Source organism: Silurus meridionalis, chromosome 22, assembly GCF_014805685.1.
Source record: "Silurus meridionalis isolate SWU-2019-XX chromosome 22, ASM1480568v1, whole genome shotgun sequence".
Classification (NCBI taxonomy): Eukaryota; Metazoa; Chordata; class Actinopteri; order Siluriformes; family Siluridae; genus Silurus; species Silurus meridionalis.
In genome coordinates, this window is record NC_060905.1 from 20,423,595 (window position 1) to 20,543,547 (window position 119,953).

Here is a 119,953-nt window from a genome sequence, read left to right on the forward strand (position 1 = left end):
CTTCAGTTAGTCCAGAATGCAGCAGCCAGAGTTCTTACAAGGTCAAAAAAATATGATCACATAACCCCAATCTTATCGTCCCTACATTGGCTTCCTGTTAAGTTTCGAATAGACTACAAACTATTACTTCTCACTTATAAAGCACTAAATGGTTTGGCTCCGTGTATCTATCCAGTCTTTTAACACGCTACAATCCGCCACGCTCCTGAGATCTCAAAACTCTGGGCTTCTAGTAGTTCCTAGAATAGCAAAGTCCACTAAAGGTGGTAGAGCGTTTTCACATTTAGCTCCTAAACTCTGGAATAGTCTTCCTGACGGTGTTCGGGGCTCAGACACACTCACCCAATTTAAGTGTAGATTAAAAACATATCTTTTTAGCAAAGCCTACACATAACACACATCACATCATAACCTTGTGCTCCAGAACATCTGATCACATGCACATTATCAACTGTGCTGTTAATATCATGAACAGCAGCTACGCTAATTCCTCTCCACTGCTTCTCTTTCTCTCCCCATCCCGAGACACCCTGAGGTTTGGCCAGCTCCAGTCACCTCCCACCTCGTGATGATTACGGACCTTTGAAGAAGTAGATGCCGAACTCACAAACATCCCGAACCATCTAGAGACGTACCAGTGCCATTTGGATCCGCTACATGTGTGGAGTTTTGACATTGGACCTCCTGGAGTGTTTAAAGGCTCTGGCATGGAGAAGCTGATGCTGGATCTGTGGTGATCACAAATGCTGAGCTTATAAAACTCGGAGCTACTAACCATAAAGACTGTATAAGACTACAGAAAGAACATCACTTATAATCTTATACTCCAGTAATCATGTTAGTTCTCACTCTCCAGTGTTCTGCATTGTTGAAAGATTTATGATCAAACTCTTGATGTCACCCAGATGAGGATGGGTTCCCCTTTTGAGTCTGGTTCCTCTCAAGGTTTCTTCCTCATAACATCTAAGGGAGTTTTTCCTTGCCACAGTCGCCACGGCTTGCTCATCAGGGACAAATGCACACCATTCACCATCACTGTTGATTTGTGTAAAGCTGCTTTGAGACAATGTCTGTTGTGAAAAGCGCTATACAAATAAACTTGACTTGACTTGACCTGCAGAGCCGAACCTAAATCTTCTTATTCTTCTTTAATGGGGGTTTGCGAACCTACTAGCAGGATGATCTGAGCAGCGTTGGTCTAGGAGACCAGGAGAACCCGTGCAAGGAATCCAAACAGTGTTTTGTTGGTTGGCACTATTGATGACTATTAATGTGCAAATTGCAGGTTGCTTTTTATTTTATTGCTTTTATTTATTTTATGATTTTTTTAAAGAAGTGAATTATTTTAAATTCTTTACTGTTTTAAAAGGTTAACGTGAGTTTTTTTTCCAGTTAAAAAATATAAAAAATCGGAACTTTCCATACTGGACCAATGCCTTATTTTTAATTAAAAAAAATAAAAATAAGTTTGTAGTATTTCAGATTTGAGTTCTGTGTAGTTTTTTAAACATTATATTGTATTATATTTGATTAGATTTTTGGATATTGTAGGAATTGTTACTGAAAAAAATATAAACCACAAAAACCTAAATTATTAACTTTTTGTTTACTGGGACACGGGCAAATACCACATTTTTATTTATAATAATTTATGGGGAAAAACAGACATGTTATTATTTGACATTAATAACTTCGCTTTAACCTTCATATGATTAACTGTCTTCAATGGTAATAAAAACTCTGACTTAATGATTACAAGAATAATCTGTACATTTTAGATATCATTCTATGTAAAAATACAAATTACTCTGTGAAAACACAGCTCATTTCTTTTAAAAAACAAAACATTTCTGTAATATTAAAATACAATAAATTTGATACATTTAATGACGGAACGTTAAAATACAGAAAATATATAAAACAACAGGCCTTTTGTTGTAAATTGAAAAAAAGGTAAATTTCTATAAAAAAATATAAACTTTTTATTTTAACAGTGCAGTCGCGTCCACTTTGTTATAACACCTTGAACAGTTTACTGTGGAATATTTAGTAGTGAGGAAATTTCACGACTGAACTTATTGCACAGGTGGCATCCTGTCACGGTACCACACTGGAATGTGTTGAAAAAAGCAACTCCTAAACATACATGTAACAGGTTCATTATTCTTTAGATGAATGCCAACGTAAATAAAAGAATCTCTCTGTATGATCACAACAAGCAAATGTAGACAGTTCCAGTAACTCCTGAGAGGTTTTTTGGGATGGACTCTGCTTTGCACATTTATTTAAGTATTCCATGTCTTAAAGGAACTCAGACAATTTGTGCGTAGGCGAGGGTAGCGTTGCCTGTGACGGTGCTCTAATCTAATATGTTTTAGTAGCTCATATTTACTAGATACGACTACACTACCTGCCTTCCACTTCCACATCCTGATCCTGAGGAATAATTCTTCCTCCTGGCCCCATACTAAAATCTCATAGACATTAGATGTTTTAAAAAAATCTAATAAAAAGAAACATTTCAATTATAAATATAAATGTAGTAAATTATGCTATAACCTGTATAACCCCCTAACCCTAACCCTAACCCATGCAGATGGACTTTAGACAGGTGCAGGGTGAAGGCACACTTGCAGCTGGACAGTTATTGCAGCAGACAATTATTATTAGTAATAATACATTAATATTTATACATTTATACAACCAATATAATTTTAATATGAAAGTGTACACACTCCTACCAGCTGTTAGACATGTCCTCTGATGGTACTGAACATGATCTAATCTGGTGTTTATTCACAATGTACCAACTCAACTGCACTAATGCACAGCCCAGTACTACACTGTAACATAACCACATAACTAGTATGTACTAACAAATTGACGAGGTATTTGGCGACTATTCTATTTATAGCTATTCTCTTCCTGATTTATTTATTATATTTGTGTATATAGTTCAGCCTCTGTGTGTTGATTCTTTTACCAAAAGTCTAATCTTTCCTTATGTTTACTTATATCAGTTTATTTCCCCCTTCAATTATTTTGATCATGTAAATCATTATGGCTATCATACTCTGGCTTTACAGCTGGTGAACTTTTAATACTGTGTTATTTCAGAATCGTTCCGTTTTATTTACGGTTCTTTCTTTCCTAACAAGCAGAATCACTTGTGCAAAGTCTCTCCCTCTCCTGTTGAGCTGAGTGTGAAAGATTCACTTATACCACACGTGTAGTTTAGACAAGTGACAGTTAATGCTAATCTGACTACTGCCCTGTTATTAGCAAAACAACGAAGAGCTTCATTTAAAATGCGTGGAAATTAAACAGGGTTGGTTAATTAAATGAGTGTATTTGTGTTAGATTTTTATCATGCCCAAACGAAACTTAATTCTTGTAGAGGTTTTCCATACGACCTGCTGTGCCCGTGGTGCCTTTCTGATATCAGGGAAGAAGAAATACACAGCACACAGAATGCATGTTCTTCTTCTGTTTATTGCAGGTAGCAGAGCGTATATATACACATACAGAGAAAAGAAACCTGACCTAGTTGTTTCCTGTTTAGACAAGAGGATATACTAGCTGGAGATGTGTGAGTCCAGATAAGACTCCCTGTTTACCTTACAGACTAACATCGTAAATAATCTATAGACACTGAGCAGACAAAGGAATGTGTGTGAAACAGTGTGAAAACCATCTTAACACTAACAATTTGTTTAACGAGTAAACGCATTGTTACGAAATTGAACTGCTAACGTCATTACCTACAGTAAAGTCCACCATGCTAATCATGAACTGTACAGTAATTCGCTAGCTTTCTCCTAACCTGAATGAACATTACATCTCGTCGATTGACTAAAAACATTACATTCTGTGTATTATCAACAAAAAAGAATAAGACATTGAGTTAAATGGCTGTCATTTTCCCGGAAGCGTGTGAGAGTTTGAGTGTTTTATGTTATTTTGCATGAGTAAATCTATTAAAAGCTAAGTAGTTGACCTTATAGAAAATCCTACATGATTTATTCACGTTCATTTAGTAAACATAAAATTATATTGTACAGAATCTGATACATTTAAATTTAACAAGCAGCAGAATTAATTTTTTTAGATTTTTTTTTTTAGATCTTTGACGAGGGAGACCATGACTAAATCTTGACCAAAATATTTGAAATCCTGTTCTTTACAAAGAAGAACAAGCTTCATATGATCAGTGTTTGACCTGTTTTGAGGCAAAATGTCTTCAAGAGTAAGATACACTGCAAGCATCTTGTGTTTTCTCTCGTCAGAGCCAAGAGGATTTACTACTTTAAATGCATCCTGATATAAAATGAAACCAAGTGATAAGACCTCTGTCTTAAACAAGACATTCTCCCTAATATTAGTGCCATCCTAAACATCTTGAAGAACATCCTCAGATGGAACATAAGACTGACACTGGAAGAGAGATTCTATTGTTTGTTTGGTTGGGACATACTGAGCAAAATACTCTGCCTGCTCCATTTTGTCCCAAGCGAATGGGAACTGGTTCAACATGATTAAAGCTATTTTTGAAAACAGTTTTCGTGTCTTGGTGTGGCAATCTCTCATGAGATCTTCAGTTTCAGCACATTAATTACTGTGCTTATGTCAGCCTCTGGCACCCTGAGTGCAACCAAGTTTTATTTTAATGTGGAAAGTAAGTGTGACAGGCAAATATTAAAGATTTTCAAGAAATACATGATATCAGGCAGAATAACAGAGGATGGGAGCAACAACTTAGCTTGCAGTTTAAGGTAAAATAGGGCCACATTTTTTAGAAACTGTGCTGCATCAGCATTTTCTGGGCAGATATCTGATTGCTCACCACTTACATCATTGGCATTAATCCATATCAAACTGTTTGTCCCTTTCATTTCTCTCATGGGAAGTAGTGTTTTACAAATAAAGCTGCCACAAAAGTGTCAACCAAACTATCCTCAGAACTGTTTCTGTTTTCTAGCCATACAGTAGTGTGCATGTCTGTCACACTTTAATGTTTCAGATCATCAAACCTATTTAAATATTAGTAAAAGATAACACAAGTGAACACAACATGCAGTTTTTAAATGAAGGTTTTTATTATTGAGGGAAAACAAAATCTACATGGTCCTGTGTGAAAAATGTTTTTAAAACTGATTATCACACCTGAGTTCAATTTCTCTAGCCACACCAAGGCCTGATTACTGCCACACCTGTTCGCAATCAAGAAATCTCTTAAATAGGACCTGCCTGACAAAGTGAAGTAGAACAAAAGATCTTCAAAAGCTAAACATCATGCAGAGATCCAAAGAAATTCAGAAACAAATGAGAACAAAAGTTATTGAGATCTATCAGTCTGGAAAAGGTTATTAAGCCATTTCTTGTCTCTGATCTTCATAGCACCCAGGTGGCCCAAGGCACCATGGCTAGCAGAGATAATCCCTCTTCTGTATGCAGAGCCATTGACCATCCCATTGGGCACAGACCTCCTAGCCCAAGGGAACGGGAGTGTCAGGGATCCACCTGCCACGCCCCCTTTGGTGGCTCTCTATGCCTCCACTCTCCATAGAGCTCCAGGTTTAACCACGCACACCTGGAGCTCATCATCACTCATGCCTCCACTCTCTCTGAAGCTCCAGGTTTAACGAGGCACACCTGAAGCTCATCACTCCTCCCCGCTCCTACATAAACCCCTCACTCACATTCACTCCCCGTTCATTATTGTTTATGTTTAACTTTCCGTGCTGCATGTCTTCACGTACCGGTTGCCATCCAGGACTCCAATTGTCCGTTCCATCCGGACTCCACAATCCCATACCGGCTGCGCTTCACCTCCCCGTGCATCTCGGGTCAGCTAGTGCACCTCGGACTTTCTCAACCGTAGGACTGCCGTGTGCTTGTGCTTGTGTGTGCGTGTATGCGCGTCTGAGTGTGTGTGTGTGCTCGTATCTCTCTCTCCCTCACACGTGCATTAAAGCCCAAGCGAGCTGTACTCCGGCTTCCGCCTTCTGTTTCGCTCGCACCCTGACAGAATAACGAACCTCCTGAAAAGGATATAAAAAAAAAAAAAAAGAAAGAAAGAAAACACTAGGGAACGAAAATGATCGGATTACCGTCGTGGTCCCGGCACGAACCGAACCTCGGAGGTAGGATTCGCATTCCATGATGAAGGGGCAGCCAAGCTCCTCCTCGGGGAAAACCCGGAAGTCCGCTGCCGTTTCACGCGGATCATGCTCGGCAGCGCCACGCCCTCGTGATGACGTCATGGATTTCCCGGCTCGCTTCTCCGGCGACAGGGCTGAGTGGGGCAGATTTATACGGAGCGTCGGTGAATATATAGACTTTTATTCATCCTCTTACCCCACTGAAGCAGACAAGATCGCCCTCCACATTTCTCTGCTGTCTGGAGAATCCCTCTCTCTGGCCAGTGAGTTGTGGAGCGCCTCTGGTGGCGAATTCGGCTCGTGCGCCCGGTTTATCCGGCTTCTCACTAGGGAACTAGGGATGGTCACCGCAGATCTCCACCATCTCTCTCCAGAGTTTCCCAGAGAGCCACACTCCGTCCCAGGACCTCCGGGGGATTTCCACCCTGCTCCAGACCCTGCACCAGGCCCTCCAAGATGGCTCTGCTCCACCCAAGGACCTCCAGGAGATCTCCGCCCTGCTCCAGGCCCTTCAGGATGGCTCCACTCCGCCCCAGGGCCTCCAGGAGATCCTCAGCCTGCTCCAGGACCTTCAAGAGAGCGTAGCTCCGCCCCAGGACCTCCAGGAGAGCGTAGCTCCGCGCCAGGACCTCCAGGAGAGAACAGCTTCGCTTCAGGGTTTCCCGGACAGCTCTGTTCCACTCCAAGGTTTCCAGGACAGCCCCTTCCCGCTCCAGGATTTCCGGGACAGCCCCTTCCCGCTCCAGGTTTTCCGGGACAGCTCCTTCCCGCTTCAGGGTTTCCAGGACAGCTCCTTCCCACTCCAGGTCTCCACAGAGAGCTCAGCTCCGTTTCAGGTCGCCCAGGAGAGCTCAGCTCCGTTTCAGGTCGTCCAGGAGAGCTCAGCTCCGTTCCAGGTCGTCCAGGAAAGCGCAGCTCTGCCCCAGGACCGCTACAAGAGCGCAGCTCTGCCCCAGGACCTCCACGAGAGCGCAGCTCTGCCCCAGGACCTCCACGAGAGCTCAGTTCTGCTCCAGGACCTCCACGAGAGCTCAGCTCTGCCCCAGGACCTCCACGAGAGCTCAGTTCTGCCCCAGGACCTCCACGAGTGCTCAGTTTTGCTCCAGGACCTCCACGAGAGCTCAGTTCCGCTCCAGGACCTCCAGGAGAGCTCAGCTCCGCTCCAGGCCTCCACAGAAAGCTCCTCTCTGTCACAGAGTGTCTCCGAGAGCTCCTCTCCGCTTCAGAGTCCTGAAGAGAGCTCCGTTCCGCTTCAGAGTCCTGAAGAGAGCTTTGTTCCGCTTCAGAGTCCTAAAGAGAGCTCGGCTTTGTCCCAGGACCTCCAGGCAAGTTCGGCCTCCCTCCAGGAGAGCTTCTCTCAGCTCCAAGGTCTCCAGGCGAGCTCAGTTCCACACCAAGGTCTCCAGGCGAGCTCTGTTCCGCTTCAGGACCTCCAGGACAGCTCCGTTCCGCCCCGGAGCTTCCCAGTGCACTCAGCTCAGCCCCAAGGCTGCAAAAGGGACGTCGCACGGCCATCTGGCCGTGAAGGGGAAGTCGCACCGCCGTCTGGCCACGAAAAGGACGTCGTACCGCCGCCTCACGGTCACCCCGAAGGCGACGACTTGCCTCACGGTCTCCCCGAAGGCGACGGCTCGCCTCACTGTCCCCCTGGAGGTAAGGCCACGTCACAGGGTTCCTCTCCAGGCGAAGCCACGTCACAGAGCTCCTCTCTGCCCCAGAGCATCCCCGAGAGCTCCTCTCCGCTCCACAGAGTCTCCGAGAGCTCCTCTCCACTCCACAGAGTCTCAGAGAGCTCCTCTCTGCTCTGGATCCGGCCTTCGTCCTGGCTCCGATCTTCGCCGGTGGTTTTGCTCCGATTCTGGCCTCCGCGATGAGCTACGCGCCGTTTCGGACCTCCGCTGGGAGCCCGGTTCCATCCCATGCCTTCGGGTTGAGCATCGTCCGGTTCCTGCGCTTCGCCTGGGCTGTCGCCCCGCCTCAGGTCCTTTCTGGCCTTCTCCGGTTCTGCGGCGGTTCTGACCAGGTCCCGTTCGACCCTGGACAGACACCGGGATCCTCCTCCGAGTGCCCTGGCCCTCCAAGCGTCTGTGGGTTTGGGGCGTCAGGTGCCGCCCCTCAGGGGGGGGGTAATGTCAGGGATCCACCTGCCACGCCCCCTTTGGTGGCTCTCTATGCCTCCACTCTCCATAGAGCTCCAGGTTTAACCACGCACACCTGGAGCTCATCATCACTCATGCCTCCACTCTCTCTGAAGCTCCAGGTTTAACGAGGCACACCTGAAGCTCATCACTCCACCCCGCTCCTACATAAACCCCTCACTCACATTCACTCCCCGTTCATTATTGTTTATGTTTGACTTTCCGTGCTGCATGTCTTCACGTACCGGTTGTCATCCAGGACTCCACTTGTCCGTTCCATCCGGACTCCACAATCCCATACCGTCTGCGCTTCATCTCCCCATGCATCTCGGGTCAGCTAGCGCACCTCGGACTTTCTCAACCGTAGGACTGCCGTGTGCTTGTGCTTGTGTGTGTGTGTGCGCGTATGCGCGTCTGTGTGTGTGTGTGTGCTCGTATCTCTCTCTCTCCCTCACACGTGCGTTAAAGCCCAAGCGAGCTGTACTCCGGCTTCCGCCTTCTGTTTCGCTCGCACCCTGACAGGGAGATCTACCATCCTCACCCAGAATAGCTGGCTTTCTGGGCCTGGCCCGTGAGAGGGCAAATTTAAACACTTTGGGGATCCCCCTCATGTTATTGCCACTATTCAGAATGCCAGGGCCTCTTCCACACTTTCCCTCTATGATTGCAAGTGGCATGTGTTTAAAGAGGGTGCAAGAGGCCCCATATCTGTGCTCAGTCGTTGATATTTTGGGGTTCTTGCAGGACCTTATCGATCGTGGAAGATCCTTTTGTACGATTAAAGTCTATATAACTGCATATCATGCTGGGTTTGGCGGCACTACGGTGGGGTAAGAACCCCTTATCCATAGATTTATGAACGGTGCTCGCTGATGCGCTTTATGCCTAAATGCTTTTCACCCTCCACCTTTTTCCTCTGCGGAGGACCAGTGGCTAAAGGCTTTTTGCCCTGTGGGGTTACATCGACATGACTACCCCTTTAGAAGGAACGACCAGATCTTCGTTCATCAAGTGGACTTAGGCGCGCGTGTGGGTGTGTGTTTGAATAAACTTTTATAAATGCTTCCAACTTTGTGGGAACACTTTGGGCAGAATTACATACAGTTGGAAAAGTTAGGTTTACCAATACATTTGACCATACAGTGTACATTGTACAGCTGTTTTTAATCAAATCAATTGTCTGATCAGTTCCTGTGTGTGTGGTTCAATTTAAACCAATCAGTGGAATTTTTAATGCAAAAAACATTTTCATATCATTTCATCTCACCACTTGTTCCTTTTAATTTATCTTCAGCTTCACATTCTCCTGAAGATGTGCTTTTTAACCAAAATAATTAAGATCCTGGCTAGATTGTGATGCAGAATGTGAACACTGCCAACTAAACACACCAAATACCTTTATTATACGTCCTTTTGTGATCCTTTTGTGAACATTTGTGATTAATCAAATATTAATTAATAATGTGAAGGACAGAGAGAGATTTCGATTTTTAAAAAGACCTTTATTACGAATGCTCAAGGCTTGTAACAGTGACTGATAAAAGGTTTAATTTAAGTCAATGCATCACGTAAATGAAAACATAAATAGATTAAAAAGATGTGTAAAAACAGTAAAAGTCAAATTTACATGACGTTTTTAAGACATGTTCTTAGCAAAATGCAGTTCATCATTTAAAACAGAGCAGATTGCATTTTTATTGCATCAGATTTTCTCAAACATCATCAAGTTGTCAATTTTCTTGAAAAGTTAAAGTCCACTAGCATCCTGGACTTCATCATTGCTGCCTCTTTGTTCTATTTTATATTTTCCGCTGATGTAGATGCCCATGTTTGCCTTAACCACAACAAAGATTAAGAGCTGACACTGCTTTCTTCTCTGAGTATATTTTACACCCAGGATAAAAGTTTGGACTGAGAAGGATTTGTTCTCAGGTGTTAATGTTTAGCAGTAAATTAAATAAAAATGGAGAAGAGGAACATGACTCACTGTACATCATTCTAAAGCTCTACGTCTCAAGCAGTGATTTCAGATCACTGTTTTTCAATGGAAAACATATAACTAAAGTATTTGCTGTATGTGTGTAAGCAGTACATACAAACAACATGCATACTAAAATGCAGTACTTACATTACTATTGTAATAATAAATACATCCACTGACGCGAATCTGGTTTATTAGGAAAGATGAGGCTCCACTGAACAACATGCCGTAAAGCATTTTTGCTCCAACAAAAGTGCTGTAATTTAGAACTGGTGTTTGTGTGTATATATTATGGAATAACTTTTGCATAAAAACGGCATCTTGCTAGTAAAAAAAACAAACATGGCTGGTAGAATATAGTGTTACAAAACAAATGAGACCATAAATGAGTCTCCTTTTACGTAGATGTACAAAATAATTTGAACATACTGTAAATAAAAATGTAGACAGATTCAAACATAATCCTCTAAAAGCCATAGAAAATGCCATCCATTACCTTAAACAAGACAAACTTCTTCAGGCTATATAAAAAATAAAATAAATAAAAATGCTATTCAGAGTCTAAACCAGGCCCCTTTTCCAATCGTCCCCTTGTCACACGAGCCGCTAACATTGGGTGTGCAGGTAGGGGTGTGGTGGCATGGTCATAGTGGAAGGTGAGGATGAGAAGAAAGAGAAGCGTTTAGAGGAGCTGAGAAAGAATTCAGAAATCACCTAACATGACAATTTTAAACGTGAGACGTCCCCAATATTGTGTGTTTAAGCTCGTTTGAGAATTGGCTGACATGATATAGATGAATGAGGTGTAATTAATGTTACAAGGGTTTGAATTGCTTCTACATGCACAGCATTTAAGGGAAGTCATGTTTGTCCTACGTAAGAGCTCAGCTTTGTAGAATGCTCAGGTTGTTGCAGGAAGCTTCAGGTTACCTGTCTGAAGTGACCTGTATTGCCTTTTAACCTGGTGTTTGGTCATTGAAAATATTTCACAGATTTGTCTCTACTTTGTGGCGTCCAGCTCTTATTGCTGGATTATTAAAGACTATTAACTGCTATAGCATCTGCATTTGACTGCATAAAGAGCCAATAGAGATTTGTGCTGCAAATCCCCATTCAGAACACTTCCAGACATTATTAGACCCTGGTTTACTGATAACAGTTGCTGTCAAACTAGATGAAATTCACATCACAGGTATGGTTCCACACAATGAGCTGAATTATTGGCCATTTGAAGCTCTAATGGAATTTAACAAAGAAGGTACAGTGGAACCCGGTTATCTCGCCCTCGGTTAACTCGACAACCCTATTAAGTCGACGTTTTTGAAGTGGAACCGCCAAATTCTTTTTATGTCGCCGAACCTTAATATCTCGAGCACAAGGGGGGAAAAATTTGCCATTTAACGTCGGTTATCTCGGTGCAGCCGCAGAAGAACTCGCGGAAGTGGCGGAAAAATCAAGGCTTACAGCTGCTACAGGTGTTTGTATTGTATACTGGTGAATCCCTGCTGTTAGTTAGTGCACATATGCCTTTTGTTGTTAAATGTTGTGCGATGAACGGGAGGCGAAAGTAGAAGCGAGGCGCTGAACAGCACACGGGAGAACGTGAGATGACCAGCAAAAGCATAGAATGAACACCGGCAGGATCGGCGGGCCGAAGGGGGCGTGGCAGGTGGATTCCTGACAGATAAACATGTACTGTATGTATTTTTATAGCATGCCTTCAAGCAAATAAATCACGGCAACGCTGTTGTGTAAAAAACCCTCCAAAAACACGTGCATGCACATTCTCATTTATTAACGCACATCATGTACATAAAGAAATTTCAAGCACGGTAATATACTGCCGCCATTTTGATTTTCGTTTATCTCGATCATCGGTTACCTTGATGCTTTTTTGCGACCCCCAAGGACATCGACATAACCGGGTTCCACTGTACTTCACAAGTCAGCCAGCAAATCCTAAGCAGAAAATTGAAGAGCATTAAAATTTTAGTGACGTTTGGAGCAGTGCTCGAGGAAGCAAAGCATGGCAGCCATGCTAAGCTAAAGGCTAACCCTAGCTGGCCAGCTCCCTTGCCCTTTCTTCTTTCAAACTTCTGCTCCCTGGACAATAAATTGGATTACATCTGACTTCAGAGAACCACATGGCGAAAGTTTAGAGACTGTTGCGTTTTTGTTTTTACAAAGACGTGGCTCATTGACAGAGTTCCAGATGCCGTCGTCCAGCTAGACTGGCTAACCACGTTTCGTGCTGACAAAAAAATGCATCTTTATATAAGTGGCTTAATTCTAGACTCTAGACAGAGACATTTCTACTGAAAATGACCAAGTCAGTGAAACAATATGGAAAGAAGAAAAAAATCAGAATGCAGAAAGAGATTGCATTTCTGAAAATTCAATTCAATTCATTTTTTATTTGTATAGCGCTTTTAACAATGAACAACGGTATGCTTAAATCATCTGTTGAAAGGTGTTTAGTGATTTGGAGGAAGCTAAGGCTGCCTGCCAATTCATGATAAAAAATATCACAACTCGGGGAAATCCCAGTAAAAGGTTGATGGATGCCACATCGTATAATCGAGTTCCAGCTGCTTTAGACTTGGAGAAGTACAGTGATGAGGGTTGGGAAGAGTGTCAATCACTTACCAATGGTCTCTACCCTGGTCAGGTTTAGTCCCAATGAGCTAGAAGTCGTAATTAAGAATATTGGCAAATTTGATCCTGAAAAACAAGATCCTTTAGATTTTCTGAAAAACCTGGATCGCTATGCCACATTTACAAATTTACAGATGGCGATGAATGTGTTTTGTTAACTAGGTGCTTTACTCTCTCGGGAGCTCTCTCTCAGAAGGTCAATGATAGAATTGCCAATAGGTTCGAGAGGAAACAGGCACTGCTTGAGGTCTTAGGTTTGATGTCAGTTAACTGAGATAAAATTTGTGATATGCACATGTGGAAAGGGGAGCACCCAGTTGCCTTTTCAGAGCGATTACTGGAGGCATTAAACTTTTAGTGGCAATCCAGACATTACTTCGAATGTCAGTTTCAAATCTGCCTTACTTAATAAAATGTGATTCGCTTACCCGTTCGGCTGTAGCAATGCATGTAACACAACTATCAGAATTTCATAACATTATTGCCAAAATTACAGTTTTACAACAGTAATTTTAAAACTAAAAAGGTCTCATCCTGTGTCAGTAATAGGTGTAAGAAAGGCCTATCAAAACAACAATCACAGAGTATCCTCGAAAAGAGAGGGTCGTGCTAGTGGAGATAGAGAGGAGAGACCACCTCCTTATAACCCAGATAATTTCCCTGTTTGTTATTCATGTGGCAAAGCAGGACATATTTCCAGAGAGTGCAAATTGTCTGACAGGAAGACAGGCTAAGGGAGCTACTTCAATCACTTACAGGCCACAATAAGCAGACTAAGCAAAGAGGATGAGGTACTGCGTTCTCAGAGAGAGAGGCAGACCTCTCACACCAAGTCTTTTTCTGAATAGGTATCTTAGGCCTCCCTAACACATGTAGGACCTTTGTCACAGTGGACAGTCATGGTTAGTAGATTCTGGTGCTTCATTAACCATTCTTCATTCAGAACAACTCCCCACACATCTGTAAGACGGTTTTGACGGAACAGTTTCACTGGCCTAACACAAACTGAAAGTATGTCTTTTCAAGTTGGTCACAAAGAATTTAAAAGCAAAGCCTGGCTCAGTAAAACTGGTGAAGGTCGTAGTATGTTAGGATCAGATAATATGACTACACTGGACTATGTTCTCGACTATGGCAACAATTGTATTTGGTGTAACCCTCGGAGTAAAGATAAAGTGGAGGAGATTTCTGATGTACATGCTGTACATGCAATAAAAAAAAGTCAGATGGCTATGATTTAGATGCATTATCATCAGTAGATGATTCTGAATTATCAGATCTGTTACATCACAACAGGTGTTTTTGCTAGATCAAAACATGATTGTGGTGGAGTTGATACCAGCATGATGGAGGTGAAGATTTAAGGACATGATCCGACCTCCCGCCAATCTGGCCTGTTCAAAAACCAGATGATTCTTGGAGATTATGCATAGACTATAGGACACTTAAAAAAATGCACTCAAACTTGCGTACCTGTATTGGCCTCCACCCCAGATGTATTAGCATCCCTTTTACCCGAGGCAAGTTATTATTCAGCTGTCGATGTGTAATGGTTTTTGGTCTATGCCATTACATCCAGAATGTCAATACGAATTTGCTTTTAAGTTTAAAAACACCCAGTATACCTGGAATGTACTTTCCCAAGGTTTTGTGAATTCTCCCACCCTGTTTCAGTGTTTAGCTAAAATACTGAAGAGGTTCTCTAAACCTGAATGTTGGATTCAGTATGTGGATGATTTGTTGTTGCAGACCACCAGCGAGGAACATCTTACTTTGTTGACAAATTACTGAAAGCAGCAGGTCTCAAGTTAAATCCAAAAAAAGCTCAGTCAGAAGTCACTTATCTGGACATTAAGATAAGTAAAGGTACACCTGACCCACACAAAGTAGAAATTATTCAGATACTACCAGTTTCTGTATCAGTGACAGATTTTAGATATTTTCTTTTGTAATAGTAGGATTCTGTAGAGATTTTATTGAAGGATTTGTTAAACCTCTGAATACCCTCCTTTCAGGAAAAAAGAAAAATAATGATTCTTTAGACTGGGGTACTGAGCATCAGACAGCCTTTGAAAGGTTGAAGGTATTAATTGCAACTTCAGAACATGGCCATTTATTTTGCAGACAGCTGCCACTGAGGGGACACTGCATACTCCACATACCCCTTTACAGCTTCTCCTAAATGGAACACAGAACACAGTGTGCAAACCGAACTCTGTGCAGTCCCGGACCCTCCTATATGAAGGTATCCCACACACATGTAAAGCCGAACACACTAGTCACCCTGAAAGTGTCTTTGAGGTAACAGTGATTGATGGAGCTGTAGATGTGTATGTTGATGGTCCTAGATACTGGCAAGAGGGCCAATATTATACAGGTTTCGCAATTTTTTTTCGCTAGATTTTTTGTATAAATATCAGTCTAATTTTTCAGCTCAAAAAGCAGAGCTCACAGCAGTGCTAAAGACATTAGAGGTCATCCCAGGTTTATATTTAAATATCTACTCAGATTCTGCCTTTGTAGTTAATTTTCTTACAGAATATTTGCAGATCTGGCAAAAAAGGCATTTTACTAGTGCAGATGGTCAACCTTTGGTTGACCATCTGCACTAAAGCCAATTCAGGCTTTGTGGTCGGCTGTACAGAATAGCACTCATAAGGTAGCATTGCTGAAAGTAAAAGCCACCAGAAAAAAAATCAACTAACAAGCATGGTGATGTGAATCTGTCTGTTAATGAACTAGCAAAAAAGGCCGCCATCGAAGGAAGGATGTTTTCGGATGTCACAGGACAAGAACCGCTTGTAACCATCAACATTTCAAAGCATTTAGATTTAAAGTGCTCAAAATAATGACCCTGTAAAAGCGGAAGCAATAAAATTGAAAAAAAAACAATAAGCAAAAATATTGTTGATGGTCCATTCGCTTAGCATGATGCACGGTTGATTGTACGTGACAACATATTATTGTACAAAGATGGAGACACTATAGTATGGGTGCCACCAACAAGATTGCGCCAAAAATTATATTTTGTATCATATTCACTATCGGGGGGGCAGATCCCTGGACAATCCTCCAGACTGATTATATTGGTCCATTACCAGCAGCAAAAAGTGGATACAGATATATTCAAGTGGTGGTTGACACATTTAGCAAATCTCACACTGCCTCTGCTACAGCAAGAGGGCTATGGGAACAAATCTATTGTAGATTTGGCCTTCCATTGAGTCTAGAAAGTAATAGAGGCACCCACTTCACAGGAAAAAAAAAAATCATGTTGATCTAGCAAAACTGCTTGGGATTAAACACGGCTGCATATAGCACATCACCCGCAATCATCAGGAGGCTTGGAGAGATTAAACAGAACACTGAAAACGACCTTGAAAAAAATAATGTTATTAGAGAATGGTCCCAACTGAGCTCAAAATCCTCTAAAACTTTTAATCTCAGTAAGGGGAATTATACTTAAAATCACAGGTTATAGTACCCATGAGTTAATAACAGGAATGAAAATGAGATTACCTGAACACCTCTTATTTGAAGTCCCTAAGCCAATGGTTGAGGGATGGACAACTGAAATGTTTTTTTAAAAACTTGTGTAAATTTTTACCAACCATGTATTTACCAGGCAGCTCATCAAATTGGACTCAGTCAAAAGTACAACAAGATGTATTATGATCAAGATGTACACAAACATAAATTTGAGCTTGGTGATGAAGTTATGGTAAAGAATGACCACCACGAGGGACCGTGCACCGCTAACTGGGTGGCCCATATGCACTGATTGACAAATGTGGAGATACAGTGTACAAAATGTCATAAATCTAAAAACAGACAAGTAAAGAAAATGGTCCCCACATGAAGTTGTATAAAACCTTAGGCCGATCTTTAGGTATTGGAATGACACTGATCAATAAACCTAAGGACACTTCCTGGGCTTGCTCTGCTGGGAATAGGTCTGACAGGTTCGGGTGTTTTATGAGAAAAATGCATGCTTTGCTTTTGACTGTTTCTGTTCCAGCTTTTCAGAAAGAACAAGTGTTTACAATGATCTTAAAAGTGGACAAATTGGGAATATAACAGAAAAAAATGTATTAAAGGAAAGAAAAGGAAACGCACCACCACAACCCTAGACCATTTCTGCGTTTTTGGTAATGATAACTTATTGCCCGATGAATAAGACCTTGTTTTGCATAATACCAAAATAAACCTGGTCCATAGGAACGTACTGTTTTCCATATGTAAATGTAATCAAACAGACAATGTCTTTAAATCCACAAGATCTACTAGGCTTTGTTGAAGATATCCCGGAGTTGTACTTTGAAGTACCAGAATTGAACAATAATGTATTTAATGCAAAGGAAAGATAACCACATTCTGAAAGCTCAACAAGGTCTAGCAGAAAATAACAATGTTTTGACTAAACGAATTCATGATGGAGATTTGTCTATTGCCTATTCTGGTGTAATTTGGTAAATATTATTTAAAATTGCTGTTTGTGTATGTATTTTTCTAATTAGTTCTCAGTGTATTATGATATATTGTATTAGTTCCATGACCTCAGATTGCAAACAATTCTATGATCACCATTGGCTGTGATTACTACTGAAGGACTTTGTCTGTGCATGTAATTCTCCATTTTATGATCATCAGGTATTATGTTCTGTTCCCTTTCAGGAACGAGACACTCCGCAAAAACGCTTTGGGAATGCCCCGCATTGTCCACGCTCCGAATTAAGTGTAAAATCTAGGCCAATAGACAAGTCGTGACTTCATCGACAGGCGAAGTTACCTAAACCAGAAAGCTACAAAATGGCTGAGCAATGGTAGCGACATTAGCTTCTGTTGTTTAGGTAAGCACTTTGTGTGTAAAACTTTCACGTGTGTCCCTCCTTACCCCCGTTTTAATATGGGGAGACATGGGCTGTGAGTTGTTTGTCTGGGAGTGGAGCATGATCAGTCGGCTCTTGAGAGAGATGATTATCCGTGCTGTAGCCATATGGCTATTTGCACTCTCTGCTCCCGGAGATCACTCTTCGAGGAGAGAGCTCTTCCTCGCGGCTCAGGTCCTGCTCTTGCTGAGGCGAAGCGGTGCCAAAGGTCATAGGGCTCGCTGGCCGACCTAGCAGAAGGCATGGAGATGGATGAGTCCTCTCCAGCCTCCCCTGCTGGGCCGTGCTCCCATTCCCTGAGGAAGCTATTCACTCCGGCGTTGTCTTCCCCGGTGTGTGTGATGCAGAGCTCCGGGTCTCTTGGATGCTAGCGAGCTCACAGGCTCCTCACAGCCAGTGTTGTTTGAGGAGCTCCTGGAGGTAGTGATGATAGTTTGGCCAGGTGAGAAGCGAAAGCAACTCACTCCCAGCAATCCGGATGAGCGTTTCCTGTGTCCCACAGCACACCCTCCTCACCGGGGGCTACTGTTTTTCACCGACCTGCAGACTGAAGTTTCCAGGTCTTGGGAGACCCCATATATGGCCCGTTTTTTTTCCACGCAAAATTCGCTGTACACGAACATAGTTGGGTTTAAGGAGTGTGGGTATGGGGAGGTGCCCAGGGTCGAAGAGATGCTAGCTGGCTATCTCTCCCCAGGTGTTGTGTCGCTAAAGGCTCCGGTATTTCCAACTAGGCCGTTGAAAGCCACTTCGGCTATTTGTTGGCTTACACGGCAGTAGTCCAGGCCATGGGCTGCCTCCACACTTTGTGTTGCAGGCATACCAGGCTGACCTGCTGCGAGAGTTGGACGAAAGATTCAGCTCTGGAGCTGACTATGGTAAGGAGTTACGTCGCATGGCTGACTTAACCCTTAGGGCCACCAAGGGCATGGGCCATGGGTAGGTTCATGCCAGCCTTAATGACCACAGAGAGGCATCTGTGGCTCACCTTGTCAGAGATTCCCGATATGGACAGGGCTTTTCTGCTGAGTGCTCCAATAGCTACTTCTGCCATCCTTTCTGCTCACAGGAGGTTCCTGAGGTTTGCTTTTGGCGGCAAAGCTTACCAACACTCCCTGGACCCCATGCAGTTTGCGTATCGTCCAAACCATTCCACGGACGATGCCATCTCCACAACCCTCCATCTGGCCCTCACCCACCTGGATAACAAGGACTCATATGTATGAATGCTGTTCATTGATTTCAGCTCAGCATTCAACACAATCATTCCTCAGCACCTGTTCGAGAAGTTGAACCTTCTGGGCCTGAACACCTCCCTCTGCAACTGGATCCTAGACTTCCTGACTGGGAGACCCCAGACAGTCCTGATTGGGAACAGCATCTCCAGCACCACCACACTGAGCACTGGGGCCCCTCAGGGCTGTGTGCTCAGCCCACTGCTGTTCACTCTGCTGACTCACGACTGTGTAGCAATGCACAGCTCGAATCATATCAAGTTTGCCGATGACACGACCGTGGTGGGTCTAATTGGGGGGGGGGGGGGGGGATTGATTGCAGGTGTGGAATTGATTGCAGGTGTAATCAATCAGGAACTGGGTGACTGTGAACATGGAACTGTAGCTGAGGTCTGGGGGGTGTAGTCCACAGCAGCCATGTTTGTAGGCTGCAGTGTATGCAGGGAATTGCAGTTTTTGGTTCCTGTTCCATGACATTCACATTGTAGCCTGTGGAAATACAAGCATTTCCAACTAAAATATTTACAGAAGCCCTCATTAGTAGCTTGATAGGTTTTTTCTGCAAAGTTTATTTTTTGCATTACTGTGCATTGTCCAAAAAGTTTAGATTGAATATTCTACATAAAAGATGAGAGAGCGGTTCAGAGTAAAATAGAAGTGTAGTGCACAGTGTGAAAGTCATGGGTTTGGTCTTAGTGGTTGGCGAAAATGTTTAGCTAATATACTGGGTGTAGGGCATAACAGTTAGGAGGTTAGGGGTGCGGTAGGATTATAAATTATGATTAGAAAGTTATGGAAAGGGGTTATAATTTAGGTTAAGAGGGTTGGAGAAGGGTTGTAAAATAGAGTTACAGGGTTAGGGTTGTAATTTAGGGTTAGGGGTAGGGTAATTTAAGCTTGTAGGGTAATAAATTAGGGGTAGGTTAATAAATTAGGGTAATAGGGTTAGGGGTAGGGTTATGAGTTAGGGTAAGAGGGTTAGGGGTAGGGTTATGAGTTAGGGTAACAGGGTTAGGGATAGGGTTATGAGTTAGGGTAAGATGGTTAGGGGTAGGGTTGTAATTTAGGGTTAGGGCTATAATAGTCCAATGTTAGGCGCCGCCCAAGTGGCAGCCTGTTGCAGCAGCTCCCGTAAAGTTTGTGCTTTTTTTATTTATTTTATAGTGTTCCGGCACTTTGTGTTTTTTTCTTTTTAAGTGTATACGCGTAAATTTGGAAACTTTTGCACAATGGACATAAACAAAGCCACCGAGTTTGCTCTACTTTTCCTGCTTCTTTGGACTTTGTTCACAGTCGCGTCTGGAAACTCTGTTCATAGCCACGGTCCTATTGTTTACACCAGTGATCAGCTGTTAGCATTCCGCAACATGCCGATGCTACTAGGAGAAAAACCGGATATTCCCCGCGAGCTAAGAAGGAGAAGACGGGGGAACCGTGCTGGAGCTGTGTGTCGGAATAAAGGAGACGTTACAGACCAACTCTCCCGTCCATCGTTATGGGAAATGTAAGATCTTTACCCAACAAGATGGACGAGCTAGCGGCTCTTACCCGGCATCAGAGGGAATTCGGGAGTGTAGCATCATGCTGTTCACGGAGTCATGGCTAACCAAGCTAACTCCGGACACGACCGTGGCTCTGGATGGATTTGATTTACTGCGCGCAGACAGAACGATGGAGAGCGGTAAGAGAAAGGGAGGAGGACTGGCAGTGTTTGTGAATAATAGATGGTGTAAATCTGGACACATCACTATTAAAGAACAGATCTGCTGTAAGGACATTGAGCTGTTAGCCGCTAGCATGAGGCCGTACTATCTGCCGAGGAATTCTCGCATGTTATCGCGATAGCTGCGTATATTCCCCCCTCTGCTGACGGTGAATCGGCATGCGAAGTCCTGCATTCTGTTGTTAACAGACTGTTAACACAGAGCCCAAATGCCCTTCTCATTATCTCTGGAGATTTTAATCATGCCCTCCATCCTCCACTCTGCCCACATTCACCCAGTATGTTTCATGCCACACCAGAGACAATAAAACACTGGACTTATTTTATGCAAACTTAAAGGAGGCCTATGCTTCATCACCTCTCCCCCCCTTGGGAAGATCGGATCACAACCTGGTTCATCTCCTACCTGTGTACAAACCCCTTGTATGCAGGCAACCAGCTACCTCCCGCACAGTGACGACATGGTCTGATGAGACCGATGAGGCTCTGAAAGACTGTTTTGAAACAACTATGTGGGAGGAATTGTGCAGTCCACATGGGAGGATATTGACAGTCTAACAGATTGTATTACGGACTACATTAACTTCTGTGTGGAGAATACTGTACCCACCAGGACTGTACGGTGTTTTCCCAACAACAAACCATGGATAAACCCTGATATAAAGACTCTCCTTAAAGAGAAGAAGAGGGTGTTTAAATCAGGAAACAAGGAAGAGCTGAAAACTGTCCAGAGAGAACTGAGGAAGAAGATCAGGGAAGGAAAAGCATGCTACAGGAGGAAGATGGAGGATCAGCTGCAGCAGAACAATGTCAGCGGTGTATGGAAGGGACTCAAAACCATCACTGGTCACAAGGAGCCAAGCTCTCAGGCTGTGGGTGACCAGAAGTGGGTGAATGATCTCAATCTATTCTTTAACAGATTTGATCAGCTACCCTCTCCTGCCCCCATCCAGTCCCCCTGCTGCAATCCCCCCTCTCTGCTTCCACAGCAAGCAGCTCCAGCCCCACCTCTCTCTGCACTGCTATCAGCTCACAGACAATACACAACACACCTAACTTCCCACCCCTGCCGATTCCCTCCAGTCAACACTCCAGCCAATACACACTGCCCCTTACAGAAGCCCAGGTGAGAATGGAGCTCAGGAAGATCAAAGCGAGGAAGGCTGCAGGCCCAGACGGCATCAGCTCCAGGCTACTTAAGACCTGTGCTGACCAGCTGTGCGGCATACTGCTGTACATGTTTGACCTGAGCCTGAAGCTGGGAAAGGTGCCACAGATATGGAAAACATCCTGCGTGGTGCCTGTACCAAAGACGCCGCGCCCAAAAGACTTCGGAGACTATCGACCAGTAGCGCTGACCTCGCATCTGATGAAGACATTGGAGAGGCTAGTGCTCACTCATCTCCGACCTCTGGTGAGCCCATCAATGGATCCACTTCAGTTTGCCTACCAACCTGGCATTGGAGTGGAAGACGCAGTCATCTTCCTCCTAAATCGGGCTATTTCACACCTGGAAAAGGCTGGGAGCACTGTGAGAGTCATGTTTTTTGACTTCTCTAGTGCTTTCAACACCATCCAACCTGCGCTCCTGAGGGATAAGATGGTGTACATGGGAGTAGACCATCATCTGTCTGCCTGGACACTGGACTATCTCACAGACCGACCACAGTATGTGAGGACTCGTGACTGTGAGTCTGACATGATTGTCTGCAATACTGAGCCCCGCAGGAACGGTTCTTGCCCGTTTCTCTTCACCATCTACACTGCAGACTTCATGTTCAGCTCAGAAACCTGTCACTTACAGAAGTTCTCTGATGACTCTGCCATCGTCGGTCTGATCACGAATGATGATGACAGAGAGTACAGAGGACTTATAAAGAACTTTGTGGACTGGTGCCAACGGAGCTGCCTCCAGATAAATGCGGGGAAAACGAAAGAACTGGTGGTGGATTTCCGTAGGAACAAACAAACTCTATCACCAGTGAACATTCAGGGTAAGACTCTTACAAATACCTGGGTGTTCACCTAAACAACAAACTGGACTGGACAGACAACACTGAGGCAATCTACAAGAAAGGGCAGAGCAGACTCTTTCTGCTGAGGAGACTAAGGTCTTTTGGAGTACAGGGAGAGCTACTGAAGACCTTTTTTGACTCTGTGGTGGCCTCAGCCATATTCTATGGAGTGGTCTGCTGGGGCAGCAGCATATCTACTGCAGACAGGAAGAGACTAGACAAGCTGATCAGGAAGGCCAGCTCTGTCCTGGGGATTCCCCTGGACACTGTACAGGAAGTGGGAGAAAGGAGGATGGTAACAAAACTATCATCATTGCTGGAGAACGCCTCCCACCCCCTGTATGAAACCGTTACATCGCTGAGCAGCTCTTTTAGTAACAGACTAATACATCCCAAGTGTCTGAAGGAGCGATACAGAAGGTCTTTTCTCCCTGCTGCTATTAGACTATACAACCAAAGCTGTTCCCAGTAAAACCAGTCACCAACATACAACACTGCTATTACTTTTTAAGATGTGCAATAACTTTATCTGTGTGAAATATTATTAAACAAATCAGGTACAATATTATGTGCAATATTACGTGCAATTTACGTGCAATACTACCTCAAAACGACTTAAAAGCGTACTTTTGTTTTTTTCTCCTATTCGTATTATTACATTGTACTGTATATATACTGGTATTGTAGTATATGTATATTATTTTAGATATTTGCATTTATTTTTATTTCTTTGTTATTATTATCATTATTATTGTTATTATTATTTATTTTTATTTCTGTTTTTAATTTTTTTGTATATTCTTCTTTTTATATATATTTGCATCTATTTTATTTCTTTGTCTTGCTGTAACATAGAAATTTCCCACTGTGGGACGAATAAAGGTTTATCTTATCTTATCTTATCTTAAGGGTTAGGAGAAGGGTTAAAATGTAGGATTACAGGGTTAGCAGGTAGGGTTATAAATTAGGGGTAGGGGAATAAATTAGGGTTGCACGGTTAGGGGTAGGGTTTATAAATTAGGGGTACAGGGTTGGGGTAAAGTTATAAATTAGGGTTACAGGGTTGGGGGTAGGGTTACAGGGTTGGGTTAAAGTTATAAGGTAGGGTTACAGGTTTAGGGGTAGGGTTACAGGGTTAGGGATAGGGTTATAAGTTAGGAAGCAGGGTTAGGAGTAGGGTTATAAATTAGGGTTACAGGGCTAGGGTAGGGTTATAAATGTACATTTACATTTACATTTGTGGCATTTAGCAGATGCCCTTATCCAGAGCGATGTACAAAACTGCTTTGAGTCTCTAGCAATGAATAAATCTACACTGGTACGACAGATTACAAACTTAATATAAATATAACTCTTGAATTCTAGGGTTAGGGTTAGGAGTATGGTTATAATTTAGGATAGGGTTATTAGTTAGGGTTACTGCATTATGGGTTGGGTAATAAAATAGGGTTGCCAGTTAGGGTTAGGAGTAGGGTTATAAACTAGTGTTACAGGGTTATGGTAGGGTTAAAATTTAGTATAACAAGGTTGGGATAAAGATATGTTAGGGTTACAGGTTTAGGGGGTAGTGTTACAGGGTTAGGAATAGGGTTATAATTTAGGGTAACAGGGTTAGGGGATGGTTATAAGTTAGGGTAATAGGGGTAGGGTTATACTTTAGGGTTACAGGTTTCGCTGGTATGGTTATAAATTAGATTTACAGGGTTAGGGGTAGAGTTATTACTTGGGGTTAGGGTTAGGGGTAGGATTATAATTAGGGTAACATGGTTAAGGATAGGGTTATAAACCAGGGTTACAGAGTTAGCAGGTAGGGTTATAGGTTAGGGTAACAGGGTTAGAGGTAGGGTTATAAATTAGTGTTACAAGTTAGGGTAACATGGTTAAGGGTAGGGTTATCGTTAGGTTTACAGGGTTGGGGTAGGGTAATAAATTAGGGATAAAAGATTGGGGTAGGGTTATGAGTAGGGGCAACAGGGAAATGGGTAGGGATATAATTTAGGGTTACAAGGTTAGGGGTTGGGTTATAAGTTAGAGTTGCAGGGTTAGTGGGTAGGGTTATACTTTAGGGTTACAGGGTTAGGGGTAAGGTTATAAATTTACATTTACAGCATTTAGCAGATGCTCTCATCCAGAGCGACATACAAAAGTGCTTTAGTCTCTAGCAATGAATAAATCTACATTGGTATGCCTGATAACAAACTTAATATAAATATAACTCTTGAATTCTAGGGTTAGGGGTAAATTAGGGTAGCAGTGTTAGAAGTATTGTTGTAATTTAGGGTTAGGGTCACAATCTCACCTACAACTCCACAACTACACTGTTTTACATGTATAGGTCAGGAATGGCTGTATAATGTTATTACCAAAGCTAAATCAACAACATGTCAGTAAGATCCCATTCCAACTAATCTATTGAAGGAAGTGTTACATACAGCTGGTGAACCTCTTCTCAATATTATTAACTTCGCCCTATCTTTAGGTCACATCCCTAAATCCCTCAAATTAGCAGTTATTAATCCCCTCATTAAGAAACCTAATCTGGATCCAAACACACTAACAAATTACAGACCTATTTCAAATCTCCCATTTATGTCTAAGATTTTAAAAAAGATCTTCTCTGCCCAGTTACAGTGTGTTTCCACTTACAAGAGAACAATATCTTTGAAGAGTTTAAGTCAGGTTTTAGGCCCCATCATAGCACAGAAACTGCTCTAGTTAAAATCACTAATGACCTGTTTTTAGCTTCAGACCAAGGCTTCATCTCGCTGTTGGTTTTACTAGATTTTATTCCTGCATTCGACACTATAGATCATAATCTCCTCCTAGATCGCTTACAGAATTACATCGGCATTGCAGGTTTGGGTTAGGTTTAGGGTTATAAATTAGGGTTACAGGGTTGAGGTAGGGTTATAATTTTATGGTTACTGGGTTAGAGGTAGGGTTATAATTTAGGATAACAGGGGTAGGGGGTACGATTAAAAGTCATGGTTAGAGGTAGGGTAAAAAATTAGGGTTACAATCTTATGGGTAGGGTTATGAGTTAGGGTAACAAGGTTAGGGATAGGGTTATAATTTAAGGTAACATGGTTAGGGATAGGATTATAAATTAGTGTTACAGAGTTAGCGGGTAAGGTTATAAATTAGGGTAACAGGGTTGGGTTAAATTATAAGAGGGTAACAGGATTATGGGTAGGGCAATAAATTAGAGCAACAGGGTTAGGGTAAGGGATATAATTTTGTGTTACATGGTTAGGGGTAGGGTAATAAATTAGGGATACAAGATTAGGGGTAGGGTTATGAGTAAGGGCAACAGGGTTAGGGGTTGGGTTATAATTTAGAGTTACAGGGTAAGGGCTGGGGTTATGAAGTAGAGTTGCAGGGTTAGAGGGTATGGTTATAATTTAGGGTTACAGAATTAAGAATAGGGTTATAATTTAGGGTTACAGAATTAGGGGTAGGGTTATAAATTAGAGTTACAGGGTTAGAGGTGGGGTTATAAATTAGTTTCACAGGGTTAGGAGTAGGATTATAAATTAAAGTTAGGGGTAGGGTTATAATTTTGGGTTACAAAATAAGGGAGTAGGGTTATAATTGAGGTTTACCAGGTTCAGGGTAGGTTAACAAATTAGAGTTACAGAATTAGGGGTAGGATTATGAGTTAGGGTAACAGGGTTAACGGTTGAATTACAAATTAGAGTTGCAGGGTTAAGGGTGGGGATATGAATTAGGGTAACAAGGTAAGATGTATGCAATATATATATATATATATTTACATGTATATATAATTTAGGGTTAGGGTCATAATTTAGGATTACAGGGTTAGCAGGTATGGTTACAAATTACGGTTACAAGGTTAGTGATAAGGTTACAAATTAGGGTTAGGGGTAGGATTATAAATTAGGGCTACATGATTAGGGGGTAGGGTTATAAATGGGGGTTACAAGGTTTGAGGTATGGTTATAAATTATGATTACATGGTTTGGGGTAGGCTTATAAATTAGGGTTACAGACTTAGGGGTAGGGTTATAAATTAGGGTTGTAGGGATAGGGGTAGGGTTTTAAGTTAGGGTTATAGGGTTAGGGAAGAATTAAAAATTAGGGTTACAGGGTCAGGGTAGGATTATACTTAGGGTTACAGGGTTAGGGGTAGGGATAAACGTTAAGGTTACAGGGTTACTGGGTAGTGTGATAAATTAGGGTTACATGGTTAGAAATAGTGCTATAAGTTAGGGTTACAGGGTTAGGGCACAGGGTAATAAATAAGGGTTACAGGTTTAAGGGTTGGGGTTGGTCCGTAACTCCTACATGGATAAGGGTGGGGAAGGGCTATAAGGTAGGGTGACAGGGTCGGTGTATGGTTAAAATAGCACTTTCCAAGTTTGCTTAGTAGAATTAAAGAGTTATATTTATATTAAGTTTGTAATCTGGCGTACCAGTGTAGATTTATTTATTGCTAGAGACTCAAAGTACTTTTGTACGTCGCGCTGGATAAGGGTCATAACCCATACATGGATGAGGTGGGGTAGGGGTATACATTAGGTTTACAGGGTTAGGTTCAGGGTTATAAATTAGGGTTGCAAGGGTATGGGTTGGGGTAGGGTCATAACTCTTAGATGGATACGGGTGGGCTAGGGATATACATTAGGCTACAGGGTTAGGTTTGGGGTTATGAACAAGGGTTACAGTGTTAGGGAAGGGTTATAAATTAGGGTTACAGGGTAGGGACATAATTTAGGGTTATAGGGTTAGGGAAGAATTAAAAATTAGGGTTACAGGGTCAGGGTAGGATTATACTTAGGGTTACAGGGTTAGGGGTAGGGATAAACGTTAAGGTTACAGGGTTACTGGGTAGTGTGATAAATTAGGGTTACATGGTTAGAAATAGTGCTATAAGTTAGGGTTACAGGGTTAGGGCACAGGGTAATAAATAAGGGTTACAGGTTTAAGGGTTGGGGTTGGTTCGTAACTCCTACATGGATAAGGGTGGGGAAGGGCTATAAGGTAGGGTGACAGGGGTCGGTGTATGGTTAAAATAGCACTTTCCAAGTTTGCTTAGTAGAATTAAAGAGTTATATTTATATTAAGTTTGTAATCTGGCGTACCAGTGTAGATTTATTTATTGCTAGAGACTCAAAGTACTTTTGTACGTCGCGCTGGATAAGGGTCATAACCCATACATGGATGAGGTGGGGTAGGGGTATACATTAGGTTTACAGGGTTAGGTTCAGGGTTATAAATTAGGGTTGCAAGGGTATGGGTTGGGGTAGGGTCATAACTCTTAGATGGATACGGGTGGGCTAGGGATATACATTAGGGCTACAGGGTTAGGTTTGGGGTTATGAACAAGGGTTACAGTGTTAGGGGAAGGGTTATAAATTAGGGTTACAGGGGTAGGGACATAATTTAGGGTTATAGGGTTAGGGGTAGTGGTTAATGTGTACCCCTACCCCACCTCAAGTTTTGCGCAGCAGTTGACGAGAGCTCAGATCTGCAGAGAGGAAATGGAAAAAACACAGCTCGATGTAGACCTCGCACTCCTGACTAAATTTTCTTTGGAGGTGACTTCTGCCAAAACTGCCTTCTACAAGGAAAAGCTTGAGGCCTCTGCACAAGATCCTTGTAAGCTTCACAACATCTTCTCTTCACTACTCAACACCCCTGCTGTACCTGCTTCATCCTCCCTGACTGCTAATGACTTTGCCTCCTTCTATGATCAGAAGATTAAGAAAATCTGCCAGACCTTCACTTCCTCCCCAACAATGACTACACAACACAGCCGACAATCCACTACGTCTCTGTCAAGCTTCTCAACCTTAACAGAGGGTGAGATACTGCAAGTCATCCAATCTTGCAATCCCACCACCTGTTCTCTGGATCCAATCCCTTTAACTATGCTTCAGACCATCACACAAGATCTCCTGCCCTTCATCTCCACAATCATCAATGGGTAATTAACATCTGGCTATGTACCAACTACCTTTAAGCAAGCAAGGGTCATTCCCATCTTGAAGAAACCGGCTTTGGATCCATCAGACATCAACAACTACAGACCGGTATCGCTTCTCTCCTTTCTTTCTAAATCTCTAGAACGCACTGTTCTTAACCAACTGTCTGTCTATCTCTCACAAAACAACCTCCATGATCCTAATCAGTCTGGGTTCAAAGCAGCACATTCCACAGAGGCTGCCCTTTTGGCTGTTTTTGAGAAACTGCATCCTGCTCGGTCAGCCAAGCTGTCATCTGTACTTATCTTCCTGGACCTTTCTGCAGCATTTGACACAGTCAACCACAAGACACGTTTGTCAACCCTCAAGAGCCTCGGTATCTGCGGAACAGCATGGGAATGGTTTGCTTCCTACCTGGAAGGTCGCTCATACCAGGTAACATGGAGGGGATCCACATCTGCCCCATGCAGACTCACCACTGGTGTCCCACAAGGCTCGGTACTTGGTCCCCTCCTTTTCTCCCTCTATACCCACTCCATTGTTGAAGTCAAATCCTCACATGGGTTTTTTTTTTATCACTGCTATGCAGATGACACTCAACTAATCTTTTCTTTCCCTCCATCAGATACCACAGCTTCCGCTCGGATATCAGCATGCTTGACAGACATATCTTCATGGATGAGTGCTCACCAACTAAAACTCAACCCCAGCAAAACAACTGCTGGTCATCCCAGGTGATTCATCTCCAGGTCAAGATCTCCAAATAACACTTCATGACTCTCTGCTCTGCCCTTCAGCCACTGCTCATAACCTTGGGGTAACTATGGACAATGAACTGTCCTTCTTCCCACATGTTGCTAATGTTGCTCGTTCTTGTCGATTTCTTCTCTATAACATCCGAAGGATTCGACCATTTCTGTCCACACAGGCTGCCCAGGTGCTTGTTCAGTCTCTTGTCATTTCAAGACTTGACTACTGCAACTCTCTGCTGGCAGGTCTTCCCCCGAACGCTATTCGTCCACTGCAAATGATCCAAAATGCAGCTGCACGACTTGTGTTCAATCAGCCCAAGTTCTCCCACACCATCCCACTGCTGCGCTCCCTTCACTGGCTTCCAGTAGCTGCACGTATCAGATTCAAAACACTGATGCTTGCCTACAAGGCCAAAAATGGACCAGCACTATCTTACCTCAGTGACCTCGTCACATCTCGCACTGCACCACGATGTCTGAGATCCTCCAGCACTGCTCGACTGGTACCTCCTTCTTTCAGAATGAGAGGTAGGTACACTTCAAGGCTCTTCTCTGTTCTGGCACCGGGGTGGTGGAATGAACTTCCCCTTGATGTCTGTACAGCAGAGTCCCTGACTATCTTCAAGCGACGACTGAAGACCTACCTCTTCCTGAAATACTTAAATTAGCACTTCCAAGCTTGTAGAATTCAAGGGTTATATTTATATTAAGTTTGTAATCTTGCGTACCAGTGTAGATTTATTCGTTACTAGAGACTCAAAGCACTTTTGTATGTCGCTCTGGATAAGTGCGTCTGCTAAATGCCGCAAATGTAAAATGTAAATGGTCGGGGTATGGTCATAACCCCTACATGGATTTGGGCGGCGTAGGGGTATACATTACGGTAACAGGGTTAGGGGTAGGGTTATAAATTAGGGTTACAGGGTTAGGGTTATTCATTTTTAATGCCCCTTCCATCACAGGCAGACAGACATAAACAGCACATGTTTATGACTGCTAGAGTGCTGATAGATACTGTGTCTCAGCAGCAGTTCCCTTTGGGCTGTGGATGGATAACACTTTGGTTTTTATTATTTTTCTATCCATGGGGTTACAGGAAAAAGTAGCAAAGTGGGAGTGAGCAATCAGATAGAGCAGCTTGAATCCTTATACCCATATGGTCATATTTCTCCTCACCTCTTGACAATAATCGATGATTCTATCGTGGGGCAGAATGAGTTAGAGTATTTGAGCTTTTAAGCTGATTTATTTTTTTTTCATTTCAGGTGCCTTGTTTGACATTAAACAGATTAAATTGTCATTATTTCTAATAATTTTGGTTAAAATTGTAGGCTTGCCAGAAGCAGTCAGCTGCGGGTCGATCAGTCCTCTGCTTGTATCTCATGACTAATTAGAATGGGTTTTTTTATTTGTTAACCAATTCTTTATATAATTCATCCATGCAAGCGTGCGAATAATCAATGATTTGTATCCCTTTCTATAGTTACTATAATAAAACTGATTAGTGAAAAATGCTTGCTGTAATATCTCTATAAACACTGTGTGCCTCAGGGGTGGATCCTGTGGTAAGTGCTATTATGAATGGGGGGAGGACGGAAAAGAAGAGGAAAGATGGAAAAAGGAAGAAGAATGAGGGTTGATGTGGTAAACGGTGCAGCTTAAACTACTGTTGAACTCTATACTTTAGGCAGGGGGTTTTATGTCTGAAAAAAGATGTTGAATCTTGTAATTCTCTGTCTATTCTGTGGATTCATGGTTCCTACAGGTCAGGGTCAAATAGTTCAGTAGCAGTGCTTCAAAGAGGATTAATATCAAAACATTATTCTGATGATGATCAGAATTCCCTCACACACACACACACACACACAGTAATTATTTTTTTTTAAATGTACATTGACATTGTATAAAAGCTTTGTAATTTGCACCAGAATTGCTTTCCGTTACAAGTACGATTGCCACCCACAAGCTACAATGAGAATGTCATGACACAGGAAACCACAAACCGCAATTCCCAGGAGTCATTGCCGCCTACAAACATGGCTGCCATGGACTACATTCCCCAGACCTCAGCTACAGTTCCATGTTCACAGTCACCCAGTTCCTGATTGATTACACCTGCACGCAATTTGGTGGTAGAATTTAAAAGGACTCACAAAGCCTATGCTCATGAAATGTCATCTGAGAGCACACATAAGACAAAGCATGAGTATGGAAACAGCTTTAACAAAAACAGGCCATATGATATGAGGTTAATCATAAGTTTTAAGAACGGCACCAAAGGTACACAGCAGCACCAATGGAGTCAAAAGGGACACCTGTTAAAGTTATAAGAAATACGAGGGAGAAAGCAGGATAAAGGAATCAATAAAATAGAGGATGTTCACTCAACAATGGTGGGAAAGAACATTGAGGTGAAATGAAGGTGTGGAAAAAAATTAAAGTGAGGCAAAGTTATTAATCCCTGTGGCATACGAAAGTCAAGCATTAAATTGTACTTAGCATCTGAATATAAATGAAAATACACAAGGCTATAATGTGTGATTTAAGGAAAAGTATGGTTCCTATGAATATTAGGAGTTCGGGGACCAACTGTACATGCAGAACGTCATGGTATTTCATTAAGGAAAGAAACAGGACTTTTGGCCATGAAGCACAGTGGAACAGCAGCACTGCTTAGAGAGATGTTTCAGTAAGAATATCTGACAGCTGGTCTACACATTCTCTCAGCACTTAAACGTTTTACAACGGCTGTTGCTGCTTACAGCATGTTCATCTACTACAGCTGTGACCTCTACAAAGTCCTCACCATTTCTCATCTTTAGGGTCATTTAAAGCAGAGTTTTTGTTCTCATCTTGTTTTTCGTATACAACCCCTGGCAAAAAGTATGGAATTACCCCTCTCAGAAGATGTTCATTCAAATGTTTAATTGTGTAGAAAAAACAAACATATATGCCACAAAACAATTTTCACTAAACAATCCAAACTTCTGGCTGTATAAAACACTTAAAAATAAAAAAATAACTAGTCAATTACAACTGTTTTTACAGATCAAACAGAGGAAAAAAATATGGAATCACACAAATCTGAGGAAAATTATATAGAATCACCATGCACTTTGCATTTCTAAAACAAACACCTGTATCTGATTACAACTGCTAATTAGTCTGCAGTTAGAGAGTGCTTGCACACATTAGTGATGTGTTGAACCAAGATGATTGACATAACTCATGGCACCAACATGAGAGATGTCAGTTGAAACAAAAGAGAGGATTATCAAACAGCTGTTTCCAGTCAGCTGTGTCTAAAATCTGGACCAAATACAAATCAAATGGAAAGGTTGTAAAAGGGAAGCGTACTAGTAGACCAAGAAAGACATCAAAGCACCAAGACAGAAAACTTAAAAAGCAATATGCCTTGAAAACAGAAAACCCACAACAAAACAATCCACAGAAAGTGGTCAATGTCTGTGACCAGACTGTAAGAAATCGCCTAAAAGAAATTGGATTTACATACAGAAAAGTCAAACGAAAACCATCATTAACATTTTAAATATAAAAAACAAGGTTTCAGTAGGCTAAAGAAAGACAATCTTGGACTGTGGATGAGAGTTATATTCAGTGATGAATCAGGGCAGGGTGATGATGCTGGACTTTTGTTTGGTGCCGTTCCAATGAAATTTATGAAGACAACTGCCTGAAGAAAACATGCAAATTTCCACAATCATTAATGACATGGGGTTGTGTGTCAAGTAAAGGTATGGGAGAGATGACAGTCATTACATCTTCTATAAATGCACAAGTTTATGTTGAGATTTTAGACACTTTTTCTTATTTCATCAACTGAAATGATGTTTGGTGATGGTAGCATCATTTTTCAGGATGATAATGCATCATGCCATAGGGCAAAATCTGTGAAAACATTCCTACAGGAAAGACATATAATGTCCATGGCATGGCCTAAAAATAGTCTGGACCTCAATCCAATTGAAAATCTGTGGTGGAAATTAAAGAAAATGGTCCACGACAAGGCTCCAACCTGCAAGGCTGATCTGGCAACTGCAATAAGACAAAGCTGGAGACAGATTGATGAAGTATACTGTTTGTCATTAGTTAAATCCATGCCTCAGATAATTCAACCTGTTATAATAGGTGGTGCAACAAAGTACTAGCAGTGTTTTTATTTGGTGATTCCATTTTTTTTTTCCTCTGTTTGATCTGTAAAAACAGTTGTATTTGACTATAGTTATCTTTCTTTGTGGTTTTTTTTTTTTTTACACAGCCAGAAGTTTGGATTGTTAAGTGAAAATTGTTTTGTGGCATATATGTGCTTGTTTTTTTTTTTCTACACAATTAAACATTTGAATGAACATCTGAGAGGGGTGAGTCCATACTTTTTGCCAGGGGTTGTACACAAAATGACTAAAAAAAAAAATCTAACCTGTTGTCTGTAGTCTTCCAAACATTGTTCTATATGTCAAGTGTGTGGGCCTTTTGAGCAGCCTGCATGCTAGTGTACTGAGAACCTTTCCAGACTGTTAGGATCAACCCAGTAATGCCGATTTAACCTCTTCTTCTCCTTGACCTCCAACAATCTTTGGTCACTGCTATGAAATTGATCCCTGACTCTTTTTTTATATTAGTCTTCATCTTAAGTGCCGCCTCATCCATCTTATGTCACAAAGTGGTCCTCGACATGAGCGTGGTGTTAGGCTGAAGATCATACAAAAACATTTAATTAAATGATTGCTGTTCTACCACACTTAAGGGTTGGAGACTCTGCGTCACAAACTTCAACACTGCATGATCAACTTTGTTAATATCTTGGTGTCTCCCAGCTTAAGCTGTCTGGAGGTTGAAGGAGCCTCCTTACTCTGTTGCCCTACTCCTTGGTGCTGTTAGGGCATTATATCTCTGCATATAGCTACTATGCTTTCTGTGCAAAAAGGAAACGTTCAAAACTACATATCCAGAGATCAGCCTCCCTCTCTTTGACAAATAAATGAACAATCATGTGCATTTAGCAGGTCAGATGTGAGCTCAAAGCAGCTTTACAGAAGTCAACAGTTAAGGTGAATGGTGTGCATTTATCCCTGATGATCAGCCGTGGCGACTGTGGCAATGAAAAACTTCCTTAGATGTTATGAGGAAGAAACCTTGAGAGGAACCAGACTCAAAAGGGGAACCCATCCTCATTTAGGTGACCAAGAGTGTGATTATAAATCTTTCAACAATAAAGAGCACTAAAGAGTGAGAACTAACATGAGCACTGGAGTGTAATGTTCTTTCTACAGTCTTATACAGTCATCATAGTTATAAAACTAGGAGCTACTGAGCAACTCATAAAATAGCTCAACATTTGCGATCATCACAGATCCAACACCAGCTAACCCCAGGACTGTGCTTATCTAATCTACTACTCAAAGTGCAGTAAACAGTATGTGGGGGAGACTAGCAACACTGACAATTAAGCTGACAACACTGAAACAATGTCAAACATGAGAATGTAGCCCATACTTTTATTGTTCAGCACTTTATTCAGCATGGTGTTGGGTCCCTGAAGATCATGGGACTACAACATAATAAATAGTGGTCTGACAACATAAGGAAACGAACAGAACGAACATGGATAAATAAATTGAGTTCCATGCACCCATGGGATTTGAATAAACAGTCTAGAGTTATTTGGAGCTCATGTTTATTACTGACAAAACACGAGGTATGAGTGCTTGGTGACTGGGAGGTAGGCCAGTGCACAACGTGGACACTCTCAGCTTGGCCGGCTCTGCGCCACTTATCCGACTAAACCCTAACCCCTTGTCGAGAAAAATATTTTAATCAACCTTATCTAGCGTGTGTTTATAATCAAACTAATTATTCCAACAAAATTAACATAATTAGCATAGAACTTATTAGATACAATAGACGTAGTTTGATAAAACCTATTTAGCCTATATGTTAATCAAACTTATATAACCTATTTACACAAGTATAAGCAAAATAATGAGGCATTTGTGTGAGAGTAGAATAAAGTCTGACTGATATGAGTGTGTCGAATAGACAAAGAACAAAGACAGCATTGAGGGAGTTTAAGCATGTTTATTGGGATAAAAAAAGCTTGTGGGCTTCTGCAGCTGCAGCAGACATGAGGGAGTAGTCTGGCTCAGAGTCGGGTGAAGGTGAAGTAGCAAGATAATCGGGCGACGAGACCGAAGATGTAGGAGAATAATCAGTGGGAGACCAGTGCGAGGGATAAGAAGACTGTGGTCTTGTTGCAGGAAAGCAGGTTGTGATCATAAGTTTGGGTCTGTTGGTTGAAGGCAGCAGAGAGGTCAGATGAGGTCTGTGTGCCTATATTACGCGTAAAGGTGCTCTGCACGATGCGAGGAGGCAGACAGGGATTCTCTGGAACAGTTGGGCTAGAGAGATGTTCAATAAATCGAGCAATCTCAGTAGCAAGTAAAAAGAGCTGGAATTGGTGATATTGTTTGCGGAGACCACTCTTAGGAGATATCCCAGAACGTCTGCGTGATGGAGCTGAGCAGAAGAGACCAACAGAGAAGATGTTAAACAGGGTAAAATCAGTGACAAAAACACAAATTGCTAGGTGCATGCAAGAATAACAGGCTTGCAAAAAGCTCTCTTGTGAAGATTCTACACACAATCAGTTCAGAGAATACAAATAAAGTATAACCTAGGCACTTGAATAATCAAGTGTAGAGTAATATAGTCAAACATATATAAATAGACAATCTAATACACTGATCTAGCTAGATTAAATGAAAGTAGAATAGCAAAAAGCATTATAAAAAGAATAAAAGCAGAACACTTACCCATTGCAGGGGCAGGAAGACAAAATAGGCTGCAAAATAGTTGTTCACAGTTGGATAAAATTGATCCGGATTTAGTAATCCTTTTTTTTGCGATCCGTGATCACGTAATCCAGCTTACTTCTTGAGCCAGTTTTTCAAAGCAACATCGGATTGGATCAATCTGATCCGGATAGGAACTTTTCAGGATCACCAAATCTGGATAAAACAGGATAGGAAATCACAATGTAGAACTAATAGATATGTAAAGAGCAACAAGTAGAATAGCCAGTGTGGGGTCAATATAAGTTTATTATTATTTGAAATGAAAACACACACATTTAAAAGAAACTAAACACAAGAAAAACCCCTCCCCATCCTCTTCCAGCAGTCTGCTCATCTGAGACCTACAACACAAACACTGTACATTGAGGATATTTATAACAAGTTTCAAATATAGATGTATTGAATAAAAAAAAAAAAGACTATCAAATACTCCACAATAATTTCAGACTTCCTCATCTGATGTGGAGAGCTTGTCGAAACGTACTCTGGATGAGCCTCAGGAGGAACTGGCAGATTCTTCTCCTCCTCCTCCTCAATCCAAGGCTCGCCATCCCCTACAACACCTTAAATACCATGGAGAGCTTGCGACTTCTCACCTCCAATAATGTCGAGGACCACATCTGTGTAATCTCCCCTCTTAAATGGCTCGTTGCCTGTTTGGGGGTTTTTGGCTTCAGCGTGGTCCTTTTGTTGCCCTGGCCTTAAGATTCTTCCACCGCAATTTGATTTGGTCTGTGGTCCTCCTCTAGCCAGACCCTATGGCATTCACATTTTCTGTGATTTAAAATCCAAACATCATTTTTCTTTTTGTTGGTATCCTTAGCAGAATGAAAACTTTCCACTATTGTTCCATAATGGCATCGAACACCCTTTAGTAGTGCATTGGTTTCAGCAGCAGTGAAGTTACAGCTTCTTGAGTCCATGGTTCTGTTGCTTTACTATAGTAAACATTGTTCATCAATTATAGACCTTGGGTCCGAATTCCTCAATTGAACGCAAGCCAAAACTAATCAGTTGTAATAGGTGTGTCTGAAAAGACCAACTACACAGCCATATAAATCAGCCTTTCTCAGAGGATTCACAGAGAGACAGTGAAATGGCAGGTGTTGTCCACCACCACTTTGCCAGGAGAGGATACCGTCAAAGGGTGTATGTTGAACGTACCAAGCCACTGGAGCAATACACCACTGAGGAGCTGTATGTCCGGTTTCGCTTTGGGAAGGCTGATATAGAGTACCTTGTGAACCTTATCAGGCCAAAACTTCAACACAGAACCCAAAGGAGTCATGTTCTGTCTGTGGAAGACCAGATCCTCATTGCTCTCTGATTTTATGCATGTGGGACTTTCTATCAGGTTGTTGGCGACTATATGGGAGTGGTGAAATCAGCTGTGTGTGATGTGGTGAGAGATGTGTCAATCGCACTGGCCAGCCTGGTCAATGAATTTGTTTCTTTTCCAAAGGACAACCAGATTGCCCAGGCCAAGTGCAGCTTTTTTCTTTTGGGGAATATGCCCAATACTATTGGCGCAATCGACTGCACACGTGCATATACAAGCACCTCGTGAGAATGAATGGGAGTTTATAAACAGAAAGGGGAGGCACAGCATCAATGTCCAACTTGTGTGTGATGCTGACCTCCTCATCACCAACTGCGTTGTCAAGTGGCCTGGTGTTATGTCTTCATGTAGGAAAGCAAGCACAAAATTATATTCCTCATAGGAACTTTATTAACTGTAAGGGAAAAGTCGTATCACATGCGTTCACCAGCACAACATTCTCTCTTCTTCTTCTTCTTCCCTCTTTCCGCTCATGTTAATCTCTATCCAGAATCTTGAGTGCCATCTAGTGGTGCATTGAAGTAAGAACATTACATATTCCCCTCTTAGTTAAATGAATTCTTTCTACAACCAACAATATGCATGAAACAGAATTAAAGAACATATAATCTGTAATGTATCAACAATTTCAAGTATATATGAAGTATATACTAAACTGACATGAAATGGATGCAAAGCAGCAATTAGAATAATAAACCATATGAACAAAACTATGCAGTACTTAAATGTTCATGTGAGTGTGTTGAAAAAGTCTGTCAATTTCCATGACTAATATACATAGTCCTTTAGCCAACCTGGCTCACGTCTTTGACGTTTCTCCCGTGAGCAAGCACTAGAAGATACTGACAATGGAACATGAGAAGGACTTAAGTTTTCAGCAGTGGTGGTCAGTCCATTATCCTGTGCATTAGCCGGTACAGGTGCAAGACACGATGCATGCCACTTCTTTCCGTCATCCAAAAGGTAGGTGTATGGGCCAACTTTTTCTAACCTTAACTGGAGGAGTGAATTTTGGATGAGCTTTTGGCACATGTACTGGCTTTTTAATGCGCACTTTATCCCCTTGTTGAAAAGAAAAATGACGTATTTGATGCTTGCAGGCAAACAGAGCTTTCATGACATCCTGACGTGCCGCAACACGTTCCTGCAACTGTTCAGGCTCATGAGCGTAGGGTGCAGGGCCCAGGACACTGAGGCGGGTACGCATTTTCCTGCCATGAAGCAATTCGAAGGGGGAAAGTCCTGTCACAGCATGGGGTGTAGCACGATAAATCTGCAGGAAATCAGTCACTGTTGATTTCCATGGTGCCGATTGGAGGATTGCCGATTGAATTGTACTTTTAAGAACTCTGTGGAAGCGTTCGATAGCTCCATTTGCAGAAGGGTGATACACTGATGTGCGAATGTGCTTAATGTTTCTCTCTTTCAGGAAAGCAGCAAACTCTGGTGAAGTAAACTGGGGCCCATTTATCACTCACCAAAGTGGCCGGATTGCCATGTCTACTGAAGACAGAAGTAAGAAATGTAGTCACCTGTTTTGTTGCAACAGATGCGGTGAAAGCTACCTCGGGCCATTTGCTATAATAATCAGTGAGTGTCAGAGCGTATCGGCAGTCCCAGATAGCCGTCTCAAAAGGGCCCACAATGTCTATCGCCAGTTTTTCCGAGGGGGCAGAGGGTAAAGGAACAGGCTGGAGTGGAACAGCAGAAGCTTTTGCAGTTTTATCCAGGGAAAGGCATAACTGACAGGTAGATATTTTGTCTTCCACACGTGTCCATTTTGGGCCACCAATACATTTCACGCAGGCGTTGTTTTGTTCTCACAATTCCCTGATGGCCCTCATGTGCAATGCATACTAGGGACTCACGCAGTTCTGCAGGTACCACTAATCGAGACCCTCTGAACACAAAATCATCTTGCACACTGAACTCATGCCTTAGTTTGTAATATGGGCGTAGAACAGGATCCAAAGTAGCAGAAGATGGAGGCCAGCCACGCACCATTTGTGTGCGCAGAGCAGATAGTTCAGGGCAAAGAGCAGATGTAGCAGCAAATTCCTCCTGAGATACGGCAGTCGGGCCAGTAGCTAGTAAAGCAACAAACTCGGGCTCTGTATCTGACTCAGCATCCGAAGTAAAAGGCAGGGGCAGGCGTGATAAACAATCTGCTGTATGATTTTCAGATCCAGCACGGTACTCAACTGAGTAGTTAAAACAAAGCAACCGAGCAGCCCACCGGGCTATGCGCATACCAGCTCTATCAGTCCCTTTTGTGGTCAAGTGTCATTAAGGCTTGATGGTCAGTTCGCAGAGTAAATTTGCGACCCCACAAGTAGGTCCTCCACTTCTCCACTGCCCAAACACATGCAAGAGACTCCTTTTCAACAGTGGAGTATTTCTGTTCAGCTGGGGTAAGTGTTCTGGATGCAAAATCGACAGTGCGTTCTTGACCATCAGTGTATACTTGTGAGAAGACAGCACCTAATCCGTAAGCAGACGCGTCAGTAGAGATGACCACTGGCAGCTCTGGGTCAAACAATGCGAGAGCGGGACTGGGTACAAGTAGCTTTTTTATTTCAGCCAAGCTTTGTTCAGCTTCATCCGACCAGCAAAATCCACTCTCATCTTTAAGGCATGCACGCAGAGGCACCACTACAGAAGCAAAATTGGGAATGAATTTGTTGTACCATGAGAGGAGACCCAGCAGAGAACGCAATTGTACAGCATCTGATGGTGCAGGAGCATCAACTATTGCGGAGAGATGTTCCTAATCCAGCTGAATACCCTGTGATTTCACCACATGTTCACCACCTAAAAACTTCAAGCTCTGCTTTCTGAATTGACATTTAGACTCATTCCAGCAGCAACCCAGCATCTTTGAGACGTTGCAGCACATTCTCTAATGCCTGATCATGCTCCTGTGGTGAGCGTCCCCACACGATGATGTAATCTAGATCATTTGCAACGTTCTGGAGTCCTTTTAGAATGACAACCATCATCTTCTGAAACGCAGCTGCTGCCGATGCCAAACCATAAGGTACCCTGCAGAACCTGAAGAGACCCTCGTGTGTGCAGTGAATGCAGTGAGGTCCTGGCTGTCTTCATGAAGAGGTACCTAATGGTATGCACTTTCCAAGTCTATAGTTGAAAATATAGTCGCACCTTGCAGTAATGTCGTCATCATCTCCTCCACATGTGGCAATGGATAGCTGTCTACTATAACTGCCTTGTTGGGCCCTCGCAAATCCACACACATGCGAATCCCATCCATTTTCTTTTGGACCACAACAATAGGAGAAACCCATGGAGAGGAGTCCATTCTTTCAATTACGCCTGCATGCAAGAGCCGATCCAGTTCTGCGGAAACAGCATTTCTCACAGAGAAAGGTAAGCGACGCAGTTTGTGTCTGACAGGGGGTACAGAGTCAGAAATATTAAACTTGTGTGTAAAATTTTTTTACACAGCCCATTGCAGGGCAGTGTGATGTAAGGGTGGAAAGGGAACAGACTGAAGCAGATTGTGGCGGCGGCAGCACAGTGTGACCATCAAATCGAAGCTGGAGCCCCTTAATCAGGTCCATGCCTAGCAAAGCTGTGCCATTTTCCACGACAAAGAAGTGTGCAGGACAGGTAAGGCCATATTTAGAGACTGATGCAGGTAAACATCCTAGTACTGAAATTGGCTCTTGTAGATAAGTAACTAAGCGGGCAGTAGGAGCTTTTAACGGCACAGTGCGGAAATGCTGGTCATACAGTTGTTTCAGCATTATGGACACTGACGAGCCAGAGTCAACTGTAAGTTGCAGAGACACAGGTGTAGCAGTAGGCGTAGCTGTTATGGTTACATCACACATCAATCGGTCACTTGGTCCAGGTAGGTATAGAACACAGACTTCTGGTAATTCAATGGAATGAACTGAACGAGTAGGAGCAGAACGGCAAACCCTTGCAAAATGTCCAGTCTTATTACAAGTCTTACATTTAGCAGATGCAGCAGGGCAGTTCTGTGCGTTTGCCAGATGTCAAACAGAGCCACAGCGGAAGCATGTCCGAGCTGTTGGAGCAGAAGCTGAGGGCTTTGAAGAGGTATGTGCTTTGGCCTTCGGACGCTGTCGTCCATATGCAGGAGTGGTATGTATGGCGTGTACTGGAGCAGAGGTGCTTGTAGACATTGATTTTGCCTGAGCATCAGCAGCCTCTAGTTGTGTTGGTATTGTAATAGCAGTCTCCAATGTCAGTTTAGACTCCACTAATAATCTTTCACGAATGCGAGGGTTAGCAATGTTTTCAACTATCTGGACGCAGCATGTCATCCAGATTATCAGCAAATTCACAAGTTGTAGCCAAATCTCTTAATGCAGCTATGTATTGCACCACAGTTTCATCAGTCCTCTGTACACGTTCCCTGAAGGCATGTCTTTCCACAACCACATTTCTTTTTGGAATGAAGTGCTCTTCCAAAGCTTTATTAGCATCTGCCAGACTCTCACCAGTATTAGGCAGTGTATAAAACAGTCTCTGACCTTCAGTTCCAAGACAGTGAAGAAGCAAAGCACGTTTTCTAGCTTCCGGCCAGGAATCTCCAGCTGCATTAATTACCAACATATAGTTTTGAAACATCTTCAGCCATGTTACTAGTGGTATTGCAGGCTCACCAGGGCAAGGCAAAAAAGGATTTGGAAAAGGAGCACTTACTGAAGCCATCTTCAGGAAATATTGTGGAGAGAAAAAAAAAAAGTCGGTCGCCAATTTTATGTCTTCATGTAGGAAAGCAAGCACAAAATTATATTCCTAATAGGAACTTTATTTACTGTAAGGGAAAAGTCGTATTACATGCGTTCACCAGCACAACAGTCTCTCTTCTTCTTCTTCCCTCTTTCCTCTCATGTTAATCTCTATCCAGAAGCTTGAGTGCCATCTAGTGGTGCATTTGAAGTAAGAACATCACACCTGGGTCTGTCTACGATGCACGCATCCTGAGGGAGAGTGCTCTATATAGAGACCTCCAAACCAACTGACCAGATGGCATAATATTAGGAGGCCGTGCCTACCCACTCCTACCATGGCTGATGACTCCTTTTTTAAATGGAGTTCTTAAGAGGCGCTTTGCATGCCTTAACTTCCTGAGAGTGGAACCACAGAAAGCATGAAACATAACCCTTGCCTGTATTGTCCTGCACAACATCGCTACTAAGCGCAATGTCCCTCTCTGTGCTGACAACGATGCACCTGAGCCCCTTGGAGACCCTAACCAACCTCCTGCATTCTGCCAGAACTAGCAAACAGGACGTGCAACAAGGGACGCAATAGTTAGACACTGTTGACGCTGGTCAAACCTCAAGATGCCTCGGGATGGGGAGAGAATCAGTGAAAAGGAATTATAGTAGCTGCTGTTCGTGATCTTAACAGCACAAGTTGTTGATGTGCATGTGATCAAATGTTCTGGAGCACAAGGTTATGATGTGACGTATGTTATGTGTAGGCTTTGCTAAAAAGATACATCTTTTTAATCTGCACTTAACCTGGGATAGTGTGTCTGAGCCCCGAATACTGTCAGGAAGACTATTCCAGAGTTTAGGAGCTAAATGTGGGCCATTGGAGCTAAACCACCTTAATGTTTTATAAGTAAGAAGCAGTAGTTTGTAGTCCATTCGAAACTTAACAGGAATCCAGTGTAGGGACGATAAGTTTGGGGTTATATGATCATATTTTCTTGACCTTGTAAGAACTCTGGCTGCCGCATTCTGAAGTAACTCGATCTTGTTTATTAATGATGCAGGACATCCACCTAGTAATGCATTACAATAGTCTATTCTGGAGGTCATGAACGCATGGAGCTTCTCTGCATTAAAAAAAAAATAGAAATATTTCTAAGTTAAGAAACATGTTAAGGTGAAAGAAGGCTGTTTTTGTAACTTGGTTGATATGATTTTTGAAAGACAAGTTGCTGTCTAAAATAACTCCCAGGTCCATTGAACTAGTAGTTACAGAACATCCCTCTGAATGCAGGTTGAAATGCTGGAGCTTCCGTGTACTACTTCTTTTTTTTTTTTTTGACCGATGAGCAAAATCTCCGTCTTATCAGAATTTAATAGTAGAAAGTTATGTCATCCAGTCTTTTAATTCTTTAACACACTCAGTTATCCGAGCTAATTGAGCTATATCGCCTGGTTTTAATCAAATATATATATATATATATATATATATATATATATATATATATATATATATATATATATATATATATATATATATATATATATATATATATATATATATATATATATATATATATATATATATATATATATATAGCTGAGTATCATCAGCATAACAGTGGAAGCTAAATACATGCCTTTTAATATTTCCTAAGGAAAGCATGTATATTGTGAAAAGCAGGGGTCCTAGAACTTAACCTTGTGGCAAGCCATAATTTTACTAGCATCAACCTAAATAGCTCTCAACTAAAGTCTACAAAATGGTAACGATCGGACAGGTAGGATTTAAATCAGCTTAATGCTGGCCTGAATGCCGATATAACTTTGTAAGCGATCTAGGAGAAGATCATGATCTATAGTGTCGAATGCAGCACTTGGATCTAGTAAAACCAACAGCGAGATGAAGCCTTAGTCTGAAGCTAAAAACAGGTCATTAACTAGGTGATTTTAACTAGAGCAGTTCTGTGCTATGATGGGGCCTAAAACCTGACTGAAACTCTTCAAATATATTGTTCTCTTGTAAGTGGGAACATAACTGGGCAGAGACAATCTTTTCTAAAATCTTAGACATAAATTTGAGATTTGAAATGGGTCTGTAATTTGATGGTGTGTTTGGATTCAGATTAGGTTTCTTGACCAGGTGCTTAATAACTGCTAACTTGAGGGATTTTAAGAGTCAAGTCAAAAAGCTTTTTATTGTCATTTCAACCATATATAGCTGATGCAGTACACAGTGAAATAAAACAACGTTCCTCCAGAACCCAGGTGCTACATAAAACGGTCACAGAAACAGAAAAACACAGGGCAAGAACTAGTAGAAAGATCCTTGCCACAAGGGCATGTGTGCAACTGGTGCAAACAGTGCAAGAGACAACACAGGACAGTGCAAGACAATACACAAAACACAAAAAAGCTCCACCAGTACAGTGGAACCTCGAAGCTCGTGAGGGTTAGGGACCAAGACCGGTCGCGAGTTCCGAATCTTCGCGACCTTTTGATATGCCCTTTCCAACCCAGTAAAAACCCAAAGAACACTAGACGAAATTAATTTAAATGAGTAAATAACACTTTCACTCCATAACACTTGATTATTAGACAATTTTAATGAGATAAACCTTGATTAGAAATGTTGAAACTAGCGTTTTGAGCAGCTCGCGGTTGCTCACGAGCCGATCTGAATCGCCGGTCGGAATGAAAGTCACGAGCATGCGAAATCGCGCGCGCTGAGGCCGCGAGCTCCGAGGTTCCACTGTAGACCTGTCGTAACAGAACCAGGTGCACAGTAGCAGGGGAAAAAAAATGTAAACAGAATATTGTGCAATTAAACAAATAGCAGAAATCCTGGAAGATGTGCAAACAACGGCATGTAAACATTTTGCGGTAATGATTTAGTGTGAGTGGTACTGAATCATAGGTGTGCGAAGTGTATGATGTGTGAGTCCGGTTTGTACAGATCAGTCACATTCACACACAGATCTGTGTGTGTGTGTGTGTGTGTGTGTGTGTGTGTATGTGAGTTCAGTTCAGATGTTTGAGTAGCCTGATGGCTTGAGGAAAGAAAGTCTGGATGTGGCGGCCCAAATGCTTCAGAACCGCTTCCCTGATGGTAGGAGAGTGAAGTGTGTGTGTGTGTGTGTGTGTGTGTGTGTGTGTGTGTGTGGTCGTCCACAATGCTGTTTGCTTTGCGGATGCAGCGTGTGGTGAAAATGTCCATGATAGAGGGGAGAGAGACTCTGATCTTTTCAGCTGTCCTCACTATCCTCTGTAGGGTCTTGCGATCCGAGATTAGATTGGATTTGATTCAACTTTGTCATTACACATGTACAAGTACAAGGCAACGAAATGCAATTTGGGTCTAACCAGAGTGCAAAAACAGCAAGTGCTGGATATATAGTGTTACATGATTTGCATAAGTTAAATAGAATGAAATATAGGACTATAAACAGTAATTTACAGATGTATATGTACTATAAATATATACAGATGAATATATCTACTATGAATATGAATATAATATACAGATGAATATGTATATTATAAATATAATATACAGGTGGATATATATGTACTGTGAATAATAATGTACAGATGAGTATATATGTACTATGGACATGATTTACAGATGCTTATTACTATTAATAGATTTACAAAAGCATGTGAACGGTGAACATAATATATTGCTATTACTATAAACAGAAGAACGGGTATATATACAATGGTAATAAGTTAATGATGAGCAGCAAAAGAAAGAGCAGTGTGCAAATGAGCATAGTTTTGTATAAACAGTCTATTAGTGCAATGACAAAGTGTGAGGTGAGAAATGAGCAAGTGTCCAAGTGAGCATGAGTTTTTGTGCAGACAGTTCATTAGCAAAATAACGAAGTGTGAGGTGTGGGGAGAAATGTGGTAGTGTATCAGCAAGGGGCAGAGCTCAGTAAAGAGACAGCTCTAAGAAAAAAGCTGTTCTTTAGTCGGCTGGTCCTGGTCCGGAGGCACCTGAAACGCCTGCCGGAGGGCAGAAGAGTAAACAGTCTATTGGTGGGATGAGAGGCGTCCTTATGAATGCTGCGAGCTCGACGCAGACAGTGTTTCTTTTGGATGTCCATCATGGCTGGGAGTGAAGTCCCTGTGATGCGCTGGGCAGTTTTCACCACCCGCTGCAGTGCCTTGCGCTCTGCAACAGAGCAGGTCCCATACCAGACTGTGACACAGCTGGTCAGGATGCTTTCTACTGCGCAGCGGTAGAAGTTCACCAGGATATCCGAGGAGAGCTGATTTTTTTCTTAAGTGTCCTCAGGAAAAAGAGGCGCTGATGAGCCTTCTTGACCAGGCTGGAGGTGTTGATAGTCCAGGACAGGTCCGCCGAAATGTGGATCCCCAGGAACTTGAAACTGGAGACGCGTTCAACAGCCATTGATGTGGGTGGTGTCATGTGTGCCTCTTGACTCTTTTCTGAAGTCCACAATGAGCTCATTTGTCTTGGTGTTAAGGAGCAGGTTTTTGTTAAGCCGCTTTGAACCCAGACTGGTTCGGATCATGGAGGTTGTTCTGTGAGAGACAGACCAGACAGACAGTTGGTTAAAAACAGTGCGTTCCAGAGATTTAGAAAGAAAGGAGAGAAGTGATACCGGTCAGTAGTTGTTGGAGTCTGATTGATCCAGAGCAGGTTTCTTGAATGACCCTTGCTTGCTTGAAGGTAGTTGGTACATAGCCAGATGTTAATGACCCATTGATGATTTGTGGAGATGAAGGGCAGGAGATCTTGCGTGATGGTCTGGAGCGTAGTTGAAGGGATTGGATCCAGAGGACAGGTGGTGGGATTGCAAGATCGGATGACATGCAGTATCTCATCTTCTGTTAAGGTTTAGAAGCTTGACAGATGTGCAGAGGCCTCAAGCTTTTCCTTGTAGAAGGCAGTTTTGGCAGAAGTCACCTCCAAGGAAAATTTGGTCAGGAGTGCACGGTAAGATGAGAGGTCTACATCAAGTTGTGATTTTTTCCACTTCCTCTCTGCAGATCTGAGTTCTCATCGATTGCTGCGCAAAACTTCTGACAGCCACGGTGTGGGACAAGAATTCTTCTTGGGTCTTGTAGTCAAGGGGCAAAGGCGGTCCATGGTTGAGGAAAGAGATGAGAGGAAGGAGTCCGTAGCAACGTCTAAGGGTAGAGAGGAAAAGGAGTCAGGGTCAGGAAGAGATGAAAGAGTACAGGAAGTTACAGAGGAAAGAGAGAGAGAGAGAGAGAGTGAAGGTTAGGACGGATAAGAAAGACATGTAAATTATTTTTAGGTTAAATAGGAAAAGTGATTAAAAAGGAAACCAGGTGATGATCAGAGATTGGAAGTGGAGTGGCAGTCATGTCTGTAGCTGGAGTAGGGTGGGTGAAAACCAGGTCCAGGACATTTCCTCCCTTGTGTTTTGGAGGGCAGCTGTTTAAATGTCAAGGAGAAGGTATTCAGAAAAGGCAAGAGGCAAGATGACTGAAGTTTGTTGGATGGGAGGTTGAAGTCACCAAGAACTGTCGGAGGGGTGCTGTCAGAGGGGAAAGTACTGAGGAGCGTGTCCATCTCTTCTAGGAAGTCTCCAAGGGGACCAGGAGGGCGGTAGATGACAATGATGAAAAGGTTGATTGGAGAGGTAACTGAAACTGCATGAAATTCAAAAGAAGACATGGTTAAATGAGACAAAGGGAGAGATGTGAAACACCATCTCCATGATAAAAGTAGACCTGTACCACCACCTCTACCAGTTTCTCTTGGTGAGTGAGAGAAAGCATAGGCAGAAGACAGAGCAGCTGGTGTAGCAGTGTTCTGTGGGCATATCCAGGTCTCAGTAAGTGCCAGAAAGTCAAAGGTGTAGTGGGAAGCCAAGCCTGTGATAAAGTCAGCTTTCCTTACAGCAGACTGACAATTCCAGAGCCCACCTACCACCACTGTTTGAGATTGAGACAACAGGGGAGGGTAGATGAGGTTACTGGCGATGTGACATCTGTTCTGTGGATGGGAACGTCTGTGTCTGTAAGAGATAACTACAAAGATGGGTTTGAGGCACATGACTGATCTCCCAGTTTGAGATCAATGCGTTTTAAAAAGTAAGAAAAAGTACAACAGACTTTCTAAAGAACACTAAGAGTTATGGCTTTAAGGGGGCTACCTACAACTATAGTCTGTACCGGAGCACCTTCAATATAAGTGAGTAAGCCCTGCCCACAATTCACACCTCAAGTAAAACTGAAACTACCCTTGATTAATCACCTGACCAAACTAATAAGCACAGACCAACACTCTAGAATCAACTGAGTTAAATAGATATACAAAGTTAGAATCCTACCTTACCAGAAGAGAGTAGATTCAAGATGGAGCTGAAGCACACTCAGCACACTAAAGCACACACGGATCCATTCACAGGCCTGCAGTCGGAGGTGAAGAGGGAGTAGAGGAAGGGGCTCAGCACACAGCCCTGTGGTATGGAATGATGGCATTAAGCTGAAGTCAACAAACAGCATATGTGCATAAGTGTTCTTATTGTCCAGGTGTGTGAGCACAGAGTGCAGTGCCATGGAAACTGTATCTTTGGTGCTTCTATTGCTGTGGTAGGCAAACTGTTGATGGTCTAATGTGGTTGGCAGAGAGTCCTTCAGGTGAGCCAGGACCAGCCGCTCAAAGCACATCATGACAATGGGTGTCAGTGCTACAGGGCGGTAGTCGTTCAGGCACGTTGGAGTGTTTTAGCACTGGCACAATGGAGGTGAATTTTAAGGCAAGTGGGAACAGCTGCTTGGGCAAGAGACAGGTTGAAGATGTCAGTAAAGACCCCAGCGAACTGCTCAGCACATGCCCTAAGTACGCGTCCAGGGATGTTGTCTGGTCCGGCAGCTTTGTGTGCGCTGATCCGGCTCAGTGCATTGCAGACATCTGTGGAGGAGAGTGTGATTGGAGAGTGATCAGCCGAGAGTTTGAGCTTTGTGGCAGTTTCTTTGTCTCTCTCAAAACGAGCATAAGTCATTAAGCTTATTCAAGAAGAGGACATCAGTGGCAGCGGGGGTGGAGTAGGAGGATTTGTAATCACTGATGTCCTGGATGCCTTGCCACATGCATCGAGGGTCAGAGTTGGAAAAATGCTCCTCTATCTTTTGCTTGTAGCAATGCTTGGCCTCTTTGATGCCCCTCTTCAGGTTAGCTCTGTATGTGCTGTAGGCCTGAGCGTCACCTGACCTGAAGGCAGTAGTGCGTGCCTTCAGCAGGAGGCGCACCTCCTTGTTTATCCATGGCTTCTGATTTGGGTATGTGGTGATCTGTTTTTGGGTAGTAACACTGTCTATGGTTGAACTGATGTAATCCAGTAAAGAGGAGGTGTAGCAAGTCAAGTCAAGAGTCAAGTCAAAAGGCTTTTATTGTCATTTCTACTATACACAGTGGTACACAGTAAAAATGAGACAACGTTTCTCCAGAACCCTGGTGCTACACTAAACAACAAACAACAAAACAACATTAAGCTAAAACACAAGTTACATAAAGTGCATAGAGTGCAACCTGGTGCAAACAGTGCAGACAGACAGTGCAGACAGACGACACAAGACAAGACACAAAACCCTATATAGCGCCGACCAGTAAACCTACTGTATACTAGATTATACAGTACTGTACAAGAAAACTGTAAAAAACTATACAAAAATCTAAACTATATCCCAGAAGTGAGTGTAAACAGTGTAGTGCAAAAAATACAGCAGCAGTCGAAGGTGCAAAAACAGCATGTAAACAGTATAATACAATGAAAATCCTAAATGTGCAAGAACAGCAGTTGAGAGTGTGGTACTGTTAAGAATAATAAATAATAAATAAATGAATGGTGGTGGAATGGATTGAGATGAGTGATGAGTGTGTGTTAGGTGTTAAGTCCAGGAAAAAATGTTTTCAGTTCGTTACACACATTTGAGTGAGTGTGTGTGTGTGTGTGTGTGTGTGTGTGTGTGAGAGAGTTCTGTTTCAGTTCTGTGTGTTGAGTAGCCTGATGGCTTGTGGGAAGAAACTGTTGCACAGTCTTGTTGTGGCGGCCCGAATGCTTCGGAACCGTTTTCCTGAAGGTAGAAGTGTAAAAAGTGTGTGTGAGGGGTGTGTGTGGTCGTCCACAATGCTGTGTGCTTTGCGGATGCAGCGTGTAGTGTAAATGTCCATGATAGAGGGGAGAGAGATTCCGATGATCTTCTTAGCTGTCCTTACTATCCTCTGTAGGGACTTGCGGTCCGAGACGGTGCAGTTCCCAAACCAGGCAGTGATGCAGCTGCTCAAGATGCTCTCAATGGTCCCTCTGTAGAACATGGACAGGATGGGGGGAGGGAGGTGGGTTTTCCTCAGCCTTCTCAGAAAGTATAAACGCTGCTGGGCTTTCTTGGTGATGGAGCTGGTGTTAAGTGACCAGGTAAGGTTGTCTGCCAGATGAACACCAAGGAATTTGGTGCTCTTGACGATCTCCACTGAGGATCCATCAATAATCAGTGGAGATTGGTCGCTCTGTGCTCTCCTGAAGTCCACAACCATCTCTTTCGTTTTGTCCACGTTCAGAGACAGGTTGTTTGCTCCACACCAGGCAGTTAGCCGTTGCACCTCCTCTCTATATGCTGACTCGTCGTTCTTGCTGATTAGACCCACCACGATCGTGTCATCAGCGAACTTGATGATGTGGTTCGAGCTGTGCATTGCTACACAGTCGTGAGTCAGCAGAGTGAACAGCAGTGGACTGAGCACACAGCCCTGGGGGGCCCCAGTGCTCAGTGTGGTGGTGCTGGAGATGCTGTTCCCGATTCTGACTGACTGAGGTCTCTCAGTCAGGAAGTCCAGGATCCAGTTACAGAGGGAGGTGTTCAGGCCCAGAAGGTTCAACTTCTCGATCAGGTGCTGAGGAATGATTGTGTTGAATGCTGAGCTGAAGTCAATAAACAGCATTCGTACATATGAGTCCTTGTTATCCAGGTGGGTGAGGGCCAGATGAAGGGTTGTGGAGATAGCATCGTCCGTGGAACGGTTTGGACGATACGCAAACTGCATGGGGTCCAGGGAGGGTGGAAGCTGTCTCTTAATGTGCCTCATGACGAGCCTCTCGAAGCACTTCATCACGATGGGTGTGAGCGCGACGGGACGATAGTCATTGAGGCAGGAGACAGAAGACTTCTTCGGCACGGGAACAATGGTCGTTGTCTTGAGGCACGTGGGAACAACGTTGCTGCTCAGGGAGATGTTGAAGATGTCAGTGAGGACATCTGCTAGCTGTTCTGCACATTCCCTGAGCACTCTGCCAGGAATGTTGTCTGGTCCAGCAGACTTCCGTGGGTTAACTCTGCATAGAGTTTTCCTCACTTCAGCTGTGGTTAGACAGAGCACCTGGTCAGTGGGAGGAGGGATGGTCTTGTTCTGCACCTCGAACCGGGCGTAGAAGTCGTTCAGCACATCTGGGAGGGAGGGATCACGGTCACAAGCAGGTGATGTGGTCTTGTAATTCGTGATCGCCTGGATGCCCTGCCACATGCGCCGGGTGTCTCCACTGTCCTGGAAGTGGTTGTGGATTTTCTTCGCGTGCGCGCGCTTAGCCTCTCTGATAGCACGAGACAGTTTGGCCCTTGCTGTTTTTAAGGCCGCCTTGTCCCCTGTTCTAAAGGCAGAGTCTCTTTGTTTCAGCAGCGCACGCACATTTGCAGTCATCCACGGCTTCTGGTTGGAGCGTGTAGTGATGGTCTTGGAGATGGTCACGTCATCAACGCACTTGCTGATGTAGCTGGTCACTGACGATGTGTACTCCTCCAAGTTGATGGAATCGCCGTAGGTTGCAGCCTCTCTAAACATGTCCCAGTCAGTGCACTCAAAACAGTCCTGAAGAGCAGAAGTAGCTCCTTCTGGCCAGGTTTTCACCTGTTTCAGAACCGGTTTAGAGCGCCTGATGAGCGGTCTGTATGCTGGAATCAACATAACAGAGCAGTGGTCTGAGTATCCGAGATGGGGCGGGCTCCGCACGATACGCGCCGGGATGTTTGTGTAAACAAGATCCAGCGTGTTCGCTCCTCTCGTTGCAAAGTCCACATGCTGATGGAGTTTAGGAAGCACAGTCTTGAGATTCGCATGGTTGAAATCTCCGCGATAATAAACAATCCGTCGGGTGAGCATTCTGCAGGTCGCTAATAGCGCCGTAGAGTTCACTCAGTGCCTCCTTAGCATTAGCACTGGGAGGAATGTACACTCCGACGATGTAAACAGTAGTGAATTCCCGTGGTAAATAAAAAGGTCTGCATCTAACAGTCACAAACTCCACTAGCGATGAGCAGTAGCTTGAAACAAGCACAGAGTTCTTACACCATTCCGTGTTGATATAAACACACACGCCACCACCGCGAGTCTTACAGCACAGAGCTGCGTTTCTGTCAGCTCGAAACACGGTTAGCGCGTCTAGCTGGATGGCAGCGTCCGGAACTCTTGTCGCTGAGCCACGTCTCCGTGAAAACAAAGACGCAACAGTCTCTAAACTCTCGCCGTGTGGTTCGCTGGAGTCGGATGTAGTCCAGTTTATTATCCAGGGAGCAGACGTTTGAAAGAAAAATGGACGGGAGAGCCGGCCGGCTAGGGTTAGCATTTAGCCTAGCACGGACACCTGCCCGCTTGCCGCGCTTCCGCTTCCTCGAACAGCGCTTTCGAGGTCTCCTCTCCCGGCTACCGGCATCAGGTAACACCGAGGTCTGGGGGCCTGGTCTTTGTGGCCAAGGTCGCTAATAAGATCATCATGCAGATTGTTGGTTGCATGATGCCTGTACTGTAACAGTGTCTGGTGGTCGTACACATGAACACAGCTGACTCTGGTGTCCATGTATTGTGAATTCGATGTCTGTGAGAGCATTCGATGTCTGTGAGAGTGTCACTGGTGGCCTGAGAAGCAAATGTACCCCAGTCTGAGTGTGAAAACCTTTCCTGAAGTGTGAAATCTGCGTCTGCGGGCCACACCTTGATGATTCTCACTGATGGCTTTACCCGGTTGATGAGGGGTGCATATTTGGGGGTGAGGAACAAAAAGATGATCTGACTGTCCCAGTGGGGGGGGTGGTCGCAACGTAAGCTCCAGCCATGTTTGTGTATACATGCTCTAAAGTTTTGTTCCCTCTGGTGTGACATGAAACATGCTGATGAAATTTTGGGAGCACAGTCTTTAAGTTTTAATGATTTAAAAATCTCGTGCAACAATAAACGCGGCCAGCGGATGAACAGTCTGTTGTTTAGTTCCTGTTTCCTGTTGTTGACCTGTTCACCGGGAATTGTGTTTGTATCGGCGTTTTAAATTTTTTATAGTTCGTTTTTTCTCACTTTTTCCGCTTTAAAATATCAAAATATCGTTTTGATTTCCTGCATCCTTCACTTTCCATTGGCTCCGTCTCGACTATTTTTGCTTTCGGAAGAGCGCTTTTTTCCCTGTTTGAGGGTTTGAAAGCAGTGAGTGAAGGATATTCACCAGAACTACAAACACACACTACAGTAATCACATTAAGGTACGTAATTTCTCTATTATGGCGAACATCCAGTTCACTCAGTGTGTGAAGTGTGACATGTTTAGTCAGTCTTTCTCCGTTGTTAGCGATAATTTTATCTGTGAGAAGTGTAAGCTAGTTTGCTCTTTGACGGAGAAGATCTTAGCATTAGAGGAGCGCATCCAGAGTCTAGAGAGAAGTAGTGAGTGTGAGAGCAGTCCAAGTTCTGCAGGGGAAAGTCTGGATGCCCTAGGTGAAGGTACTATTCCCCGACCGCATTAGAGCCCTCGCAGCGGGCGAATGGGTGACGACTCGGCATACTCGCAAAGCCAAAGCTAACGCTAAGGCTCGCCCACGGGAGCACCATTCCTCTCCGCTTCGCGTGTCCAACAGGTTTGCTCTCCTCAGTGAAGCACCCGCTGAGAAACCTGAAAGAGCTCTGGTTTTAGGACACTCCATTCTGAGGCACGTGAAACTAGCTAGACCTTTAGGGGCACCAGCAGCACAGGTTATGTGTATACCGGGAGCCAGAGCGCCGGGCATAGCAGGTCAGCTTAGATTCTTAGGAAAGCACAGGTTCTCTAAGATAGTTTTTCACACAGGAGCTAATGATATACGCCGACAGTCAGAGGTTACTAAGAGTAATATTATAGAGGTGTGTAAATTAGCGAAGGCAAAGTCCGATGCAGTAACATGCTCTGGCCCCATCCCAATGCGATGTGGCGATGTAGCCTACAGCAGGTTATGGTCGCTGAACTGCTGGATGTCCGAGTGGTGCTCCAAAACAATGTGGGCTTCATTAATAATTGGAGCATTTTGAGGGCAAGGCTGGCCTGTTAGGGCGGGACGGTGTCCATCCCACCCGGGAAGGTGCTGCTCTCATTTCTTGTAGTATAGGTCATAGTCTCAGAACAGCACTAGTTAACAAGTGACTGTCTAGAGCCAAGGCCAGGGAGCAGACAGACAGGCTAAACCGACCGTCTGCTAGCTGCACAGAGTCGCCACCAGGATCCACCATATTGAGACTGTGTCTGTCCCCGAGCAAAACCAAAATATAGGAATTATCAGAAAGTCTGTTTAAGTAACCTGATTAACATTAAATTAAATAGGACTGAACGCACAGCCAGCACCTCTGATCTAAAAATAGGATTGTTGAATATTAGATCTCTCACGCCAAAAGCGCTGACTATAAACGAAATTATTACCGACCAGGAGTTTAATATAATGTGTTTGACAGAAACGTGGATTAAATCGAATGAATATGTAGCATTAAATGAGGCGAGTCCTCCTGGGTATAGTTACATACACCAACCCCGTCTAAATGGCAGAGGAGGTGGAGTAGCAGCTATTTATAATAATAATCTAAACGTCACACAAAAGACTAAACACAAATGTAAAACATTTGAAGTTCTCTACACCAACATAAAATATTCAGTGTCCGAAAGCAGGTCAAGTCAGTTAATTCCACTAATTATTATTTATAGACCCCCAGGGCCCTACTCTGATTTTCTGATAGAATTTGCAGATTTCATTACAAATTTAGCTACTTCTTTAGACAAAGGATTAATTGTTGGTGACTTTTTAATATTCATTTTGATAATCAGGAAGACTCCTTAAGAGCAGCAGTTGTGTCCATTCTAGATTCAGTCGGAATTAATCAGAATGTTATAGGACCCACTCATAGTGGTGGACACACTCTCGACTTGTTGTTAACATTTCGATTGAAAATAAAAAACTTAGTCATAATTCCACAGTCTGAAGCTATTTCAGACCATTATCTAATCTCGTTTAAAATTTGCCTTAGTCATTGCATTTCTACGTCACCACGTTACCGTGTTAAGCGTACTTTCACGTCAGCTACAGCAGCGCGTTTATTAATAATCTTCCGATATTACGATATTAGATAGATCTCCGTCAGACACCGCAGAGCTCGACTGGGCCACTGAACATCTAGAAACAACGTTCGTTACACTCTAGATGATGTAGCTCCCTTAAGACCAAAATGATCAGGGAGAAAAAATTAGCACAGTGGTATAATGATCATACGCGCACCTTAAAACACAACACTTGAAAACTAGAACGTAAATGGCGTCAAACAAAATTAACAGTATTTCAAATGGCATGGAAGGAGAGCCTCCTAAATTATAGAAAATCTCTTAGTGCTGCCAGATCAGCATATTTCTCCACCCTCATAGAAAATAACAAGCATAATCCTAGATTTTTATTCAGCACGGTAGCAAAATTAACAGGGAATAAAAGCACTGCGCTAACATGCACACCATCAATAGGTAGTAATGATTTCATGAACTTTTTTAATAATAAAATTTAAAACATCAGGCAAGAAATCCAGGCGGTTAATATAAATCCAAATTATTTTACAAGTAACCCTGTAGACAGCAGTGTCATTATAGCAGACAATCAATTACAAAGCTTTACTCCTATTCATGAGAGTGACTTAATTTCATTAATCTCCTCATCAAAATCATCAACCTGCATTCTCGATCCCTTGCCTACTAGTTTCTTTAAACAGATAGCTCCAGAGGTAATCAAACCTGTTTTAAAAATAATTAACTCTTCCATTAGCACTGGTTATGTACCGAAATCCTTCAAACTGGCAGTTATCCACCCCCTTATTAAGAAACCTGACCTTGACCCATGTCAGTTGTCCAACTACAGACCGATATCAAATCTCCCCTTTATATCCAAAATTTTAGAAAAGGTTGTAGCACAGCAGTTATGCTCACATCTGCTTATGAATAACATTTTGAAATGTATCAGTCAGGATTTCGGCCTCATCATAGCACAGAGACGGCGCTAGTTAAGGTGGTAAATGACCTGTTATTGGCCTCTGATCAGGGTTTTGTCTCCTTACTTGTTTTGCTCGACCTTAGTGCAGCTTTTGACACCATTGATCACACTATACTGCTTGCTAGACTTGAGAATGTTGTAGGAATAAAGGAACAGCTCTCTCTTGGCTCAGGTCTTATTTGACTGATCGCTATCAGTTTGTGGATGTAAATGGTGAGTTCTCCACGCTCTATGAGGTAAAGTTTGGTGTTCCTCAAGGATCTGTCTTAGGCCCACTGCTTTTCTCTTTATATATGCTGCCTCTTGGTGAAATTATTCATAAACATGGGATTCGCTTCCATTGCTATGCTGATGACACACAGCTGTATATTTCAGCAAAGCCAGATGAGAGATCAGCTTAACAATGTTGAGAAGTGTGTAAAGGACATTAGACAGTGGATGCTTAATAACTTTCTTCTGCTCAACTCAGATAAGACGGAAGTACTTTTACTAGGACCACATGCAGCTAGAAGTAAACTTTCCGATTACGTAGCATCTCTGGATGGTGTTTCTGTTTCAGCATGTACGGCTGTCAAAGACCTTGGTGTGATTATTGACCCGAGTCTTTCCTTTGAGTCTCACGTGAATAATATCACCAGAATCGCCTTCTTTCACCTTAGAAATATTGCTAAGATTAGAAATATGATGTCGTTACAGGATGCAGAAAAACTAGTTCATGCTTTTGTTACTTCTAGATTAGACTACTGTAACGCTTTACTGTCTGGGTGTGCGAGTAAGTGCATAAATAAGCTTCAGTTAGTCCAGAATGCAGCAGCAAGGGTCCTCACTAGATCTAGGAAATATGACCACATCACCCCTGTTTTAATCAGTCTACACTGGCTCCCAATCAAATCTCGCATTGATTATAAAATATTACTACTGACGTATAAAGCACTTAACGGTTTCGCACCGCAGTATCTGAGTGAACTTCTGTACCAGTATGATCCTCCACGCCTACTTAGATCAAAAGGTGCTGGCTATCTGTTGGTTCCTCAAATAATGAAGACTACAGCAGGGGGCAGATCTTTCTCTTATAAAGCCCCACAGTTATGGAACAGCCTTCCAATCAGTGTTCGGGACTCAGACACAGTCTCAGTGTTCAAGTCGAGGTTGAAAACGTATTTATTTAGTCAAGCCTTTTATCAGTAGATTTCTCTTAGGTAAAGGCACAGATCTGGAGGGAACATGGATATAGAGTGTTTGGTGAACTGGGATATTTGTATGCTGTCGTCCCCTCACATTCACACGTTCACTCAGGTTTGTTGACGGTGGTGTGGTGGGTCGTCTCTTATCCCAGAGATCCCTCATGTCTGTGTTACCTTCTGGTTCTCCCTTTTAGTTATGCTGCCATAGCGAGTCTTGCCGAGTCCAAACTGCACAGTGACATTAACTTTCGTACACTAATAGTTACACTTAATAACCCATATCCTTCTCTTCCCGTCACCCTCCCTCTCTCTCTCTCTCTCTCTCTCTCTCTCTCTCTCTCTTTCGGTCGAGTTAAACATGCTCCTGAGGCTCCAGTGACCACTGTTCCTGCCCCTCTCCCCTCCTTGGATCTTCACACTTCTGTGCAGCTCGGGACGATCTCTTAATTCCGGAGTAGAACGGGTGCTTTGAGGGCGGATTGGACTGTAGTTGGTGTCGGTGGTCTGCAGCACTGACTCGGGAGTGCAGTTTGCTTCTGATCATCATCACTGTACCCCACAACATTGTATATCTGCTTCAAATGGACATTCGGTGCAACCCAGATGAGGATGGGTTCCCTCTTGAGTCTGGTTCCTCTCAAGGTTTCTTCCTTATGCCATCTCGGGGAGTTTTTCCTTGCCACAGTTGCTCATCAGGGACAAACATACTTACAAAGAACATATTTATGTTTAATCACCACATTATCTGTGTAAAGCTGCTTTGAGACAATGTTCATTGTTAAAAGCGCTATACAAATAAAAATGAATTAAATTGAAGTTTACTGATGGCCGTATAAAGTTCTTTCATAGCGAGCTTAGCATCAGCTTCGGGGGGAATGTAAGCTGCTGTAATAATGATCTAAGTGAATTCCCATGGTAGATAAAACGCTCTACATTTTAACCATGAGAAACTCCAGGTTAGCTGAACAATGACTCTCAACAATAACGGAGTTTGTGCACCAAGCTTTGTTAATGTAAATGCACAATACACCACCTCTGGTCTTACCGGAGACATCCAATGTCCTATCCGCCCGGAGTGTGTGCCGTCCCGCTAGCTCAATAGCGTTGTCTGGAATGCCTCTGTGTAGCCATGTTTCCGTGAAAATCATGACATTACAGTTCTGAAGTTTCATGCTGTGTGTGATTGATTCGAATCTCCTCCATTTTGTTTACCAGTGACCGAACATTGGAAGCGAGTAGGATGCTGGGTAAAGAGAGCCGGTGTGGTGTTAGCTTTAGCTTAGCTTTCACTCCACCATGCTTCCCCTGCCTTTGTTTACGACGCTCGACGCTGCATGCAAGCACTTCAGCCCGGCCGGTTAGAGTGAGCTACCTCGGGTGTTCTGGTGATCTCAGGAAGAAAATGAAGGATGTCGATAAAACTGTCAAAGTTGTAAACCAATATCAAAAAGCTCACGTCAGGTGTACGATGTAAAGGCGCAGCTGTTCTGCACGAACAGACCCGAGATGAGCAACAAAAATACCGCATAATTGCAGATTCTGGAGAGACCCTGAGCCTTGCGATGTACTCGCGCCGCCATCTTGGATCAATAGAGATGGTGCAGTTCCCAAACCAGGCAGTAATTCAGCTGCTCAGGATGCTCTCGATGGTCCCTCTGTAGAACGTGGTTAGGATGGGGGAGGGAGATGAGCTTTCCTCAGCCTTCTCCCAGATAGCAAATTTTTTTCTGGGCCAGAAAGGGCTGAGTTCAGGCTGTTCTTTTGGCTCACATACCACCACGGCTTACGGTCCTTAATTGGCTCTAAAGCTGCATGTCTGAATCCAGACTTTAGCCAAAAGCAGACCATAACTCAGCCACAACCCATTCACACCTCCAGAAATCAGCCACAGCTGTCCCGCTACAAAGCCAGAATTTCCAAATTGACCAGATTTACCCCAGAACCCACCCACAATTTATCCACAAGCCCCAGATGTCTACCATAAAAGGCCCAAATTGACCAGATTTCCCCCACCCACCCACAACTTATCCAGAAGCCCACCAAAAAAGCCATAACTGTACCAAAATGATTTAACTATGTAAAATGTGTATATTCAAAAAGCACAACCACACAAATGCAAATTAACGTGTTTATTGTAATTGTTGTTTTAAAAAAAAACATGGTAATAAAAAATTATACCAAAGCAATCAAATCAAAATACAAGAATAACACACAGCAAAGAAAAACTACATTATAAACCAAATTAAACCAATAGTGCAATTAATAACAAATGTAAAAGTGTTGTGCATAAATTAAAAGAAACCAAACAAAAGCTAGTTATGAAAGACCAAAAACATTTTAATACCGTGAAAGGCAAATATGAAAATGACAAGAGAAGTGTGAAAACTAAATTAAAACTAAAGAAAACAATAGTGCAAATTTGAAACAAAATTAACTTGTGCATAAATGGTGTAAAATAACCCAAATGAATGCTGGTTAAAAAATAAATAAATGTACAAAGTGTAAAGTAAATATAAATAAGACTTAAAACAACAGCCACAAATAAAATGGAAATTAAGCAAAGCCAAATAGTCACACAAACAAACAAGCCAAGTCAAAGTTGTGCATAAATGAAGTAAAATAAACCTACAACCAGCATTCATTTGTTGAAGACAAATTAAATAAAGTAAATCTACAAATGTGCAAATAAAGTAAATGAATAAACGTAAAGCAACAAAGTCACGATAAAAATAAGACAAAATTTAAACCAACCAACCAATAGTGCAATTTAAAACAATGTAAATGTTGTGCATAAATGAAGTTATGCTGGTTGTAAGAGACAAATTAAATAAATGAAATCTACATAAAGTAAATGAATAAACATTAAAGAAACGAAGTCACAATAAAAAGAATTTTAAGACCCAATTTAAACCAACCAATAGTGCAATTTAAAACAAGTAAAATGTTGTGCATAAATGAAGTTATGCTGGTTTTAAGAGACAAATTAAATACAAATGAAATATATACATGTGCAAATCAAGTAAGTGAATAAAAGCAACAACATAAAAGGATACTAACAATTGGGCAAACAAAAGCTGGTTGTAAACAGAAAAGGGGTAAGGCAATGGTTTGATTAAAATCTTTGCAATGGTGTTCTTTTTTTCCTGCCACCCTCCCGATCAGCAGCCAGATAAAACCACCGCCTAATAACCTTTTTGACTTCTAGCTCTGTTGTCTAAGAGCATGCAGGGTTTCCTCTCACAGCCTCTAAAATAGAAGCATACAGACACAAGGTTAAATACATTTACATTATTGCTTTCTGCCCCTTTGTTTTATGTATTTAGATTACATGACAAAGATTCTTAACATTCCTCCATGTGAAAGTCATGAAAACAAAAGCTGCAAGACGACATATCATAAAACCACTTACCAATCACAACGTTTTTCAGTTCAAGACCTTGGAATGGTGTTTTTCCATTTGCGCCTTTCCAGTTTATCGTTTTATTGTCTTTCATTATACGCCAAATTTTGCCCTTAGCATCCACCCCACCAAGCAATCCAAGTTCAATTACCTGAAATGTTTAAACATGCTTTAGTGTTTGAACACTTGTGATTCAACTGATAAATTCTGGCGTTGATCACACACTACAACAGGAATTAGAACCAGGTTTGTAAGTGATAACAGCAGACTACAGTGCATAACTTTTACGGTTACCTACCACTTTCCGTCTTGTTTCAGGACTGGATCGAAGATTACTTTCAAGGGAAGTTAGGCACCTTAAATCTTCCACTGGAAAAAGAGTGGGACAGAGTTCGTCTTCCTCTGAGTTCTCCCTTACATTGTTGGATTTCAGGTCTTGAATCATCCTTACAATGTATCTTTGCTGCTCCATAATGACTTTGAGCTTGGTTAACACATCATGAAGAAGTGCTGAAACATTAAACAGAAATTGTAAGGTTATCACTCCATCCCTGCTATGACATAAGCCTTAAACACACATTGAGACACGGTTTCCCAGACAGGGTTTAGATTAATCCAGGACTAGGCCCTAGTTATATTGGGACATTTAAAAAATAAATAAAATAAAAACTTTCTACAAACAAACCTTGCAAAAACAATACTGTTGTGGGAGAGACGAGGCAAAACGATGGCACTGATACATGTTAAGATGTCAGTACAAGGCGTTTTAAATTGAAGCGTCTGAAACATGCATTTTATTCTAGGACTAGGATAAGCACTGTCTGGTACACCGCCCTTTGTGTGTGAATTAAATAGAACTTACATTTTTTTGAATGGATCATTCATTGAATAGCTTCTTCTGGGTGTTTCACGATGCCACAGAGGTTGTGTTGGCTCCTCGGGAGATTGTAGCGTTGATCCTCTTTGCCACGACAATTGACTATAATTTTCTGCTTCTGGACCCATCTGATGGGCAGTCTGGAAAAGAGTCTGAGCTGGTGACTGTGCAGGTAGGTCTATTGCTTGCCGTAACGACTTTCCTAGAGCACTTTCAAAGTTCTGCCATTGAGAGGTGTCTAACCCTAACCCTAACCCTTCAGTGTGAATCTACAATTTTCATACTCATGAAAATAAAGAAAACTCCTAGAATGAGAAGGTGTGTCCAAACTTTTGGCTTTTGGTCTGTAGTGTGTGTGTGTGTGTGTGTGTGTGTGTGTGTGTGTGTATATATACACAGTGAGGAAAGTATTTGAACACCTGAGAAAGTCAATGTTAATATTTGGTACAGTAGCCTTTGTTTGCAATTACAGAGGTCAAACGTTTCCTGTAGTTTTTCACCAGGTTTGCACACACTGCAGGAGGGATTTTGGCCCACTCCTCCACACAGATCTTCTCTAGATCAGTCAGGTTTCTGGCCTGTCACTGAGAAACACAGTTTGAGCTCCCTCCAAAGATTAGGTCTGAAAACTGGCTAGGCCACGCCAGAACCTTTTGATATGCTTCTTACAGAGCCACTCCTTGGTTATCCTGGCTGTGTGCTTTGGGTCATTGTCATGTTGGAAGACCCAGCCTCGACCCATCTTCAATGCTCTAACTGAGGGAAGGAGGTTGTTCCCCAAAATCTCGCAATACATGGCCCCGGTCATCCTCTCCTTAATGCAGTGCAGTCGCCCTGTCCCATGTGCAGAAAAACACCCCAAAACATGATGCTACCACCCCCATGCTTCACAGTAGGGATGGTGTTCTTGGGATGGTACTCATCATTCTTCTTCCTCCAAACACGTTTAGTGGAATTATGACCCAAAAGTTCTATTTTGGTCTCATCTGACCACATGACTTTCTCCCATGAATCCTCTGGATCATCCAAATGGTCATTGGCAAACTTAAGACGTGCCTGGACATGTGCTGGTTTAAGCAGGGGAACCTTCCGTGCCATGCATGATTTCAAACCATGACATCTTAGTGTATTACCAACAGTAACCTTGGAAACGGTGGTCCCAGCGCTTTTCAGGTCATTGACCAGCTCCTCCCGTGTAGTTCTGGGCTGATTTCTCACCTTCCTTAGGATCATTGAGACCCCACGAGGTGAGATCTTGCATGGAGCCCCAGTCTGCCGGAGATTGACAGTCATGTTTAGCTTCTTCCATTTTCTAATGATTGCTCCAACAGTGGACCTTTTTTCACCAAGCTGCTTGGCAATTTCCCCGTAGCCCTTTCCAGCCTTGTGGAGGTGTACAATTTTGTCTCTAGTGTCTTTGGACAGCTCTTTGGTCTTGGCCATGTTAGTAGTTGGATTCTTACTGATTGTATGGGGTGGACAGGTGTCTTTATGCAGCTAACGACCTCAAACAGGTGCATCTAATTTAGGATAATAAATGTAGTGGAGGTGGACATTTTAAAGGCAGACTAACAGGTCTTTGAGGGTCAGAATTCAAGCTGATAGACAGGTGTTCAAATACTTATTTGCAGCTGTATCATTCAAATAAATAAAAATAAATGTAAAAATCATACATTGTGATTTCTGGATTTTTTTTTTAGATTATGTCTCTCACAGTGGACATGCACCTACGATGACAATTTCAGACCCTCCATGATTTCTAAGTGGGAGAACTTGCAAAATAGCAGGATGTTCAAATACTTGTATTCCTTACTGTATATGTGTGTGTGTGTGTGTGTGTGTGTGTGTATGTATGTATGTATATATATATATATATATATATATATATATATATAATATCCTGTATATACACACACACAATTATTGTTATTCGATAATAAAGTGCTGAATAAAAGACTGAAATTTGTTATTGTTCTCCATATTCATTCTAGTGATGCCGAACCATCTCTCTCTCTCTCTCTCTCTCTCTCTCTCTCTCTCTAATATCCTGAAAAGTGAACTGTAAGAAACTTACAGCAGGTCACCAAATTTGATAAGGCATTAATACAGGTTATCAAAATCCGTTACCTCCCTCTATCTCACATGCAATGACTTAAATGTTTTCACAAAGCCATAATAATAATAATAATAATAATAATAATAATAACATACTGTTTTGTGTTTGATAATGTCTAACACACCAGTATGATTATTTAAACCTGATTAAGTGTGTAAGTGTAAATGTAACCACTAATTTTAACCACAAATGTTAAACATATACATCCTATTTACAGTTTTTTCTGATTGCTTAAGCAAATTTTTTGTAACTATTGGCTATTTTTGCAAAACTCTACACACAAATAAGAAAACCTTTCACCCAATTATCGAAACATTGTAGTTCTCTTGCAAAAGCGAACACAGCTAGATTAACTCTTCACACCTTCGTAAAAATGGTGTTTTCGTATCAAACAGTAAACACAAGCCGATAATACTGATGGTATGAATACAAAACACATCTGGCTTTTGCTTTCTCTGTGTACAGATGTCAATTTGAGGTCATAGTTTTCTCATAGTGTCATGTAAACATACAAGGATCCAAACTTCAAGTATTGGTGTTTTATTCACACTCATCAAAACCAAGACAAAGTCAGAACACAAAATAGTAATTTCACAAAAAAAAAAGAAAAAAAAAAGACAATCAGCCTACATCATGTCGTCTTTCTGGGTCCGGCCACAAAATTTCATCCACATCGCATGCAATATCCTCCAGTCCAAGGCACCGGGGAAAATATCTCCTTGAATGCCGTATCCAGGCCTGACATGATGCCTGGTCAATATCTCCACATGCCTCCTCCATTGCCTGTAAAAGGGCTACCTGTTGATGAGGATGACAGTCGTACACTTTCCAGCGCCAGGCAGAGAAGAACTTCTCGATGGGATTTAAGAATGGAGAGTATGGAGGGAGGTTGAGTGCCATGAAGGATGGGTGGTCTGTAAACCAGTTGCGGACCAAAGCAGCCCTATGGAAACTAACATTGTCCCATATGATGACATATCGGGTATGCGCTGGTCTCTGAACAGTTAACATGTCATGTAAGGTGTCCAGGAATGCAATAATGTGTGCAGTGTTGTATGGGCCTATGGTTGCATGATGGTGAACAACACCATTTTGGCTTATAGCTGCACACATGGTTATGTTACCACCATGTTGTCCTGGGACATTGATGATGGCACGGTGTCCAGTAATGTTCCTGCCACGTCTCCTGGTTTTATTGAGGTTAAAACCGGCCTCATCTACAAAAATAGCTCATGTCCCATTGCATCTGCTTCTAGTTCTATCACTCTCTGGACAAGACAAAACAAATGCAACACATCAGGCCCATGCACAGCACTACAGTATGCACTTCCAAATTCAGAACCAATGACACTATAGCTTACCTGCACATAGTCATATCGCAGTTGCTTTACACGTTCTGTGTTTCTCTCGAAAGGAACTCTGTAAATTTGCTTCATTCTTATTCTGTGGCGCGCAAGTACACGACTTAGTGCAGAAATGCTTACACTGTGTATATTTTGAAAGATGGTGTCATTATCAATTATGCGCTGCTGTATTTCGCGCAGTCTCTTCTTGCTCCTCTTCTTGCTCCTCCTGTCCTCTTCCTCTAACTTCCTCTAACACTCTCGCTTCTTCACCTCCACGTTCTCTTCGTCCAACTTCTTCACCTCCACGTCCTCTCCCTCGGCCTCCTCTGTTTCTCACTCTTACTGCTCCTTCCATTGTACTCCACACAGACAGCTTACCTGTGGCTTATTTATAGTGCTTAGGCTGATTGCAAAGTGAACTAATTATCTAAAACAGTTTTCACATGTGAAAGTGTGCCAGACAGTTGGCAAAATAGTATTAATAATAGCCATACATGTGTATAATTTTGCTAGGAGTGTGTTGGAAATTTGGTAATTGAGTGTAAGCAGTGAGTTGTGTTTAAAGTTCTGCAAAAAGAGTGTTGTGCAGTGAATTGTGCCTACAGTTTTGCAAAGTGTGTGTTACAAAATTGCAAACTGAGTGCAAAGCAGTGTTTGTGCTTTTAGTTTTGCAAACTCAGTGAGTGGTTTTGCTATACGTATTAATAGTTTCAGAAATTGTGCTACAAGAATCACGATTAGCGCTTAAGCATTCAGAAAAAACTGTAATACTCGTGTAGTGTGTACTCTGTGTACTTTAATACTCTTGTATAGTGTGTACTCTGTGTACTTTAATACTCGTGTATAGTGTGTACTTCAATACTCTCGTATAGTGTGAACTTTAATACTCGTGTATAGTGTGTGCTCTGTGTACTTTAATACTCGTGTATAGTGTGTGCTTTGTGTACTTTAATACTGTATAGTGTGCGCCTATGTACTCAATACCTCAGATAGTGTGTACTTTAATACTGTGTATAGTGTGTGCTTTGTGTACTTTAATACTCGTGTATAGTGTGCGCTCTATGTACTTCAATACTCTGTATAGTGTGTACTTTAATACTCGTGTATAGTGTGCGCTCTATGTACTTCAATACTCTCGTATAGTGTGAACTTTAATACTCGTGTATAGTGTGTGCTTTGTGTACTTTAATACTCGTGTATAGTGTGCGCTCTATGTACTTCAATACTCTCGTATAGTGTGTACTTTAATACTCGTGTATAGTGTGCGCTCTATGTACTTCAATACTCTCGTATAGTGTGTACTTTAATACTCGTGTATAGTGTGTGCTCTGTGTACTTTAATACTTGTGTATAGTGTGTGCTCTGTGTACTTTAATACTCGTGTATAGTGTGTGCTCTGTGTACTTTAATACTCGTGTATAGTGTGTGCTTTGTGTACTTTAATACTCGTGTATAGTGTGCGCTCTATGTACTTCAATACTCTCGTATAGTGTGTACTTTAATACTCGTGTATAGTGTGTACTCTGTGTGTACTTTAATACTCGTGTGTAGTGTGTACTCTGTGTACTTTAATACTCGTGTGTAGTGTGTGCTCTGGGTACTTTAATACTCGTGTATAGTGTGTGCTTTGTGTACTTTAATACTCGTGTATAGTGTGTACTTTAATACTCGTGTATAGTGTGTACTCTGTGTACTTCAATACTCTCGTAGTGTGTACTTTAATACTCGTGTATAGTGTGTACTTTAATGCTCGTGTATAGTGTGTACTCTGTGTACTTCAATACTCTCGTATAGTGTGTACTTTAATACTCGTGTATAGTGTGTGTACTCTGTACTTTAATACTCTTTTGCTAAAAATAATAATCAAAACAATTATTATTTTTTATTTTACAACTTATTTATTTGAATGGTAACTTTAATACTAAAATATAAATATTGAATAATAAAAGGTGAAGGGAGGAGAATCTTAAAATGTGCATGCCGCACAGCTGTAGGACTTGATGGGATCGGGCTCCTGAACACACTGCGTATGAAACCACCGGTCACACACACACACACACACACACACACACACGTCACACTGAATCTGTACCAACAAAGGAAACATTTCAAGGTAAATATCTGAAACATCTGAGCTGAGATCCACATACACCATATTCTATTTTAAGACAGCTGCCATGTACAAGGGGTTAAAAATGGTCAGAACACGGTCATGAACTGCTTATTTTAACAGCATTTTACCCAAGTAGATGTTAGTGGTTGTCAATAATTGCATGCATGTGTTAATCATTTAAATAATGTATTACATAAGTTAAAACCATAGAATTAAAGAAAAGTACCAGTCTCATTGATCAGGGTCATCGCACTCTGTCTTCGATACAGATTTACTGCTGCAGTGTTGGTAGTGAATGTCAGAGGCTCCTCTGGCAGTAGTTCCTCTGCATACTAATATGGCAAATTTATAACTGATTTATCAGTGTTTAAAACATAATTAAAATATAGACCACCAAACTGTTAATACAATAGAAACCAAATAATGTGTGACATCAAAACATTGTTTAAATAATAATACGGTAGACATAGAATGACTGACACGACAAACAAAAAGACAAAAACATAAACTTACTTTCAGGACAAATATCCCACATGAGATGGCATCTTCCTGACAACAGCGTGCATCTGTGCTGGATGCCCACCTGGATACATGGCCATTTACATGTTTACACATATTGGTCCCCCATTTGCTGCTAAAACAGCCGTAAACTGTCATAAACAGCATGAACTTCTTCAGCATTTTGAGCTACAGTAGCTCGTCTGTTGGATCGGACCACACGGGCCAGTCTTTAATCAAGCAGCCAATGAGACGCAAGTTCACCACTGTTCCTTCTTGAACCACTTTTGATAGATACTGACCACTGCAGACTAGGAAACCCCACAAGAGCTGTAGTTTTGGAGATGCTCTGGCCCAGTTGTCTTACCATCACAATTTGCCCCTTCTAACACACCAGCTTTGTGGACAAAATGTCCAATTGCTGCCTAATAAAGTATATCCCACCCACAAACAAGTACCCTGATGAAGAGCTATTCAGTGCAGTTTATTCACTGATGACAATGTTACGATGTCATTGTTATGTCTGGTCTGTGTAAATTCAGTAGTTACCTTGTGGACTGCAAACACTGTTAAAGTTTTTTCGAATCGTTTCCCAGGGGATCCAATATAAGGCTTCTTCTTTCAGAAGGAAAGACTGCCTATAGAAATTATTACTCATATATTCTTTCACATCTATTGCATTTATTCAAATTTTTATCAAAGGTTAGCAGCAAAAGAGCAGTCATCTTACAGCCAAGAGAAATAACCATGCCTACCTTTAATCTTGAGCCCCTTCCCTCCCATATACGTGTCATTTTCAATGAATCAATGTGAAGTGCTTTTTTTCCTTTTTTTTTCCTGTGACAAAAAAATATAAATTTAAATAACTTTTTATGTAGTTTATCAAAATGTGGGTTGATTCTTTATATACACTGTAAAGACAAAAGTATTGGGACACCTGACTTTCCCAGCCGTACTGCTATCACAAAGCTGAAGGCACACAATTGTATAGGACGTCTTTGCATGCAGTGGCATGAGATTTTTTCTTTACTGAAATTAGTAGCCCCAAACCTGTTCCAGCACAACAATTCCTCTGTGCACAATGCCAGCTCCATGAAGATATGCTTAGAATGAGTGAAAGCCAAACCTAATGAACAACTTTTGGTTGAACGTGAACGCTGACTGTACCCCAGGCCTCATCACCACATCTACCTACCTGACTTTACTAACACACTTGTGTCTGAATGAGTACAAATCTCCACAAACACATTCCAAAATCTTTACAGAAGTCTGACCAGGTGTCTACAAACTTTTACAATATAATGTATAAAACCTGCATATCAAATCTGTTTCCATGTGAAAAGAAATATATAAAATGATGTGAAGTAAAAGAGATTAATTATTTTCACTAAGACATAAACTGAACAAACAGAAATGTTGTGCAGAGTTAGTTTATCCAAGATACTTACAATTTTCATTAAAAGAGGGAACATCAGAAGATGATTGCTGTGCAGCATGACGATATGTTTCAGCAGATGCATGAGGTGAGCAGTGAGCAGCTGGAGGAGCAGTGGGGTCTGCAGTTGGAGGAGGAGGAGAGGAGTCTGCAGGTGGAGGAGGGGGATGAGTCTGCAGTTGGAGGAGGAGGAGGGGTCTGCAGGTGGAGGAGGGGGGTGAGTCTGCAGTTGGAGGAGGAGGAGGAGAGGGTCTGCAGGTAGAGGAGGGGGATGAGTCTGCAGTTGGAGAAGGAGGAGGAGGAGAGGGGTCTGCAGGTGGAGGAGGGGGATGAGTCTGCAGTTGGAGGAGGAGGAGATGGGGTCTGCAGGTGGAGGAGGGGGGTGAGTCTGCAGTTGGAGGAGGAGGAGAGGGGTCTGCAGGTGGAGGAGGGGGGTGAGTCTGCAGTTGGAGGAGGAGGAGGAGGAGAGGGGTATGCAGGTGGAGGAGGGGGATGAGTCTGCAGTTGGAGGAGGAGGAGAGGGGTCTGCAGGTGGAGGAGGGGGATGAGTCTGCAGTTGGAGGAGGAGGAGGAGGAGAGGGGTATGCAGGTGGAGGAGGGGGATGAGTCTGCAGTTGGAGGAGGAGGAGAGGGGTCTGCAGGTGGAGGAGGGGGATGAGTCTGCAGTTGGAGGAGGAGGAGGAGAGGGTCTGCAGGTGGAGGAGGGGGGTGAGTCTGCAGTTGGAGGAGGAGGATGAGTCTGCAGTTGGAGGAGGAGGAGGAGGAGAGGGGTATGCAGGTGGAGGAGGGGGATGAGTCTGCAGTTGGAGGAGGAGGAGAGGGTCTGCAGGTGGAGGAGGGGGATGAGTCTGCAGTTGGAGGAGGAGGAGGAGGAGAGGGGTATGCAGGTGGAGGAGGGGGATGAGTCTGCAGTTGGAGGAGGAGGAGAGGGGTCTGCAGGTGGAGGAGGGGGATGAGTCTGCAGTTGGAGGAGGAGGAGGAGAGGTCTGCAGGTGGAGGAGGGGGGTGAGTCTGCAGTTGGAGGAGGAGGAGGAGGGGTCTGCAGGTGGAGGAGGGGGGTGAGTCTGCAGTTGGAGGAGGAGGAGGAGGAGAGGGGTATGCAGGTGGAGGAGGGGGATGAGTCTGCAGTTGGAGGAGGAGGAGAGGGTCTGCAGGTGGAGGAGGGGGATGAGTCTGCAGTTGGAGGAGGAGGAGGAGAGGTCTGCAGGTGGAGGAGGGGGATGAGTCTACAGTTGGAGGAGGAGGAGGAGAGGGGTCTGCAGGTGGAGGAGGGGGTGAGTCTGCAGTTGGAGGAGGAGGAGGGGTCTGCAGGTGGAGGAGGGGGTGAGTCTGCAGTTGGAGGAGGAGGAGAGGGGTCTGCAGGTGGAGGAGGGGGTGAGTCTGCAGTTGGAGGAGGAGGAGAGGGGTCTGCAGGTGGAGGAGGGGGGTGGGTCTGCAGGTGGAGGAGGGGGTGAGTCTGCAGTTGGAGGAGGAGGAGGAGGAGAGGGGTCTGCAGGTGGAGGAGGGGGGTGAGTCTGCAGTTGGAGGAGGAGGAGAGGGGTCTGCAGGTGGAGGAGGGGGTGAGTCTGCAGTTGGAGGAGGAGGAGAGGGGTCTGCAGGTGGAGGAGGGGGGTGGGTCTGCAGGTGGAGGAGGGGGTGAGTCTGCAGTTGGAGGAGGAGGAGGAGGAGAGGGGTATGCAGGTGGAGGAGGGGGATGAGTCTGCAGTTGGAGGAGGAGGAGAGGGGTCTGCAGGTGGAGGAGGGGGATGAGTCTGCAGTTGGAGGAGGAGGAGAGGGGTCTGCAGGTGGAGGAGGGGGATGAGTCTGCAGTTGGAGGAGGAGGAGGAGGAGGAGGAGGAGAGGGGTCTGCAGGTGGAGGAGGGGGGGGTCTGCAGGTGGAGGAGGGGGATGAGTCTGCAGTTGGAGGAGGAGGAGGAGAGGGGTCTGTAGGTGGAGGAGGGGGGGGGTGAGTCTGCAGTTGGAGGAGGAGGAGGAGAGGGGTCTGCAGGTGGAGGAGGAGAGGGGTCTGCAGGTGGTAGAGAAGGAGAGGAGTCTGCAGGTGGAGGAGGAGATGAGGTTTTATTAGATGGCTGAAAGGGGGCAAATTGTTGATGCCTCCTCAACTTGTGAGGTATCCGTGGAGTCTCCTCATGATGGTGTTTGAGATGGTCAATGTTGACCTTGCGTGTTGACCGGCCATCTGAATCCACAAGCTCAACACTTTTCCCCTCTATTTTGGTGACCATAAATAGACCAAAATAATCAGGGTCGAGCTTTCCTCCTTTGCGCTGTTCACTGCACACACTACGTCACCACACCATGTCTCCCACCTGAAAGCTTTGTTGGGTTTTATCTGATATCCTTCTTTTTCTTCTGTGTTTTTTCCACATTAATAATCAACAATGTCCATAATTTTGCTACGGCGTTTAATGTCAATTACAACTGTTTCCTGTTCATTATCGAAGGAACCATCAAGCTTTGGAAACATGTTAATAATGAAAACTAGATCATCTAAATTCTATACAATATTCTATAATATTTTTAAATGATGTTCACTGACCAGGCATCGTTTTGTATGATTAATACATTATACTGCCGAATATTGTGATGGTCCTCCTTTTTTCTGCCCAAACAGTTCTGACCTGTCGACCTGTTGGATCGGACCACACAGGCCAGCCTTCACTCCCCTACGTGCATCAACGAGCCTTGGCCTATGACAAAGTTGCTGGTTCACCACTGTTCCTTCCTTGGACCACCTTTGATAATACTGACCATTGCAGAACACCCCACAAGAGCTGAGTTTTCAAGATGCTCTGACCCAGTTGTCTAGCCGTCACAATATGGCTGTTGTCAAACTCGCTCAAATCCTTACGCTTGCCGTTTTTTCCCTGCTTCTAACACATCAACTTTGAGAACAAAATGTTCACTTGCTGCCTAATAATATCCCACACACTAACAGGTGCCACGATGAAGAGATCTTCTTCTTTCAGCTTCTCCCATTAGGGGTCGCCACAGCGGATCATCCGTCTCCATACCCCCCTCTCCTCTACATCTGCCTCTTTCAAACCAACTACCTGCATGTCTTCCCTCACCACATCCATAAACCTCCTCCTTGGTCTTCCTCTTTTCCTCCTACCTGGTGGCTCCATCCTCAGCATTCTCCTACTGATATACCCCATGTCCCTCCTCTAAACATGTCCAAACCATCTCAATCTCACCTCCCTCACCTTGTCTCCCAAACGTCCTACATGCGCTGTCCCTTTAAAATAAACATAATTCTAATTCTGTCCATCCTCGTCACTCCCAACGAACATCTCAACATCTTTTACTTTGCTACCTCCAGTTCCACCTCCTGTCTCTTAGCCATGATGAAGAGATAATCAGTGATATTCACTTCACTGTTCAGATTGTTATGTCATATTGTTATGCCTGGTCAGTGTACCTAAATATTTACAAGAAATAGTAGGCATGAAAAAGATGTTTCACCTCATAATGTTCTGGAACCTCGGACGGGTATCGTGCTTCTCTACCAGACATAAGATACAATGGAGAGAACTGGGTTGTGAACTGTTTGGGTTTGTCCTCAACCAGTTTTGCAAGAACTCTACAAAAATATGTGTAAAAAAGTATGACAGGAACAAATATACATGTGTCAAGTGTTTTTTTGTAAAACATGTGCATGTTCCCTTTTGTTTCTATACAACAGACAAGATAATATAACGTTCTGAAAATGTACTTTGTCCAAACAACAACAACAATTTACAGATATAAAATGTTTTCATATCTGTTGTGTTATGTTCTCATCAGTTATGTTATTATGTTGCTTAATAATATTATGATTTTTTCTATTATGTTAGATTATGATACTGACTGTTGTATACCAAAAAAAAAAAAAAAAAAAAAAATGTGCAAGAGTTCATTGTGCGCATGTGTGAATTGACGGGACTTTTATTTTGACTAAATATATAGAAGAGAGAAAAATATAACCTGTTTGCTGTTCCCTCGTGCACTGATGTTATGCCAATGCATTGAGATGTAAATGGAAAATAAAACAATACTAAGTAATTATATTTGTAGTAATCTTTAATGGACGACAACAACATATTGCACATAGGCATGATGGAGAGAAATGAAACCTTAACAGGTTATGGGCCCAGGCGCGCCAATGCTAACGTTACAGGAGGAAGATGGCAGAGGCTAGTCTTTGACGGAGACGAAAATAACTACGAACTATGGGAAGTAAAATTTATTGGTCATTTGAGATTAATGGGTTTAAAAGAAACAATACTGTCTACAGGGGATATAGAAGAGGAAAAGAATGAGGAGTGCTATGCTGAACTAATCCAGTTTCTCGACGATAAAAGCTTGTCACTGGTGATGCGAGAGGCGACTGATGATGGCAGGAAAGCTCTGGAAATACTTCGAAGTCACTACACCAGTCAGGGTAAGCCGAGAATTATCGCCCTATACACTGAACTAACTTCGTTAAAAAAGGAATCTGATGAGACGATAACAGACTACATTATTCGAGCTGAGAAAGCGGTGACTTCCCTAAGAAACGCAAAAGAAGTAATAAGTGACGGACTGATAATAGCTATGATCCTAAAAGGCATGCCAAAAAAAAGGCGTACCTAAGTGGTGCAGCTACCATAGAAGCTCAACTCACAGTGATGAGACATGTCGCCGGAGAAAAGACGGGCACAAAGACGGGCACAAAGACGAAGCGAAACAGGCTGCAGAAAAACAAGAGGAGCATGAGAAAGAACAAACATTTGTTTTCAAAGTCAGTCAAACTTTCCTTCCAGATAATATTAAGAAAAATGGACTAATGGTAGACTGTGGAGCAACATTCCACATCTTAACAGAGAAGAACAATTTCACGAAATTTGATGAGAGTTTCGACCCAAAGTCACACTACATGGAGCTGGCGAATGGGGCCAGGATGAACAACGTGGCATTAAAGCGGGCGACGAGAGGTGTTACTGCTGGATGTGGAAGGGAAATGCGTCAGGATTACTCTAAAGAAGGCCTTGTTCATACCATCATATCCACAGAGCATCATCTCTGTTCAAGCTGCTACAACAGATGGTGCCAAGGTGATCTTCCAGGATGGACAGAATGAACTGATAAGCAAGGATGGAGCTGTGTTCCGCATAAAAGAGCATGAGAGACTGTACTATCTGAAAACGGTAGATGACAACAAACACTGTGTTGATACATCAGTTACTGATATGATGTCCAGGGACAAAGTGAATCTAACTTGTGATGTTAAAACATGGCATGAGATCATGGGACATTGTAATGTTAGTGATGTGTTAAAATTACCTGAAATGGTAGAGGGTATGAAAATCACAGGTAACACCAAACTAGAATGTAACGTTTGTGTTGAAGGAAAGTTCATCAACAGCAGAAATAGGAAAACTGACACAAAAGCTGGCGAGGCCCTAGAATTAGTACACACTGACTTAGCAGGTCCCATTGAACCAATTTCTCAAGATGGACATAAGTATGCAATTTCATTTACAGATGATTTTTCAGGGGCAATATCTGTTTACTTCCTTAAGAACAAGAGTGACGCTACTCTAGCGACAGAGAAGTTCCTTGCAGACTGTGCACCATACGGTAGAGTCAAATGCATAAGATCAGACAATGGTACAGAATACACAGGCAATGCATTTCAGTCACTTTTACGAGAAAAGGGTATAAGACATGATACGTCATCCCCGTACTCTCCTCATCAAAATGGTACAGCTGAGAGACAATGGCGAACCATCTTTGAAATGGGAAGGTGTCTATTAATAGAGAAGGGATTACCAAAGGTTCTGTGGCCTTATGCTGTCCAAACTGCTACTCATATCCGAAACAGATGCTATAACGACAGAATTAAGAATACTCCATATTTCATGTTGACAGGAAGAAAGCCAGACCTTTCTAAAATGTGGGTTTTCGGATCAGAATGCTATGCGTACAAGCACAATCAAAAGAAATTGGACCCTAGATGTGAGAAGGGAATATTTGTGGGGTATAGTAAAAATAGCCCAGCTTATCTGGTATACAATCCACAGACAGGAAATGTGTCAAAACATAGATTGGTGAAATTCATTAGGAAGAGCAGTGTTGAACAACAGACACAAACAGATGAAGATTACTTAGAAATCCAAAGCTACAGAGACAGGACACAGGATAGTGAGAACAGCGGCGATGCCCCACAAAGTAAGGAAAGCACAGAGAACCAGCTCCTAGATGAGAAAATTGAGAGTGTAGATACAGACAACACAGAGGTGTCAGAACATAATGGAACTATGGAAAAGTAGACACAGAAAACAATACAGGTCCAACAGACACGGCTAGTCAAAAACATTACCACTCGACAAGAGAAAAGAGAGCCCCAAAGTATTTACAGGATTACTTGACAGACTTTAATGACGATGCAACCAATGTGAATGTTGATTATTGTTTCAGAGCAGTGTGTGGAGTTCCCCAAACCTATAAAGAAGCCCTTATATCACCTGATGCTCCCGGATGGGAACGTGCTATGAAGGAAGAGATGGACTCACTTAAAGAAAATGACACATTTGAATTGACAACTCTACCTGAGGGCAGAAAGACAGTAGGGGGAAGATGGGTATATGCCCTTAAAGAAAATGCAGAAAGGAGAAAAATCTTCAAGGCTAGGTATGTTGCAAAAGGATACAACCAAACTGAAGGCATAGACTACCATGAGACATTTGCTCCTACAGCAAATCTCACCTCTGTACGGGCATTAATGCAGATAGCCGCTCAGAATGATTTTTGTTCATCAGATGGATGTCAAAACAGCATATCTGCATGCTCCAATAGAGGAAGACATATACTTAGAACAACCAGAGGGTTTTGAAGAAACATCCAACATAGAAGACAAGTTAGTATACAAGTTAAAAAAATCTCTGTATGGTTTAAAACAGTCTGGAAGGAACTGGTACAAATTATTAAATGATCATCTTGAACAAAACAACTTTGAAAGAAATCAGTCTGATCACTGTGTGTATAGAAAGCAGATCGAAAATGAGACAATCACAGTGATCATCTGGGTAGATGATTTGATAATTACAGCAAGCAGTGAAGATCAGCTCAACAATTTTAAAGAAAAATGAAGTCCAAATTTAACATGAAGGATCTGGGAAGATATCTTATTTTTGGGGATTCAGTTTGAGCAAAAAAGGGGAGAAATTAAAATGAATCAGAAAAGGTACATTCTCAAAATGCTTGAAAGGTTTGGAATGTCAAACTGTAAACCAAAAGCTACCCCAAGTGAATTAAAAGTGGAATGTGATAAGAATAAGGGAGAAAACAACCATGAGATTGAGAACCCCAAAGAATACCGTGAACTTGTTGGAAGCTTGATCTATGCAATGACCTGTACCAGACCAGACATTAGCTGGATAGTCAGTAAACTGTCACAAACCCTTGCAAAACCTAAAACACATGACTTAGTAGCTGCTAAACATGTCCTGAGATACCTAAAAAGTACAGCTGACTACGAGCTTTGTTTCCAGAAAACAGACAAGACTTTAAGTCTAATAGCATTCAGTGATTCTAACTGGGCATCTTCTGAAGAAGATAGGCGTAGCACTTCAGGATACTGTTTCAGCCTGACAGAACAAGGCCCTGTTATTTCATGGAAGTCTAAGAAACAGCCAACAGTGGCACTGTCGACCTGCGAAGCTGAATACATTGGTCTAGCAAACACTACTCAGGAAAGCATGTACTTAACTCAACTGCTTAATGGCATGGACAGTAGTGTTTACACTTGCACCACGATATATGGTGATAATCAGGGGGCCATTGCACTGAGTAGAAATCCAGTGAATAGATCTAGATCTAAGCACATTGATGTGAAATATCACTTTATCCGTGATGCTGTCAGTGAAAGAAAAATACAAATTGTGTACTGCCCAACAGAAGACATGGTGGCAGACGTTTTGACAAAATCTGTATCAAAATTAAAATTCTAAAGTTCAAATGTTTTCTGTTTGGGAACTAAATATTTGTGATGTCATTATACATGGCTTAAGATGATGAGAACAAGTGGGGGTGTTGGGTTATGTTCTCATCATGTTATATGTTATATTATGTTGCTTAATAATATTATGATTTTTTCTATTATGTTAGATTATGATACTGACTGTTGTATACCAAAAAAAAAAAAAAAAAAATGTGCAAGAGTTCATTGTGCGCATGTGTGAATTGACGGGACTTTTATTTTGACTAAATATATAGAAGAGAGAAAAATATAACCTGTTTGCTGTTCCCTCGTGCACTGATGTTATGCCAATGCATTGAGATGTAAATGGAAAATAAAACAATACTAAGTAATTATATTTGTAGTAATCTTTAATGGACGACAACAACATATTGCACATAGGCATGATGGAGAGAAATGAAACCTTAACACATATCACTGTCATTTATTTTGTTTATTTTTGTTACTGTTAATACTTCTGATACCTTTTGCTAATTTATTATTAATCATCATTACCAAAGAAAGTGATAAATTATAATCGGTATATTAATAAGTGATTGGGTGCAAATGTGCAAAGCGTTTATTTTCTAGCATTAGACTCTTCCACTGCAGGTGCAATGAGCTCAAGCCTTTCCAGCCTGGACCATGCTGAATCTGGTTGAATCATGTTATTATTGATAATAAAAAAAGAAGGGTGGAAGGGACACCATTCGGTTATTAAACCTAATGTACCAAAAATTATGAAGATAATGGTGGCAGACGAGGTAACAGATGACAAACTGTTATATAGACTGTGTATAAAAAGTCTGTTTTAGCTGTGACTTCCTGGAAAGAACTGACTTTGTTTCCGCAGGCATATTGACATTCTTTGACATCACAAGCTTGGATTCTGCATCTGAATAGTTCATTTCTCCAAACATTCTGCTAAAGCAGTTTGCCATGCCTCCTGTAAAACCTTCCAAAGTGTTGTTCATCACAAATTGAAAATTTCTATCTTGTGATCCAGTTCATCCCAGAGCAGTTTAAAAGGATGTGGGTGCAGTAACTGGCCATGATGGAGAACATTCCAGCCAACTGTTTGCTCTCTAAAAAATGCCTACAGAGCTTGTGCCGTACGCTTTGGCTTATCGTCTTGTTGCACGGTGATGTCGGTTCCAATGAGCCACATTCCAGATTAAAAAGCATGATGAAAATGTACCTTAGTCGTTCACCTTTTTTATTGTATTTAAACAAAAGGAACATGCATTTATTGAAAAGTTCTTCTGTAATTATGTTTAGTAACTGTTGTGGATGCATTCTTCACCTCTATAAAGTGCCATTGAGCCTCTCCACCAATCCGTGGTCTGAGGGTGGTATGGGGCACAAAGACTTCTTTTTATGCCAAGCATTTTGCAGACCTCAGTGTTGATCTACAGAAGATATGTATTATTATTTATGTAAAATGACAAAAACCTGTTATTGTCATTTTACATAAAATTGTTTACGCAACAAAGAACATTCCATAAATAAAAATATTTGTGAAGCAGGATATACTAACTGTGTTGATAAACTCTCTGATTTGATCTGTTAAAATTCGTTTCGGCACTTCAAATTAGTAAAAACAAATATTAATATTGATTAAGTAACTTCTGCAGCAGACTTTAATTTAAGGTGACATGCCTGTGCCCATCTCGTGCAATAATCTATTATCACACATATATACTGATTTTCCTGGTCAGATTTGGCCAACTTTCCAATTAAGTCCATTCCAACCAGTTCAAATGGAGTCTTGACCTGCAAAAACAGACATGAATAGAAAACATTTATAATGATTAAAAAAATTATATTTTCCTTTCTTTCGGCTTCTCCCATCAGGGGGCGCCACAGCGGACCATCCGCATGTTTGATTTGGCACATGTTTTTACGCTGGATGTCCTTCCTAATGCAACCCTCCCCATTTATCCGGGCTTGGGACCGGCACCGAGAGTGGCTGGGGTCGGTCCCTGACCGGGGATCGAACCCGGCCCATAGTGAGTAGCGCCGCATCCTAACCACTAGACGACCAGGGAATCGAAAAAAAAAAATTTTATTTTACATATTTTGTAAATATGTTTAGCAAGAAATAAAGTGTAAATATTATAATTTAATATAAACAGTAAATTTGCTCTTGTTACCTTGATAGGTTTGAGGTCTGTCTTCTGCTTTATATCTTTCTTATTTTTCTGGCACACTGTACACTGTTATACCTGGACATTTTAATTATATGAATTTGTTATTATTATATAATTAAAAAGGTATTGAATTTATGAAGTCAATGAGGGAAATGTTAATACAGTGCATAAGCCTACCCATTTCTCTATGACTGCTGACATGCCAGGCCAGTAGTACCGCTGAGAAATGGCATCTCTAGTTTTAAGCTGGCCAAAATGTGCACCTATGTTGCTGCTATGAAACTCCTGAAACAGCGTGTCAGCCTCTTCTGCACTACAAACATCTCTACATTTTCTCATGTTGCTGAATCCCTTGTGTTGAATGTTTAAACAAATTGTCATCTGGGAAAAAAAAAAATAAATAATATAAATTATCATAATCATAAAATCCTTTTTAAAAATAGTGTGAACAGTCAAACTCAATCAAATCCTTGGCCAAGCACTAATTGTTGTATTTTTTTATTCTAATACATCAACTTTAGTACAAAATGTTTACTTGCTGCCTAATAATATTCCAATCCTAATAATATCCTAATAATACAATACAAAAGATAATCAGTGTTATTCAGGTCACCGCTTGTAATGTTCTAATGTCACAATGTTCTCCCTGATCAGTGTGCATGGATATATACAGATGCAGACAAAATTGTTGGTACCCTTCCATTAAAACAAGAGAAACACAAATGTCCCTGAAATAATTTGAAACTGACAAAAGTAATAATCAAATAAAAATGTACTAAAAATTAACTAATAAAAATCAGACATTGCTTTTGAATTGTGGTTCCATAGAGGCAGCTATAAAAAACAATTTAAAGAAACTGGACTGGACAAAAATGATGGTACCGGTATAAAAGAAAATAATTTGACTACAGGAACATGATAAACTAAAGTGTGTCCTTCAGTTAGCATCACATGTGTCTTTAAACTTCTAATCAGTCAGTCTGCTTATTTAAAGGGTTGTGAATCTGTACAGAGTACAATCAAATCTCCAGACTATCCTGGCATTCTGGAGTGAAATGTGCTGCCAGTGTCAGAAAAACAGGAAAATGACCCAAATCACACAGCTAAAAACAACAACTTTATTTTCTACGTTTTATAGAATTTACCCATACTTATAGAAGTATAAAAAGACTAATAATTTATCTAGTATCTAATAATATTCTACATAAATAAAAATAGGATAGCTATTATAAAATAGTTAATAGAATAAAAAATATATAATCGAAACAACGATTTCATAAATGTTTATATTATTATTTGCTTTATTATTCATGATTCACTGAGAACTTTTATTAAACATAAATAGGCATTTCTTCAACTAGGTGCACTTTTAGCCTTGTGAAGTTGATCAAAAGTTAGACAACACATTCCCATAAGTTTAAATCATTTCTCTAGTTTTAAGGTCTGTTAGAGGACAAACATGGATTACAAGAGAAACTGTTAATATTTGACATTTTTTCCGACCTGCAATGAACAAATGTCATTTCCACCACATCTCAATATACAGCTGTTATTAAAAAATAATCACTTATTCCACTCGAGAATTGTCTAAGATCATTTTTGTAACGAGTTTTACCAGTTTTTCCACAATGTACATTAATTATATATTTGTTAATGAGATCAATTAACTGCCCTGAGGACCAAATGCTGAAGTGCACACCGGTCCCAGTCTGAAATGTAATATTAGATCGGGTAAGAGTTTATTTAAAAATAAATAACTTGAATATTTATACTAAGTAGAGCACTATCATAAACTGTGGATAAATATTTAATGTGTGATGAGAACTTTTTAAATATTTAAAAAAAATGTGTGTGGTGATGGAAATGACAGGGTGTGGTGGTAAAAGCTGATGCTAATGTTTGTGCTAATGTTTGCCATGTTAGTAGGCAACCTGAAGAGCAGCTCGATGTGTAGTGAGGTACTTTTCTCCTGCACCTTAGCCCCGCCCACAAAACCACCACAAGCTTTAATAAGTGAAAAAGGCAATATTGAACAAACATTGTTGTAACCCTCTTACTAGTTATGTTTCTTTTAATAAACATATGTGCATATAAAAGCTACAGTCATACTTATTTAAAAGATTATTTTAAATAACTGCCCTATTCAGATATTTGTGTCTGAAAAGGTTGGTTTTATAATAAGGTTAAAGTACACTATTCATTAAACTGTGTTGTGTTTAAAGAGATTAACATTTTTTATGTGATCTGAAAATGAGTGTGTATCCCTTTAACTCGTCATGGCGGCATAAGAGTTAGGAAACCCCTTGTATACACTAAAGTTTGGTGAGTTTGGGGTCATCAAAATCATCAACCTGCATTCTTGATCCCTTGCCTACTAGTTACTTTAAACAGATAGCTCCAGAGGTAATTGAACCTGTTTTAAAAATAATAAACTCTTCCATTAGCACTGGTTATGTACCAAAATCCTTCAAACTGGCAGTGTAATGGTTCAGTTTAATTGTAATGGTGATTCTGGTTATATGTTGAGTTTTAAGGACCCTCTTGTGGCGAGGATTGTATATAGTAACTTCTGTATGCCTCGTGTTGAGTTGAGTTAATTGAAAAGTGTCATGGCTGAAGAGCAGCTTGTATGGTGAAGTCGTGACCCGCACAAGGCTGTAAGTCGCTATTATTTGTCATAAATATGATGTTTAGTAGGTTAAAGATGTTAAAATATGTAAATTCATTAATCAAGCGATATAAATGTTGCTAAAAACAAAATGTAAAGTGCAGTGTGAGCATTAGGTAGTGCCGTATGCTAGCATTTTTTTGTTGTGATTATTAGGCTAATTTGGGTTTGTTGGATTGGATTACAAGCAATTACTTAGAATATAATTTTAAATGCACATGACAATGTAATGTTTAATGTGTGATTTTATGTTTCTTTGAATGCTTTAGGCAGTAAATACTGCTCAGTTGACTACTCATTTTGAATGCAATTTGATTACAATTCTAATCGCTGTATTTTCTATTTCTGTTTACAGTTTTACAATTTCAATTTTAATTTTAATTCTAATGATAAAGTTAAAAGAGGAAAGATTCATGAAAGCCACAGGAAGAATAAAAGCTATGAATCAACATCTCGCCTGTTCGCTGTCTGTCTAGCTGGATAGAGAAGTTACACGATATCAAATCTCCCCTTTATATCCAACATTTTAGAAAAGGTTGTAGCACAGCAGTTCTGCTCACACCTACTTATGAATAACATTTTTGAAATATATCAGTCAGGATTCCGGCCTCATCATAGCACAGAGACGGCGCTAGTTAAGGTGGTAAATGACCTGTTATTGGCCTCTGATCAGGGTTTTGTCTCCTTACTTGTTTTGCTCGACCTCAGTGCAGCTTTTGACACCATTGATCACACTATACTGCTTGCTAGACTTGAGAACGTTGTAGGAATAAAGGGAACAGCTCTCTCTTGGCTCAGGTCTTATTTGACCACACTCTCTGAGGTAAAGTTTGGTGTTCCTCAAGGATCTGTCTTAGGCCCACTGCTTTTCTCTTTATATATGCTGCCTCTTGGTGAAATCATTCATAAACATGGGATTAGCTTCCATTGCTATGCTGATGACACACAGCTGTATATTTCAGCAAAGCCAGATGAGTGAGATCAGCTTAACAATGTTGAGAAGTGTGTAAAGGACATTAGACAGTGGATGCTTAATAACTTTCTTCTGCTCAACTCAGATAAGACGGAAGTACTTTTACTAGGACCACATGCAGCTAGAAGTAAACTTTCCAATTACGTAGTCAAGTCAAGTCAAGTCAAGTTTATTTGTATAGCGCTTTTCACAACAGACATTGTCTCAAAGCAGCTTTACACAAATCAACAGTGATGGTGAATGGTGTGCATTTGTCCCTGATGAGCAAGCCGTGGCGACTGTGGCAAGGAAAAACTCCCTTAGATGTTATGAGGAAGAAACCTTGAGAGGAACCAGACTCAAAAGGGGAACCCATCCTCAGCATCTCTGGATGGTGTTTCTGTTTCAGTGTGTACAGCAGTCAAAGACATTGGTGTGATTATTGACCCGAGTCTTTCCTTTGAGTCTCACGTGAATAATATTACCAGGATCTCCTTCTTTCACCTTAGAAATATTGCTAAAATTAGAAATATGATGTCGTTACAGGATGCAGAAAAACTAGTTGATGTTTTTGTAACATCTAGATTAGACTACTGTAATGCTTTACTGTCTGGGTGTTGGAGTAAGTGCAGAAATAAGCTTCAGTTAGTTCAGAATGCAGCAGCAAGGGTCCTCACTAGATCTAGGAAATATGAACACATCAGCCCTGTTTTAATCATCTACACTGCTCCCAATTACATCTCACACTGATTATAAAATACTACTACTGACGTATAAAGCACTTAACGCTCTCACGCAGCAGTATCTGAGTGAACTTCTGTACCAGGATGATCCTCCACGCCTACTTGCATCAAAAGGTGCAGGCTATTTTTTGGTTCCTCAAATAATGAAGACTCCAGCAGGGGGCAGATCTTTCTCTTATAAACCCCACAGTTATGGAACAACCTTCCAACCAGTGTTCGGGACTCAGACACAGTCTCAGTGTTCAAGTCGAGGTTGAAAACTTATTTATTTAGTCAAGCCTTTTATCAGTAGATTTTTTTCTTAGGTAAAGGCTCAGATCTGGAGGAATCATGGATATGGAGTGTTTGGTGAACTGGGATATTTGGATGCTGTCGTCCCCTCACATTCACACGTTCACTCAGGTTTGTTGACGGTGGTGTGGTGGGTCGTCTCTTATCCCAGAGATCCCTCATGTCTGTGTTTCCTTTTGCTTCTCTCTTTTAGTTATGCTGCCATAGCGAGTCTTGCCGGAGTCCAAACTGCACAGTGACATTAACTTTCATACACCAATAGGGACACTTAATAATCCATATCCTTCTCTTCCTGTCACTCTCTCTCTCTCTCTCTCTCTCTCTCTCTCTCTCTCATTAAACATGCTCCTGAGGTTCCAGTGACCACTGTTCCTGCCCCTCTCCCCTCCGTGGATCTTCCCACTAATGACGTTAATGTAGGGCTTGGCGATAAATAGATTTTATCGATTAACTTGAATGTGTAGTTCACATCGATCTGTTTTAATAAAAATCGGTTTTCTCTTTAATGTCCGCCGACGCTCCCCTCTGGGCTCCCATAGTTTCGAACGAACTCAGCCCCTCCCCCCGCGTGTTTGCCACAGAGATACACAAACAACATGGCAGAGCAGAGAAGAACTCGTTCCCAAGAAAAGTTAAGCAGCCGCATGTTGAAAATACACGGTTAAGCAGCCGCACTTTGTTTAGTGTTGCGCGTCCAATCGTACACTTCCGGTACGGGTGGTGGAGGCGACCAAAATACATGTAAAGACGCTTCAGAACGGGTTTCCGTTAAGAAACAGAAAAATCTGATTATTTAAATCACAATTTTCAAACACTCATAAACAGTCATTTTACTGTGGAGTTTTGGAGAAAAGTAACGGCAAAATCACTCAAAACCTCAGGTGCAATTTTAATCATCTTCCATGTTTAAACACTCATAAAACATTTTTCTTTGTAGGTTTGCTCATTTTATGTTATGTTACGTTCTATTTTCACAATTTACAAAGGCAGGGCCGCCAGCTTGTATTTTTGGCTTGTTGTTTCTGATTGCACTTTAACCCAAAGTGGGTTATAATCCCAAAAGGGTAAAACTTTATTTAATAAAGTTAAAAATAAAAAAAAAAAATTTTTTTTGTCATATGCAGATTGATTTTAAGCAGGGGAAAAAATCGATTTAAATCGCAAATCCGATTTTTGGGAAAAAATGGGGGATTTTTTTTTTTAGGCCATATCGCCCAGCCCTAGTTAATGTCAACAGTCTGCTACAGTGACTGAAGGTTTCTTCCTTATGCATCTTGGGGAGTTTTTCCTTGCCACAGTTGCTCATCAGGGACAAACTTACACTTATAAAGAACATATTTAAGTTTAATCACCACATTATCTGTGTAAAGCTGCTTTGAGACAATGTTCATTGTTAAAAGCGCTATACAAATAAACATGAATTGAATTGAATTGTGAGTGTTTGCTTGTGTGAGTGGGCCCACCAATATTTTATGTTGAAATTTACACTTTGTGTAATATGTGTTGGTTTAGAGTTTACAGTTGCACCGTTACTAAAATAGTTACCAGTAAGAGTGTTTAAGTGTTTTCCTTTGAGTGCATATTTCTTGCTGGGTATTTAAGTGCATCACAATATTTGAACTGTTTGCATTGTTTATTCAGTAAGTGGATTGGACAGTAATTTATTTTGTTATAATATCTATTGACTATTTTTATTCATACCTATATATCATTATTATTATACACGTCAACATAATTACTTAAATATATTATATAATTCATATCTCAATATATTTTATATAGCAAAAAAAAAAGAATGCAAAACTGTTTTATTGTTTATTTCAGAGTTCAGGTATCAGGGTGTTGTAATTTCTATAGTCAAGAGACCCCAAGTTATTGAACCCGTCTCCCCACCCTAAAGAGCTTAGACTTGACACAACTAAGTAGGGCAGGGGGCGTTACAGGGTTGTATTATGTTCTCTATTTCCACAACAATTTGGATGCCTCCCTTCCCATGTCAAGTCATTATGTAATCTTATAGATTCTATTAAATATCATTTCCATTGTTTGGAAATAAAAAAAAAAAACTTTTTTTTAATATAATGTTTGGGTTCACAAGAACAAATAAATGCATACAGGTTGTATTGCAATAAGGGGCAAATAAAGGCTCTAGGGTTCATTTAAATTCTTGGGTGGAATATACTTTTATGTGTTGTTTATGTTCATTCAGCTCAGTCTGACAACTATAATGCCTTGGTTTGATATATATTTATAATTTCAGATGTGTACAAAGACTTTATTGTAAAAATGGGATGCTTTTAAGAGAGGAGAAGACATCTGGAAGACCAGTACACAGCAAGAAAAATCCTATTGAGGCTGTAAATGTTTACGATTATCTTTCATTCAGGATTGTTGGACTGTTTAACAGCAATATTTTGCTTGCCTTTTTCCCTCCTTCCTTTTTGACTTACATGGGGTGGGATAAAATGTTAATTTTGTAAATGCACATGTTGTTTTTAGGTCACAAGTACCTCAAAATCTCAACCACAACCACAAGTATCTCAAAATGCAGCTGAAGTTGCAATGGGAGAACTTAACAGAGATCTCCAGAAGTTGCACAGGAAGAAAACAGTTCCTGGTACCTCCACTCCATTGTCTGATGACTTGGATGACACTGAAATTGACTTGTTTCAGAACAGAGACGAATCAGAATATCAAGGAACAGAGCAGGAAGCAATATTTTAATTTTTAAAGGTATATTTATCTCGGTAACTTTAGATTCTTCCACCTCTATTTTAGATATATATATATTCTGACCTAATAGAGCAAATGTTAGCTGTTAATTTGTCTAAGGAGATTTCTAAAGCAGCAAAATGTTCCATTCCTGGTGTCTAATTTAGATTTTTTATTCAGACTGGAAACATGTTTAAAGTGGTCATATGCTGCTATTTGCAAGGATCATTAATACGTGTATTGGGTGTAATATATTTTAACATGCCTTAATTTTCAAAAATCTTTATTTTACACATACTGCTCATTATTGTAGCTCTTTATGATCTGTGTTTCTCAAACACATTGATTTCTACAAAGCCCCTCTTTCCAAGAGGGGTGCAGTGTGCTCTGATTGTCTAGTGATCCAGTGGGGTGGGATTTGTCCCAACACAAAATTGCATCATATGACCTCTTTAAATTCAGGCAGTGGGCTTGTCACCCTGATATTTGCTGTTTGCATATCATGTTTTGATAGACATCTGGTTTTCCTATGTTTTTGCAGAAGAGGTAAAGATTATAAATTTAGCATGACCCATAGAGTCGAAGTAAACAGTTCAATTAGAAATACCATCTTTTAAAATAAATCAAATTACTCGATAAATCGTTATAGACTTACTGTGAATACTTTCCAGATGCACTGTCATTTTATAATTAACTGTATTCTAACCTTTTATCCAATGTTACACACCCAGGCTGTGCTGGATAGTGACGGTGAACAAGAAGATAACGATGGAAGAACAGAATTTGAGAACAGCCTGCTACAGGGGACGTCTCCCCAGAAAACTCATGTAGTGCTTGATGATGATGTTGTTGTCAAAGATTTGAAAGGTAAGTTGACAAGAATTAAAATTGTAAACATGAAACATATATATTTAATGTTTCAAGCCACTGGTCAACCCATAGTGTTATTTTTTTGTTTGTTTTTTTGTGTTACAAAATTATTCTCTTATTTTAAATACAAAATTTTTCTGCCACTCATTCTAGCTTTTGTACTGTTAATCCAACCTGTGAGTTCTGTTTGATTGTAAGTAATGTTTTAAATATTTAACTGAAGCTGATATGAGGCCTCACATGCACAGAGAAACTGGTAACCTAAAAGGTCAATTTAACAAATAATTATGTTAATAACTATAAGTCGGCCAACAGTGGATTTTATGAATACCGATCGCTAGGTTGGATCATACTTCCTGATAGCTGATTTAGCACCAATAGTTTTGGATACCGGATAAAAAAACACACCAAAATTATCCATGTAAAATAATAGCTACTGAACTTTATTCAAAAACGGTGCTGAAGAAAATAAATATTTTTAAATTAAATTAAATTAACTAAATAATTTTTCTTGTAGAGCTTCCTTGGATTGTTGCATCTCTTAAAAATGTCTTAGAGGCCATGAAATGAGGCTCATCTTGCAGCTCAAGTTAAAGCCCGAGTTCTGGAGAGCTATGACTTCCTGCATCCCCTGAATTGGTAATGATTATCAAAATGTAATAGTTGCAATAATTAATTTTAGCTGTCTCATTCTGTATTTCATAACAGTCTTGATTGTTTTTTGTTCTACTCAGATTTCCCTCGCTAATTCTGATCCCAAAGAGGATATTCAAAAGACTCAACGAATCATGAGTTTCTCTTTTTACCCAAGACCTGCTTACATTACTTTTAGTCAGATGCACACTCACAGGGAAATGTGGTATTCAAACCTCAAAGGACCAGTTGGACCCTCACATGGTCAATGTGCTCATAGGTATGTTTAGTTCCTGTAAAACATCCCCCTTTTAATAACTTTGATCTTCTTACATGTAAAGTAATTTAACATTTAAAAGTCTTGTACATTATTATACAGTAATTGTGAGCCGGGTACTTGTACTTCAGCACAGTTTATCAGCTTTGTTGTCATACCTTGAAATGTTGTGTAAACTCTTATTCTATATTTACATGAATAATTTATATTTCATGTCTAATCATGTTAGAATTAAGTATTAAAAATGTGTGCAATGTAGAACATTTCATTTTATCGTCTTGAAAAATGAGAAAATTCAGAGAAATATCAATACTTCATATTGGATTGCAATACAAAGTTAAAAAAGAACAGTGGTAAACTTTGCTTTTGTGTTTAAAAAGTTTATTTTTATCTTTTCACAGACACTGTAATAAAAGAATTTCCAAGTACCACAGTGTCTGAGGTGCGACCCCTCATTCACAGAAAATGTAACAATAAGGATTTATGTTGATTTATGTTTGTTTTAAATAGAGTCCGTTCTACCACTGTTTTTGCTTTTTTGTGTTTTTGTTATTTGCTTGTGTGGGGCTTATGTAAGGTGAGGTTTCTGTGGTGAAGGAAAATAATACCCCCACCCAGATGTTTTTTTGTTTTGCATTATGTAGTTCATTTTGATGGTTGTGTTCTTTTGATTTATGATGGGTTTAATGCATAAAGTCCGGTTTGGAGAAATGTTTGTGTAAATGCATGAAACTGCTCAAACTGCTGTGATGAATGCTCAAGAAGGCATGTTGTGCTAGCAATCTAACTGTAGGGGGCTCTAGCAGGGGAAAAAAGGTACAAGCAAGGACTGAAAACAAAGAGTTAATAAGAAAGAAAGCGGAGAGTTTTGGTGTGTGAAAAAGCTTGGAATTAGCGCTTCCATTTGGAAGCAGAAAGAGAAAATAAAATACAATAAACGAACCCATTAAATCATGCACGTCTGGAACTTCATTTATTTCAGCATGCAACACTTGTTTTATGAAAATGCACTTTGCTTCTGCACTTAGTTTTTTAGTGCATTTGAGCTGTTTGTGCAGAAGATTACTAAATTAGTAGCATTAGTAAATGAAAGTTTTTGAGTTTTCTAAGACTGTGTGAATTTGATAAAATGTTGAATGTTTTTTGTACTAAAGGTGTTTATTGCACTGTATTTATTTTATACAATAAAAATATATTGATATAATTCTGAATGATTTATCAAATCTGTTCTGCTAATACAATCCTAGTTATGATGTAAATATACTGGGAACACATTAATTCGAAGCATAAACTATATTTCAACTGTACTTCAAGTATAGAATTAAAGTATATTATAAATATAATTTAAAGAAGTACACTTAAATTACACTAAATATACATAGTTATTCCATTTTAACACAACTAAGTATATTAAATTATATTGCAATTACCTTTAAATTTATCTTAATCATAGCTTAATTATCATTTAATATACCTGAAGTTGTTCCAAAATAACACATTTAATATGCACTTAGTATAGTATAATAAAAATATAAAAAGTGCATCCAAAACATTACAACTTAAGTATATTTCTTTTTCAAGTTATGGCAGTTACACCAGAGATGAGAGTAAATTAATAGCAGTTATACCAGAGGTCAGAGCAAAGATAGGCAGGGGGCGGGGCAGGTGATGTCACATGGCATAATCACTTGACCCAGCGTCCAACTTGCCTCGCCGTGCCGAGTGTTTAGACGTGTTACACGCCTGTGTCTCCAGAGTTTTTCGTTTTGTGTTTTTTGTGCGTTCACGTCCACCTCACATCATGTGACGTCACACGGCGTAGATATGTCACTGCACCGGATATTACCCAAACCATGCCAAGCGGTTTGATGTGTCACACGTCCGGGTCCAAACGAGTTTAGGGACACGGTAAGCTAATAGGTTTGCTCGGTGGGTGTTTAACTCCACCCATTGCGCTTATTAATTTACTCTGATCTCTGGTATAACTGCTCTTAATAATTTACTTTGACCTCTGGTATAACTGTTATTAATTTACTCTGACCTCTGGTATAACTGCTATTAATTATTTACTCTGATCTCTTGTATAACTGCCATAACTTTAACCGCGACCTCTGGTATAACTGCTATTACTTTACTCTGATCTCTGGTATAACTGCTATTACTGTCGAGAATCCACCTGCCACGCCCCCTTCGGTGGCTGCACAGCTGGAGCTAGTTATTCACTCACTCCCAGCTCCAATATAAACCGCTCACTCACCCACACTCCCCGTCCGTTATTGTATGTTCATGCGTGTCCGTTTAAAATAACTATAAAAACGTGCCCTTTTAATCTAATCTAATCTAAGTGCGTGTTGCATTCTAATCTATTGGTGTGAGAGTGTGCATGGAAAGAGAAAGAAAAGAGAAGAAAGGAGAACCACGTGATGCTCATCATCGTTTCAATTGCTCGTGCTACATAAATATCACTGCGAAACGATTCAAAAGCGGGACCTCCAGAGCGCCTGCAAACTGAGCTGCCAAAGACGTTGCCAAAATGCCTTAGTGTAAGAGAACGTCCTGGTCCTACCACCCTGTACGGGAAAGTGGATTGGATCTCTGGAGCATGAAAAAAAAGTTTAAGTTACTCATGCTCTGGAGCTCAGCAGAGCCTCTGTGCTCTTTTGGTCTTGCGATGTTGCATGGTGAGCCTCTGGTTCTTCATCTAAGGAATATTATACAAATTTCAGGGACTCTGAAGCTCAGACAAGCCGCGGCACATTGTTCGGCACGTGCGATGTTGGATGGTGATGTCCTGGATCTGCTGCACTACAGCCACAGCACGAGCCGGCAAGTGCACAATACCGTAAGGTTTTATCACGGTATTCAATTCCGTGGGAAAAAAATTTTATGTGTTCCGGTGTTTGGCTGCTACTTTCCCTCCACATGTTTCACACAAAGGGAAATCGTCTTCCACCAGCAGTCCCTCAGCATTTTCCGCTACCCAAAATATTTCCAAACCTTTGACTTTACCCTTTAAAAAGGGGCATAAATTATCGTCAGTGTTCCACCTTACGCCATGCTTTTCTCCTCCACGTGGAGACTGTTTCCGTCAGAGTGCGCATGTCTCTTTTACACAGCATACACGCAGTGTACTAGCACGAAAAAGCAGCTAAGACACGTTCTAAACTTCTACATCTGGATCTACAATTATTCACGCTATTTTGAAATATCTGCGATAACAATACTGTGCATACTGTGTTAGATGAATTATTTTGTAATTTATTAAGGTATTAACATTTGTATGTGTGTTCTGATTGTGTGAAGCACCAAAACAGCTTAAATTAATTGCCCCAAGGGGATAAATATAGCTCTAAACTGAACTAAATGTTCATTACTGCGATTTACTGCATGACCGAATACCGGCACATGTCTTATACTAATCTATCAATATATATATATATATATATATATATATATATATATATATAATATATATCCCTGTGAAACACCCTCTTAAGAAGTTGTGGTTGCTAGCATAGGTTCTGATATCAGTAGGTGAAAGATCATGCTTTCTGATCCTTATGGTGCCATTTTCTTGTGTAAATCCAGTGAATTCTCATCCTCCACATTCAGAAAAGAAAAGAATAAATGTGAGAGCAGGCAGAGAGCAGAGCTGTATATAAGTGTACAGAGATCTGATACTTTAGTAGAAACTTAACTCTAATGGACTGGGAAGATGGAGAGTCGTGATTTCAGCAGGACTCTATGCCACCACTAGCACAAAGAAAAATACATTGGTTAGAATGAAAGTTAAGGAAGCAGAAACATCATGTCAAACCAAATGAATTTTACATAGCGGTTATGATTTCACCACAGTGACACAAGACATGTTTTTGGACCCTGAACCATAAGCACTGACTCCCCATAGAACCATAATCTGACGTAGCTTAGTGCACACAAACGCCCTGGTTCTGATGGAACAAGTGTCCAATCACGCCAGACTGACCAGTCCGTGCCCAGTGTGTATGTGTACACATCTAGAGGAGGACCGAGGGGCCAGGAGTGGCACTGCGGTCCAGTTTATAGAACCGCACAAAGTTCAGTGGGGCGGACCAAACTGCAGCATCACATGTGTCTTGGAGAGGAACTTCAGAGGACCAAGACTTAGAGTCAGCCACACTCCGAGTGGAGTGAGCTCTGACCCCGAAGGGAGCGTGGAGACCAGAGGACTCATAAGATGACGTGATAGCGTCAACAATCCACCTGCTCAGAGTCTGCTTATTAGCAGAGAGTCCTTTCTTGGGAAAGCCGTAGCAGACGTGCAGCTGATGGGACCTTTTCCAAGGACCCGTCCTGTGGACGTAGGTGTCCAGTGCACGCACCGGGCAGAGACGATTGAGCTTCTCCTGGTCTGGTGACACGCCCTTCCACAGCCAGGTCCACGTGTCAGGTTCTTTTCGACGAAGCCCTCCTGTTGAAGATGACAGTCCTCAAATCTGTCAGGTCACGAGGCTTCGACGCCGAGCGCCACGTAGGACTCCTCACAGGGTGAGAGCGAGTCGTGACACTGCGTTACTGAACCTCCCGATGGTAGACGGAGGGCTGCGGCTGGGGCTGAGCACGCCGAGCAGCCCCATGTGGGCGGCGTGAGAGGTAACGCTGGAATGCCGCCGCCTGTTTCTTATTTTCCTGAAACCTCTCAACCACCAAATGTATGGAATCGACGAAAAGGACAGAAGGAGTTAGCGGAGCGTCCAGCAATACAGCCCAGTCATGTCTGATAGCGCGAGCCACAGGTGTATTTCTGTAGACACCAGGGCAGCCATAGACCGGCCAATGGCCCTAGCGGTCTCCTTAGTGGCTCTGAGAGCCAGATCCGCCGTACGGCGAAGCTCATCAAAATGGCCGTCCATGGCACCCCCACATACAACTCGCGCAGCAGGTCAGCCTGACATGCCTGCAACACCGCCATGGTGTGCACGGAAGCTGCTGCTTCCGTGCACACCATGGCGGTGTTGCAGGCATGTCAGGCTGACCTGCTGCGCGAGTTGTATGTGGGGGGTGCCATGGTGTGCACGGAAGCAGCAGCTTGACCTGCTGAAGCATAGGCTTTACACACGAGCGCAGATGTATTACGTAGGGGCTTCGTGGGTAATGTCGGAGTATTAGGGGAAGAGACGACTCCGGGAGAGAGATAGGGGGCAAGTATCTCTTCAACCTGAGGCATAGCCTCATAACCATATTCTTATATCGAGCTTGGCAACCGCACGCGTTACAACCTCCGAAAGCTCCTCGGCTTCCGTACTATCCACTGTCTTGCTGACGTTCAGGAGAAGGTTGTTCTCCTGGCACCATCTCTACAGGTTTTTAACCTCCTGTAGGTAGGCCGTCTCGTCGTTGTTGGAGATCAGACCCACCACAACAGTGTCGTAAGCTATGTAGTCCTGAGTCAATGTAGCAGTCTGTTGACATTAATTCCTCTCATATACATCCTCAAAGCTCCCGTGCTTACTCCGGAATTTCATGGAACCACCCAAGGCGTTGATGAGAAACCGTCTTAAGCTGCACAGAGTGGCCACTGGAACCTCAGGAGCGTATATACACAACACAGCATATTAATACAAAAGACAAAAAAGACACCACGATTAAGTAGTTACTCGTAATGGATTTGTTATTTTAGTATGAACTCTCCATAAGAAAGTGGTCCAAAACAAAATGCATGTACAAATGCGTTTCTCTGGCAATGATTGGTGTTTATCAGTATTCATGCAAAGGTTCCCAAACACTGCATGAATACTGATGAACATACCAATCAGATCTCTATATACACTTATTTTCTGCATATAGACATCTGATATTTCAGTAGAATACTTAACTGTCATATACTGTGGAGAGGGAGAGCTGGGAATCAGCAGTGGCTCCACTTGACCTCCACTTGCAAAAAGAATCACAAATTGAGTTTGGGAATAAAAACAGCACGATTCTTTACATGCTTGTACATAAAGAAATACTCACCTTTCATGCAGTTAAAAATCCTTACCAACAGCCTTCTGTATGCCCAGTCTCTGTACACTAGAGATTCATTTAGATACAAACCTGGTGCTCAAACATGATGAAAACTAATTCTCAGTGCTCATGGGTACTTTGGAGCTTGGTCATTTCTATCATGCTGTGCACACATTCACTTGGTCCATCCTTCTCCACACCACTACACAAACTTCATCACTGTGCACTCATTCATTCATCTGCCCTTCTCTTCTGAATACATGAACTCCATCATGTAATCACATGCACTCGTGTACACACTGTGCAAGCACAGGCTCTGTGAACCGTAAAGTTCATTTAGACTCTGGCCTGGAACTTAAACATGCAAAAAATAAAGTTTGATGCTGGGACTTTAGACTTTTTTGTGGCTGGTACATTTTAGGAATGTGTTTTAGTCCCAAACCTGGTCGTTCTTTCTTTACAGAGAACGCTGTAATCTAGGACATGGATTTAAGTAGTATAAATTCTTCTTTTGTTTACACAACCACATTCTTTCGTGGCTTTTTCTAAAGAGAAAAAGAAGAGAAAAAAACTGTTCATGAGACCGAGCCGCATTGTGGAGAGGAGCTTGTGTGCCCATATCAGCCGCTATAGGGCGGGCACATGCCTACCCCTGGCAGCTCTTCTGTGCCTGTCTGTCATCAAGTTCAAAATTCAAGAGGCAAACATACAGAGTGGGGAGGAGCTGGTAAACCCATAGCGGATGATACAGGACAGGCACATGCCTACTCCTGGCGTGTCTTGTGTACCTCTCATAGGGAAGAAATGTGCTCGGAAAAGGGAAAGATGAAGAAAAACCCACTTAACAAATCTTATGCATGGCCTACATAAATCACTTCATGACCACCAATATACCAATGAAACCCATTTAAGGTCTTAGAAACCTGGAGCTTCGGAGGGAGTGCATCCGGTTTGTCATGTCATGTACCACCATGGATTAGTGAAAGGGCAAAAGCTTTGATTGTTTTTTATTCACTCGGTCTGCCCTTCTCCAAACCACTTAATGAACTTTATCACTTTGGTTACATTTACTACGTTCACCTTCTGCAAGTGAAGACTCTGTAACCTTAAGGATGACAAATGACAGCATTTATAGACTCAGCACAACCTTGGTGCTTCTTTCTGTACCGAATATACACCTGTACAAGAGGCAGATCTGCCGTGTGTGTAGGACCTGGTGTGCACATAGTGGCTGATATATAGTGTACACATGCCCTCTCCTGGTGTGTGTGTGTGTGTGTGTGTGCCTGTCTATCAGCATGAACAAAAAACACACGAGGGAAACAGAAAAAAAAAAAAATTAAACTCTATTGCAAAGAGCAAGAAGGGAGTAGGAGGAGAGATAAGCAAAAAAGGGGTAAGGGAAAGAATGGAGTAGGAAGAGAGATAAGCAAAAATAGGGTAAGGGAAAGAAGGGAGTGGGAAGAGAGATAAGCCAAAACAGGACAAGGGAAAGAAGGGAGTAGGCGTAGTGATAAGCAAAAAAGGGGTAAGGGAAAGAAGGGAGTAGGAGGAGAGATTAGCAAAAACAGGGAAAGAGAAAGAAGGGAGTAGGAAAAGAGATAAGCAAAAACAGGATAAGGGAATAAGGGAGAAGGATGAGAGATTATAAAAAAAAAAGAGGGTGAGGGAAAGAAGGGAGTAGGAAGAGAGATAAGCAAAAACTTGGAAAGAGAAAGAAGGCAGAGAATGGCAATTAAAAGCCAGTCAGTGCACTGGTTCCGCCTCGGTTCTGCCGCCCAGCGCGAATAATATATGTATACTGTTCTAATCTATTGTGCCAAAAGCCAGGCAACGTGGCCTAGAGCACACAAACACCCTGGTTCTGTCACCTTGTAAAGGATTTGGCCTTCATCTCTGCAGCCTGATAAAACATTACAAAGACTCAGAGCAGCCACGGTGTTCATTTAGGTGCATGGGATCCCCTCCCACAATATCCAACATCCCATGCCCAGAAGAGAGCACCGTGGCTGCTATGAGCTCCAGGGGAATCTCCATAGGAGTTTGAAATTCCCCAACAAGGCAACAGAACCAGAGGGGGGAGGGTGCAGGGAAAGAGAAAAAAAAGCCCATGAATCAGCTTCCTTTCTCTGGCTCAAACCTCCAGACGCACATAGGCGTTTTGAGTGCTTGGCCCCCTTCGATCGCTACCGTCCCCCATTATCCCGACGACACATCAATTAAGAACCTAAAAAGTTGAACCTCCAGACCGCCTGCAAAAAGCCATCTGACGGCCTGGAATAGTGTAAGCCAACGCCCTGGTTCTGCCACGCCGTCACGGATTTGGACTTTGTCTCTCAGCACAGACACTTTGTCATATATCAAAGCAAACAGCGGTGAATTGCATCATGGGAGATAGCATTACCCTTCTTGTGCAGAAGGGCATTATGGGTATTAAAATGGGCGCAGTCCCACTGGCATATGGGCATGTGACATATCGACGGACTCAGCGTGGCATAGGGAGTTGGACAGTGGGTAATATAATGACGTCACGTGACGTCACATCAAGCCACGCCCCCACCATTAGTCCAAATAATCACAAAAAAAAAACATGCTCAGAACTGGGCGTGTGATATGTCAAAGTACTCGGAACAGTGGGGGGAGTTGGACCCCGGCTGAATCGACGACGTCACGTGACGTCACAGGCCACGCCCACCGAGCAAACCTATTAGCTTACCGTGTCCCTAAACTCGTTTGGACTCGGACGTGTGACACGTCGAACCGCTCGGCACGGTCTGGGTAATATCCGGCGGAGTGCCATATCACGTCTAAACACTCCACACGGCGAGGCGAGTTGGACGCTGGGTCATGTTATTATGCCATGTGGCATCACCTGCCCTGCCCCCTGTCTGTCTTTGCTCTGATCTCTGGTATAACTGCTATTACTTTACTCTTACCTCTGGTATAACTGCCATAACTTTAACTTTGACCTCTGGTATAACTGTTAATTCATTATTAGTAATTTATATATTAATTTATTAATACATTAATACATTAATTTACCTTGACCTCTGGTGTAACTGTTAATAATTTACTCTGACCTCTTGTATAACTGATATTAATTTACTCTGACCTCTGTTATAACTGCTATTATTTTGAATGATATCTTGTATAACTGCTATTACTTTACTCTGACCTCTAGTAGAACTGTTATTAATTTACTCTGACCTCTGGTACAACTATTAATAACTTACTCTGACCTCTGGTATAACTGCTATTAATATTTACTCTGACCCCTGGTATAACTGTTATTAATAACTTACTCTGACCTCTAGTATAACTATTATTAATTTACTCTGACCTCTGGTACAACTATTATTAATAACTTACTCTGATCTCTGGTATAACTGCTATTAATAATTTACTCTGACCTCTGGTATAACTGCTATTAATAATTTACTCTGACCTCTGGTATAACTGCTATTAATAATTTACTCTGACCTCTGGTATAACTATTATTGATTTACTCTGACCTCTGGTATAACTATTAATAATTTACTCTGACCTCTGGTATAACATTATTAATTTACTCTGACCTCTGGTATAACTGCCATTAATAATTTACTCTGATCTCTGGTATAACTGTTATTATTAATTTACTCTGACCTCTGGTATAACTATTATTAATTTACTCTGACCTCTGGTAGTGTGAAGCTAAGACGCGAACCGAAACCGTGACTTTAAATCCGAGAAATTGGCGAAACTGCGGACCTGAATTAATTAGACGGAGAATACCGAGTGCCGAGAAGGGTCGGAAAATGCCGAGTGACGCGGAAGGAAAACTCGCATGGCAGGTGCACGCACGCGGATTCAGAATGCAGTGAGATTTGGAAATGCGATGAGAGGGAAAACGCATCAGCAAATAGTCACCTCAGGGACACTGATGGTATGAAGAAGTCTCTATCTAAAGACTAATTGCCACTAAATTTTGTGTTATTTTATTTTGATAATGTGCAATACGGAGAATAGTTGTGTATTGGTTAATATCTAAATGTATGGTACATAGTTTGTGTTCTTAAAGAAATACAAAGTGCGGACATAACACTTGTTTGTTTAAATAGTATACCTAGAATATTGATGCTCTGCCTAAATAACGGCTGAAACAAGTGAACAGTTTGTTCGACATCGAGGCAGTTTATATGAGACAATCTTTATTTACGTTAGGTTTGTTTACTGATAAGTGATTGCCTATTTTTATTAGCATTATTTTATTCATTTTATTTTGCTTTGTTTCCTTTTGTTTTGTGTTTCCTGCTTTAAGGTTGTCAACCTAATTCACTCTACTTAAGTTAAATTGAACAATCTCTGTAAGCTTGTACGAACTACCAAATACAAGAGCTAAAAAGTGATTTGGAGTTGTTCCCTGTGTCCCCTGTTGTTGATTAATGCTTTTTTCGAGTTAGAAGCAGATACTGATGTGTAAAATTCCCACATAACTCGACAGTTGACAACCATCAGTGTAGCGGCGAAGACGAAAAGATCAACGGCTTAGAAAAGTCCAAAGACAAAGTGCTGCTGACACATAGGAGTTAAGTGAATCACATTCAAAGCAAAATGGCTGAAGAAGCATTAGGGAAAACAGTTGAGCAACTGAAAAGGGAGAGAACCTCTGTAAAAAGCAGCTTCACCAAGCAAGCCAACTTTCTCTGTAGAGAAGCACATAGACTGATAGAATCAGAGCTCAAGGAAGAATTCAGAAGGCTCTCTTCTGAAGTGAGAAGAGTTTTTGAAAGCAATGATTATAAGGCTGGATTATTGGCAGAGATTGAAGCCGACCAAGAAGATGGCGCACTAGCACTACTTTCGGTGCAGCAGGAAGCTGACCTAAAGAAAACTGTGGAGGACTGTAATGCAAGGTATAACGAAGTCAATGAAATAGTGCAAGATAATCTCTGTGTCGGCAGTTTCTGAAGCAGAGAAAGCCTGCGATCGCACAACTTCCATACCTGTCGATGGTGTTGGCTACGATAGCTACGAAATGCAACTGGAGCTCTTGATGCGACTAGTGAAAGAAGCAGTAGGAGCTTTCTCAAACTGGGAAAGATGGGCTCCCACAACTGAAAGAAAGGCTCTAGACGGTCGTGTACGAAAACTGAAAGAGCGTAGTAACGAGCTTGAAGCGCGAAAAGCTGAATTTGTCTGGGCACAAAGAGCTGCTGAGGATGCACGAGCACCAGAAATTAGTATGAGGGAAAAACTGGATGCAGGAGCACATGCAGCACAGATCATGCCAGTGGTCAGAATTAAACCAACAAGTTTACCGACGTTTAGTGGCAATAGAAGAGATTTCTATCGCTGGAAAAGGGACTGGGGAAGTCTCCAGAAGCAAGGTGAACCCACCGGGTCAGCTGAGGTTAAAAAGATCCAGCTGGTGGACAGCATTGATGAGAAGATCGCTATCTTCCTAAAACAGTGCTGCTGACATATTCAGGGTGTTAGAGAACCGGTAAGGTAACAAAGTAACAAATGCCATGGAAATTGTCGATGAGGTGGAAAAAATCCCTGCAGTGAAGGGAAATCAACCAAGAAGGGTTGTAGAATTAATTCAAATGGTGGTAGAAAAAGCCCTGGCAGATCTCACGGATCTCGGAAACGTTGGTGCCATAAAAAATCCGCTTGTAATAAAATCCATTGAGAGCAAGTTACCAGACTTTGTGAAAATAAACTGGCTTGTTTACATGACAGATCCTGCAAATGGCATAACACCAGAGAACCATTTTGATGCACTATTAAAGTTCCTAAAGAAACAAGAAGAAATTCTTGAAAGGCTTGAGCAATTAAAAATATCAGAAAGAGTAAAAAAGCCAGAAAGAAGGAACTACGCTTTCACCAAAACGACAAAGAAGGCTTCTGTAGAGGACGGGTGCATCGTATGTGGATCAGAGAAACATAAGGGCAAGATTTTCTTCTGTAAAAAATTCAAAGAACTAAAATCAGCAGAGAAGTCGTCAATTGTGAGAAGACTGGGAGCATGCAAAAGGTGTTTAGGGTGTCACAAGAATGAGGACGGGTGTAGAAATAGCTATCTGTGAAGGAACAAAGGTTGCAAAAGAGGATCCTCCTCAGATCACCATTATTTCCTTTGTCCAAAAGGTGAATTCAAGAGTGGGAGTGAAGGGAAATATGTGATTGAAGATAGTAAGAAAGAGAATAGACTGACAGATGAGCAGGAAGAATTCTTGGCCGAACTCTCTCCAGAACTGGCGGCGAAGTGCAAAAGAGCATTCACTAACAAAACTAAGATGGTAAACTGCTCTGAGAAAGGCCAGAAAGGATTATTGGGTGAAAGTGGACTGAAAGAGCTACCTGTTATAATGATGCTGATGGAGGTAACCACAAATGCAGGACAGAAAGTTGGTGCTTTAATCGACCTGGCATCAGACACTAATTACATCACCCATGAAGCTGCTGACAGGCTCAAGCTGAGAGGTGAGAAAATTACCCTGGTGGTTCATGGAGTTGGCAAGATGGCCACTAGAGAAAGAACAAAAAGGTACCTTCTCAGGATTAGAGTCAAAACTCCCAAAGGGACAGAGAAAGTTCACCAGTTGGTTTGCTACGGTTTGGAGGAGATTGCCAAGGTCCACAGAAGCGTAAGTCCAGAACAACTTAAAGAATTATTTCCGGAGGTAAACCTGGTAGAATTGAAAAGACCTGAAAAAAATTTATCTTCTTATCAGCCATCGCGAAGGAAGACTCGCACCACAAAGATTGAATATCGTGGGAGATCTGGTCCTGTGGGACAGCCCGTTAGGAAAAACAGTTGCTGGAGCACACCCAGGCCTGTTTGAGATGGTGGATATAGCAGCGTATGAGTCCAAGACGCATTTTGCTCGGTCCATGAGGACAGCTGCAGTCAAGTATGAGGAAGTTCTCGAGAAGACAGACGCTCCTTGTAAAATGAGAGTATAGATCTTGGTGTTAAGACAAAAATTTCACTGGCAAGTAATCGAGAGTTTCTTGAGTGGTGGAAGTGGGAGAGTATTGGAGCAGCCTGCGAACCAAATTGTGGAGGTTGCCGCTGTGGAAACTGTCAACCTGGAGGGAAGGAGATGACCTTGGCAGAAGAGAAGGAACTCGAGATCATAAGGGAAGGCCTCACTTATGTTAAGAAGGATTCCCACAGCGGGTCTCCACACTGGGATACAAAGTATCCATGGATTCAGGACCCAATTACCCTTCCATACAACAGAAGTGGAGTGGAAGCTGTTTTCTTGAGAACAGAGAAACAACTCAGAATGGTGCCTGAGTGGCAGGGCATTTATGCAGCTCAAGTACATGACATGGTGGAAAGGGGGGCAGCAAAAAAGCTTACCAAGGAAGAGACTGATAGTTGGAAAGGGGCCGTTTGGTATGTAAGTCACCTGGTCGCCCCAAATCCCCACTCAACTACTACTCCGGTGCGGCTTGTCTGGAATAGTAGCCAAAAATTCAAAGGACTGAGCATGAATGATCTCCTGCTAAAGGGACCTGATGTACTCAACCCAATCAGGGCAGTCCTAATTAGGTTCAGAAAGGGAATCTTTGCTGCTCTTGGAGATATAAAAAAGATGTATAACTCTGTGTGGCTGGAGGAGCGTGAAGTGCACCTTCACAGATTCCTCTGGAGAGACACTAATGAAGAAGAGATAGGCGAGTACGCTATTACAAGGGTCAACATCGGAGATCGCCCTGCTGGATGCATTGCTCAGTTAGCTATGCATGAGACGGCAAGACTAACCAAGTTTGCTCATTTAAAGGAGGAGCGCAGGGTCCTTGAGGAAGACAGTTATGTGGATGACATCCTTACATCCCACAATGACCAGGAGAGACTGAGTGAGATAATAAATGGACTTGAGGAGATTCTAGCAGCTGGTGGATTTGCACTCAAGCCTTGGGTTCGGTCGGGGAAAGGGGGAGGCAAGAAGCTGGTGCACAAACTTGTAATCCAGAGGGTTCTGGCTCTCAAGGTAAAACAATCGTGCTCCCAAACCAGCTAAGGGACGAAGACAACAAGGCTTTAGGAACAGGATACTTGGTAGAGGAAGACAAGCTCTATATCATGGCTTCCATTAACTTCTCAAAAAGGAAGAAAAAAATGAGAATGGGCCACGACCTCCTTAGAAGTGAAGTGAGACTGAAAACACCCAACCCTTTAACCAGGAGACATCTGCTAAGTCAAGTTGCTGGGCTCTATGATCCAATTGGTCTTGTCACACCTGCCAAACAAAAGGGTGCAATTCTTGTCAGGAAAGCATTTCAGGAAGCAGGAGGTGGTAGTTTAACCCAACAGACTTGGGACAAGGAACTTTCCACGAATCTCAGGGAGGAAGCCATCAAACTGTTTGAGGAGTATGTGCAGCTTAGTGAACTTAAATTTCACAGAAGCCTCACACCAGTTGGCTGGCAAGGAAAGCCCTGGGGGATTACATTTTCCGATGGCAGTGACAAATCTTATGGGGCTGTGTTGTACCTAAGGTGGAACACGGATCAACAGATAGAAGTCAGGCTAGTCGAGTCCAAGGCCAAATTAATGCAGCACCAAAAGGGAGATGCTGTGAAGGCAGAGATCTGTGCTGCTGTGTTTGCTGTACGTCTCAGAAGGTATTTTGAGAAGCATGGCCGGATGGAAGTTGAGCACTGGTTCCACCTGGTAGACAGTCAGACTGTACTGGGGGCCATTCAACGCGATAGTTATGGCTATCAGACATTCTTCGCGAATAGAATTGGGGAAATCCAAAAATCTGGGCAAGTAAATGACTGGTGGTGGATCCCAGGGGATGTTAATATAGCAGACATTATCACAAGGGGTGGGACACCTGAAAATCTTTGTGAAGAGTCCGAATGGCAGAAAGGACCACAATTTCTTCGGCTTTCAGTGAAGGAATGGCCAATGAAATCAGCTGCTGAGGTTGCCGCTGATGCTAGAGAAAGGGTCAGTAAGCTTCAGAGGAAGACATTTTCAGCAGTTCTGACAAGAGCTCAAACAAAGAAGGAACTGAGAGAGGCGGAAAAAGAAAGACTTGAAGACTACTTACCTAGAGGGACACCTAGTGACTTAGTTGTTAAAAAGCTAGTAAATGTGGAAAGATTTAGTAACCTAGGCAAATTAGTCAGAGTCATCGGCTGGGTGTGGCATGGTATAAAGAAATGGTTAAGATGTAGGAGCCAAAACCCGAAGAATGGAAAACGAGAATTGATGCAGAAAAATGGGACCAAACAGGCTGTGCTGACTGTAAAAGAGCAAGAGGATGCACTAAGAGGGCTCTTTCTGGCAGCTCAGACGGGTGTGACTTTTCCCGACACTACTCTTAGCAGGCTGGTTGTATACAGAGAAGACTCAGGACTCTCGGTCTGTGGCGGCAGAATCCAGATCTTTAATAAAGAAAGGGTTGCAGTCCCAATTTTGCCTTACAATGCATGGGTGTCCACGTTATTAGCTCTTGAAGCCCACAATGCAAATCATGAAGAGGTGGCAGGAACACTTCTCAGAATAAGGAAAAAAGCATTGGTGATTAAGGGTAGGAGATTAGCTAAAAGGATAGTTGACAGCTGTGTGATATGTAGGAAGGCAAAGGGGAAAAGATGCCAACAGATCATGGGCGACCTTCCTCATGAAAGAGCAGGGCCAGCTGCGCCCTTCGAATTCACAACTTTGGACCTGTTTGGCCCTTACGAAGTGAAGGATGAGGTGAGGAAAAGAGTACGGCTCAAAGTCTGGGGGATTGTATACTGCTGCATGGCGTCCAGGGTTATACACACTGACGTTGTGAGTGACCAGCCTGCTGAGAGTTTCCTACTAGCCTACCAGAGATTCACAGCTCTGAGGGGACACCCGAGAAAATTATGGTCCGACCCAGGTTCAAATTTCGTTGGAGCTAAGCCTGCTCTCGCAGAACTCTACAAGTTCCTAGATAAGGTACAGAAATCTGAGCTGGAAGGAGAGGGTGCTAAGCATGGGACTGAGTGGTATTGGAAGATCCACCCTGCAAGTTCCCCCCATAGGAATGGTGCAGCAGAGGCCGCTGTTCGTGTAGTAAAGCGGGCCCTTCGCAATCTGGGAGGTGATGGTATTTTCACATGGGGGGAATTCCAAACATTCCTCTACATGGCAGCCAACTTGGCCAATGAGAGGCCCATTGATGCAAGAACTCAGAGTAGAGAGGACTGCGTCGAGTATGTCACTCCGAATTCTCTCTTGTTGGGAAGGTCAGGACCAAGGGGAGACCCAGGTGACTTTGATTTCGTAGCAGAGGCGATTTCTTTAAGACTGCAAGGGAAGCTCGGCTTCCCTTATAATGTCACAAAATTAATGGTCAAATATGTACTATTGTATTAACATTTTATTGACTAAAAATGCGTTAGAAAACGTTCATCTCAAAGACGAGTTCGTTCAGAATCAGTTACATATAGCAGGTCGGCTGACTCGATTTCCTTCTCATACATTCCCGCAGCGTCACAGCGCATTTCCCTATTGAAGCCCAGCGTCCATTGACTTCAATGGGGCTGCTTTGAACGGTTTTTTCAGCGCTCAAACTAGACGGTCATTGGATAAACGCTGCCATTATGTCCCGCCCACGGACGCCAGCGTCTCTGGGGTGAATGGGAGTGGGCTGGCCCGGACTCCGAGCTTCTGCGTGATGATTGGAGGGTCTGTCGAAGACTGCATCTCCTTTTGACTGACAGCGATTCTGTACTATAAGGAATCACTGAAGCTATTCGCGCTCAGTCCCATCGCGGATTTCTCAAGTTCAGTCGAAATAAAAATTGCTGCAACCTATTTCTTTGATATTTGCTTGGCGAAATTGCTTGATTTTCATCATACATTTCACACAATTATACACCACATTCCTTGTTTCAGTTTTACAGAGTTTAATTTTTTTTTTTTAGATCGTTCATTCATTCATTCATTCATTCATTCATTCATTCATATAACGTTAGTAGGCTAGGCTAGCGTCGTGGGTGAAACTGCGCACGATGGCAGACGGTGCTAATATTGTCGACCTGATTTTGGCGAAGCCATTTGAAAGTGTTCCTTACGAGGAAAAACTTAGAATTAAACAGCAGGGCAGATCAACACCTAAGATTGATTTAGTGCAAAAGATAGGGAAAAATAACAGGTCTTTTCAGCTCTCCTGGTATGACAAAGTTAGCTGGCTGACTGGAAGTGCTGTGACAAATAAAATGTACTGCTGGCCATGCCTCTTGATGAAACCATCTCACGGAGGTGGGGTTTGGAGATCTGTCTAACTTTGACAGGGCATATAAAAGACATGAAAAGAGCAATGAACATGTGAGTGCATGTGCAAGATTAAGTTGCATGGGCAGGATCAGGGTTGAGCATGCAATAAATGAAGGTGCTCGCATTTAAGTGGCTAAACATAATGAAATAGTCAAACAAAAAAGGGCCTTCCTAAACCGCCTTATTGATGTGACATCCTTGCTTGGCCGGCAGGAGCTGTCATTTAGGGGACATGATGAGAGTAGTGAATCATCCAACAAGGGGAATTACAGGGAGTTCACAGAAACATTAGCTAAATATGACTCTGTCCTGTCCACACAATTCGAGTCCTCAACTGTGTTTTCTGGTATGTCCCATACTATTCAAAATGATTTGATCTCTGCTCTTGCAGCCACCGTTTCTGATCAGATCAGAGATGAAATTCAGAATGCTCCCTTTTTTGGATGGCAGGTGGATGAAACAACTGATATATCCTGCCGTGCCCAACTCTCTGTTGGGCACGGCAGGAACGGTCACGGTCTGGAACGACCCAAGATGGCGGCGCGAGCACATCGCGAGGCTCAGGGTCTCTCCAGAATCTGCAATTTTGCGGTATTTCTGTTGCTCGTATCGGGTCTGTTCGTGCAGAACAGCTGTGCATATACATCGTACACCCGACGTGAGCTTTTGGATATTGGTTTACGACTTCCTGACAGTTTTATGGACAACCTTCATCTCCTTCCTGAGATCACCAGAGCACCCGAGGCAGCTCACTCTACACGGCCGGGCGGAAGTGCTCGCAGGCGGCGTCGAGATCGTAAACAAAGGCGGGGGAAGCGTGGTGGAGTGAAAGCTAAGCTAAAGCTAACACCACACCGGCTCTCTTTACCCAGCATCTTCCTCGCCAATGTTCGGTCGCTGGTGAACAAAATGGAGGAGATTCGACTCAGCATCACACACAGCATGAAACTTCGGAACTGTAATGTCATGATTTTCACGGAAACATGGCTACACAGCGGCATCCCGGACAACGCTATTGAGCTAGCGGGACGACACACACTCCGGGCGGATAGGACATTAGATGGCTCCGGTAAGACCAGAGGCGGTGGACTGTGCATTTATGTCAACAAAGCTTGGTGCACGAACTCTGTTATTGTCGAGAGTCATTGTTCAGCTAACCTGGAGTTTCTCATGGTTAAATGTAGACCGTTTTATCTACCGCGGGAGTTCACATCCACCATTATTACTGCTGCTTACATTCCCCCTGATGCTGATGCTAAGCTCGCTATGAAAGAACTTTATGCGGCCATCAGTAAACAACAGACTGTTCACCCGGAAGCTGCGTTTATTGTTGCGGGAGATTTTAATCATTCAAACTTAAAGGCAGTTCTTCCAAAATTTCATCAGCATGTTTCATGTCACACCAGAGGGAACAAGACTTTAGACCATGTATACACAAACATGGCTGGAGCTTACGTTGCAACCCCCCTCCCCCACCTGGGACAGTCAGATCACCTTTCTTTGTTTCTCACCCCTAAATATGCACCCCTCATCAACCGGGTAAAGCCATCAGTGAGAACCATCAAGGTGTGGCCCGCAGACGCAGATTTCACACTTCAGGAAAGGTTTCTACACACAGACTGGAGTACATTTGCTTCTCAGGCCACCAGTGACTCTCACACAGACATTGATTGCTATACCTCCTATGTTCTGGATTACATCAGTTCCACCACAAACAGTGTTACTACCCAGAAACAGATCATTACATACCCTAATCAGAAGCCATGGATGAACAAGGAGGTGCGCCTCCTGCTGAAGGCACGCACTACTGCCTTCAGGTCAGGTGACGCTCAGGCCTACAGCACATCCAGAGCTAACCTGAAGAGGGGCATCAAAGAGGCCAAGCACTGCTACAAGCTGAAGATAGAGGAGCATTTTTCTAACTCTGACCCTCGACGCATGTGGCAAGGCATCCAGGCCATCAGTGATTACAAATCCTCCCACTCCACCCCCGCTGCCACTGATGTCCTCTTTCTGAATGAGCTTAATGACTTTTATGCTCGCTTTGAGAGAGACAACAAAGAAACTGCCACAAAGCTCAAACTCTCGGCTGATCACTCTCCAATTAAACTCTCCTCCACAGATGTCTGCAATGCATTGAGCCGGATCAGCGCTCACAAAGCCGCTGGACCAGACAACATCCCTGGTCGCGTACTTAGGGCATGTGCTGAGCAGCTCGCTGGGGTCTTTACTGACATTTTCAACCTGTCTCTTGCCCAAGCAGCTGTTCCCACTTGCTTTAAATGTACCTCCATTGTGCCAGTGCCTAAACACTCTAACCCAACGTGCCTGAACGACTACCGCCCTGTAGCACTGACACCCATTGTCATGAAGTGTTTTGAGCGGCTGGTCCTGGCACACCTGAAGGACTCTCTGCCAACCACATTTGACTCTCACCAGTTTGCCTACCGAAGCAATAGAAGCACAGAAGATGCAGTTTCCATGGCATTGCACTCTGTGCTCACACACTTGGACAATAAGAACACCTATGCACGTATGCTGTTTGTTGACTTCAGCATTCATTCCATCCAAGCTAATATGCAAACTCCTAGATCTGGGCATTAACACCTCCACCTGCAACTGGGTCATGGACTTTCTGACCAAAAGACCCCAGCAGGTTCGATCTGGCTCCATTTGCTCCAACACCATCACACTCAACACTGGTGTACCACAGGGCTGTGTGCTGAGCCCCTTCCTCTACTCCCTCTTCACCTCCTACTGCAGGCCTGTGAATGGATCTAACTCCATCATCAAGTTTGCAGATGACACTACCGTGATTGGTCTCATCACCAACAATGATGAGACTGCCTACAGGGAGGAGATCCAGCACCTAGCCACATGGTGCAACAACAATAACCTGCTCCTTAACACCTCCAAGACAAAGGAGCTTATTGTGGACTTCAGGAAGGAGGCAAGAGGCACACATGACACCACCCACATCAACGGGATGGCTGTTGAGCGTGTCTCCAGTTTCAAGTTCCTGGGGATCCATATCTCGGCGGACCTGTCCTGGAACATCAACACCTCCAGCCTGGTCAAGAAGGCTCACCAGCGTCTCTTTTCCTGAGGACACTTAAAAAATCATCTCCTCGGATATCCTGGTGAACTTCTACCGCTGCGCAGTAGAGAGCATCCTGACCAGCTGTGTCACAGTCTGGTATGGGAGCTGCTCTGCTGCGGAGCGTAAGGCACTGCAGCGGGTGGTGAAAACTGCCCAGCGCATCACAGGGACTCCACTCCCAGCCATGGAGGACATCCAAAGAAACGCTGTCTGCGCCGAGCTCGCAGCATTGTTAAGGACTCCTCTCATCCCGCCCACAGACTGTTCACTCTTCTGCCCTCTGGCAGGCGTTTCAGGTGCCTCCGGACCAGGACCAGCAGACTAAAGAACAGCTTTTTTCCTAGAGCTCGGACCAGGACCAGCAGACTAAAGAACAGCTTTTTTCCTAGAGCTGTCTCTTTAGTGAACTCTGACACTCACTGATACACTACTACATTCCCCCCACACCTCACACTCTTTGCTAATGGACTCTGAACAAAAACTTATGCTCACCAAGACACTGATCATTTCTCACCTCACACTTTGTTATTGCACGGACTGTTTACACAAACCTTGCTCATTTGCACACTGCTCTTTTTTTATTGCTGCTCACCATAAACCTATCACCACTGTACATATACCTGTTCTCTGTTTATCATGTTCATAATACATATATATATATATATATTCATCTGTATATTATTGTTCATAGTACATATATACTCATCTGTAATTATATTTATATTTATAGTACATATATATATATATATATATATATATATATATATATATATATATATATACACTACTCTGTATATTGTGTTTTACATATAACATATATTCATCTGTATACTACATATTCATCTTTTAATTACTGTTTATAGTCTTTATTTTATTTAACTGTAAATTCATGTTAAATCTATATATCCTGCACTTGCTGTTATTGCACTCTGGTTAGACCCAAACTGCATTTCGTTGCATTGTACTTGTACATGTGTAATGACAATAAAGTTGAATCTAATCTAATCTAATCTAATCTAATCTAATCTAATCTCTGTCATTGTTCGCTATGTGGATAGTGCAGGTAAAATTTAGGAGCGCTTTATTGGATTTTTTGATGTTTCGGGGGGGCGAGATGCCCAGTCCGTTTTTGAAATATTAAATGAGAACATGCAGGGCTACAATTTTAAGGACAAGCTTGTGGCACAGACCTATGATGGGGCTGCTGTCATGGCTTCAGATCTCAATGGTCTGCAGGCCAAAGTGAAAGCAATAGCCCCCAGTGCAATGTTTGTGCATTGCGATGCACACCGACTGAATCTGGTGCTGTCACAGGGGGCTAAATGCTTGCCTGAGTGCAGAATTTTTTTTGCATCACTCTCTGGATTTGCCACATTTTTTTCAAAATCCACAAAGAGGACATCTTTTCTGGAGTCTGCAGGCTGTTCAAGGTTGCCCAGAAACGCTCCTACTCGATGGAATTTCACATCACGGATAGTGAGCACTGTGGCAAACAATTATGATGGCCTCCTGCAGACATTTGAGAACATCATTGCAGATACAACAATGGATGATGATACACTGGATTGTGCCAAAGGCTTTGTGAGGAAACTGGAGGATTTTGAGTTTGTGTTCATGTTGTACACATATGAACAAATCTTCTCTGAGACTGATGTGGTCTTTGATATTGTCCAGCAGAGGGTGATGGATGTTCTTTACTGCAAGAACAGAATTGAATCTCTTCTTGCATTTGTCAAAGAGAAGAGGTCAGAGGGGGCTTTTCAAGCCATTTATGCCAAAACAACAGATCTCACATCAGACCCACGAGATGAGCCCATGAGAAAGCGCCGTCTGACCCAATTGCAGGATCCCCAAGTGCGATACAGAAATCTGTACATGGCCATCCTTCATAACATCTTGGAGCAGATTCCTCGACGTTTTTCAAATTTGGAAAGCATGCTCTTCTTAGAATTAGTCAATCCAGGGAAATTTGATGACATGAGACAGGTATTTCCAGAGGAGGCCTTCCAAAGTGTCCTGAAAAGTTATGGCCATCACTTTGATTCAGGAAGACTGAGGTCAGAACTTCAAGTCCTGTATTCAGATCAGGACTTGCAGGGTAACAGGGGAAAGCTGTGTGATTACTTGGTGTTCCTTAAAGACATGGAGTTGGACAGTGCAATGCCTCAGCTTTACAAAATGTTCTCATTAGTGGCAACAATTGGAGCTACATCTGCAGGTGTAGAAAGGAGCTTCTCCTGTTTAAAGCGACTCAAGTCCTACACCCGAAACACAATGGGCCAAGGCCGTTTAAGCAGCCTAGCTCTGCTGGCCATTGAGAGGACACTGGTCAAGTCACTTGAAAAGACTCCTAGTTGGTACAACAGGGTCACAGACCATTTTCTTGAAAAGGAACGTAGGGCAGAATTTACTTTTAAATAAATAGACAATTTTATGATGTAGGCCGAAAATGAGCTTCCCCTCTCTGACAGACCAGTAGCCGCCACTGTTTCGTAGGCTATCCCTACAAAAGACTAAAAATCATTCAAGGAGAAGTAAACAAATTTTTGAAGGAATGGAGTCAATTAGCAGGTCCAAATTTGTTTATAAGGAGCAAGTGGCACACAAAGGAACGGAATGTTGCTATAGGTGACGTGGTGTGGTTAGCTGACCAAAACGCATTAAGAAGTCAGTACAAGTTGGCCAGGGTGGTCAAAGTCAATGCTGATCATAAAGGTGTTGTCAGAGATGTGGACGTTAGAGTCTTTTCAAGCTACCCCGTCTCAGGTGTGAAACCTAATCATGTGAAAATCTCAGGAAAGAAAATGAGCAAGATCCCTCCAACCATTCTTCATAGAGATGTGAGACGGTTAGTCATTCTGATTCCTGTAGAAGAACAATCGGGAGAACAAAGAGAAGAGTGAATGTGTGATCTACTTGGGTTTAAAAACCAGTAGCTCAAGTGGGAGGTGTGAAGCTAAGACGCGAACCGAAACCGTGACTTTAAATCCGAGAAATTGGCGAAACTGCGGACCTGAATTAATTAGACGGAGAATACCGAGTGCCGAGAAGGGTCGGAAAATGCCGAGTGATGCGGAAGGAAAACTCGCATGGCAGGTGCACGCACGCGGATTCAGAATGCAGTGAGATTTGGAAATGCGATGAGAGGGAAAACGCATCAGCAAATAGTCACCTCAGGGACACTGATGGTATGAAGAAGTCTCTATCTAAAGACTAATTGGCACTAAATTTTGTGTTATTTTATTTTGATAATGTGCAATACGGAGAATAGTTGTGTATTGGTTAATATCTAAATGTATGGTACATAGTTTGTGTTCTTAAAGAAATACAAAGTGCGGACATAACACTTGTTTGTTTAAATAGTATACCTAGAATATTGATGCTCTGCTTAAATAACGGCTGAAACAAGTGAACAGTTTGTTCGACATCGAGGCAGTTTATATGGGACAATCTTTATTTACGTTAGGTTTGTTTACTGATAAGTGATTGCCTATTTTTATTAGCATTATTTTATTCATTTTATTTTGCTTTGTTTCCTTTTATTTTGTGTTTCCTGCTTTAAGGTTGTCAACCTAATTCACTCTACTTGAGCTGAATTGAACAATCTCTGTAAGCTTGTACGAACTACCAAATACAAGAGCTAAAAAGTGATTTGGAGTTGTTCCCTGTGTCCCCTGTTGTTGATTAATGCTCTTTTCGAGTTAGAAGCAGATACTGATGTGTAAAATTCCCACATAACTCAACAGGTAGAACTGCTTTTAATTTACTCTGACCCCTGGTATAACTGCTATTAATAATTTATTCTGACCTCTGGTATAACTGCTATTAATAATTTACTCTGACCCCTGGTATAACTATTAATAATTTACTCTGATCTCTGGTATAACTGTTATTAATTTACTCTGACCTCTGGTATAACTGCTATTAATAACTTATTCTGACCTCTGGTATAACTGCTATTATTAATTTACTCTGACCTCTGGTATAACTGTTATTATTAATTTACTCTGACCTCTGGTATAACTGCTATTAATAATTTACTCTGACCTCTGGTATAACTGCTATTAATAATTTACTCTGACCCCTGGTATAACTATTAATAATTTACTCTGATCTCTGGTATAACTGTTATTAATTTACTCTGACCTCTGGTATAACTGCTATTAATAACTTATTCTGACCTCTGGTATAACTGCTATTAATAATTTACTCTGACCTCTGGTATAACTGCTATTAATAATTTACTCTGACCCCTGGTATAACTATTAATAATTTACTCTGATCTCTGGTATAACTGTTATTAATTTACTCTGACCTCTGGTATAACTGCTATTAATAACTTATTCTGACCTCTGGTATAACTGCTATTATTAATTTACTCTGACCTCTGGTATAAGTATTATTAACATACTCTGACCTCTGGTATAACTGCTATTAATAGTTTACTCTGACCTCTGGTATAACTGCTATTAATAGTTTACTCTGACCTCTGGTATAACTGCTATTAATAATTTACTCTGACCCCTGGTATAACTATTAATAATTTACTCTGACCTCTGGTATAACTGCTATTAATAACTTATTCTGACCTCTGGTATAACTGCTATTAATAATTTACTCTGACCTCTGGTATAACTGCTATTAATAATTTACTCTGACCCCTGGTATAACTATTAATAATTTACTCTGATCTCTGGTATAACTGTTAATTATTTACTCTGACCTCTGGTATAACTGCTATTAATAACTTATTCTGACCTCTGGTATAACTGCTATTAATAACCTTTTCTGACCTCTGGTATAACTGCTATTAATAATTTACTCTGACCTCTGGTATAAGTATTATTAACATACTCTGACCTCTGGTATAACTGCTATTAATAATTTACTCTGACCTCTGGTATAACTGCTATTAATAATTTACTCTGACCCCTGGTATAACTGCTATTAATAATTTACTCTGACCCCTGGTATAACTGCTATTAATAATTTACTCTGATCTCTGGTATAACTGTTATTATTAATTTACTCTGATCTCTGGTATAACTGCTATTAATTTGCTCTGACCTCTGGTATAACTGCTATTAATTTGCTCTGACCTCTGGTATAACTGCTATTATTAAATTACACTGACGTCTGGTACAACTGCTATTAATTTACTCTGACCTCTGGTACAACTTCTATTAATAATTTACTCTGATCTCTGGTATAACTGCTATTAATTTACTCTGACCTCTGGTATAACCGTTATTAATTCCTGGTTGATGTTAGCATGGAGTGAGTTGAAGTGGCCCTGAAGATCTGAAACTTTGAAATGTGCTAATGACACCTGACATAAGGCAGAATGACTTGTCATTACGTTCAACAAAAAAAATATAAACTTATAAACAAAGTTTCCCAGTAGGGGCAAGATCATTTAAGTTTTAAAAATACCGTATTAAACTCAAGCGAAGCGAACACGCACATAAAGAAAAAACACAAACTTCGATATGAACGAAAGAGCAGCAAGTAAAAACCGCCCGTGTGGAAACAGAGCAAAAATACCAAAAGTATTGACAAGTTGCAATGCCTCATATCACCACCAGGCGGTAGCATTTTACTACTTCAAAAATAGCCGATGTACAGTTTTTTATTTGACTCATTAAAATTACACTTAAACTGTTCAAGAGTCTTTTAAAATTATCTATCTATCTATCTATCTATCTATCTATCTATCTATCTATCTATCTATCTATCTATCTATCTATCTATCTATCTATCTATCTATCTATCTATCTATCTATCTATCTGTTTGTATGTTGTATTGTATATTAAAGGAATGATTCTGTTTCTGTTTAAACCAATATCCACTTTTCTGTCTGGAGCTGCTGTTAACTTATTAATTACTCTTGTGATCTTATTATCACTCAGATAATAATAATCCAGACAGGGTTTTAGTTCTCTGTGTGTGAGAGACCATACAATGGTATGCCAACAAAGGTCTGTATGGGTAGAAGCATTGGCGACTTGGGGGATACGCCCAAGACGATATGATGGCCACATTCTTGGATCAGGAGCAGGTGTAGTTGACACCAAAGTCCCCAGAAAAAGTGAAAAGACAGTAGCAATTTGGGCTAGCATAAAATAACGGTATCTTTGCTTCAAAGTGGAGACGCCAAAAAGAGACGCAAGAAGCCGGGGAGTCTGGCACAGTGCAGAGATTCCTCGCTTAGCTAAAAGAAATGAAGAGTATACTTAGAACTAACGAAGGGCTGAGCTGCATACTAAAACTATTAACAGATCAAAGGAATAAAATTAAGAATATATTTAAAAATACTAATAAGCATATGCAAAAGAACTAAAATCATTAACAAATTAATAATATAGTAATAATATAGTATAATCTATAAAATAAGCAAAAAAAAAACGGAGTACTTACGCATGATCAAATTGCTGTCCACCAAGCGAAGTAAAATAAGGAAATGAAATAGTGGGATATGTCCCCACCTTTTGTTGTTTCTTTTTCATTCGGTTGCTCCCATTAGGGGTCTTCACAGCGGATCGTCCGTCTCCATACCCCCCTGTCCTCTACATCTACCTCTTTCACCCCAACTACCTGCATGTCTTCCTTCACCACATCCATAAACCTCCTCCTTGGTCTTCCTCTTTTCCTAACTTCCTAGTGGCTCCATCCTCAGCATTCTCCTACTGATATACCCCATGTCCTTCCACTGAACATGTCCAAACCATCTCAATCTCACCTCCCTCACCTCCAAAAGGTCCTACATGCGCTGTCCCTCTAATAAACTCATTTGTAATCCTGTCCATCCAGTCGCCACGGCTGCTCATCAAAGACAAATGCACACCATTCACCTTAACTGTTGATTTCTGTAAAGCTGCTTTAAGACGATGTCTGTTGTGAAAAGCGCTATACAAATAAACTTGACTTGACTTGACCTACATGCCCATTAAAGTCTGCTCCAATCACCAATCTTTCATTCCTAGGTTCACCATCTATCTTTATCTAATTCACTCCAGAAGTTTTCCTTCTCCTCCATCTTACAACCCACTTGTGGAGCATAAGCACTGATGACATTTATCATCACCCCTTCAACTTCCAGAAACTCTCTTCAGACGTCTTCCTCCTCTCCTTCTCCTCCTTCGGAGAAGTGGAAGTGATGGAATGAAAGTCGTTTCAAAGTTATTTATTTTAAAGGAATTGTTTCATAGTGATTAATTTATGGGTCGTTTTAAAGTGATTTATTTTAAAGGAGTTGTTGAAAGTGATTCATTTATAACGAGGCGTTTCAAAGTGATTCATTTTAAACGAATCATATCAATGTGATTCATTCATAATGAGTAGTTTCAAAATGGAATCGTTTGAAAAGTGGAAGTGGAAAAGGAATCGTTTAAAAGTGATTTATTTTAAAGGAATCGTTTCAAAGTGATTCATTTTAAAGGAATCGTTTCAAAGTGATTCATTTTAAAGGAATCGTTTCAAAGTGATTCATTTTAAAGGAATCGTTTCAAAGTGATTCATTTGCAACGAGTCATTCTAATAGGCTTAATTTTAAATGAGTCATTTGAAAGTGATTCATTTTAAAGGAATCGTTTCAAAGTGATTCATTTTAAAGGAATCGTTTCAAAGTGATTCATTTTAAAGGAATCGTTTCAAAGTGATTCATTTTAAAGGAATCGTTTCAAAGTGATTCATTTATAATGAGTCGTTTGAATGCGAACCCTAAGCCTAACCCTAGGGTTTAGGTTTAGGGTTAGGGTTAGGTTAGGGGAAATAGCCGCAGCTCCAGGCACCATGCCAAAATCCGAGTGGGGATTTGGGTTAGGGTTGGGTTTAGGGTTAGGTGTTGGGGTTAGGGTTATGGTTAGGGGTTAGGGTTAGGGTTAGGGTTAGGTTAGGGTTAGGGTTAGGGTTAGGGTTAGGGGTTATGGTTAGGGTTAGGGCTTAGGGGTAGGGGTTAGGGTTAGGGTTAGGGTTAGGGTTAGGGTTAGGGTTAGGGCTATGGATTGGCGAGGAAACACTGACATAGACAAGCCCGGAGCCCACGTTGTGCACTGGCCTACTCCAAGTCACTAAGCACTCACATTCCATCTCCGCTGCTGGTGATAAGTGGCAGGAAAATTGCCCTTTTATCGTGCGTTTTTTTCTTCGTGTTTCTAGTGAGAAGTGGACATTTGCCCGTTCTCTCTTTCTCTTGCTGCTGCTGATGATAAGTGGCAGGAAAATTGCCCTTTTATCGTGCATTTTTTCTTTGTGTTTCTAGTGAGAAGTGGACATTTGCCCATTTTCTTTCCCCCTTTGCTAGTAATCCATTCCCTTTTTGTCTTTTTAAATGAAGGGTGTATTCCCTTTTTCATTTTAGCCAGTGACTTCTGATTTCGTTCTTTAAAGCAGATTATTTGCCCTTTTATAAATCCCCATGGCGTCATTTAATGGTAAGTCTGTTGCAACGTTCGGTTTATATAGACCTTCATCAGGCTTAGACTCTCCATGTCCTTTTCTTTTTCCAAACTGGCTTTCCATTTTCCAAACTGGCTTTCCATTTTCCAAACTGGCTTTCCATTTTCCAAACTGGCTTTCCATTTTCCAAACTGGCTTTCCATTTTCCAAACTGGCTTTACTCATGCCATGAAATTTAAACTATTGGCACCCCATACTCAGTGCTGTTCCAAACTCTCTCATCAGGTAACATTTCAGTTTATTTAGACCTTCATCAGGCTTAGACTCTCCATGTCCTTTTCTTTTTCCAAACTGGCTTTACATTTTGGCTTCAATCCCCTTCCATGAGATGCTCCGTTCTCCAAGTGACTGGGTCTTCGCTATTTAGCGCTTAGCCCACTGGCTTCCTTTTTCATTTTAGCCAGTGACTTCTGATTTCGTTCTTTAAAGCAGATTATTTGCCCTTTTATAAATCCCCATGACGTCATTTAATGGTAAGTCTGTTGCAACGTTCGGTTTATATAGACCTTCATCAGGCTTAGACTTACCATTTTCTTTTCCGTTTTCCAAAATTGGCTTTACTCTTCAGGAAATGTGCAGGAGTGGGTGTAGGCGCAGCAACTCGGGGTGGCACGGGCTGGGTTAGGTTAGGGGTTAGGTTAGGGGAAATAGCCGCAGCTCCAGGCACCATGCCAAAATCCAAGTGGGGATTAGGGTTAGGGTTAGGTTAGGTTAGGGAAATAGCCGCAGCTCCAGGCACCATGCCAAAATCCAAGTGGGGATTAGGGTTAGGGTTAGGGTTGGGTTTAGGGTTAGGTGTTGGGGTTAGGGGTTGGGGTTAGGGTTAGGGGTTAGGGTTAGGGTTAGGAGTTAGGGTTAGGTTAGGTTAGGGGTTAGGGGTTATGGTTAGGGTTAGGGCTTAGGGTTAGGGGTTAGGGTTAGGGTTAGGGGTTAGGGTTAGGGTTAGGGTTAGGGCTATGGATTGGTGAGGAAACTCAGACATAGACAAGCCCGGAGCCTACGTTGTGCACTGGCCTACTCCAAGTCACTAAGCACTCACATTCCATCTCCGCTGCTGGTGATAAGTGGCAGGAAAATTGCCCTTTTATCGTGCGTTTTTTTCTTCGTGTTTCTAGTGAGAAGTGGACATTTGCCCATTTTCTTTCCCCCTTTGCTAGTAATCCATTCCCTTTTTGTCTTTTTAAATGAAGGGTGTATTCCCTTTTTCATTTTTGCCTTTTCTCTTTCCTTCATATGTTCAGTTGCTCTTTCCATTTTCCAAACTGGCTTTCCATTTTCCCCTTTTGGCTTTAATCTTTTTTCACGCGATGCTCTGATTTCCAAGTGATTGGGTCTTTGCTCTTTAGCGCTTAGCCCAGTAGCTTCCTTTTTCATTTTTGCTTTTCTCTTTCCTTCTTTTGTTCAGTTCCTCTTTCCATTTTCCAACTGGCTTTACTCATGCCATGAAATTTAAACTATTGGCACCCCCAGACAGCACTGCTCAAAAACATTGGCACCCCCATACTCAGTGCTGTTCCAAACTCTCTCATCAGGTAACATTTCAGTTTATTTAGACCTTCATCAGGCTTAGGCTTACCATTTTCTTTTCCTTTTTCCATTTTCCAAACTGGCTTTACATTTTCCAAACTGGCTTTCCATTTTCCAAACTGGCTTTACATTTTGGCTTCAATCCTCCACGAGATGCTCCGTTCTCCAAGTGACTGGGTCTTCGCTATTTAGCGCTTAGCCCACTGGCTTCCTTTTTCATTTTTTGCTTTTTCTCTTTCCTTCTTTTTGTTCAGTTCCTCTTTCCATTTTCCAACTGGCTTTACTCATGCCATGAAATTTAAACTAATGGCACCCCCAGACAGCACTGCTCAAAAACATTGGCACCCCAGACAGCACTGCTCAAAAACATTGGCACCCCCATACTCAGTGCTGTTCCAAACACTCTCATTTTTTAAGTTTTCTCCATCCATCATCAGGCTTAGACTCTCCATGTCCTTTTCTTTTTTCCAAACTGGCTTTCCATTTTCCAAACTGGCTTTATTTTTCCATCATTTTCTTTTCCGTTTTCCAAAATTGGCTTTACTCTTCAGGAAATGTGCAGGAGTGGGTGTAGGCGCAGCAACTCGGGGTGGCACGGGCTGGGTTAGGTTAGGGGAAATAGCCGCAGCTCCAGGCACCATGCCAAA

At 42.0% G+C, this 119,953-nt stretch overlaps 1 protein-coding gene, 1 long non-coding RNA gene and 1 pseudogene across 2 annotated transcripts; 1 reads left to right on the forward strand and 2 right to left on the reverse strand.

Annotated features, from left to right (window-relative positions):
* Window positions 1-37,462: 37,462 nt before the first annotated feature.
* LOC124375837 lies at window positions 37,463-43,029 on the forward strand (annotated as a pseudogene).
* Window positions 43,030-67,545: 24,516 nt separating this feature from the next.
* On the reverse strand, window positions 67,546-69,093 carry LOC124375718. Its single transcript, XR_006923721.1, has 4 exons — window positions 69,020-69,093; window positions 68,280-68,349; window positions 67,993-68,098; window positions 67,546-67,676 (listed from the first exon to the last, which is right to left on the reverse strand). It is a non-coding gene; the product is annotated as an uncharacterized LOC124375718 (long non-coding RNA).
* A 678-nt stretch (window positions 69,094-69,771) lies between these two features.
* Window positions 69,772-75,399, reverse strand: LOC124375838 (extensin-like). The gene is made up of 4 exons (XM_046834503.1): window positions 75,395-75,399; window positions 74,345-74,411; window positions 70,527-71,650; window positions 69,772-70,438 (listed from the first exon to the last, which is right to left on the reverse strand). Exons 1-4 carry the CDS (start codon window positions 75,397-75,399, stop codon window positions 69,772-69,774), a joined length of 1,863 nt encoding a protein of 620 aa, XP_046690459.1.
* Between the last annotated feature and the right edge of the window lie 44,554 nt (window positions 75,400-119,953).

Bases quoted from the DNA above. Each gene is read 5' to 3' on its own strand.
- LOC124375838 (XM_046834503.1), bottom strand. The intron at 71,651-74,344 runs GTGAGTTGAGCT...CTCCAACTGCAG, and splicing joins CGGCGACATGTCTCATCACT to ACTCACCCCCCCCCTCCTCC. The intron at 70,439-70,526 runs GCAGACCCTCTC...CTCCAACTGCAG, and splicing joins CTCATCCCCCTCCTCCACCT to ACTCATCCTCCTCCTCCAAC.